We start from the raw sequence: 112,850 nt of genomic DNA on the forward strand, positions 1-112,850 counted from the left end.
CCATCCCACACCGTTCCCAAGATCCATGTGCCTCCAGGGAATCTTGTTCTTTCCGTTTCTGCATGTCCTGCTGCCACCTAATGGCACCGAGCTCCACCAGCACTTTTTTTGGGGCTAAAAAAGGGAGGGAATTAGGTTCTGAAGCTTCCAGACACGTAGCAGCTAAAAGTACTAAATGCTTCCATTTTTGGAGTCATAAAAATCTTGGGGTGTTTAAATTAATTAAGCTTAGCATTAGTTCATAGGATTTTTGTCCTGCACAAGCTACCTAGAGTCAGGTACAGCACTTTACCCTGTCCCACACCAGGGATCACCCAACAGTGGGGTTTTTGGAAGTGCAAAGCACTGGGTCCATATTGCCAAGGAGCCTTGGGGGGCTCATGGACTGAGACCCCTCAGTTTAGTGTGGTGGGAGGTGTCAGGCTGCAGAAACACTGCTTTTAACTTGTAGGAAAATACTGCAAATTAACCTTGTTTGCTGCAGAACTGGTTGGGATGGACACAGAACATATGTATGTTACATGGATATAAAATATAGATATAAAATCGATATATAATAGATACTGATATAGAATAGATATATAGACACATAGAGATAGAGATGATATAGATATATATAGATATAGACAGATTAGATATATAGATATATAGATGTAGATAGATACAGATATATAGATATAGATGATACAGACAGATTAGATATAGATATAGATATAGATATAGATACAGATACAGATATAGATATATAGATAGATATAGAGGAGCCTCTCCTATGAGGACAGGCTGGAGAGCTGGGGGTGTTCAACCTGGAGAAGAAAAGGTTCCAGGGAGGCCTGAGAGCCCCTTGCAGAGCCTAAAGTGGTTCCAGGAGAGCTGGAGAGGGACTGGGGACAAGGAATGGAGGGACAGGACACAGGGAATGGCTTCCCACTGCCAGAGGGCAGGGATGGATGGGATAGTGGGAAGGAATTCTTGGCTGTGAGGGTGGGGAGGGGCTGGGCTGGAATTCCCAGAGAAGCTGTGGCTGCCCCTGGATCCCTGGAAGTGTCCAAGGCCAGGGTGGAGCAACGTGGGCTAGTGGAAGGTGTCCCTGCCCATGGCAGGGGTGGCACTGGATGATTTTAAGGTTCCTTCCAACCCAACCCATTCCCTGAGATACAGCCAGGAATGAGCCCTGGGTCGGAGCAGCCTTGGCTTGGGAAGTGCCAGTGACAATTCCTGCTCCCAGCACTCTGCCACCAAGGCAGAAATCAAGTGCCCTGTGCCCTGCTCTGCTAACCCACCTCTCCTGAGGAGCTGACAGCTCCTGCTCCAGGTCACCCACTCGCATCCATCACCTCCTTCCTTCCCTCTCCTTCCCCCAGGAATTCTCCATCCCTGTGCAGAGCAGATTAGATCTGTATCAGCTCTTACCCAGACCAGACAACGGGGCTGGCAGAGAACCAGCTCAGCCCAGAACACCCCGAGCTGGGAGAGCTGGGAGCTGGCTCTCACTGCTGCCAGCACAAGGAATTACCTGGATTAACAGGCAGGCCAAACCCAGCTATTCCTGTGCTCCTGTGCAGCAGCAAAGCTGCCCCACTGCCCTAATTCCTCACTGCCTTGGTCCCTCAGCGCTTGCTGGGTTTAGATTTGGCTGCTGCTGCTTCCTCCTGACCTCAAAAACTTCCACACTCAGCTTCACTGAGTCCCTGGAAAACATTTCCTCAGCAAGAGGTTTCTTTCGTTCCAGTTTAGGTGCTGGAGGAAGAAATTAATAATGTAATCAAACCAAGTAGAGGCTCTGCAGAAGTGTGTTAATGAACATCAGGGCTTTGGGCTCAGGGTGTCTTTCACTGGGATATTATTGCTGGGACAAGCTAATAAATATTATATACAGCTACCCACTGACCCTGCTTGATGGGATCTGATTCCATACATGCTAACATCTAATTTCAGCTGCCAGTAGCCAAATAACTGCAAGTCATTGGTGCCAGACCAGGACCCCCTTGTTAATCAGAAGTCTCTTAATTAGGGGATGACCATTGTCCATCCTCAGCAGGTGAAACACCCAAAATTCCACTGGTGTTTCTCCACTAAAACCCAACCACCACCCTCCAAAATTCCACTGGTGTTTCTCCACTAAAACCCAACCACCACCCTCCAAAATTCCACTGGTGTTTCTGCACTAAAACCCAACCACCACCACCCACAGTCCCACTGGTGCTTTTCCAACCAGCTCCAACCCTCCCCATCCAGTCTCTGCCTGTGGCTCCTGTTTCCAGTTGTGCTTTCTCCCCTATTCCCTGGCTGTCAGAGGGTCCAAGCAGACCCACACTGGAGGGCTGAGGGCTGTGCCAATACTTTTAGGGGCTCTTGCCCACATTCCATGAGTGGTCTCTGCCATGCAGAGCCAGGATTTTTCAGGCCAATGTCTCTGCTTTGCCAAATAAAGTTTGTTTTAAACAAACTGCCCCAAGACACAGCTCGATTTTCTCTAAAGGAAATTTTCTGTGGCCCTTTTGATTCCTCTTCAACATCTTCCAAGGACCAGGGGAGTTTTTCTCCAGCTCTGCCTCTGCACATCTCACCTCAAATTGAGAGCTCCATCACCCCCAAATTGAGAGCTCCATCACCCCCAAACTGAGAGCTCCATCATCCCCAATTGAGAGCTCCATCACCCCAAATTCAGAGCTCCATCACCCCCCAAAATTCAGAGCACCATCACCCCAAACTGAGAGCTCCATCATCCCCAATTGAGAGCTCCATCACCCCCCAAATTCAGAGCTCCATCACCCCCAAATTCAGAGCTCCATCACCCCAAATTCAGAGCTCCATCACCTCAAATTCAGAGCTCCATCATCCCCAAATTCAGAGCTCCATCATCCCCAAATTCAGAGCTTTATCACCCCCAAATTGAGAGCTCCATCACCCCAAATTCAGAGCTCCATCATCCCCAAATTCAGAGTTCCATCATCCCCAAATTGAGAGCTCCATCACCCCAAATTGAGAGCTTCATCATCCCTAAATTCAGAGCACCATCACCCCAAATTGAGAGCTCCATCACCCCAAATTGAGAGCTTCATCATCCCTAAATTCAGAGCACCATCACCCCAAATTGAGAGCTCCATCACCCCAAATTGAGAGCTCCATCACCCCAAATTCAGAGCTCAGTTTGGATGTGCAGGAGGCACCAGCCCAGGACTGCAGGGACACAAACACCCACCACCTGGAGACACAGAGGCACCTACTGAAACAACAACATTTTGTCTTTATTAGGAGTTCCCATGGTAATATAACACGGAGTTCTTCAGGAATAAAACACAAGACTTGGGGTTGGGGGTGGGGTGTTTTTGCCATTGAGACAATGGTCAAATGTCAGGACTTCTCTTGGTCTACACACATGATCAGCTTTAGCACTTACAGCTCCTCCACTCATGGTTCACAATCACAAATCCAAGGGTTAAATCCAGCTAGTATTAAATCCTACCTTTTTTTTTTTTGTTATTTTCTTTTTTTTTTTTTGTAATTTTATTTTTAGAGCTTCAAGTCACTGCGGTTAATTCATTAATTAATTAATTAAGCCATCATCTTTTTTTTGCTCTTTTTTTTTGTCATTTTTCTCTTAAGCATTTACATAATGACATTCATTAAAACAGACACAAAGCAGACGAGCTCTCACAGGAAAAAACATGCTTACATAGCCTGCAAAAACCTTTTTTTTTTCTTTTTTTTGTGATTTTTTTTTTTTCCTTTCAAGAACAAATTTAAAACTTAAAAAGTCATCGTGAGTCAGTGAAGGAAAAAAAAAAAAACAAACAAGGAAGACTTAAGTGAATACTGAAGAGCCGCAAGTGTTTCGTAGAATTGAAACTGCAATTCTTTTTTTTTTTTTCTCCCCAACTCGTTTCAAATTGATTTTTAACATACAGGTGACAAAAAAAAAAGAAAAAAAATTAACCAAAAAAAAAAAATAGCTGCAATATATATTAAGTTCACGGATTACTTAACAAACAAAGTGCAAACTCCTTATGCAAAACTAAAAAGACCCAAGAGTTGAACCTAAATGCAAAATGCAGGGAGGAATAATGGCAAAGTTTTTCTTAACTTTTGTGTTCAGAGGGGTCTAAAGGAATCAGGTGCTGCAGCTGGGAGGGTTTGGGTACCTAAGGAGCTTCCAGATCCTTTGCAAATCCCAGCTTTGATACTTCATGACAACAAATTTGGTATTTGTTTAAAAGCCTTCATACAGCTTTTCTTCTTCCTAAAAGAACCTGTAAACACCACTTAAGAAAACACTCACAGCTATGAAAAAACAATGCAGGTGGCAAAGTACAAAGAGAAGAGAAAAGCAGAAGATGCAGCCAAGTGCCAGGGCAGGCAGAGAGTGGAGGTAACGGGGGTGGCAAAGCTCCCTGTGCTCAGAGCCCTCCAGCTGGGGAAAAATGGGAATCTGATGGTGCAGATTTACCCTCCATGTCCTGAAAACAAGCCTCCAGTCCCAGGGCTAAAAGACCTTCAGCCCCAGGGGATGGTTTAAGGCCCAGATCCCCCTGCCTGCCCCAAAAAGCTGGGGCTCCTCCCTTCGTTTAAGGACCACTGATGGTCGCTCGCATCTGAGGAATCTGCAAAGGGTGGGGAACAGCCAGGCCTTCCCATGGATATGTGCACAGATTCCTGCAGGAATGAGAGGCTGGGACACTCACCCCACGTCCAGGAGATTCTCAGCTGCTGTGGGCCCAGCGAGCTGCTCCGGGGCTCCCAGTTCCAACAGCTGGGCCTCTGCTCCCCGACTGGAATTGCCACAGATGCTCAGGCAACCCCCCCTGACCACTCTTTGGATGGGAGCTAAAGATAAGCTCTCACAAAGCTTTAAATAACCTCTCACTGATGGCCAGGGAGGGGGTTTCTGCCACGGAAACCTTTCAACCAGCCCGTTGCTCTTTGCCCACAGCCCCCTGCTCGTGGAGATCCACCTCCAGCACCGAGAGACAAACTCACTGCTAAAAACTTCTCCAAACGCTCCATCCCAGCAGCTCAGGTGGTGTCCAGCTCCTCTGTTTGCACCAGCTCAAGACCTGGTGGGCTGAGGTGAAGATCAGAGCTCGTGGACCTGCTCCACGACCTATTGCAGCTACGTGGCAAGCGATGGCTGGAATGAGGCAACCAAGGGACACCTGAAGGACCAGGGTGGCAGTGGCAGTGACACTGGCGGGAGTCTGTGACTTGGATGAGGTTCAGGAAGAACAGGGAGATCATTCCCAGTTCTCAGATAAGGCTTCGTAAACACAATGGTACAAACGTGTTAAAAACACACACACACAAACGGCACAGAAAAAAAAAACCACCACGAGTTGCCTCAAGGACCCAAGTTGCAGCAAAATCCAGAAGAAAAAAGAAACCAAGGAAACAAAGGAACCCAACAGAAGTCCCCAAGGATTGTGGCTCACCCAGTGGCCGGGGTGATGTTCTCTGTGAATTCCTAGTGCTGGGTCCTGTTCCTCTCTCCTGGCAGCAACAGCTCTCCAGTGACCTCAAAGGTGGTGCTGGGAACAGCCACGGGCAGGCCTGGGATCCGTGTCCCTCTGTGCTTGCCTGACTATCCTGCTGGAACACAGAACCCTACAGAATATCCAGTTTAAAACCCTTGAACTACTCTTCTGCTTGACATTTTTTTAAAAAAAAAAAAAAAAAAAAAAAGCTTTTTTTTTTTTTTTTACATTTATTATTTCTTTATTCTTTTCTTTTTTTTTCTTTTGTGTGTGTGTGTCTTAAAGGCAGCTCCCGGGAAATTCACTTTATCCTTCCTTTATTAAAAGAAAGATGCTGAATGGGACAGAGGCCACATATCTCAAATACCCTCTTTACATTTACTCTTGCATGTCAGAGGTGCCAAAACAGGGTTTATTTCTTTAAATGTGTAAGGGGGGAAGTGAGAGGGGGTCGGTGAAGATGAGGAGGGAAATCTGAGGGGAATGAAAGAGGCGCTTTTACTTCAGCCCCCCCTCACTGGTTGCCCGCAGTAACTGTCACAGGCTCTAAAAGAATCAAGAAGGGTCTCCAGGTGCCCTGGCCCCCTGGTTTGCCTGGTGGGCACAGGAGGGGAGGGTCCTTAGCCCAAGCTGGTGATGTTGGCACGTCCGCCCGGCGGTGCCACGATGCGCTGGGTCGTGCGGCGCGGGATGTTGTCGTCGATCTGTGCCCCTGTGGGGGGGAGAGAGAGGGAGTCAACAACCCTGGGAGTGCTCCAAACCCATGTGGGTGTGGCACTTGGGGACCTGGGTTAGTGGTGGCGCTGGGTTATGGTTGGACTTGATGACCTCAGATGGCTTTTCCATGATTCCACGATTCTGTACCTGGAGGAAAAGCTCCCACTGGCTCCCAGTGCCTTAATTCTGCTGAAAGCTGTTCTGCATCAATAACCTCTCTGCCCTGAACACTTAAACCACCCAGCCCTGCACAGGGAGGGTTGGTTAAATGCTTTTCCCTTAGGGAGCCTTCTCATCCCTTTTTATAGTTTGCCCTTCCTGCACTGGAAGAGCAGCTGAGAAATCCAAGCTGCCCCATCCCGGATCCGCAGCTGGTCCCAGCTGGCAAAGCTCTGCTGAAGCTGGTGACACCTGAAAAACAGACCTTGCCAGCCTCTTAAAAATAGAAAATTCTCACTTTTAAACACAAGGGTCTGGAGAGACAGGACAAGGGGGAATGGCTTCAAACTAACAGAGGGCAGGGTTAGATGGGATATTGGGAAAGATTCTTCCCTGTGAGGGTGATGAGGGGCAGGGATGGAATTCCCAGAGAAGCTGCCCCACCCCTGGAAGTGTCCAAGGCCAGGTTGGACAGGGCTTGGAGCAACCTGGGCTAGTGGAAGGTGTCCCTGCCCATGGCAGGGGGTTGGAACTGGGTGGGATTTAAGGTCCCATCCAACCCAAACCACACTGGGATTCCCTGATCTGCCCTCTCCAGACATCCAGATGTGGAGCCCAGCATGCCCTGGGGTGCTCAGCATTCATGCCATGCCATGAGAAGCAGCAGGACCTTATGACAGCTCCTGCACTGCTCTTCTTCCTTCCCAAAGGGATGACACCCCCCAGCTAAACACACCCCACAGCCTCTCCTGCTGCCTCCCTGTTCCAGCAGAATTCATTCCGAGCACAGGAGCACAAACCAGCTGCAATTCCGTGATTTCACAGCAATAAACCATTCAGCCTCATGAAATCCCATACCAGACAAGCTGAACCCAGACTGGTGCAGGTTCCTCACGGGGGGTGCCTGCTGTTTGGCAGGGGAGGTCTTGGCTGAGGACGCCGGCGTCACCGTCTTCGGTGTCACCGACACTTCGCACACGGGGCCGTCGTAGAGGCCTCGGGGGACACCCCTGAGCTCAGCCAGCTGCAAACACAGAGCAGGGCACAGAGCCTTCAGAGCACAGCCCCACAGTCCCACAGCCCCCAGAGCACAGCCCCACAGTCCCACAGCCCCCAGGACACAGCCCCACAGCCCTTAGAGCACAGCCCCACAGCCCCCAGGACACAGCCCCACAGTCCCACAGCCCCCAGAGCACAGCCCCACAGCCCCCAGGACACAGCCCCACAGCCCCTAGAGCACAGCCCCACAGTCCCACAGCCCCCAGGACACAGCCCCACAGTCCCACAGCCCCCAGAGCGCAGTCCCACAGCCCCTAGGACACAGCCCCACAGCCCCAAGGACACAGTCCCCAGGACAAAGCCTCACAGCCCCACAGCCCCCAGAGCACAGCCCCACAGCCCCCAGGACACAGCCCCACAGTCCCACAGCCCCCAGAGCACAGCCCCACAGCCCCCAGGACACAGCCCCACAGCGCCTAGAGCACAGTCCCACAGCCCCACAGCCCCCAGGACACAGCCCCACAGCCCCTAGAGCACAGTCCCACAGTCCCACAGCCCCACAGCCCCCAGGACACAGTCCTCCAGTCCCACAGCCCCCAGGACACAGCCCCACAGCCCCCAGGACACAGCCCCACAGCTGCCCAGATGTTGCTAAGCCAGTGACACACATTGCAAGGCTGGTGGTTGGTAAGAGGATTGGGAAGCCCACGTCATCTGCTCTGCCTGATCCCTGGGGAGCTGCTCCATATCCCTGTCTATTTTGCATCTATATCTATTTTACATCTATATTTTGTATCTGTACCTATTTTGTATCTATACCTATTTTACATCTATATTTTATATCTGTACCTATTTTGTATCTATACCTATTTTACATCTATATTTTATATCTACACCTATTTTACATCTGTACCTATTTTACAACTGTATCTATTTTATATCTATACCTATTTTATATCTATGTCTGTATCTATTTTATATCTATACCTATTTTACATCTGTATCTATTTTATATCTTTATTTTATATCTGTATCTATTTTACATCTGTATCTATTTTATATCTATATCTATTTTATATCTATACCTATACCTATTTTACATCTATACCTATTGTATATCTATTTTACATCTATACCTACTTTACAGCTATACCTATTTTATATCTATTTTACATCCATATCTACTTTACATCTATACCTATTTTATATCTATTTTACATCCATATCTATTTTACATCTATACCTATTTTACATCTACACCTATTTTAAATCTATACCTATTTTATATCTATACCTATTTTATATCTATACCTATTTTATATCTATACCTATTTTATATCTATACCTACTTTATATCTGTACCTCTTTTATATCTATATCCATGTAAAACTTGGATGTGCCTCTATCCAACCCAACCAGTTCTGCAGCAAACAAGGTTAATTTGCAGTATTTTCCTACAAGTTAAAAGCAGTGTTTCTGCAGCCTGACACCTCCCACCACACTAAACTGAGGGGTCTCAGTCCATGAGCCCCCCAAGGCTCCTTGGCAATATGGACCCAGTGCTTTGCACTTCCAAAAACCCCACTGCTGGGTGATCCCTGGTGTGGGACAGGGTAAAGTGCTGTACCTGACTCTAGGTAGCTTGTGCAGGACAAAAATCCTATGAACTAATGCTAAGCTTAACTAATTTAAACACCCCAAGATTTTTATGACTCCAAAAATTAAAGCATTTAGTACTTTCGGACAAAAATCCTGTAATCCTGTAAATTAATACATGACACGGGACGTGCTCTGGACTGTTGTGGCTCCAGCCCACAGAGACACCCAGTCTGTCCCCTGCCCTGCAGGTGCTGCCCTTTAATGATCCCAACCTTCCTGCTGTGGAATTAAAGGCTCCAGACAACTCCCAAATGCAACTTCTCCCTCCTCCCCAAAAAGCAAAGAGGGCAGGACCGCCCAGGGGAGCCAGGCTGGCTGCCCAGCCCCAGCCTCAGCCTGGGAGCTCCAGCTTGGCTTAAATGCAATTATTCCAGCTGAGATGCTGCCCAATTGGATTTAGAGATCACACTTGTGCTGCTGGGGGAGACAGAGCACAGCAGCCCCCGGGGATCTGGACTGATCTGGAACTCCGTGGGGCTGAGCTCCAGGAGGCTGGAATTGGGATAACTTGGAACTTCTTCCAAAGAACTATCAAGGGAACTCAAGGGACTGGAGCACAAGTGCTGTGAGGAGAGGCTGAGGGAGCTGGGGCTGTTCAGCCTGGAGAAGAGGAGGCTCAGGGGAGACCTCCTCACTCTCTGCAACTCCCTGACAGGAGGGGGGAGCCAGCTGGGGGTTGGTCTCTTTGCCCACCCAACCATCAGCAAGACAAGAGGGCTCGGGCTTCAGCTGTGCCAGGGGAGGGTTAGGTTGGAGATTAGGAAGAATTTCTTTGCAGAGAGGGTGCTCAGCCATTGGAATGGGCTGCCCAGGGAAGGGGTGGATTCTCCATCCCTGGAGGTTTTTAAGGTGAGACTGGATGTGGCATCAGTGCCATGGGCTGGGAACCACGGCGGGGTTGGATCAAGGGTTGGACTGGATGATCTCAGAGGTCCCTTCCAACCCAGCTGATTCTGGGATTCTGGGATTCTGTGAAGGTGCCTTGCAAGGAAGGGGCAGCTGAGCCGTGGCCAGTGGGGCTCACACGGGGCCAGCAGGGCTCACACAGCTCTGGCTCTGCCCAGGAGAGGGCAACACCACCCCTGGCAGCCAGCTCTCCTCAGGAATGGGATTCCTCCAGAGCTGAAGCTCTCGAACCCTCAGCAGCTGAGCTGAGCTGAGCTCAGTCACCTCCCCCGGCAGACACAGCGAAAGACACTTTTTATTTCACAGAATCCAACACTTTTAGCCTCTTCAAAATAGAAAATTCTCCCTTTGCAGCAGTCAGGAGGCTGAGCCTGTGACTCACAGTCACCAGACAGGAGCAGCTGATCGTATGTGACAGCACCAGGTCTCCAGAACAATAAATGACAATAAATGACAATTCTGCATTGCTGCTGCAAGGTTTGATATATAAATTAATATTAGAACTATTAATAACTTCTCTTGGTACCTCTGTGGCACATTATCTACATGTCCAGACTAGGGGGTTCCTGGACACAGAGTCTGTCTGGGTGTCCCAAGACAGAGAATAATTAAAGACAAATAATACTAAAAGTATTATTAAAAATATTATTTAAATATCATTATACTACTATTTAATATAATTAATATTATATATTTTTATATTTTATTAAAAATTGGTCTATTCTGAATATTATTAACTAAAAATATTGTTTAAATATTTTAAAATACTAGAAATAAAATAAATAAAAATAAACACATATAACATTATTATTAAATTATATATTATTAAAATATTGTAAAAATAAAAATATAAAATAAACATATATAACTATTATTAAAATATTATTAAAATATGATAAAAATATTATAAATTAAATAAACAATAAAATATTGCTATTAATATGTTGTAGAATATTAATAAGATTATATTAGAAATAAATTATATTATTAAAAATAAGAATAGAATATCATTAAAATATTAGTATAATGAAACATTAAAAATAAAAATATCATTAAAATATTAACAAAAACTATTAAATATATTATGTAATATATATAATATTAAAAATATTTTTAATATTATGAAAAATAAAAATATTGTTAACATAAAATATTGCTAAAATAAAAATATTATAAAACAAAAATATTATAAAATAAAAATATTGTTAAAATAAAAATATTGTTAAAATAAAAATATTATTAGAATAAAAATGCTATTAAAAATAAAAAATTATTTAAATAAAAATATTATTAAAATGAAAATATTATTAAAACGAAAATATTATTAAAAACTAAACTATTATTAAAAATAAAAATATTACTAGAAATACAATTTGCAGCAAATGCAAGCTCAACCCAAAGCATGTTCCTGCAATGACTCAAGTGAATAGCAAAAGCAAAAGAGCAAAGAGCCAGATGTGGCTCCTGTCCAGGGAACATTCCCTGTTGCAGGAGCGTGGCCTGAGCCAGGGGACAGCAGCTGTTTTCCACCCCCTGGCACAGCCCAGCCCTGCACTCCTCCTGCTCCAACCCTGCACTCCCCCTACTCCAGAGCCCAACCCTCACTCCCCCTGCTCCAACCCTGCACTCACTCACCCTGCTCCAGAGCCCAGCCCTGCACTGCCCCTGCTCCAGAGCCCAGCCCTGCACTCCTCCTGTTCTGGAGCCCAGCTCTGCACTCCCTCTGCTCCAACTCTGCACTGCCCCTGCTCCAACCCTGCACTCCCCCTGCTCTAGAGCCCAGCCCTGCACTCCCAACCCTGCACTCCCAGTCCTGCACTGCCCCTGCTCCAGAGCCCAGCCCTGCACTGCCCCTGCTCCAATCCTGCACTCTTCCTGCTCCAGAGCCCAGCCCTGCACTCCCAGCCCTGCACTCCCCCTGCTCCAGCCCTGCACTCACTCACCCTGCTCCAGAGCCCAGCCCTGCACTCCCCTGCTCTGGATCCCAGCCCTCACTCCCAGCCCTGCACTCCCCCTGCCCCGGAGCCCAGCCCAGCCCTGCACTCCCCCTGTCAGGACTCCAGCCCTCACTCACCCTGCTCTGGACCCCAGCCCTCACTCCCAGCCCTCACTCACCCTGCTCCGGGCTTTGATGCGCTTGTACACGAAGTCTGGGAAGGGTTTCCTGGGGATGTACCGCCCCGAGCCCTCGGTGACGTGCAGGTTGCCGTCCTCCAGCACGATCTTGCCCTGGCTGATGACCACCAGGGGAGAGCCACGGCACTCCATGCCCTCGAAGATGTTGTACTCCAGGGACTGCAACACACGGGGACAGCAGGTCAGGCAAACACATCCCCCGGCAGAGCTGAGCTGGCAGCAGCAATCACTGCTCACACCAACTGCCTCACTTCTAAGGGCAGGTGGAAGCAAACTCAGCTCTGACCTGAGCTGTGCATGCTGTGATTTATAAGGATGTCATACAGGCTGGTCTTAATCAGCCTGAAATTAGTTAGGATTTATTAAGGCAAAATTTCCTTTGGAACAAGATTCATAAAGAATCCCAGAATGGTTTGGGTTGGAAGGCACCTTAAAGATCATCTCATGGGCAGGGACACCTTCCACTAGCTCAGGTTGCTCCAACCTGCCCTTGGACACTTCCAGGGATCCAGGGGCAGCCACAGCTTCTCTGGGAATTCCATCCCAGCCCCTCCCCACCCTCCCAGGGAAGAATTCCTTCCCAATATCCCACGTAAAACCATATGGCAGCCACAGGGCAAGAGGAAAAACCTCTCTGCTTAAATGCATTTAGGCACCTCTCTCCTGTGAACTGCAGGGGATTTAGGAGCCCAGTAAAGCTTCACCTAAGCTTCATATTAAAAACAGTGATCGTTCTGAAAATCTGTATTTCAAACCCAAGTTTTGGTCGACGGCTCAGGGGCCAGGACAATCTCGTTTTATTCTAATGGGATTGCCCATCCTCAGTTAACAGGATTGGAAACATCACACCAAGGAAAAAAGGGAAGTTTTAAAGGAATCACTGCAAATGTCACACCCGTGGAGCCTCCTGGAAGGAGATGCAACCATGTTCTGTGGGGACTGCTACTCTAGTGACCATCTGAGTCAAATCCAGGACTTTTTTACTGAGTTAATGATGGAGTTTGCCCTTGAAGTGTGTTATAAGTGTGGGCAGGCTTGACTGCAGCTGTACAATGAGCCAGGACAGCGGTTAAACCGCCCCTGAACCGGGTCCAGCCTGAAAAAACTTGTGGTGGCAAAGGAGGAGGCTTGGTCAGGAGCTTATGGATTAGGCTGGTTCCAAGAACAACATCATCTCCCTCTCTAGCTCCCAAGGTTTCCTTGCCAGAGAGTGGCAAGAGCAGTGTGAATTCTTGGGAAATATCTGTAACTTGCTTGAACATTTAAAAAAGTAACAATCATCCAAGGCCACATAATGACTGGGGCTCCCTGTGCCACAGCACCCTGTGCCTGCTCTCAAAGGGCCTTTTGTTCCAGACCTGACCAACTCAGGACTCCTGGACTCCAAAGGCATCACTTGTATCACTTTCTGTTCTAACATAAGGCATTTGTGCAGCATGAGATACCAAAAAACACAGAATCACAGAATTATTTAGGTTGGAAAAGATCTGCCAGCCCATCGAGTCCAACCTGTGCCTGATCCCCACCTTGTCCCCCAGCCCAGAGCACTGAGTCCCATTCCTTGGACACCTCCAGGGGTGGGGACTCCCCCACCTCCCTGGGCAGCCCCTTCCAAAGTTTAAACACCCTTTCTGTGATGAAATTTCTCCTGATGTCCAACCTAAACCTCTCCAGACCCTTCAGGGGTGATGCCAGGTACAGTACCAGGGGCAGAGGTCAGAGATGGATTTGCAGAAAAGAAAAAGCTGTGATTCCTCAGACAGCCCTTCAAGCTCTTGGAAACAAGGCCCTTGACCCTCCCTGGTGCTGGCCCAGTTTAAGGCTGCAGCCTTTGGCCACAGCTGATCTCTCACATGCTGTCAGAGCTTTGGGGGGGTCTGCAGACAGAAGTATTTCTGAATGGAGCTGCTTCTCCCTCAGCCTCACCCAGATCCGTGTCTAAATCACAGAGTGAATCCTGACTGCACCAAGGCACATCCACAGGAGAGAAAGTCTCTGAGTTCTGTGTTGGGAGATGTAAAGAGCTCAGGTCATTCCCTAAAGACAACAGCCATTAAAGAGCAATGATTTTCAAACACTCCACCCACCCAGCTACTCTCCAGCCATTCCTAAGCACAAAACCAGGCTCAGAGCACTAAATCTGGCACCTAAAAGCAGTGACTGCCTGGGCTCCCTCCTCTCTAAGTCATTCCTCTCCAGACTGGAAGGAGTCTGGAAGCACCTCTGAGGTGCCTGAAGTGACCAGACTCCTGGAATTCCTGTCAGGAGCCTAAGCAGAGGCAGGATGAAGCCAGGCCATCTGTGACCAATTCTGACACCGAGTTCAGTCACAGGGAAGTGAACCAAACCTTTTAAAAAAAAAAAAAAAAAAAAAAAAAAAAGTTTCTTTGTGAATGTGCCCAGGGACCCAAGTGTGGAAGAAAATGTTGCTCCTTTAGCTCCAGAGTGAATGAAAGCATTCACGGGGAAAAAAGAACAAGGAGGTTTTTTCCAGGGAAACATTCCATAGGTTCATGGCCAGCAGGGAAACAAGTTGTCAACAAATGCAAACAGTGGTTGCTTTCTCTGAGCCAGGGCTCCAATGTCACGGGGAGACTCCAACCAGCCCTTTGCACTGGGAATGCTCTGTGGATTCCCACAGCCTGGGACAGCTTTTGCACTCCAGGGGCCAGGTAGGAGGTGTGGACACCAAATTGTGCCTCTAAGTGGCACCACAAAGCTGCAGAAGAACCAAGGGGAAGGTCTGGTTCGTTTGGGTGCTGCCTTGGACCTTCCTGTGCCAACTAAGCTGTGAAGTCATGACTCCACACATCAGGACATGCTGTGAATCCACTCAGACACTGGGGCTGGGTCAGATCTCCAGCAAAGGTGTCCATGAGCTGACAAACCTTCACTGACCCCAACCAGAAAAGGGATTATTTTCTCTTTTATAGAAAAGGAAAAAACTCCCTTTTCCACTGCTAGAGAGCCTGGAAGTCACAAACAACACACTGTCCTAAGAGGCCTTTTGACATCTTAGAAGATTTAAAGAGCTTTCTGTGTGCTCAGATCCAAGCATCCAACGCTCAGAAAGAGCAGACAAGCCCTTTGCTCCAGGGGAATCTCTGGGTATTCATGTGATTTCACATTTGGGCTCACTCTGCTCCACACAACCGAGTGTGAGAGCAGAGAGGGTTCGGGGCACGGAGAGAACAAGCCCTGAGCTGTCACAAGGTCTAGTTTTTGGCAGCACAGCCTGGCACTGAAGAAGAGGGGAGGAAAGGAGCAGCAGGACAGTGCAGGAGGTGTCCTTACTATGTTGTGGGTCTTGGCAGAGATTGTCTTGACACTGTCGGGGTCCCAGATGACCAGGTCTGCGTCGGAGCCCACGGCGATGCGGCCCTTCCGCGGGTACAGGTTGAAGATTTTGGCTGCGTTTGTGCTGGTCACAGCCACAAACTGGTTCTCATCCATCTTGCCAGTCACCTGGGGAAAGAGCAGAGGAGCCACTGCATGAGCAAGGTGAGGAGCACTCCAAAAAAAAGGGGGGGGGAAACTCAAGTGGAAGGACCGTAACGAGCGTCTGGGGGAGATCACAACAACCTCCTGCAGCTCTGCCACCTCTGAACCCGTGACATGGGTGACATACCACAGCCTTATCCCAGATGATGGACATCCTCTCTTCAGTCCCATTGGTTCCCTCAGGGATCAGGGTGAAGTTGTCCTTCCCAACAGCTTTCTGAGCAGTGTTGAAGGTGCAGTGGGCACTGCCAGTCACTTGGAGGTCTCCACTGGAAAGGACAAAAATAGGTATTTAAGACATTTGATTGTCACAGGTTTACTCCTAAAGGCAAAACAGCTTTTTGCTTGCTGGTAACAACAGCTATTTTCTCATCCTCTTGTCTCCCAGCTGGATGAACACAGAGAGCTCTACTCACCAGGACAGTAATGAGTTGAGAAAATCAGGAGTGGTTGGGTCAGGACTCAGTGGTGGGGATGTAACAAAAGCTGCTGCCTTTGCCCAGTTCTTGCTCCAGTAATGGGATCCATCAGTCCCCAAGCTGGCTGTGATGGGCTCTCCATACACCACAGTGCCTACAGGACAGGGACACACACAGACCCACTGTGAGCACCAAGGAAGGGGCATCTCCAGCCTGGATCCAGGCAAAAAGCATCCTTCTGAGGGAGGACAAGGTGGGCAGGCTGTGCCACCACCACAAGCTGCAGGGTTGGAAGTAGCAATAAAGATAATAATAAAGATACTGCTCCTGATCAGAGCCTGGAGCAGCAAAATGTGCACAAACCTTTACACAACTGCTAAGATTGGCACTGATTAATTTGGCTTGAAAGGGTTGGTGTAAAGAATCATTTTACTGTTTATATTCATTTATTTGTTTATTCTGGACCAAGAACATTATGAAGGAGGCTGAGGGGAACTGTAAGGGTGTGAGGAGATCCAGTCTGATCTAGAAGAGATGTGGAAGAAAAAGAATGAAAAAAATAAGCCTGTAACACTTTTATAAATTCCTATGTACAAAAGACCTTCTAACAAGGCTGGGTTTCTTGGAGCAGGGTCTGTGCATAGAAAACTCCTCTCAGGAAAGTTTCCTGTGTGTGCAGAGGGGAAATATTGGTGCTCCTGGTTCACAAATGCAGCTCAGGGAACGGAGTGATTCCCTCACAGTAAACCCGTGGCACAACTAGGAAATGAAACTGGATCTTGTGACCCTGCCCAGTGCCCTCCCCACCAGTGCATCCTTCCTGCTCATTGATGGTTTGGGAACCACATGAAGGAAAGAGCCCTCGAGGCCAGGACCCTTTGGAATGCACCATCTGCACACCAAGCACATGCAAGATGCTGCAACTTCAAAAGCAGCACGAGCTGGCAGCCCCAGGGATCTGCTCACCAAATGCAACCCTCCCCAAATCCATCCTGTGCCCACCCACCTGCCTGCTGAGCTCTCCACGGGCCTGGAGCTGCCTGGGCAGTGCAGACACCAACCCTGAATCCTTCAGGCAGAGAAGATGGGCAAAGGCAAGCCCAGAATTGGGGTCTTACACCTCTCCATGCAGAGTGAAAATATACATATATTTATTTCACTGCACTGCCAGAGCTACTGTTATGTCTGTGAGGTCTTAAACTAGCTGGGAAAGAGTCCATTAGCTGAGGCAAAATGATGAACTGGCTTCATGCTGCTGCCAGGGCCCCACTGACACAGGAGGTGCAGGAACAGCCTTTGTCAGAGGGTTTCCAGCAGCAGAGGAAGAGGCTTTTCTGACATCACTGGCCACAAATAGGGTTCTGAAATCAGAATAAAGCAAAACACACGCTGGCTATTAACGGCAGGCCTGTTGTGGGCCAGGACATTGGGGGGATTGTTCTGCAGGGAGTGATGTTTTGAGCTCCCAGATTTGCCAGCAACAGAGTCTGCAGGGAATCTCCTCCATACAAATGCCACTGGGAACATCTGGCTTTAAATAACATTCGTTCTTTTCCATTCAGCAAATCAATTCTGGCTTGTTTTCGCCTTGGACAGTCTTCAGTTATGTTTCCTCTGTTGCCTGGGAGGGCAAGGCTTGTGTGTGTGGCCCTCCTGGGCTACTGCACAGCATTTAAATTGAATTATTTAAATAAAGGAACAGAGAATGGTGCACCATCTATACCCCAATTTCTCCTTATAAGGAGAAAACACAATTTGAAGGAGAACTTTGTGTTCTAGCTCAGGAGTTTGAGTGAAGTGAGTGCTGTGGGTCATTCATCTGGGAGAATCCCAGCACCTTTGACAGGCAGGACAACATCCAGCTGAGCCAGGTTGTGTTTTATGGCTTCTGTGACCTCATCCCAATGCCCCACTCTACTTGTAGCTGGTCAGGGGTCAGCACCAAGAAGGTGTTTTTTTGTGATGCTCCCCCTCCATGGTGCCTACGCCTCCAGTGTTTTATCTGCAAAAGGGAAGGGATGCTCCCCTCGCTCACAGGATTCAGCTGCACAACGACAGCAGTTCTTTTCTGGGGTGATCCAACGTTCAGCCACTTTGCTGTGTCAACACATCCTCCTTCAGCACCATCCCCACCAATGGAGCTGGGAGAGGGAGGTTTATCCCAAACAGCTCGAGCTGCTTCCACGCCACAAACAGAAAGAGATGCCTTGGGAATCAGTCCTCCTCTCCAGAACTCACTTCACAGGAATCACGGGACCAAAATCCTCCTGAGCCAATGCACGGACACAAATCTGTTTGCTGCAGTAGGAAACCAGCTCTTCTCACACCAAACACCCAGATGGAAAGTGATGTCATTTGTGTATCCATCCAGGCTTATTTGGAGTGCATAAAATCAAATCCAAGCCTTGGGAGGAAAGAGGGGGGCAAATCATCCCTCCTGCTTACTCACCCACCCTGAGCTGCTTTAAATAGAAATGAAGGGTTTAGTCACAGGATAAAGCAGGAGACAGGCACTCAGTGTGGGGAATCCTCCCTCCTTGAGGGCAAGGCAGCAGAAGGGACAGGGCTCCTGCACCACTCAGAGCAGCTCAGCTCCCTCCCAAACCTCACCCAGAGGCAGCAGCACCCACTGCAGCTCTGAATGTTGCAGAGTTATCAGAGGGGATTGCACTTCCCAGCCTGAGCCAGCCCCCTGATCCCAATTCCTGTCTGGATGTCAGGCTGAGAGCTCCAGCACACGAGCAGGATCTATTCCACAAGCACAGGGGCAGCTGGAGTCAGGGACTTCTTTGGCTACTCCAACTAAATCCAACAGGGCTAGTGAGTCAACATCCCTGTCAGGGCTCCTGGAATCACTTCTGACCCCAGGAAGATCAGCAGAAAGCACCAAGGAAAAAGCACAGCAGCTGGAAGTTGCAGTCTCCAAAGGGAGCCACTAAATGGAGACAGCATGGAATGACTCTGGATAACAAGGCAGCTCAGTGTGGGAGGGTGAGTGTGAACAGAGAGGCTCAGGATGAACAGAAGAAACAGCTCCTGGCTCTGACAGGACCACTGAGCACTCGTCTGTGGGAGATGAGACAGAAGCAGTTGCTTGGGACCTTTTAAAACAGAGCCTGGATGATAACACTGGAAAAAGAAACCTTTCCTGTGGGGATGGAGCTGATGCTGGCAGGGAGCTGAAGTGCATGAGCTCAGAGGGAAACAACTCACCCTTTTTCCTGGCCTGAGCAATGACATCAGCGGCGCTTTTGCTCATCACCTTGGTGATGTAGAGGGGGCAGTTGGTCTGGTTGGCGATGGTTATTGCCCTGTTCACAGCCTCTGCCTCCACCTGAGGGACAAAGGGAGGTTAGGGACAGCCCAGGCACCCTCAGAGGGTCACAGCAGAGCGTGCAGGGCCAAGATGAGGCACTTCCCACCTCTCCAGCTCTGCAAATTGCAATTTATAGTGTAACCACGGCAACTAAACGACATCAAGCTGCAGTCCCCTCTCATCACCACCTTTTCTCCCAGCCTGCTCCAGAGTTTCTCTGCCAGCAGGCAGAGTCTGAGCTAAACCAACACTCCAGTTGCTCTGGATCAGAGTGATTAAGCCCCTTCTTTAACCCAGACAAAAATAAGCAACTAAATGTTGACTCACCAGAGCTACTCATGGCCCAGCCCCCCCAGGAGGGAGATGCTGCACCACACACCCTGGTGAGCCACGTTTGCAAACAAGCCTCCTAAATTGTACCTTCCACTACAGTCTCTGGCTTGGGATCTGACAGAGTGTGAACCACCCCATAAATCAGCTCCTTTTCCTTTTCCATGGGCACAGGGATCGACCTCAGCAAAACTGAGGGGCACGTTGGAACTGCAGCCTGGGGATGATCAGCATCACCCTGCAGGTTTTTATGGATCACACCCCCTAATCAAAGGATCCAGACAGGGTTTTAACAGCAGGGTGATGCTCACAGTGCCATGGAGAACAGAGCCTGCAATCCCACAGACATTTTCCAAGCAAACAACAGAGTAAACAAACCCAGAGCAATCCACCACCTGATTCCCAAGTGCAAGAGGCTCCCAGCACCTCCCACGGACTCTGGAGGGGCTGGAACACGCCCAGCACTTGTGAAAATCTGCTCTGCAGTGACTTATTGCAGCCCAAGCACCACGAACCCTCCTCATCAGTCCCAGAATCAGAACAGGCTGCCCAGAGTGGTTGTGGACTCCCCATCCCTGGCAGTGTCCAAGGCCAGCTTGGATGGGGCTTGGAAAAACCTGGGATGGTGGAAGGTGTCCCTGCCCACTGAAGGGGGTGGGAATGGGTGAGCTTTAAGGTCCCTTCCATCCCAAACCATTCCATGACTGTGTGACTGTGCTTGGAGGGAAAGAACCCCCTGGAAAAGAACCCCCAGCTCAGGGGGCTCAGGGTGCATGGACCACACTGATGGCCAAGTGTCCAGTACAGCTCTGCTCACCCTGACAAAGCCACCACTCGCCCCCAGGCCCTGTCTGCAGCTGGACTGCTCAAAAAAACCCACCAGCACAACAGCTGGGAGCTTTTAAAAGCAGAGCAGCCCCCCCAGAGCCACCCTGGTGGGCTCTGGTGCCCCAAGGGTTACCCAGCCCCAGCCTGTCCCCAGCCAGGTCTGTGACTGACCCCCCGGGCAGGGGGGGGACACAAGGGGATATTTTCAGGCCCAGCTGCCCCAGGCAAATGGAAAAGGCTGTGAGGGAGGGTGTTTGTTCCAGGAGGTTTGACTCAGGGTGTCGCAGCCAGGAGCACTCAGGGGCTGAAAGCAGAGCCAAGAAAAGCACAGTTGTCCCTTCTGAGAGACAAGGAGGGGACTCAGCCAGGCCAGGGCTTCCAGGCTGTGGCATCTGTTACCAAACTGCTCGTTAAAGCAGCTCCTGGAAGTCACATTTCCACTCTGGTGCCTCAGTTTCCCCCCCCCCATGTAAAGCACTGGGATAAAACAACACACTCCCCCCCTGATTTTTGACCAAACTGCAAAGCAGCAGGAGAATATTCTGTGCACAGAAGAGAACAAGGCTGCTGAATTCCTGCCTTGTGCCCAGATGCTATGGTGACAGGCACATAACAATAACCCAAGGACTAGTCCAAAGGGGAATGTTTGCAATTACCAGGATGCAGCAGAAGCCCTAGCACAGCAGTTCTCTTGGATTGGGAAAATAAAAAAAAGAAAAGACAGACATTTCCTGGAGCACTTGGCCTGCTTGTGCTTCCAGCGTTTTTGTGGCTAAAATAAAAACAAAAAAAATGATGGAGAAGTCATCAGAGAGTGAAGTGAGCTGTGAGGGGGAGAGTTCTCCAGAAAGGGATGGGTGAGGCTGAATTGGGATGGTGGGGTCTTAACTCAGGCTCTGCTTGGTGGCTGGAACAAGGTGCTGAATGTTGTCACCTTGGCTCAACCCAGGGGAGTGAGGTGAGCTAAACCTGAGTCAGCAGGGAAACCTAAGGCTTAACTCAGTGATTCCTGCCAGGCTGGGAATGCAGATGTGCACGCTCCAAGACACAAACACACATGGCCAGAGCCTGGATGCCTCACTCTGCTGTAATTCCTGCTGAAATGAGTGGGAGTTTTGATTTAATCACAAATATTTCAGACTTGCTCAACGACTCCTGCTAGCTTGGTGTAGATGGAGTCTGAGTTAAGCAGCTCTCCAGCCAGATGACAATCATCACTGAGTGCTCAGGATGGGCTTTACATCCCCTGAGGGGCAGCATGACAAGCCAATTCTAGTGTCAACAGCACCCCAGAGGGACACAACAAACATCCACTCCTGCTGAAGTCAACAGGAATTAGGGATGTGCTGCCACCCTTGGAATCTGGGCTCTATCACCAGCCAGCCTGGAGGGAGTTGGATGTTTTCAAAAGCACAGAGTCACTCCCACCTTGGAGGGAGGGAACCAGATGACATAGTTTCCTGCCCTGCTTCCTATGACTTCCAAGGAGGAGAATTTTGGATCAAATGCTTCCCAGCTCTGGGCAGAGCACAGCTGAGCTCAGCTGCACTGAGGGACAGCAGGGAGAGGCTTTACTGCTCCTCATCTGGGGCAGCCACGTGTCCTGGGGCAGCTTTCAGCTGTGCTGGGGGAGAGCACAGCTCTGCCCACATCAACCAGCCAGGGGAACACACAGCTCCCACTTTACAGCTCCTGCCCCACAAAGGATGAGCTTTGAAGCAGCCAGACATGACTTGGCTAGCTTGATATCCAGATTATTGAAGGCAGGAGCAGCCTTCCTTTGGGGGTGCTCCACAGATGAGCCCCAAGTGTCATATCAGCATCTGGTGCAAGCCAAAAAATACATTAAATTTAAAAAAAAAATAAATAAAAATGCAGGGATGGGTGACTGGAAAGCTCAGTGCAAGTGTTCACTCACAAATTCAGGAAGCAAGAGATCCCACACAAATTCTGTGAGGATTCATTTACTGTCTAAGTCGAGCATTTTCCCCCCCACAAAATGATTTATAGTCCCACTGAAACGCCTCTGGATGCTGCCTGTCTGAAGAGAGGGGAGGAAGGAGAGCAGGAGCATGAGGGGCACGTGTGGCTGGATGATCTCACCCCCCCAGCTGCCACATCTGGCAGGCAGCAAAGCCCCAGGAACTTGGAGGAACAAAAAGAACTGCTTGTACAGAACAGATGGGCTCCACAAACCAGGAATGCCACGGTGAGGTGTCCAGCCCAGAGACACTGAACCACTGGGAAGGAAGAATGCAATGGGAACCAAGCCTCAAAGGTAAAGTTTCAAGGCTCTTTCTTACCCTTGAGATTTATTTCAAAGACTTAGAGGGATTGGGGTGCTTGTCCCTGGAGAAATCAATGGGGAAATGTGAAGGTTTAGTCTATTAAAGCAGTGGGCTGAGACCTGAGCATTATCTTCCTTTTCTGTGCCTTCAGCAAAGCACTTAATCCCTTGGTTTAAAAAAAAAACATCCACCCTTGGTGAAAATGTCATCAAAATAACAAATATTACAGGACTGGAAGCGATGCAAGTGCCCAAGACAATGTCAGGATTTGGGCATACATTAAAAAATCCTGCTGATTCACTGCAAGCCTGATAAAATAACGACCAAGAGAGAAGCCCGAGAGATTGGATCTAGAAAAATCAGTGGCAGAATCTTGCCAACATAACCCCAAATTCAGGAGTCTTTATCCACTCAAAACTCGACTGGAAGTGAGGGGAAACTAGAAAAGCTTCAGGGTTTAGCTCCCTAAAAACCCACATCATCAATCAGAACGTGGCATTCTGCAGGGATTCCATTTTAAAGTGTTCCTGAGCAGCAGCTGAACCGAGGAACTGGTGATTCAGGTAAACCTGTGCTTCAGGTTGAACATTCCCTACAGCTCCCAGAGCAGGATTCCAGTCTGGAATGTGCCCAGTCCCACCAGCTGCCTCCATTCTCCGTGTTTATGGTGGGCTCTGTGGCTCAAACACATCTCACCTCATTTTAGGCACCTGACGTGTGAGCAGAGCCTTTACAGATTATCTCCAATAATTAACAGAAAGGGAGGAGCTTTTTCCAGGTTAATCCCTGGAAGTGTCTCAGCCTCTTCCCTCACCCCTTGCAGCAGCAACGTTCACAGTCAGGATGAAATCCTGTTTCCAGCCCCATTCATCCCAGCAGGAAGCACTTGATGGCAATGTGAAGATTTTATAAACTGGGGGGGGAAATGCAAAGGCAGGGAAGTCCTCACCTCCTCAGGTCTGCTCAGCACGTGCCCTTCAGGGCCTGTGATTCCCAGTTCCAGGATCCTTTGCTGCTCCTAAAGCAGAGAGGGAAAACAAGAGCAGGAAAGAGATTTAAGGCAGCAGCAATTTTTCTTGCAGCTGTTGGGAAGGGGTGCAAGTGAACTCCTCAGCATCTGTGCTGGGTGAGAATCACATCAGGGCCCTGCAAACAGAGTCCTGTCCAACTTCCCTCGCTGACAAGAACCAGAGCTCTCAAAGCTCTTGCTGATTTGTTCACAGGAGGTCAAGGAAACCTTTTATCTGGATTTGCTTCACTCTGGGTTCACAGCCCCTCGACTTTCAGTTCTCATTTGTGCCTATAAAACCATCTCTGAGAGGTGGCAAAATGATCTCTCAGGAAAAAAATCATCCTGCAACTGCGGACAACTGAGCTCAGAGAGTCAGGTGGACTCTTTGCTAGTCAGACAACAGAGAAATCTTCTGCATGCTTGAAACACAGTGCATAAAATGAGCTGCAGATCAGGTTAAATCCAAATACATTATTAACATTTCTTCTTTGCTGCTGTTCAAAGGCTGAACAGACCCCAAACATCAGCATCCCAGGTACTGTGTGAAGCTTTATCCCTTCCCACTCCTCTTATTTACTGCACAGCTTTTTATTTATTGCACACGGTGAGAGTCACTCCCAGTTTTTTACTTTTAGGGAAAAAGGCAGAGATGTCCCACATCACCACAAACCAAAAGCAAGAGGCTTAAAGACTCAGGTGGGCTCTTTTCTACACAGACAACACAAAAATCCTCTGCATGCTTGAAACACAGTGTATAAAATGAGCTGGAGACTGGGTCAAACCCAAATAATTATTGACATTTCTTTGCTGCTGTATGGAGGATGAACAGATCCCAAACATCAGCATCCCAGGTACTGTGTGAAGCTTTATCCCTTCCCACTCCTCTTATTTACTGCACAGCTTTTTATTTATTGCACACAGTGAGAGTCACTCCCAGTTTTTTACTTTTAGGGAAAAAGGCAGAGATGTCCCACATCACCACAAACCGAAAGCTGCCACAAAAACCTGCTTCCTCAGTGACAAAATGCATCAAATGTGCTGTCCAGCTCTGCTCCCAGCCCTGCCACAGCTCTGCCACGCTTCTACCAGTCGAGGTGACTCCTTTTGCAAAGAAGGAATGGGAATTTCAAGCCCTCCCAGCATTTGGAAAGGAATAATGCCCAGAACAAACAGGCCATACCTCGGCAATGATGTCACCGTTCTCGGCGTGCACTTGGGCTGTCGCGCCAATATCCCGGATCACACTCAGGACCTCGTAGATCTGGGAGACAGGGAACACACGTTATTCCAAAGGGAACACTCCCACAGGAAAGGCTGGGCCCCAGACTGCTCCAGCAAACAGGGGTTTGCAGAATGGAAAGGAGAAGGGGGAGCATTAAGAAATGGAAGATGCGGTTTGCTGGACACGACCCGTTTTCCTGCCTGTCACTTCGTTCCCTAAGTTCTGCAGTTGGATGTTACTGATGTGGCAAAGGAGGGTTGTTCAATGGGTTTGGGATATTTACCACGCTGGAGGAAGAAATAACAACAGCAAATGCCCACAGCTGGAGTGATTTTAAAGAACTCCCAGAGCTGTAGCTGTTTCGTGCCTTCATTTCCTGGGGCCTGCCATGAAGAACACCCCTTACATTTGAGTCCTGGGTGCAGTTACTCCATGAAAATCCAGTGTCTGGAGGCAGGAGCAGTGTGATTTCCCACTCCAGCAACCACTTGGAGAGGGCTGAGGTCGAGTAACCCACAACTGGCGCCGTCAATGGGCCCTCATTAAAATGTTTCCAGAGTCATCAGAGATAACTGTGACACTCCGGCACCTCCTACGCTGCTCCAAACAACTCCCAGGCATTCCTCTCCTCCCACAGCTTTAGGAATATCAACTGCCCCTCTCAACAGTCCAGATGTGCCCAAATGTGCCCACAGGAACAGCAAACAGGAGGGAAATTCCTTTTTAAGGTCCCAGCAATTCCAACAGCAGGAAGCATCTCAGGACCCGGCTGGGTTTCAGCTTATAAACAGATTAATTAACCCAGAGGTCTCACTGTCCTGCTCTGTGCAGAGGCATAAAGCAGCAATTCATAAAACTGCCACTGCTTCCACCCCAAGGGAGCTGGAATAAAACCTCAGACTTCTCAAAATGAGGGGTTTGCTGTTGCTTTCCCCAGCCAAGCCTTTCAGGGTTCGTTGCTGGTTGGCTTTCATTTTTAATTAAAAATATAATCTTCCAACCAGAGCTCTGGGTACTGTTGCAAACCTCAGGTTCTGTTAGACACACAAAGACTGGAGCCAGAAGAGAATGTCAGGTCCAAGTATATTGAATTTAAGCACTTTTATGTGCTTGCAGTGACAGAAGCATTGAACATCGAGCCTTCCTACCTGAGAGTCACTGAGCTGGAAGCGATCTTTGAAAGCCATGTACACCAAGAAGGAGTTCACACCTGGGAGAAAAGAGAGCACAGGTAATGCTGGAAAACACAGCCCCTCCAGCAGCCCCCCAGCAAGCAGCAATGAGACAAATAAATGACTTTAATCTGCTGGGAAATGTGCACAGACGTGTGTCACAGCACCCAGCCAGGGATCCCCCTGGCCATGGGGGATGTGTTAACACCAGGGTGAGCCCATGTCCCAGCCATGGGGACAACTAAACCTGTGAAATGAGAATATTCCTGTGGATTCAGCGCTGCAGGAGGAAAAGTACAACCCAAATCCATCACACACAAAAGCAGAGACTGGGCCTGGCTGATCCCTCGCTCCCTCCAGGAGGGCAATGGGAAAGCTGGGGGTGTGTGCTGCCCCAGACACAGGGAGTGCTCCTGAGGCAACTTTACCCCTCTCTTGCCTTCAGAACCAGTAAAAACTGTGACCTAGCACATGTGGAGAGCACTCACTAGGACGTGAAATGCCGGGTTTTTAAACTACAAACAGGATGGAAAATTCCTCCAGCCCACGGATGAAACGCCGAGGAAATTAAAGAGGGGGAGAACCTCTGAGGTCATTTTACTCTGCTTTTCACTTTTAGCAGCCAGAGCTGGATTGTTCCTTCTGGGCCTGATACTTCCCTTGTTTATAACAGTTTAAAAGGCTGCAGTTATCAGCTCCCTGCACTAATGAGCTCCAAGGGCCTGCACTGGACACAAGTGCTGCTCTGCATGGCAGCAGCAAGAGAATCACCCCTGGAAAATCAATCCCTACCCTGCAATACCAACTGCCCAGACCTTCACAAGGAGCCAGAACGGGCCTGAAACCCCTTTCCTGGGGTATAAGAGTAAAATCTTTCACATGAAAAATAAAACAAGGAGGGGAAAGGCTTCCCTGAACTTACCATGATCTTTAACCAGAGCTTCCATCTCCTCCTGGACACCTTTATGCCACTCAGTGATATCCACGTGCAGGGAGTAGTCACAGCAGGATTTGCTGTCTGCCCATTCTCTCCACTGGTCAAATGCTGTCAGCAAACTGGTCCCTGGCTCGGGAACCACGTGGTCAACTGGGAAAGACAACCAAAGCACTGGTAAATGGCTGGCACAGAAGCTTCCCTGGGTACCTAAGATGCTCGTGCTGTGCAGAGGTTGGCGTGAAAACAAGACATCCACCCCCTTCCCCTTCAAATGTTTAAGATTTCTAACTGGTTTCTGAAGCAGGAGGTGCAGCCAGGAAAATTCTGGAGCAGCAGCCGAAGGGGAGAGTTGTTCCTACAGCCCCTTTAGTGCAACTGGTGCTGCACAACCCCACCAGGAGCACCTTCCAGGAAGGAAAATCCCAACTTGGAACTTGGAACTGGACCAGAAAAAGCTGCAAACAACTGTCTCATGTTGCTATCATGAAACTCAGACCAGTTTGAATCACCTGGAACAATGGAAAAATGTCTCGTGTTCACTTTTTCAGGACTTTGAATACTGTTTTCAATGACCTGGGGTTGCCCAGAGCTTTAATACGTGTTCATGCTTATCGAGTTCCTGTGATTTCTTTCCCATTCCTAGATCTTTAGAAAAAGTAACTTTTGGTTGTTTATTTGAGGGTTGTGATTTTTGTTTGTGTGTTTTGTTTTGGAAGGAGCAGGACCAACAGTTTGTCCTGGCTGGAGAGGCACCTCCTGGAAGCAACAAAGGTCCTGCTGCCTCTGCATCTGCTCTCCTCACTCCAGCCCAACACCTCAGGTCCAGCAGCAACAGGGCTCACAGGCAGAGCAGCCCCAAAGGGTGACACCAGAGACTTGGACCTGAAGGTTTAGTGTTCCTGGTTTTCATCTGAGCACGTGGGATCTCTGAGATCTTCTCCAGACATGGTGAAACAAAACAAGCAAGTCAGCATCTCCAACCCTGAACTGCTGCTGGGAGAGCAGGAAAAGCCTGTGGGACTTCGGGGGTCACTGCTGGGGAGGAGGAGAGGACCTGGCCTGATTCTACATCAAAACACACACCAAAAAAAATAAAAGAATGCTTCAATTATCAGCAGAGAAACTCAAGGGGTTTATTTTTAACTTCGTGGTGAGTATCAGGGCTGCCATCAGCTCAGCAGCTCTAAATCACAGCTGGGGGAAGAGACACAGCCCTGGGTCCTACTGGCTCTCAGTGGAGAACAAAGCTCTGCTTCACCCCCACACAGACACAGCAGCCAAGATTTACTGGTTTTGTGCTGCCTTAGGAACTGGATTTACACCAGGAGCTCTCACCCTGCTGCAAAACCAGCACATCCCTCCTGAACAGCCACGAGCTTCAGTGTTGTGAGGACACCTCTGATGTCTGAGCTCTGCAAATGCTGTGGAGAGCCAAGAGACGACCCAAAATCATCCCTTCTCTCTCTGCCCAGCCCCTCCCCCTTTTGCAAAGGAGACTGTGTGACAGGTTAGGATATTTCTGCCTTCCCCAGGTCTGTGTTGGCCCTGGAAGCAGCACCCCAGCCAAGGGAAGGACACGATGTGCACATATTTGCTGATGTACTGGCAGTGCAGCTGCAGCTTTGATCAGCTCAGGGCTTCAGGAGTGGCTGGTGGTCTCTGTCCACTCCCTGCCTAGCAGAGAAATCCATGCTCTGACTGAAAGCTTTGACATTTGCCTGTTGTCTGGCATCACATCAAGGATGTGCTTTTTGGCCACCATTGGGAAAAGCAACCCAAATATAACCAGACAATCAACTGACCTGTTCTTTAAAAAATCATCCAATTCCTGTTCCATGATCTCCTCCTCCCCAGTGGTCAGAAACCTTCTGTTAACTTCCAGACTGAACTGTTTCTTGGCCAGTACAAAGCCCCTTGTCACTCTGCCAAAGTTAATCTTTAGCTTAAGTAGAACGAACAACAAGGAGAAAAATAACATTCCCTTTGCTTTACCAGTGGGATACAGAGAACCCCCAGGTCTGCACAAATGGCCTTAACACAAGCACTGTCTTCCTCAGCCCACTGCCTAGTTAAAAAGCCAAAAAAAAAAAAGCTCATTTTATCTCTAACACATCACAGTCATAAATCCATCCCTACTCAAGGCAAAAGAACTCTGTCAGCCCCAAGATGATGGCTCATGGGCATTGGGAAATCCTGCCTGAAGGCACCGAGGGGTTAACACAGAGTCTTCACAGCCCAGCACAGAGTCCCCAGGAACGACTCTGGTGTCTGGGATCAGAGCTTTATCACCATCTCAATTCATGCACAGCCCATCTATGACTAATGGGAGGTTGTGGAGGGAGTGGGAAGAGGGGTAAGGGAGCTCTATCAGATCTCTGACAAAGTCAGACCACAGCTGGTTGCAATAAGGGGAAGGGATGGAGGTGGTGGTGCATATGTGCAGCTCCAGGGCTCAGGAATATCTCAGATGGAAGCTGTGCTGCAGGCACATCTCACAGCAGCTCCCCTGAGCTCCCTGACAGCCAAACCACCCATTAGCCCCATCAACACACAGCACACTTTGTCTCCACAGCAGTTTTCTGCCAGGCAAGTATTAGTGATCAACCAGTGCACCACATCCATGGGGAAGAAGACAGCAAGGAGGAGGCCTGGGTGTGCCAAGGGGAGACAACAAAACCTGGGATTAAACCAGTCCAGAGCAGAGCAGAGCACGGGACAGTCACAGTGACATCCCTGGAGAAGGGTCCAAGTGCTGGAGGTCAGGCTGGACCTGGCACACAGCACCCTGGAGCAGGATGGACGCTGTGCTCCCACAGGGGAGGAGGCACAAACAGCAGGGAAGACATGGAGAAGGTGGATGCAATCCCAAATTTGAGGTAATTCAGACACAAATGCCAAAGTCTCCTCGATTTTTCCATCCCTTGTTACAACGGAAGGGACCAACCACCTCACAAGATCATGGCCTACATCCCTACACGTGAGGGTTGGGGTTTTTGGGAGACCAGGTCAGTAAAAAAGAGCCTAAACCCTGGAAAGGACAGGAGCCAGGGTTGGTTCTTCTCCTGCTGTTAAAAGAACCGGGCACTGCAACTGCTTCTGCCTGTTGGTGTGGCCAGGGGTGGCTCAGGGAGAGCCCTCCCAGTGCTCAGGAACAGCTCGAGAGCCGGGAGGAAAACAAAACAGCTTTTTCTTGAAGGCTTCAGAGCAGCAGATGAAAGCTCCATCCCGCCGCGTTCCCACAGCCCCAGGCTCCCAGGATGACCCTGGGGGATGGATCTGCCACAGGAGCAGGGACACGAGGCCTCCTGAGCCACGGGAACACGCAGGGAATCCGCCCAGGGAGACTTCCCAGGAGGGAAAAGCAGAGCTGTGCTGACCCTGCTGAGCTGCCTCTCCCTTGGGATCCCATCTCACCACCCCTTCTTCCCTCCCTTCCCCTCGGAAAGCAGGGATGTAGGATCCCATCTCACCACCCCTTCTTCCCCCTGGAAAGCAGGGATGTGGGATCCCATCTCACCACCCCATCTTCCCTCCCTTCCCCTCAGAAAGCAGGGATGTGGGATCCCATCTCACCACCCCATCTTCCCTCCCTTCCCCTCGGAAATCAGGGATGTGGGATCCCATCTCACCACCCCATCTTCCCTCCCTTCCCCTCAGAAAGCAGGGATGTAGGATCCCATCTCACCACCCCATCTTCCCTCCCTTCCCCTCAGAAAGCAGGGATGTGGGATCCCATCTCACCACCCCATCTTCCCTCCCTTCCCCTCAGAAAGCAGGGATGTGGGATCCCATCTCACCACCCCATCTTCCCCTCAGAAAGCAGGGATGTGGGATCCCATCTCACCACCCCATCTTCCCTCCCTTCCCCTCGGAAATCAGGGATGTGGGATCCCTGGAGCAGCCTCTCACACTCTGTGAGAGGCTCACACACAAGGTGTGGTCACCCCTTTGTCCTCCCTGATCACTTCATTCTGCCCAGTCCTGATGTTTTCTCTTCCAGCTCAATTTTAAACTCCAAGCCAGCTCCAAAACCAGAAAAACAACCAAAAGAATTTAAAATAAAAAAAAAAAAAGAGAGAGAGAGAAAAGAGAAAAGGAAGTATCACTTCATCATTAGGAGATATTTAAGTGATTCCAAGATTTATCCTTTCTTTTAGTTCGTACTCCACACTGAAGCCCATGAAAAAAGAAGCACACAGGACATCAAAGGCTTCCAGTATAAAATGGTCTGTAAACCTTGAGGGACTGGGACTCAGAAAACCTTTTGTGAAGGTGAAACCTTCAAAGGAGGAACAAAATCGTCTGTGGGCTTTGTAGTGGCTCCCTGAATCAGAGTGAAATTCAGGCCTAATCCTACATTTCTCTTTATTTAACTTCCACTCTCAGTAAGTCATATGGCGAAGCCAAGGTTAGTGGTTTCTCAGCTATGGGCAGGACACATCCTGTACATTTATTTTTTAAACTTCTGAGCTGAAAAATCTCAAAAAACGTGGCTCAGGAGCAAACCAACCTGTTACATCAGCAAAGGAACTGCTTTAAAATAAAAATAACAACAAGGGGGTTAGATATTACAAATAATCTCTTTTTTTTTTTTCCCTTGGTAAAATCCTGACAGGATTCCAAAGCGACTGGGAATTAGGGGAATGGATTAAAAGGGAGTGCTCCAAGTATGGGGGAAATAAAGTGAATTAGGGGAATGGATTTAAAGGGAGTGCTCCAAGTGTGGGGGAAATAAAGTGAATTAGGGGAATGGATTTAAAGGGAGTGCTCCAAGTGTGGGGGGAATAAAGTGAATTAGGGGGATGGATTTAAAGGGAGTCCTCCAAGCATGGGGGAAATAAAGTGAATTAGGGGGATGGATTTAAAGGGAGTGCTCCAAGTGTGGGGGGAATAAAGTGAATTAGGGGGATGGATTTAAAGGGAGTCCTCCAAGCATGGGGGAAATAAAGTGAATTAGGGGGATGGATTTAAAGGGAGTGCTCCAAGTGTGGGGGGAATAAAGTGAATTAGGGGAATGGATTTAAAGGGAATGCTCCAAGTGTGGGGGAAATAAAGTGAATTAGGGGGATGGATTTAAAGGGAGTGCTCCAAGTGTGGGGGAAATAAAGTGAATTAGGGGGATGGATTTAAAGGGAGTGTTTTAAGTATGGGGAAAATAAAGAAAGACAGTTTTAACATAAGAATGGAAAATCTAAGTGGGGTAGGGAAGTGATGGCATCACTTTATAAAGTGCATTTACTAATCATATATTAGCATATTATTATCATATATTAACATATAACCTGTATTAGATTCTACATAATCCCATTTACAGACACACAAGTAATTAAGAAGCTTGGATCACTCCTACTTGTTCACAAAATTTAGAGAATCATGGAATACCCCAATTTAGAAGGGACCCACATGGATATCAAATCCAACCCCTGACTCCACAAAGAGCAGCCTAAAATTTGGACCATGGCAAGCTTGGCTTTAAACATCTCTTTGTCTTCATTCAGCTTTAAACCCACCCCATGTGTTTCACTCCAAACGGTGCCAAGCTCAGCTTTACAAAATGTTGCCTCCCATCTTGGCCCCCTTTCCCAAACTGGGATCCACTGGTCCTTCCAAGCTTTTTCCTGGAGCAGGGAGATCTCCAGAGGTGGGCACAAGGGATCCAGCACAGAAGGCTGGGGAATTAACCCCCAGCCTGCAGGATGCTCTGAGAGCAAAGCCAGGAAAAAATCCCACATAATCTCTTTCTGGCACTTGGAATCTCTCAAAAAAAAAAAAGAAAAAAAAATGCCTTTATAGTTTTGACCCCTTGCTAAGCTCAGGAGAAATTATGGCTTCAGTGAGAGAGCTGAAGGCAGCTCTTTTTGCCTCTCCTTGCAAACAAAACTCTACTTTTTGGATGGATGTGCTCATGGGTGGGGATTAATGGCTTTTATAGCTTCCTGGTATTGTGGCATGTGCATTTTTTTCCCCTCTTTTTTTTTGCATCCTGCCTCACTGGAGCAGGCCTTGGCTTGCAAACAGCCCCTTCCTGCAGCTTCTATTAATAGCCCTTGCTTCCAGCTTTCCCCTGGAATGGTTTGGGTTTTTTTTCAACTGGTCTAATTAAGTGTCATCCAAAGCATGCATGAGATTTTTCTTGGGCTTCAGCTAATGAACACCACCACCAGGAAGGAGAAAAACTACTTGATGTGGACAATATAAACGTGAATTAGGGTCAGATGTTACCAAAATTGTGTATGCAATAAAACCATGTACTCAGGGCTCCAGTTGCTATTCTAAACTGCAGTTTTACTCATTATTTCCTGCTCCTACAAGCATTAAATGTGCCCTATTGTTTAAGAGGAGTTTATAAGGTGAAAATCCTTTAACATTGAAGCTTAACTGTTAGCAGGCAGATTTCCCCTACCCAAAACTTGAAATAGCAGCTTGATCACTATAAACACATCTGCCTGTTTAATACCATTTAATCCCCACAGCAACTGCATGTGATGAAATCTGGTGAATTTATTGAGTTGTACATTCTGTCACAAGGCATTTTATGGAGAGGCTGTAATTAAACTCAGCCCTGGTAATTGCACAGCTCCCTAACTTCAGGGTCTGGAGTTGTTGTGGGGCTGTGGCTGCAGAGTTCTCCTGGTACTGGGGTGAACTGGGAGAGCAAGTGGAATAAAATCAATATACATGAACTGCAAATCAGGCCCTTGACTGACCCAAGAAGCTTCATAGAAGATTTATCCCATAATCACAGACCTTACTTCAACCAGAGACTTCCAATTCTCAGCTGGTAAAACACCACAATCCCTTCTAATTTTACCTGGGTATCATGACCCTTTTATGTGCCAAGAAACTGAGCTACCAAAAGCTCTCCTGTCCAATAACAAAAGTTGTTTCCAAGTCAAACCTCCCAGCAACAAAAATTCTGATTTAAGTGTTGAAACCCAACCTCCAGCTCAGCACAGGAGGAGACCTCAGCATCCATTCAGGATAGAAGGAGACCTCAGCACTTCTTCTGAGCTCAAAAAAATCCCAAATTAAGGAACCAAGAAGAGTCTCACATCTCCCATGTTCCAATTTCATCCCAATTCCTCCCCTCATACACACTCCAGGTCCTGGGTTTGATCCATGGCAAGGAAGGACAGCAACAAGATCACTTTGAAGGCAACTGTTCCATGTACCTGGCGCCCCTAAACTGCTGCACTTGAAGGTGATTAAAAGCCAAATACAGGATGTTTTTGAACACTCTGGCTCCAGCAATCAGAATTCAGCTCTGGCTATTTGTGGGGATTTATTCCCACATTATTTTACCGTGGGGTTTTTTCCTCCCCCAAGAAAAGATCCCGGAATAAAGAGATTATTCTGAAGAGTAACATCCCGGCACAGAGCAGCACTTCCAGGGCTAATCCAACTACCCAAGGGCTGTTCTCCTGCACGAGTCTGCCAAACTAAGAGAAAAGGCAGCTTAAATGACATCACATGTTGTTTTCTGTCAGTTTAGGCCCAGTTGACTGGACTCAATGCACAGAAATCAGAAGCTGGACCAGGCTCAGAAGAATCAGACTTATCTGTGCTGCCCTGATTACATCCTCAGCCTGCAATGCTGTTCCCTTATTCCCTCCCTGATGTCATCCAGATATTTCACTTGTCCTTTTTGCTGATTGCCTCCAAAATACAATTAATAAGTGAAGGCCAGCTGGACACAAACACAAAGAGCAATAACTAATAACCCTCTCCAGCAGCTGGAATGATGATGTATTAAGGTCAGATCAAAAAAAAAAAAAAAGGCTCCATCTCTTCCCAGTACAGGTTTATGGCACATCCAAGCTGTGCTTGTACCTCAGGAGGTCTCCATGGCAGAGGAGGAGGAGGAGAGACAACTTCAAAGGAGATATTTAAGTGATTCCAAGATTTATCCTTTCTTTTAGTCATACTCCACACTTGAAGCCCATGAAAAAAAAAAAAAAGCACACAGGACATCAAAGGCTTCCATATAAAATGGTCTGTAAACCTGGAGGGACTGGGATTGAGAAAAACCTTTTGTTTGTAGCCAGGGATTTCAAGTGAAGACAAAACACAGCCAGAGCAGCACATCCAAGGGGCAAGAGCTGGATCAGGAACAACGGGACAAAGGATCACGTGTCCCTCTCAGGTCAGTGGAGATGGATCCTGCCTGTCAGGCTTTTTCCACTACCCAGGGAGCTGGAATTTGCATCATTATCGCCAAGTTTGGACTTCTTCAGCTTCATTTCGTGGCCCACAGTTGTCTCAGGAGAGTTGCCTCCTGCAGCAAAAACTGCAGGATGTCAATTTTTACAATGGGAATCTGTCATGGTTCTGAGAGACCTTTGTGTTTTCAGGATTAGAAAAATAATTTTTCCCCCCCAAAATAAATGTGAAGAGTTCTGATTCTAAATAATTACTTTTGAAATTTTTTTTAACAGAGCTTGTGAGGGGAAAAGGGGGGGGGAATTCAGCTTGGTGCACCTGCAGGACAGAGATCAGGCAGCACATTCACCCCCACACTCACAGCAATTTTCTGAATATCTACTGCTCCTCCCTCAGCTTTCTAAGGCTGATATTGGCTGTAAATGAGCTCTGTAATCACTGACCTGTAGGAGGGCCTAACTAGATTATCCTCAGTTTAAACAGACGCTCCTGGACAGCCCCCAGCTGCTGAACCTCCCTCTCCAGGTCTGACACAGCCCAGCCTGGCCAAAAATCACCCCATTGGAGAGGATGGGTAGGATGGGCATCCCCTGCCCTGCCAGCCCAGAGCCAGACACTCAGCCTGGGGCTCTTCCAACCCCAGACCTCGAGGACAAACTGGTTTGGGAAACTCCCACAGACGGGATCTGACTTTTAGTTGGATTTTTTTTTTCATTTTAAGCTGCACTAAGCTTTGAGGGCCAGCTGCTGCATTCTGCACCTCGGCTTCATTTCCTGTCTCAAACATGATACTGGAAGGAAATTCCTCCCTGGGAGGGTGGGGAGGGGCTGGGATGGAATTCCCAGAGAAGCTGTGGCTGCCCCTGGATCCCTGGAAGTGTCCAAGGCCAGGTTGGGGCAACCTGGGCTAGTGGAAGGTGTCCCTGCCCGTGGCAGGGGGTGGGATGAGATGAGCTTTAAGGTCCCTTCCAACCCAAACCATTCCATGATCAGCCAGAACTGCCCCTGGATCCGTGCAGGACACTGGGTGGGAATCACTCTGCTCCTGCTACCCTAATTCTACTCCTAAGAACAACCTGCACATCTCAGCTTTTCTCCACCTGCTGCTGTGCTACAGAACTTTCTGATTTCACAGTGGAGAAAGTCTCTGCACCTCAGTCTGAAAAGTGTTTTGTACCCCACCAGTAGCTGAACTCTTCTCTTTGGACACTGAGGCTAATCCTGAGAAATCTTATCTGCAATAAAGCCTGTTGGGAATTATCATTAACTGTCACCCACTCTGGAATGAGAGTTTTGAATCAATACTGATGTATTTAAACAGAGAACCCTGTGACACAGCCCCCAGCTGCTGAACTGGCCCCTCAAACATTCTGGGATCTTCCCAGAGCCATGAAAAACCCCAAATTTGGGGGCACAAAGCACCACATCCTCACTGTGCTGTACTTTGACGACTTCCCCCCTTCCCTGCAGAAAAAAAAAATGGTTCTCAAGGAACTCCTTCCCCAGCTCCTGCTGCCTGCAGGCTGTGCCAGGGAATTTCATTCATATGTAAAACACCCAGAGTCCCCCAGATTCCAAAAATATCCACCCTGCACACATGTAGCTGCTTTCAGGAACAAAGCAATCTGGTGAAAACACGCCCAAGAAGTGGCTGAAAGGGGAACTTCCAAAAGCATGGACCCTTCTGATGGGCTTTGAAAACCCACCAAGGTGTTTTCCAGGCAATATTTCCCTGGTGAATCCATTTTATCACTTAAAACAGGACCCAGGAAGCCAAAAGCACTTTCCTCTGCATCTGCACTGGGATGGATGGGGAATATCTCGTTGCGTGGTGGCACCCAGTGTTTCCCAAATTGGCAGCTCTACACAAAAATGATCACTTTTTACTTATAATATTCTTATAATATTATACTTATAAGTATATATAATACTTACATATTATTTATAAGTATATACTATATATATTATAATATATATGCAATAAATACATATTATAATACTTATACTTATTAATATGAGGTAATTAATTTGAATTAAAGCTACAAGCCCTCAGCAACAAAGCCACCTCCCACTGTGGGCAGCCAGCAGGGAGGAATTAAAGGACATTCCCACTATTCCAGGGGTAGTCCCAGCACTAACTGCAGTGTCCCAAGGGAAGGAAAGGGTTTTCCCAGGAGCCATAACTCCTAAGTGCCCATCTCTGCATTCCTGGTGAATGCCCAGGGCTTCCATGGGAGTGAGGGCTGGGAAAAGCTGCAGGCACAGCCCCGAGCTGGTCCCAACTGGCAGTTTCTAAGCAAGGCTGAAGTTGTGCCAGACAGGAGGAGCTCATTTGTATTCCTGAAACATTTCTCCCTCTCACCAGAAAGATTAAAAAAAAAAAAAAAATCCAGTTCCTAAGAAACAGATGGGATCTGTGGACTGAAGGGGCTGAAGGAGAGAGGGGAAAAACCACTCTGCTGATGGAAGACATCAAATCCCACTCCCCAGACAAGGCTCCCAAATCCACCCCAAGTGGGAAATCCTGCAGGGAGTCGGAGCTTTTCCTTCTTTCAGGCACCACTCGCTTCCTTCCCCTGCCACACAAAGCAGGGAGTTAAAAGCTCCTGCCTGCCCAGGGTGGTTTCTGCTGAGTCAAGCTCAGGGGAAGGCACAAGAAGCCAAGGAATTGGACACCAGTAGGAAGGCAAAAAAAAATCCCTGCCCAGAAAAAGAGGCCAAGAAAAGAGCCCCAGGCACCATTTCCTGCTGCTTCCTTTAAGGCCTTGTCTGGACTTGAAGGTGATTAAGGCAGTTTATCCAGCAAGGTTTAACACACATGGCCTGAAAACCCAGCACAGACAGCTAATGGTGTTATATTAAGGCAGGTGGGTAACTATATTTTATTTTTTAAGGTTTTTTTTTTCCCATCTGCAGTAGACAGGTTTTACCTGGAGGACCCAACTCTTCCACCTGCACCCTTCAAAATATCACAGACATTTTCCATTAATGGAAGGGGCTGTAAAAGACAGGACACACCAGAGATGCCTGCTGGCTCTTTACTTCTCCTTTGTGTCATCTCTAAGGCCTGGGACTTGGGGATGAGAGCACTGGACATGTGAAAGCAAGAACTTCTGGGACCTTTGGGACTTTTCACAAGGCCATGCTGTTATAGGACAGGGGGGAATGACCTTAAGGTGAAAGAGGGCAGGATTAAATGAGATATTAGGAGGAAATTCTTAACTACAAGGAGGATGAGGCCCTGGCAGAGGTTGCCCAGAGAAACGGTGGCTGCCACATCCCTGGAAGTGTCCAAGGCCAGGTTGGAGCAACCTGGGAGAGTGGAAGGTGTCCCTGCCCATGGCAGGGGGTGGCTTTAAGTTCCTTTCCCACCCAAACCATTCCAGGAGTCTACAAGAAAAGCACTTAAAAGCAGCTCTTCAAAGAACATGAACTCGTCTCCCAGCAGTGGGAAAGCAGCACTCCTGATCCCCAGCATTATATGGAATCAGAGGTATTAAGTGCTATTGCATAAACAGACAACATTGGTTATTTCTGCTGAGCAAGAGCCAAATCCCTCTTTTTTGGATGCATGGAAAAATCTAGGTCAGTCCCATCTGCAGGAAAACTGTCAGTGCTGCTGCCATTTCCACCCTCCTGTGTTCACAACCAGGCTCCAGCACATGTGGAATATTCTCTGTGCCCTCCTTCCTCTGCAGAGAGGGGATGGAGCAGGTCCAGAGCAGACCAGGGCAAAACAAACCCAGCCAGGGCCCCCCTCACCTGCTCCTTAAAAACATCAGCCTTGCCAAGGGGCAGAAGGATGGGAGAGGAGCAAGAGGAGGATCCAGAGCTGCCCTGAGGAAGGGAGAAGACGGGAAAAGAGGGACAAATCTATCTGACTCACAAACAAGCCCTGCTGGGTGGTTTCAGAGGATTCCCAACACCAGGCACAGGGATTCCACCTTCCAGCACTGATGGCCCAGCCTGAGTATGTGAGAGCCAGGGTTACAGAGCCAGGGTTACAGAGCCAGGGTTACAGAGCCAGGGTTACAGAGCCAGGGTTACAGAGCCAGGGTTACAGAGCCAGGGTTACAGAGCCAGGGTTACAGAGCCAGGGTTACAGACACCATCACCCCCCAGGCACAGCTCCTCAGCTCCTCCAGTCCTTGGCTGCTCCTGTTCCTCACAGGAGCCCGTTCTCTCAGTGCTGAGATGACAAACAATAGCTGCAGCCCAAAGAGGGGGGGAAAAACCCCCCCAGCACACCCAGCCCAACACACCCCACATCCCAGGGCTGCACAGCTGCTTCCTCCTGTGCTCTCTGGCAAAGGACATCAAGGGCTTGGCAGATTCCAGCCAGCTCCCAGCGAGCCCCCCTTTGGAAATCCCAGCAGAACAATAGAGGATCCCATCCAGCACTGCTGGGAGGCTGGAGCAGGGCAGGCTGTGCCTGGACAGTAGCTGCACACCCCGGGCAGGCTGAGCCTAATGGACTTAGAGGGGTTTAAGAGCTCGGGAAGAGGAGCTCGCACCAGGGAACTGCCCATCTCTGCTGACAGCCCCACTCTCTCATTAAGGATTTTAAGCCTGCCCTGAATGAAAGCAACAAACACACCAGCAGGAAGCTGGGAGTCGGTGGAGCGAGGAGATTTAGTGGGAATCAGTGCCCAGGCTGGAGTGGGGGGGGATAAAAAGCACCAAGGGCAGCTGAGAAAGGGCCACGGGGACTCTACACAACAGGCAGTGCCATCCCCTAAATCACAGAGTCCAAGGGAACCTCCACCCATACAAAGCACCAGTCATTTTTTCCAGAAGCAAGTGGACATTTTCACTACATTTCTAGAGAATTAAGCATTTCTTTGCTGCAGAAGAAGCAGTGCCAGAAAGCCAAAGAGCCCCAGAGCCAGGGCTGGTCCAGCCGCACAGTTCCTCTTTCATCTCTGGGTGCAAAGAGAAACAAAACTGGGGCTGGTGCCTGGGGAACAATGCAGTGCTGTGTACACACAGCCAGGGACTTGGTGAGACACTGCAGCTCTGTGGTTGCTGCTTTTGGATGCAAAATGCTTGGTTTTATAATTCCAGCTCAGCCACAAGTCACTGCGTGACCACTGCTGTCACCTCCTCCTGTGCCTCTGCCTCCCTCCTCCTCCTCCCCTCACCATTTAGACTCTTGCTCTCCACCAGGATAAAACTGACCCTGATAACAGAAAATAAAAGCACCCAGAGTGAGGTAGAATATGATCTAGTCTTCACTGGTTCATCTAAATACCTTTCTAAACCCCACTCTAAGCTCACACAGCCTTGTACTCTGACCTCTCTTGGGGCAGCTCCACTCCCTCAAGTCATGCTCAGATCAAAAACCAAGAGGTGAGGAAGCCACCTGGAAACATTCCCTTCCAGCAAGGTGGTGACCTCCAGGACGACCTGGGAGAGACCTGGTGTCACCACACTACAAATTTGACTGAGCTGAGCAGCTCAAAACCTGCTCAAAACCTCTGCCATCCTGCCCACGAGCTCCTTAATAGCAGGGTAAGGAATTAGGAAGCTGAAGGCAGCCCATGTGAGGCTCCTGAACCTCCCAAGATACACAGGCTCATATCCCCAGTGTCCATCTCCATGTTATTAGGAGAACTGCTAGACAAGTTCAAAAGGCAGCTGCCTTCCAAGTCACCAAGCCAGGAAAAGCTATAATTTCTCTCACTGTAATTTCTCTCTGTGATTATAACAGTGGTTGACTGAGTCAACACAGGCAATGTCAGCAAGAGATTTCACCCAAGGACAGCAGAGACCCAGGGAAGAGGTAGAGCTTGGGAGGAGGGGCTGAAATGTGTGTGGGAGCTGGCCTGGATAGCTGGAGTTCTCACTGGGATATTAAACAGGCTCGAGGATCAGAGAGACAGTAAATATACAGAGCTTAACTTCATCCCTTCCCAAGGGCTGGGAGCAGAGGAAGGTGATCCTGCCTCTGCTGAAATCACAGGGAGTTTTCCCACTGGTTTTGATGGGGATTTTACCCATCACAGGCAATAAGCAACCAAACCATCAGCAGGCTGGGAGAGGCCACCCTGGTCCTGGCACTGAGTCTTCCTCCTCCAACAGCTCCAGGGACTGCTTTATATCCTGGGGCATCAACCTATTTCAAGGTGGGAAAAGAGGGGCTCAAAAACAGGGTGTCCTGTGCAGGGACAGGAGCTGGACTTCAGTGACCTTGATGGGTCCCTTCCAATTCAGAGATATTCTATGAATCTACAAAAAAAATGCCATTTTTAGCTCACAAAAATTGTGGCTCCGTGGATGAGAAAGAACCTCTTGTAAAGGGTAACTTCAGGCAAAACTCTGGAAGGACTGTTCTCTTTCCATGGAATACAGGGGAGCTCAGGGAAGCAACCCTGATGGGTTGGAGCATCCCTAATACACCTCCCTCCTGCAAAACCTTCTGTGGATCGTTCTGGAATCCTCCTTTCATCCTAATGCCCAAACACTGCATTCTGACATTTGAAAAGGGCCAGAATCCAAGTTTTTTTCCAGAGCAATGTTATCCTAAAGCACACAGGGCCGTTCCCCCTCAGCTGACGGGCCCACACTAATATTGTTTTACGGTGGGGACAGAGAAAAAGGGTCGTGCCAGTCATCATCTCAGAGCAACAGCCCTATCACAACAGGTCATGTGAGCCCAGCAAAACCAACTCTGTCTGTTCCTACATCAGCAAAGTCAGCTGGAGCCTTGCCTTTGGCACTAGGGAGGGCAGAGACAGAAGGATCATAGCTGGAATTCCTGCTCAGATGGCCCCGGGGGAACCAGCAGCCAGAAAAGAAATCAACCCTAATTCCTCAGTGAAGCAACCTCGGCAGGGCTCAGGAAACCAAGGGTTGGGGGGAGCACAGAGGGTGTGGAGAGAAAAAAACTGGGATCAGCACCCCCAGCCCTTCTCCCTCATCCCAGCTGAGCAGGGGGTGAGTTGGGAATTGGAGCCAGATCTGCTTCCCACCGGGATAAATCACTACAGACAACACAGGTGCCCCATTTGATCCCAGAGTCCATTTGATTCCCCACCTCTGATGCTGCAGTGATGAATTCACTGGAAAGGGCAAAGGAAGCAAAGGAGAACAGGGCTTGGAAACAACAGGTTACATTCCTGAACTCCTGTGTGCTCTCCCTGGGAATTAAAGGAGCAACATGGAATCCGAGCTGAGCTGCAAAGGAGCTCCACTGAAACTCCAGGGGAATTCCTGGCACTGCTGAGGTCGAAGCCCAAACTCTCTGTTACTTCCCCAAAGCCAGAATTTCACCCCAAATTTTGACAAACCAACCATCAGTAGGAAACGTGGCCAGGACTCTTGTTTTAATTTCACTGCGAACCGTATGTAAAATAAATATTTCCCTACAATGACTGGAAAGCAAAACAGCCTCAAAGCCACCCTCCTGCATGAAAATGGGAAATAAATTCAAGCATGAAGCTGACCAACCTGTTTGCTTGCCCAAAATCAGGGCTGTGTATAAACAGAGGGAGTAAAGGTATTTGTAAATAAATCACATCAAGTTTGCTTAAAGCACAAATGAAGAAATGTGGGGGGGCTTTTTCCCACAAATCTCACATCCAGAAAGGCTTTTTTTCCCCCCAAAAAAAGCCCAGGAACAGAGGCACACGGTGGGACACGTGCCCATGGGAGGAGCAGGTTCTTTGGAAAAGTCCCAGCATTTAAAATATACAATGATACAGCTCTGAGAGTGCAATTTTCAGGCTGTAATTTGTCTGCAATATTATGAACCCAGCTCGCTAAACACTGTCCTACTTATCATAAAAGGAAAAAAAAAAAACAAAAAACCCTCTGCCATCAACCACATCCCACCTGCTCTGGGAAAGGCCACCCACCAAGAGCACGTTCAGGAGGGCAGCTCTCCCTGCTCCAGCCTGGAAAAAAACTCCTGCAAACGCTGGAATTCTGCTGAGAAAACAGCTGAGCTGACACAGGGGCTGAAGCTTTGAAGCCTGGTTGGATCATTTATCCTGATTTCCACAGCTCCAGTGGCTGATTCCCACCCTTCCATCATCCTCATCAGTCCAATTCATGTCCTTGCTATGAAGCTTTGGTTGTTGTTCAGAGATATTTTGTATTTTGGTGTCTTCATGTGAGACACTCAGGAGGGGTCAAGTGTAGTGACCTGTCCACTGTCATCATCCAAACTGTGCTTGTTTTCCACAGCTGTAAAAAGACAATTTGTAAAAAGGGGGGTTCTCCTCCCACCTCCCCGACTCAGAGACATATTACCAGCACCATTAGAGGGATATTCAGGTATATTCAGTCCCAAAAGCAATAGACATATTTGCAAATAAAGGAAGCCCAGGTGTTTCTGAAGCACTAGGCTCTGCGGGGGTAAAATCAGGCAACAAAACTAAAGGGCTGCTCCAGAAAATTTTCCCAAAGCAATTTCTGCTTGAAACATTTTTCAAAAAGTGCCACTGAGGGAAATAATGCTGCTGAAAGGTCGGAGGCAGGCGACAGAGAATGTTATTTTGATCTAATTCAGCTTAACAAGGAAGAACAAAATGATAACTCAAGTGTGAACCAGGTGTATTAATAACAAAGGAACGACCAATGGAACGAAGTCAATGAACTGAAGCTGAATTTTCTGAAAAGAAAACACCATTTCACTGCTATTCATTTAAACTGACAGCAAAGACTTGAAGAAAAACTGGATATTAGTGCACACAATGAGATGGTCTCCAGCTCCTCTCCCACTTCACATTCCCTGGGTGAGGTTACCTTCGTGCACAAACCTCACACTCTGAGGGGAGAACACCATGAAAACCCATTTTCCAGGTTATTTTAGGAAGATTTATTTGAAGCATTAGGCCAAGCTCACAGGCCAGGCTGTGTCTGCACCACTGGCTCCTACTCCCAAGCTCCAGATCAATCAACCCAAGTCCAGGGATAAACCTCCAAGAGATGAGGATGTTCCAGTCCAAACTGAGCTGGGTTTGAACTGAGGAGGGTTAGGCTCATCCCTGGCTGTGCCTGAGATCTCTTTATATCCCTGGATTGGACAAGATATCCATGGATTGTACCAGCACCTGTCCTGAACCGTGGGCTTTTATTCCCCTGGGCTTGAACTCCCCTCCTGTGCAAGGGCAGCACCTCAGAGCACACGAAAGACTGAAAGATGCTCAGACATTGCACCACTTCACACCTTTATCCCTCATCCCTGTGTGCAGCAACAGACTCCAGGGCACCATGGAAGAGTTCACACTGCCACAGAGGGGTTTGTTTTTTCTCCAGCTCAGACAACATTCCCAACAATGACTTGCTGACGGAGTTTTAAGACCCTGGCTCTGACGGGCCAAGTAACACAAGCAGGGACAGAGAAGCCTGGAGCTCATTCCTGAGGCATTTTCAGAGGCAGAGGGGAACACCCTGAGTGTCTAATCCTGGTGTCAGCAGAACAGTCAGTCTGTCTGCCTTTTTATTTTGAGGTATTTTCACTTCCCAGTCCCTCTCTTCCCCCCAAAAGAGGAAACGAGCACAAAAGGAACCATCTTAACAAAAAGCTGAAGTGGGCACGTGAAAATCCTTAAATAAGTGGCCCAGTTCTCAAAGACACACAGAAAGAGCTCCTGGGTGTGAACAGTATGATGGACATCTATCCACAGACATCGTGGAGACAGGAACTGAGGCACAGGAACGTGGGGAATCTGCTCCTCAGCCTGGAACCAGAGGTCACAGTGTGACTGGTTCCAGCAGGAGCAGACCCAAAAATCTGCTGGAGTCACACAGGCAGCCAGGCAAAGCCTGCCAGGGGGAAAGGACTGCCAGCTGTGAGGTGGAGAAGTCCTGGGGTCTTGCCTTTCCACCCCTACTCCCCCCCAAACACCAGCTCTTCTCAGCAGCCTGGACAGACCTCAGAAAGCAGCTGGGCCCAGATGTGTGACTTCCACAGCTCCTGAGCTCACGGGAGACAGAGATTTGCCGGGACAGAGAAACCAGGCACTTACTGATCATGGTGGTGCCTCCAGCCAGGGCAGCCTTGGTCCCTTGGAAGAAGTCATCAGCAGATGTCATGCCCTGCTCCGGCATCTGGAAGCGGGTGTGGACATCGATCCCCCCGGGAATCACCATCCTGCCGTGGGCCTCGATGGTCTTCACCCCCCCGGGCACAATCAGGTTCTCCCCGATTTGCCTGGGGAAGGAAAGAGGTTGCCAAGAGCAGGTGAGGCACAGCCAGGTGGAAACAGACACCCCGGGGCTAAGGAACCCGGCTGCAGTTTGCTTTTTCCACCTAAAGGAGGGCAGGGGAGCAGCACAACACACGGGGAGAGGACTTGATCCTTCCCCTTGGAGCAGCTGCCTAAGTGAGAGTGGGGTGTGCAATTCCTTCAGGACATCAGGGCGATAATAAAGGAATTATTTTATACTTTTGTTTCTACATTTATATATTTTTTTATATTTATGTATTTATATTTTATATATTGTATCAATTATATATATAAAAATATAAATTATAAGTACATTTATAATAAATTATAATGTATTATATAATTATAATGTAATATATTATATTACAATATAATATAAACATTTATATTTTTGTTTATTTCTATTTCTATCGTGGTTTATATTTATTTATATTTTATATATTTTATCAACTACATATAAATATAAATATATTTATAATAAAGGAATTATTTTACATTTTTGTTTATTTCTATTTCTATCGTGGTTTATATTTATTTATATTTTCTATATTCTATCAATTATATATATATATAAATTATAAATATATTCATAATAAAGGAATTATTTTATATTTTTGTTTATTTCTATTTCTATCGTGGTTTATATTTATTTATATTTTCTATATTCTATCAATTATATATATAAAAATACAAATTATAAATATATTTATAATAAAGGAATTATTTTATTTTTTTTGTTTGTATATTTCTATTTCTATTGCGGTTTATATTTATCTACTTACATTTTCTATATTGTATCAATTATATATAAATTATATATACATTTATAATAAAGGAGTTATTTTATATTTTTGTTTGTATATTTCTATTTCTATCGTATTTTATATTTATCTATTTATATTTTCTATATGGTATCAATCATATATATAAAAATATAAATTAGAAATATTTATAATAAAGAGATTATTTTATATTTTTGTTTATACATTTATATTTCTATCGTGTTTTATATTTATCTATTTATATTTTCTACACTGTATCAATTATAAATATAAAAATATAAATTAGAAATATATTTATAATAAAGGAATTGGTTAATATTTTTGTTTATATACTTGTCTATCATGTTTTATATTCATCTATTTATATTTTCTATATTACATCAATTATATATATAAAAATATAAATTAGAAATATATTTATAGTAAAGGGATTATTTTATATTTTTGTTTGTATATTTACATTTCTGTTGTATTTTACATTTACCTATTTATATTTTATATATTATATCAATTTATATATATAAACTGGTATAAATTTATATAAATATATAATATATTTATGTATTTATATATAGTAAGAATATATTATTTATATAAATATAAATTGGAAATATATTGATAATAAAGGAATTATTTTATATTTTTCTTTAGATATTTACATTTCTGTTGCATTTTATATTTATCTATTTATATTTTATATATCAATTTATATATATAAATGGATATAATTTATCTATATATTGATATACATTTTCAATTTATGTATATAAATGGATATAATTTATCTATATATTGATATACATTTTCAATTTATGTATATAAATGGATATAATTTATCTATATATTGATATACATTTTCAATTAATATATATAAATGGATATAATTTATCTATATATTGATATACATTTTCAATTTATATATGTAAATTGATATAATTTATCTATATATTGATATACATTTTCAATTTATATATATAAATGGATATAATTTCTATATATATTGATATACATTTTCAATTTATATATATAAATTGATATAATTTATATATATTGATATACATTTATATAAATATAAATGTATATATTTACATATTTATATATAGTATAAATATATTGTTTATATAAATTTATATAAATATAAATTAGAAATATACTTATTTTTTTAACACAGGAAGGAAGAGGTGACCAAGTGGCAGCTGAACCCTTGATCCCAGCTCTCCCACAGCCATCCAGACCTCAGCACTGCTTTAGGAGCACTGGGAGAATTTTCTGCTTCTCTCTTGTCTCCTTTCCTGCACGAGCACAACTCCAGGCAGACCCTGGTTCCCAAATTCCTGGTGAGAGCCTCGGAGGTGCCTCCAGCCCAGCTCCTTTCCCAAGTGCAGCAGTGGATGACACCCTGCAATTAATGAGCTGTCCCTGGCTGGCTCCTTTAACTTTTAACCTTGATTAACAAAGCACATGTGCTGCCTGTTTATGCAGAACAGGAAAATTCCTTGTTTGCAACCTCTGGCTTGTCCTTTTGTGTTGTTTTGTTTTGTTTTTTTTCCTAGGAGTCATTTTCCAAAGAAATCTGTCATGGATTTAACGTGCCAGAAAGGCATGTTTTCGGGGCTGAAAACACCAAAAGAGGTCTGAACCTCTTTGGGTTTGACCTTTGAGGGGGGGCTGGATTGATCTCTGCATCCCAGAACCAGAGAGGTCAGCGCTGCAAGAGGTCACCTAAGTCCAGCCTCCCATCCTAAAACAGAATTAACTGGGTTAGGACGCTGAACTCTGGATTCAAAATATCTGAAGTCATAACTCAGTAAAACATTACAACACGGATAACTTCAAACACATGTGTCATCTCAGCATGGGGCTGCTCACATGGCTAAAATTAAGCACATGTAAGTACCTCCTTTGAGCCAGTGGGGTTTGGGCCCAGTTGTTTATTTAATTCAACACCTTGTTTTTAAAGCCCCTTCATTAAACACCAGGATATACGTGAAATATTCTTTTTTTTTTTTTTTTTCCCCCACTGCAGTTTAACAGAGCTCAGTGAGACTGAGGCATTGCTTGCTCTCTGCAGTGCATTTCTGCACAGCCCCAACCACAGCAGAAGATCAAGATTCACTTACTTTATCAACCCATCCTCCATGTAAATGTCTGCATAAAAAGACTGGTCGTCATTAACTATTTTACCACCTTTGATCAAGAGACGATCACTCTGCAACAGAAGGAGACACAATTACTCAGAGGGAAGGCTGGCAGTCTGCAGTGTCACTCCAGAGATAAAAGGGGAGGGAAGGCATCAAGCTCTGCATTATTCACCAGAGCACTGTCAAAACACCAGTCAACTGCTGCACTTTCAACTGCAAAGATAAAATATTGCACTGCGGCCCCGAGTCCTTTCATCACACCCGTGATCAAAAAACATCAGGAGGGGGTTTATTGGCAGCTCCACTCCTACCTGCAGCTTGGCAGCACCACGTGCAGCAGCAGCAGCAGCATTAAATAATCCTCACAGGGGTGTGGAAGAGCCACATCTCTATTTTTGAGGCACAATTTCCTATCTGCACCCACACAGTGGAGTCACTACTTGGCTCAACGTTGAGTCAACTGCTGTCAGGGAAATGGCCCAAAAGTCTGTTGCCAGGGGTTACACAACACAAACAACCTCCTCTGGTCCAATTTAGTGATGTCTCCCTGCAGTGGATCCTCTCGGAGCCCTTCCAGAGCTCCACTGCACAACCAGATGGAAGCGAGCAGGGAGCAGCACCCGGAGTTTGGGAGAAGGATTTATTAAGATTTCCTCGAATCAGAAGGCACTTTGGCAGGAACAGGGAGGTTATTACAACAAGGCAGCTATCAGGCAAGGTGATTTTATCACAGCACAGGGTACATCTCGCCTCTGCCAGATTTTTTTAGGGCAAAAACAAATGTATCTTTTTTTTTTTTTTTTTTTTTTTTTTTTTTTTTGCAGTAGCCACAAACCAAAGTGAAACACTCTGCAGAGCTCTGGGTGGGAGGAGAGTTAAAAGTGGCTGCTGCACCCCCCTGGCTCCTCCGTTCCCCACATCACAGAGGCATTTTTGAAGCAGATGAATGTTTAAGGCAAAGCACACACGTTATGCAGTGTTTGGTTTAAACCACACCTTGGCCCCCGAATCTGCACTTGTACTGACTGTGATTCTTTCTCCTCCTCCCAAAAAATGCCTTTGGGAGAGAACAAAGCGATCCCAGCACAGCCAAGGGCTCGGGGAACCAAAAGCTGACTTTAACAAGGGGTGGGAAGCAGGAATTTAACTCAGAAGTGCCCTGAACTTACAGAAAATATGTATAATGCAGTGACAGTGCTGCTCAGGGCCCTTATTTCAAGGAGCAGCTCCACTGCTCAAACAGAAGGAAGAATCAGGAGTTTTCCCAAAAAGCTGAAGAGTTGGAACACCCAATTCTCAACTGACACAGGCTGACACGGCCCTTTTAACACCAAAGAGGCCACAGGAATTTCATCAGCTCCTGTTTTATCCCATTACATCCATCTTTTACACAACTGCTGAACATCTATGAGATGGCAAGTCCTTCTCCCTCTTTTTTTTCCATCTCCTTCCTCCTCCTGCTGCAACGGGAGACTCTCCCTGGGCAACGCCACCGACTCCAAAACCAAAGAAAACCCCAAGATTTAAATTTAGGAGCTGCTGCCAATGCCAATGAGCCGGGATGAATTGAGGTGGGGTGTGAAAAACCCACCTGTCTTTCCAGGCCAGCCAACTGCCCTACATGTTTATCACCTCCAGAAGCACTGCAGTGCTGATGCCACCTCCAGAGCAGGCTCCCTGTGCCAGCCCAGTGAGCGAGTTTGGCCTTGGATGTCACCCCCAGCCCGAGTCCCAACGCACTGGGCATCAGTTAGGGAGGAAGAAGGAAAAATATATATGTATAGTGGCCATAAAAATGCAGCCTGGGGCATTTTAATGATGCTTCTGCTAATAAGCAGGGCTGCTGCTGAGGATTTAGGGGTCTGAGATGAGGGTGAATCCTCCTGCTCATCTCCAGCACCTTGGAGACAAAAGCACAGGCAGTTTGTGTGAGGCCCTGCCAGTAAATCCATGTTATTCACCCTGTGGATGCAGAGAAACCAGGGCAGCCACACATCCATTATCCTCCTTCTTCAAGCTTTAAGTCCCAGCTGGTAATTCCAGGTTTATACCACGGCAAATAAGGGCAGAATGTGATTTTCCCCATCCCTTCACAGGAGGGTTGGGCGCACACAACATAAATCAGAGCGTTCAGCCAGAAGAAAAATGCGTCATGTTACTCGTGGCCCGTGACAGGGGTTCAGCAGGAACCTCCATCTCCCTTTCAAACAGCTTTTTAAACTCTTTACCGTTGGATCTTGGAGGGGAACTACCTCCCTACCCCAAAAAAAAAAAATTAAAAAAAATAAATTAAAAAAAAAAGGATGCTTCGTTTTTCACAATTCTGTGCATCCCCCGCGTTTCTTCCCCACTGTAATTGTCCAACCCAGCGGCTCCTGCCCAAATACTGACACGTCAAAGCCGCGTTTCCGAGCTCCCTTTCCTGCCCCCGAGGATGAGGAAGGAGGACGAGGATGGGTGTGTCCGTGGGGCTGGGCAAGGAGCGGCTGGCAAGGATGAAAAACTCCCGTGTCCAAAAAAAAAAAAAATAAAAATAAAAATACAAACAAGCAGCGGCTCCAGCAGCCCGTTAGACGGGAATGTCTTACGTAACCAAAAGTTGGTACCCTCGAATCCGCAATACCTGCCCTAAATCGGCTCCCACAACAAGGAGACCGAGGGAGGGGGTTGGATTTTACATAACGGCTCCTTCCCTGCTCCCCCAGGATCGCTCCGAGACCTGCGCCTTGCCAGAAGCTTCTTGGGGAAGAAAAGGCGATCCTGGACCATCCCCGGGCGGGGATGGAGGGGCTCGGGCTGATCCCCCCCCGCCCGGAGCCGCCCCTTCGCCGGGATGGGGCGGGCGGGGATGGAGCACAAACCGGGGGCACCGAGCCCACCCCGGAAGGCACCGAGGGCAGGGACCCCTCCCCGGGAACACCCCGAGGGCTGGCAGAGCCCCCCGGGGGCAAGGAGAGCCCACCCTGGGCACACCCCGAGGGCAGGGACCCCTCCCCGGGAATACAGCGAGGGCTGGCGGTCCCCACTCCGGGCACACACCGAGGGCAGGGAGAGGCCCCCGGGGACAAGGAGAGACCACCCTGGGCACATCCCGAGGGCAGGGATCCCTCCCTGGGCACATCCCGAGGGCAGGGACCCCTCCCTGGGCACATCCCGAGGGCAGGGACCCCTCCCTGGGCACATCCCGAGGGCAAGGACCCCTCCCTGGGCACATCCCGAGGATAGGGACCCCTCCTTGGGCACATCCCGAGGGCAGGGACCCCTCCTTGGGCACACCCCGAGGGCAGGGACCCCTCCCTGGGCACATCCCGAGGGCAGGGACCCCTCCCTGGGCACATCCCGAGGGCAGGGACCCCTCCCTGGGCACATCCCGAGGGCAGGGACCCCTCCCTGGGCACATCCCGGGGGCAGGGACCCCTCCTTGGGCACATCCCGAGGGCAGGGACCCCTCCTTGGGCACATCCCGAGGGCAGGGACCCCTCCTTGGGCACATCCCGAGGGCAGGGACCCCTCCCTGGGCACATCCCGAGGGCAGGGACCCCTCCCTGGGCACATCCCGAGGGCAGGGACCCCTCCTTGGGCACATCCCGAGGGCAGGGACCCCTCCCTGGGCACATCCCGAGGGCAGGGACCCCTCCCTGGGCACACTCCGAGGGCAGGGACCCCTCCCTGGGCACATCCCGAGGGCAGGGACCCCTCCCTGGGCACATCCCGAGGGCAGGGACCCCTCCTTGGGCACATCCCGAGGGCAGGGACCCCTCCCTGGGCACATCCCGAGGGCAGGGACCCCTCCTCGGGAATACACCGAGGGCTGGGACCTCTCCCCGGGCACACAGAGAGGGCACCGAGCCCACCCTGGGCACACCCCGGGGTCGGGAGAGCCCACCCCAGGCACCCCCCGAGGGCACCGATGCCCCCGCCCGGGGGTCCCCTCGGTACCGCGGGGGCGATGCCGCCGAACCCGCCCCCGGCCGGGGCTCAGCATCCCCCGGCTCCGCCGACCCCGGCTCCCCCCCCGGAGCCCCCCCCGGGCTCTGCAGCACAGGAAGCGCCGCATTATCCCTGATCCCATTATCCTGCCCCAGCCCCGCATCGCTCCGGCACACAAAGGGCTCCATCCCCGCGCACCCCTCCCCCTTCCCCGCCGCTATTCCACTCACCGTGATCCGCGGGATATTTTTCTTCCCCTGATAAGACATCTTGGGAAAAAAAAAAAAAATCAACCCCCGGTGCGTTTATGCGATAAGGTTAATTATTTTTTTTTTTTTTTGCTGTTGTTTTTAAGAGAGAGAAGCGCGGCGGCTGCTGCACCGCTATTGTCTCCCCGCTCGGCAGCGACCGCTCCGCGAGACCTCCCCTCCACCGGCGTGATTAAAAAAAAAAAAAAAAAAAATTAAATAAAAAAATTTAAAAAAAAAACCCAACAGGATAAAAGAAAAAAAAAATAAATCCCCAATTAGAGGCCAAACCACAGCGATCCCGGGGAAGGGGAGAGCGGGGCGGGGGGGGGAGGCGAACCGTGCTCTCCGCAATGGCAGGAACGGGAGAAGCAGCCAGCCCTGCGCGTCTCCCTTTCTTCCCTGCGCCCGGAGCCCGGCCCAGCCCCGGCAGAGCCCAACCCAGCCCCGGCAGAGCCCAACCCAAGCCCGGCCCAGCCCCGGCCAAGCCCGGCCCAGCCAAGCCCGGCCCAGCCCGGGGCGGCAGCGGCGCATGCGGCCCCCGCCGCGCGCGGGCCACGCCCCGCCCGCCTCGCCGCGCCATTGGCTGAGCGCCCGACGGGATGCAAATCAGCGGCGCCCGCCGCCCAATGGGAGGTCGGAAGACGCGCCTGTATGCAAATGAGGGCGGGTGGGAGGGGCCGCGCGCTGCCGGCGGAGAGCGGGGGGGGGGGGTGGATCGGGAAAGGGAGAGGGACGCGTCGGGATAAACCGGGATAAATCGGGACGCACCGGCCCCTCCCCGCGGCCACCGAGCCACCGCCCCGCGGGGGAGCTCCGGGGTAGCGGAGCTGCCGCGCTGGGCGGGGAGGGCAGGGCGGGGCGCAGCGGAACGACCCCCGCCCATCCCGCGCGATGCGGACACCCCCAATCCATCCCCCGACGGGGATGCGAGACCCCCAGGAGGAGAGAATACGACCCCTCCCAGCCCGAGGGCTGCGGACACCCCAATCCATCCCCCAGCGGGAATGCGAGACCCCCGGGAGGAGTGGAAATGACCCCCCCTCCAATCCTGGGGGATGCGAACACCCCCATCCATCATCCAGCCCCCACGGGGCTGTGAGACCCCCGGGAGGGGAGGAAGTGACCCCACCATTCCCGGGGGATGCGGACACCCCCAGAGGAGCCCGCCGGGGCTGCGGGACTCCTGGGAGGACAGGAAACGACCCCTCCCATCTCGGGGGCTGCAGACACCTCCAGTCCATCCCCCGACTGGGATGCGAGACCCCCCGAGATGGGAGGAAGCGACCCCCCTCCGATGCCGGGTGATGCGGACACCCCAATCCATCCCCCGCCGGGGCTGTGAAACCCCCGGGAGGGGAAGAAGCGTCCCCCTCATCCCATGGGATGCGGACACCCCATCCATCCCCCATCAGGGCTGTGAGAGCCTCGGGAGGAGAGGAAACGACCTCCCCATCCAGGAGGATGTGGAAACCCCAACCCAACCCCCGCCGGGGCTGCGAGACCCCCGGGAGGAGCGGAGGGCGCCCGGTGTGGAAAGCACCGCCTTCCATCTTCTTTGTCCCACCCTGCCCCTCCCGGAGCTCCCGATCAGCCAATTTTAGCGGAGAAATGAAGGTTTGAAGCCGCTCCCGTGCAGCAAACGGGGAGGAAACCCAAGCTTTGAAGCTGCTCCCGGCCCTTTGGTTTTCCAGTCTGCATTTTCCCACACCTTGTCCAGAAAATCCATCCCGGATCCACCCCACACACACACACCTGTGGTCACTAACCTGAGCTTTAGTGCCAGGGAAATGTGGGCTCAGAGCTACACACCCAGGCATTGGGGGTCCTCTCCGGTCCCTCCGACCATTCCTTACTATTCCAGTGCTGCCAACTCCGTGTTCCATGTTTCAGTCACACTTGGAGTGTTAAATTTCTCACTCCCTGAACTCCATAAGCTGGTACTTCAAGGAAAGAAATGTATTAAATGGTATAAATATTTTCCTTGTTATTCACGGTGCACTTGGCCCAGTGCAGGGATGAGGTGGGATTTGGGAGCAGGCAGGTCCCTCTGGCAACAGCTGTGCTGGGGAAAGGCACAACACACCTTTAGGAGAACCCACAAATAGCACAAATCCATTGCTGCTTGAAGGCTATGGCAGATAGTTGATGACCCAAGACTTACCTTCTTCCCTCAGCCAGGAGGGAATTTCACATCACACAAGTTTCTCCTGTCACGAAATGTGATGACCTTTACACCCCCAACACGTGAAGAAATGAAACCTTTACTATATATCAGAAAAAAATCATTATAAAGGCAACATCTGTTCAAACAGACGCCTACCAGGACCTTCTATGTCCTTCCATCCACAGGGATTTATAAGGAAAGGGATCAAGGAGCTTTTCCTGGCTATAGGCAGGACATCAGGCAGCATTAAGGAGCTGATATGCCAATCAGTTAATATCCAATTAGTAGCAAATGAAAAAGTGGCTCATTATGACAGTGGCAAAATGATTAATTTGTCAGCCTGTAGGGCTTTATTTTGATTTAATGATTAGAATAGACAATACTAAATGAGTTTCCCTGCCCCTCTGATCCGTGCTGGGAGAAGTTTTGAAGCCTCAGCATGTTTTTGCTCAGAACGTGGAAGCAAAAATCTGCCTCAGATCTCTAAATTTAGGCAGTGCAACTGTTCCTTTTCTGCTCTTTAACACAAGTTTTGCTCCTCGGTTTCAGATCAGAGTGATTTTGTGCCTCAGGTCAGAGGGGGCCTTCAGTAAGAGGAACCACCTCAAGGGGCTGAGAGGTGGCACCGAGGCCCTTGGGCAGCAGATTAAAGATGCTAAATCCAGCTGCCAAGTTCAAGATCCTTCCCCTGGCAGCACCAACAGGATTCTAACCACAAACACGGGCCCAGAAAACCATCCATCCATCCTTCCATCCATCCATCCATCCATCCATCCATCCATCCATCCATCCATCCATCCATCCATCCTTCCATCCATCCATCTCCCACAGGTCCAGTGCTGGGAGAAGAAACAGAAACCCTTGAAGGGTGATGATGTTCTCAGCACACTGAGCCATCTAAAGCCCATTTCAGCTGCTCAAAGACAGCTATTTCAACTCCTTCTTTTTAAAAAATAAAAGGCTCCTTGCTGCACATGGGCTAAATGCAGAGCAGCAGAATTTGGAGGCTGAGTATTCCATACCCATCTATTCCATACCCATCTATTCCATACCCATCTATTCCATAACTCCAATCCAGCAGTGCCCAGGGTCACAAAGCAACAACCAATCTTCAGGTGACACTTAGCTTTTCTTTCCCATCAAGAACCTAAGTAGTGCAGAATAAAATAAATGGAGAGATTAAAGGGCTGCAGAACACGGTGGTTCAACAGTCAACACCCACACAGCACCAGATTTTTAAAAGTTCACGTGATTTAGGACAAAACTGAGCTCCCAGGGGTGTCCTTCCAGCTCCATCACACCAATGTGGCCCAATTTTGTTTCCTTTTAGCAATGAGCTAAAAGGTTGTCAAAATACCTAATTTAAAAGTTAATATAAATGGAAAAATGGACTTATTTAGCCTTGCTAAACAAAGGAAGGGATGTTACCTGCTGTATAAACACACCTGAGGTGATCAGCAGGGAAGGAGAAGAGCTAAGGGTAATGTTGGGATGAGAACAAGTTGGGAGCAGAGTCTGGAATTACTGAGGTGTATTCTGCTCTTTTTGGCTGGTTCTGAGGGGGCTTGGAGCCACCTGGGATACTGGGAGGTGTCCCAGGGGGTGGGACTGGATGAGCTTTAAGGTCCTTTCCAACCCAAACCATTCCAGGATTCCAGGATTCATTCCTCTGCTAAAGCTCTGGTTTGTGTATAAATTCCACCTGCAAGTTCAATGAGGAAAAACAACTCCTTATGAAATGGCAGGGGCAGGAGTTGGGTCCTTTGTTAAGGGAACTGAAGCCCTCCTCAGGTCCTGGCAGGTGTGTATCCAGCCCAGCTCTCCTCCAGGTGCTGTTACCTGCCAAGGTACTGCAGGAAGAGATGGGATTTTGGGATAATGTGGATACACTTTGCCTTCCACAGGTCTGTTAGTGCACAGGGAGGGCTGAGCAGAAGAAATTAGAAGGTGGCAGAGATAATAAGAATTTCCAAATCTACACTAATAAAGGCAAGGATGAAGCCTGGCCAAGTGTCCCTGACCCATCCTTAGGCTTCACGGGAATATTGGCCAGAATTCCCACCAGCCATCCTGGCACCAGGTGCTGCAGCACATCTCTTTGCAGCAAAAACTTATCTCATCTTAAAATTTGTCTAAATTTGTCTTCTGGAAAGGTCTGGAGGGAAAATGGCACAAGAAGACGAGAATCTCTGTGCAGTGATAATCTGTGCTAAAATAAATCATCACAGGCACCAGTGGAAATCAATTTACATCAGCTCTGAATCCTAACTCACAGATTCTGTGAATAAAGCACTTGCTTGGCAAAGAATTTTTATTCCCACTGTGGAGCTGCTGGAAGGTTGGGGAAAAAAAAAATTATTAAAAGAGTTTCTTCCTCTGTGGAATTTTAGTGTAATGGCAACAAACTCCACAGAATTTCTGCAACACCCAATTGCTTTTCCTCCTACTGGATTCTTGAAGGTTTATCCAAAAGGACATTTTGCCATGGAATTAAAAAAAAAAAATCACCTTTCAAATGGAAATCCACATTTTGAAGTGCAGTGGAAAGAGGGATGAGAGATGGATTTGAAGCATTTCCTGGAAGGGTCTGAAATTCTGGCTCTGGATTTCCATGTAGGTTTGTCAAAGACAAATAATCCCATTCCCTGTTGGAGAATCCCCCCCTCCCAACCTCAGTGAGGGTCTTGCTGCTGTGATCAGAGGCAGCAGGGCTGGGCCAAAAGAGCTTTCAGGAGTTCACCCACCAGGAGTTCACCCTAATTTTCTGCCATAGTTCTCCCCACTCCAATCTCTGCCCAGTCTCAGTGACTTGAAAGGAATTTCCCATGGATCCAGCAACCCCCTCCACCTCAGGAAGTGTTGGGAGCATTAAATCCAGGCTGATACATGGCAGGAGGAGTTACATCTGTCCTTCCCAAAACATGATGAAAGAACTGTCGCTATAAATCAAATAACAGGGGGGAATTACACCTCCCAATGAGCATCTCTTGTTTTATTCTCTTAGGTGAAAAAAATAAGTGCCATGAAATGGAAATGACCACAGAGGTGAAACGTGGAGGAGGTAGAAATAATACAGCTTCTCAGAGGAACAGCTTAATTGGTTCTGAATCCAGACTATTTTAGGTTAAAAGGGGGAGATTCACTTTCTGGCCACACAAACAGGTCAATAAAAACGTGCATTCGATCTGCAAATTAAAATTAACCTTCCAATTGATTTTGTTTCTCTTGCTGTCCCAGGAAGCCTTCAGAAGGTTCAGAAATAACCTTTTAAAGAGGCTGTTACTGTTGTGGTGTGTTTGTTGGGGGAAATGTCCTGAGCCTTTCAGGTGCATCCAACAGAATCAGCCTTAAATGAGCCCGAGCTGCTGCTCCCCATTGAATTTACCAACCTGTCACATAATCAGGAATGAGCCAGCCCTCTTCAGGGTTCTAGGCAGGGATTGCTCTGTCAGGGGTTGTACAATTCACAGCAAAAATGTGCTGTCCTCTCCAAACCACTCACAGCCACATCCTGCTGTGCCCTGCACTCTAAATGCAGAATTTCTGGAACAAGGGCATGGGACATTCGGGCACCCCTGTCACTGCCCTGCCCTTTCCCCCCCTGTGGCATCCCCAGGCCATGGGAACCACAGGTAGGGGCTAAGAAATGCCTGTTTTCAGGGATTTGCACTGTTTCCTGCCACTATTTGGGGATTGGACTAGATGGTCTCCAGAGGTCCCTTCCAACCCTGACTGTTCTGGGATTCTGTGGTTATAATCCCTTCTCCTTCCCTAAAATCCCTTCTCCTTCCCTAAAAACCTGCAGGGCAAAGCATCAGGCTCTCAGCAATTGCTGTCCCTGTTGTTCCAGCCAGCTTTGCCCACCTCTGAGGTACAGGACAATCATTGCTAAGTGACAAATTGAAATTCTCTCCTCTGTTCTCCACCTTGAGATTCATTCCTGCCCTCTGGGAGGTGACCACAGAACAGGACATTAATATTCACCCAGAAGTGCAAAGGGGTTTGGTTTTTTTGGGAGGTTTCCTGCTGTGCTGCTTCCAGATTCTGCCACTTTTTAGACCAAAAGATGCAGAACACACACACACAACCTTCACATGAGCTTTGCTACCAATGTCATTTCCCAGCTTTATACCAACATCCCAGCAGAGTCACTCAGATTTAACGTGCCACAGGACAGACAAGTGGTGTGGGGAGGGAAAAAACAGAGTTAAGTGATTGCTCAGCACCTGCTAAAAACAGATGGTCATGCCAAAGGATGGCCAAGGCAGTGCCAGAAGGGTGGCACACCAAGGAACTGTGAGATAAAACCTGCACCAGCTCCAAACTGAGCAGGCAGTTCTGGCCCCAGGGGTTCAATTTGTCCCCTCCAGTCTTTAGCCCAAATAATCCATTGGCCCTGCACCAAAGCCCTTTGCTCACTCCTGCATGAAAAAGCAGTACTGGTAAATTCTGGATATAAAACCACCCCACAAGACCCCCACTGGATGTGTGGAACAGCAGACTGGTGGCTCTGAGAGGGACCAAGGAAGTTAAGAGGACTTTGGCATTTGTGCCCATCACTGTTTGGGTTTTTGCCCCAGTCAGACAAACCATCAGGACCCACTGGAAGAACATGCAAGTCATGCTCCTGTAGGATTATTTTGCAAGCAGTGATTGTGGAAACAAGGCTAGAAAAATTGCAGGGCATTGTAGCAAATTGAACTCAGAACTGCATTTCCAGCTGTCTGGAACAGCTCCTTTGTTTTACACAACAGTTCCATTAATGTTCCAGAGTCTGTGATTATTTGAGCTCTCAACAACATCCTGTTATTCATTATTTCTCTCCAGGAACGAACAACTATGATCCTGAGAGCTTTGAGGTTTTAGGAAAAAGTCCAGTCATGTCACAAGCTCCATGACAGTGTTTTGCAAGCAAGTCCTCTCCTGTCAATTCTGAAACAAAAATATTTTCCTGCTCTCTGTTTGTTCATTATTGTTACTTATTACAATAGGCTTTTGTTGGTTTAGACCAGCAGTTTACACACAGTTCTCTCCTCTTCCCAAAAGCCTATGAACTGCTGCTAAGGGGTGCAAAAAAGGGATGTAAAGGTGCTCAGGGGAGCCACCTGAATCACTGGAGTAATGACAAGGTGGCAAAGGAAGAGGAAATTTGGGATACCAGGACTTATCCTTGTGTTGAAGTGTCTCAGCACCTACTCAGGCTCTCGATGCAAACCAGGTTAAAGCCCCCTTTGTTTTTCTCTGTAGACATTCCCTAGAAGGCTGTCTCTGCCCCAAAAGTGTCAACAGGTGAGCCAGGCAGAAGGAATAACAATCCCCACACACGTGGAAAATCTGGGGAATACACCCAGAGAAATGACCCAGGCCAAGAGAGCGATGGCCAAGGTTTTCCAAACCGTGGATGGGTGCACCTCTCTCCAGGCTGATCATCTAAGGAATAGAGGAAAACTGCCCTGGGATGCCATTCCAGCAGTTCCCTGCTCTGGGACCAGGTATCTTCCAGGTTCTGCACTGACTGCAAAGCAGTGTTTGGGCAGTGGAGCTGGGGAGGGGTCTGGAGAGTCAGTCCTGAGAGGGACAGCTGAGGGAGCTGGGAAGGGGCTGGAGCAGCAGGAGCAGCTGAGGGAGCTGGGGGGGCTCAGCCTGGAGAAAAGGAGGCTCAGGGGGGACCTTCTGGCTCTGCAACCCCCTGACAGGAGGGGGGAGCTGCCAGGGAACAAGGGACAGGAGGAGAGGGAACGGCCTCAAGCTCAACCAGCGGAGGGTCAGGTTGGATACTGGGGAAATTCCATCATGGAAAGGGTTGTTAAACATTGGAAGGGGCTTCCCAGGGAGGTGGTGGAGTCCCCTAGGAGTCCCCAGCCCTGGAGATGCCCAAGGAAGTGCTCTGGGCTGGGGGACAAGGTGGGGATGGGGCACAGGGTGGACTCGGTGACCTTGGAGGTCTTTTTCAACCGTGACTGATTTCCACAGGTCCCTGCCCTGGTGCTGTCACAAAATCCACCAGATCCCAGCACAGGACATGGGCTTGCAGGTGCACAGCAGTTCCTGAGAGCCAGGCCAGGAGAGTCAGGCCAAGGGTTTGCTGCCCTGTTGAAGAAATCCCAGCTTTGACCATGACATCCTTGACCTGCCCCAGTGCTGGGGGCTCAGAGCACTAAGCTGGGCTCAGACACTGGACCAGCAGCTCCAGAACCAGTGGGAACAGGGAGGATGACAAAGTTCAGATGGGAAATAGAACTCTCCAAGGCCTGGCAGCTGGGAGCAGCAGAGCTTGGCTCAGCCCTGAGCTGCAGACCTGTTGAATAGGTCACACTGTCTCCAGAGGCTGAGCTGCAAATGCTGCTTAAACTGAGACTGAGCCTTCCTGGTGCCTCCAGAGATGGTCTTAACCCTGAATTATGAGGCAGCAATGACCCAGAGGCAGCACATGATAGATGCCTACAGAATGGTCTGGTCAGGACAGACACAAAGAGATTTGATTACCCTTATCTTGGCCTGCAGGACAATATATTGCTATTTAATGTGGAATAATTACATTCCCTTTTTTATCCTCTTGACAGTTAAGACCTCAGAAAAAAAAATAACAAATAGCCTGTCCATCCTTGCTTTGTTAATTATTCCAGTGGAGATTAAGACAAGATCTCTCTATAAGTGACAGAGAGGATGACTCTGGTTTAAAGCCACAAAGCCAATTTTACCTGCTGAGGATTTAACCATTGATTCAAGCTTTGGGTGCAGTCAGCTGGAAAAACAAAGCTAAAACATTCCTGCAATAAAGTGCCAATCCATAGCATGTCATTCATCACAACAGACTGCACTTACCCAAATATACACAACCCCTCACAACACCATCCACTGGCATCAGTGTTTTGTTAAGCTGATGAGAAACAACTCAAGTGTTTTGCACCATCCCACTATTTCATACCCTCGATTAACATTTATACACCAATCTTTAAAAATAGAACCAAATAACACAATTCTTAAAAATTGTTATTAATATTCTGTGTGGATTCTGGTTTTTCACAGTACTGTACTTAAAGTTTTTATTATGCTGGTACCATTTAATCAGAAAATAACTGATCTTTTCAGAACTGATATATCACCTGTTTGTACTTCTGTCCCACAGCACATCAAATTGTCCAAAATTAGTTCTTAAAGTGTCCTGAATTGCAGAACCTTTGACTCCTCAAGATGAAAAGGCCCTTTATTCTTGAGATGCACCTTGATTAGTCCAACGAGACTAATTAATCATGGAAAACTACTCCATTAGTAGGCACTCCAACATGGTCAAAGCGAACCTCAGGCATGTGGAGTGGCAAACTTTTGTCTGGGTTTGGAAAATCGGGTTTGGAGCAGTGTGAGGCACATCCCCCTCCTAATTAAGGCTGGTGTGCAGGACTTGTGCAAAGCTGGGCCTGCCTTTGTGAGCTCAGGAGAGCAGCTCAAGGATGGAAATAGGGTGGATGGAGCCTTGGGGTCACTGCAGCAGGGGCTGATTTAGGCAGGATGAGTCCCTGATTTCTATTTTTGTAATATGACCTCCAGGAATACTTTTCTGAAAGCAGGGGAAAGGGATGAACGAGCCCATATTCTGAATTCCAGGCAGATTCCTGCCCTGCACATGCAACCCATACCAGTATTAAAAATCGGGAGGCACATCCTAGAAACAGTTTCCAGAAGACAGGACTGCTCTAAACCCACTGGGAGAAACTCCTGCCCAGAGCCAGGAGTTCACCAGTCTGCTGGTGGGTTTTGCTTCATTCATTCCTGCTCTTCCAGCCTCTGCAGAGGAGCCAGCATTGTCAGAGGAGTGCCCAGAGTATTCCATGGCTCAGCTCTGAATAAAGCTCGTTTAAATCTATTTATTGGTGAAAACCAAGTGGGCACGATCAGCCAGACCTCTGGGTTCAGTGGGTTTTGCCTCAGAGAGGGGATGGGCTTTATGACACCCTGGCACATCCAGAGAGTGAGAAAACATCCTCAGGAGCCTTAAAACCCTGGGAGGAGTTCAGTGGGTTTTTAGGAGAATGCCACATTCCTGTCAAAGTCCCAGATCTTCCCGAGTCAAAAATTCCCACTTCAGCCAGAGGCCCTGCTTAAAACTGGTATGGAAATACAGCTCCCAGGGGTCACTCCGGTGCCTGGGAGGAGGGGCAGGTGTTTCTCCTGGAAGAATCCTGCAGGGATTTGATCCCTGTAGGTGGAGGCTCATTGATGCTCCTTTGCTTAACAATCGCATTTGTGAGCCGCATTCGCCGCCTGGGTGGGGCATTTCCCCGCCCTTGTGCCGGGGGAATCTGCCCGAGGAGCAGAAAAGTCGGGGTCTCTCCTCAAACGGGAGGGCGGGGAGGGGAAGGGAAGGGTGTTTTGGGGGGCGGGAGGGGCTCCTTTCTTCTTCTGCCCCCTCCCTGTGCACACACCCAGACCTGCAGAGAGGTCTGGAGAGAAGGCTCCGGGAGAGATGCTGCTTCCCACAGGCTGCCACATGGATGCAGGGGACGGAAAAGCTGGATGTGAAAGGATCCATCCCCTCTGCAGCCTGCGGTGTGCTCGAGTTCACCTCACACACACACACACGGATATAAATACGTGCACCCACCTTGTCATTCAGGTTCTGCAGCGCCTCCTTCCCCGTGGCACTCCTGATCTCCACCTTTCTCCCGAAATCAACAGATGGTTCCCCTCCCTTCCCGCTCTGCCTGGAATACACGGACGGAGCATCCGGACCCAGGTGGGCAACATCCTTCTGCTTTGCCACGACTTTGTTGGATCCTCGGCCCACCGAGAGCGAGTCGAAGTCGATGGTCTTGTTCTCCAGGGAACCTTCCACCGGGCAGAACATGCCACAGAATTTCTGCCGGGGCTTGGGGCTGCCCGAGCCCAGGTTTTTGAAGAAGGCTGGCACCTCTTCCTCCTCGCCCTGCCGCCCGTTCTGCTTCCTCTCAGCCATGGCTCGGGTGGTCTCCCTGCCGAGGGGGAATAACAACAGCAGTAACCAGGAGGGTCCTTCACACACACACACGAGCACACACGCGGGGAGAGGAGAGGTGGGAAAAAAAAGAAAAAGGGGGAAGCGACGGGAAAGCGATGGCTCTGGGTCCTAAAGACACGGCAGCATCAGCTGCAAAGGGCTGTGCCCCGCAGGTCCCCTGCCCCCATCACAGGCACCGGCCAGCCTGTGGCTCTTTGATGCAGCGCAAAGTTGAGGGGAAAGGATGGGGCAGATCCTGCTGCAATCAAGGGAGGAGGTTTCAAGTTCCCAGCATCCAGATGGGGAGGGAGGGAAAAGGAGAGAGGGGAAGAAAAAAAAATTAAAAAAATAATTAAAAAAAAAAAAATGCTCACTCTGCAGCAGAAACTGGGGACTGCTCCGGAAGTGATGCGAGCGGTGAATTGGCAAATGGACTCGATCAGGTTGGAGCAACAGCCCCCCTCGCACCCACCCACCCACCCGCTCCCCCTCCCCTTCCCCGGCGTGCGGCTCGTGGTCCAGGGAGGGGATGTGCAGCGGGCACCCCTCGGGCAGGGCAGAGAGGGGCTCTGCCCTCCTCCCTCCCACCGCCCTCTCCCCCGCCTCCCCCAGCCCCGCAATGGTGGAGCCGGGCAGTGCTCCGGGAATCCCATTGTTCCTCACTTTTCCCGGCGCGGCGGAGCCGGAGGGCGGGAGCAGCTGGGATCGCGCCTGGGTCAGTGGGGCTGCGGCGATGCTGACTCAGCTCCCCGGGCTTTGGGGCATCGCCGGACCCTCCCCACGGGGGGCACAGGGCTGATTGATGGCACTGGAGAGGGGATGAGAAAGAGAGACAGATGGGAGAGGGGTGTGGGAACCGGGGGAGACGGGGAAACGAGCCGGCGAGCGGGGCTTACCTCCGGGAGCCGAAATTAGTGACCTTGCCAGGCAATTAAGGCTCTGCAGTGCCAGGAGCCCCCCGCCTGGCCCCGCGGGGGAGCAGGGGAGGCAGCCAGAGGCGGCTCCGGCGGAGGGCAGGTTTGCAGAGGAGGAGACAGAGCAGCCCCTGCCCTGGTGACAGTGACAGTGACAGTGACCCTGCGCTGGGCGCGGGGAGATGGGGGGAGAGGGGAGATGGAGAACCACGGGGAGATGGGGAGCAAGGAGAGATGGGGAGCAAGGAGAGATGGGGAAGAGAGGAGATGGGGAAGAGAGGAGATGCGGGGAGAGGGGAAATGGGGCAGAGGAGAGATGGGGGGTAAAGGGGGAATGGGGGCAGAGGAGAGATGGAGGACCGAGGGGAGAGGGGGCAGAGGGAGATGGGAGGCAGAGATAGATGGGGGTAGACGGGAGATGGGGCCCCCCGGCCGGCCCGGCCACCGGCGCTGTCCCTTCAGCACCACCCGCGCCCGGCCCGGGGGGGTCGGAGCCCGCCGGGCACTCGCCGCCCACCGCAGTCTCTTCCCTGCCGGGCTCCAAACCCACCCCAGCTCCGCCTGCCTGGGATCCTCTTTTACCTCTTCCCTGGGGTTTGTCCCTAAAGGAGCCGCTCCAGGCGGGGGGAGGGCTGTGCTCATTCCCGAGGGGCTGCTTTGGGCAGAGCCCAGCGGGCCCCGGGAGACCCTCGGGATGTGGGAGCAGAGACATTTTCATCACAAAGGTAAGAGGTGCAGCACACAGCGGGTTTAGCGGGGCTGCCTCCACCTGATACACGTTATTCACGTGTGATCTGGGGCCTTTGGGCTAATCCATATGTAATGTTCCTGCAGCCCAAACCCCACGGCCAAGCTGGTTATTACTATGCATTATTCATTGATCTGCATCTTTGCACATGCATACATTAATTGTTAATTGAGAAGCATCTGTGTCCAAATGGCCACTAAACACCTTTGCAAGATTCAAAACAAACAAAAAAAAAACCACCTCAAAACACTAAGAGCAATAAATAAAGATATATTTAAAAAATAATAATCTCGGAGCCTTCTCTCCCTGCAAACCACACCCAAGACAAGGCCTTTGTACCAAAATGTGGAAACCCACCAAAGCCAAGGTCACAACTAAGTGAAGGCCTGTAATAAATGCACAGCACAGTGATAAAAGACTCCAGACTAAAAGGAAAGGAATAAGCCTGCAGCTTGGCCCTGGAGGATGAGGGTGATGTGCTCTGGTAACTAATGAAGGAGGGAGGAATCCGAGGCTCTCCAGGGGCACAGCCCCACCTCCTTCCCCTGCTGGGACCGGCCAGGGGCTGCAGCCACGCTGATCTCAGGTGCTTGGTCGGGGACTGGAGGCCAACAGATGGTCTCCCAGGTACACACAAGTGCTGTATTATTGAGGGTTTATAAATATTAATTGCCACGGCATCGCTGCTCAGGAGCTGCAGCCGCTGCTGACAGAGGCTCCAGCCGGAGCAAAGCCTGGAAGTGATTGTGCTGACACGTTCTGCACTTTGCTGAAATGCAGGCAGTGGCTTCCAGGGCTGGGCTGAAAGGCAGCTCATTCATCTCCTGGCACAGCCCTGGAGATGCTCAGGTGGCCACGGGAGCTGGGGAGGGATGGGAGGGAATGATCTGCCAGCGAGACGGAGGCTGGGAGGGGACCCAGACAAGAACAAATCCTGCAGGCAGAGCTGAACCTCCAAACATTCAGAGCTGAGAAAGGTCACTCCCAAAAGCTGAAGTTTCCTGCCAGACAGATCTGACTCTTTTACAACAACCCCTCAAGACATGGGCAACAAGCAGACCCCAAATATCCGTGTCCAAGTGTTGCCCCTTCCCACAGGCATTGAGGACACACTCAGCAGTGCCTTCAGTTATTTGGGGGTTGTATTTCCAGTCCTGCTCACAGGAAGTCTGTCAAAGACATCTCAAAGACATCTCACAGGCTGAGTCTCTGACTGGCCTCACATATCAAAGCAAAGGTGATTTATCACCTTAAGCACCCCAAAAGAGTCACTGAGCTGCTAAAAGACATCCTCCTTTGTATTCTCCTTTTTGGATGCTTCACAGGGTGTCTCTATAATCCCCCTTCTGCCTTTGTGCTCCTTTCATGGACCCTGAAAGAAAAGGAGGGAATTTTAAAAAGGTTTTATTTCCACCTGTGAAACTCAGGTATCAGATCTTGAGCAATGCCCAGCTACAGCAAACTGTACTATTTCTGTTACACTGGAACTGAAACATTCCCATGTGCCCACATGACTCCAGAGCTCTATTCCTGAGGAATTTCTTCCTCCAGAAAGTGTGTTACCCTGAATAAAGCTGCACCAGCCAGTGCACTGAGAACTCAGACCCCCCAAATCACTCTGATTTTGGGACTAGACACAGAAACTTATTGTCTCTGTGAGTCCCATTGAGCCTCTATAACATCTGGCACACAGGTCTTCTTTAAAATCCCAGAATTCCCAATCAGATAGATCAGATTCCCATGAATTTTGTTATCATAAAAAGAGTATAGGTGGATGCAAGTTATATTTCAGTTTGAGTTTACAGCTACATAGCACAATTCCTGGATGGTGAGATATTAAACCAGCAATTTTTTTGCCCAAGCATGGAAATAACCATATTTTGCTGAAAAAAAATCACTGGGATCTGATAACTTGTGTGTTTAATAATCCCACAGGGTGCCTATTTTCACTGAGAACCACACAAATCGCTTTGAAAATGACACTGACCCTCCTCTGAATTTCATAAATCCAGGATCAATATGAAAATTCCTCAGAAAACAGCTTGTTCTTGGTCCTACAAAGGTGGAGAAACACTGGAGTTACCTGAGAAATGAACCAGGGCAGTTGGAGTCACACATTTAGTCTCCATGCAGCAGCTCTTCACTCTGATCCTGTAATGAGCATTAATTAGTTCTTGCAGTATCAGTTATAGGGACATGCAGAGCAGAATAACTTGGGCACTTATCTGCAGGTAAACTGTTTAGCAATAGATGAAAATGAGTTAGTTTTTTATCAGTGATTAAACCCACACAGCACAGAATAAAATGAACAAAAGGGAGAAACCGAGTGGAGTCACATCATGAGGTTTTCTTCACATCCTCACACTCTGGGCAAGTGACTTCCAGCAGTAACAGCACCACAAAAAGCTGAAGTGATGAATGGAGAGCTGGAACTGCAGAGGAGAGTGGCAGAACTGCCCTAATTTAAAGCCTCTTTCATGCTGCTGCACAAAAGTGCTGAGTGCCACAAGCACTCACTGCCTTCAGCACTCAGAGCACCCTGAGAAAAGACAATCCCTGCCTGGGGATTTGCCCCAGCAAAGACAAGGAGAAAAGGATGGTGTGAAGAGCACGAGGATTTCACAAGGATCCCTTTGCAAAAGGAATTTCATGTTGATGTAAAGGGGGAAATGTGAGCGCAAAGACATGGATGGGCTGGTTCCTCATCAAACACGGGGAAAATTGGGTCTCTTTACTCACACAGTGATGTTCTCTCTGTGCTAAAGTGCCCTGGCATCTGTGACTGGCCTGGAAAAACTCAGGAGCACAGGATTTGTCCCTGCCCTGCATCACATCCGTGGCTCTGGGGATTTCTGAGCTCCTCCATCCCACCAAGACATCCCAACTCACTTTTTCCAAGAGCACGTGGTGCCAGGACAAGGGGGAGTCACTTCCCACTGCCACAGGGCAGGGATAGATGGGATATTGGGAAGGAATTCTTCCCTGGGAGGGTGGGGAGGCCCTGGCACAGGTTGCCCAGAGAAGCTGTGGCTGCCCCTGGATCCCTGGAAGTGCCCAAGGCCAGGTTGGAACAACCTGGTCCAGTGGAAAGTGTCCCTGCCCATGGCAGGGGGTGGAGTGGGATGAGCTCTAAGGTCCCTTCCAACCCAAACCACTCCATGATTTTCAAAGGGAAGCTGAACAAAGCTTGAATACAAACCAAGAACTGAATTTCAGGGATGCTCAGGGCATGGCCTGGCACAGCCTGTGCTGTCCCCTGTGCTGTCCACAACATCAAAAACACCAACCTGTTGCATGTACACGTCTGAATTTCAAACCACAAGCTGGGAAAGCCACCTTCCCTCTCTCTGGGTGTTGCTTTACCTATTGCTGCTCCCTGTAATTTGAATTTCCTAAGGTGCAGGCTCAGCATCAAGAGGTGGCAGTGAATAACTGCATTTCCAGAATATTCCTTGGATATTAAGAATCAAAACCCGATCCTAAAATGCTTCACTGGGTTGGAATTGTTCTGGCAGGGCACAAAAACTGAAAGACCAAGTTGTCTGCAGAGAAATCATTAACCAAGTTCCCTCTGGGATATGATAATTGCTGGAGTGGCTGACAGCTTTTCTTGGCGTGGGGCACTCAAAGACGAGACACATTATTTCAGAAACATTAAAGGCCAGAAGAAAGTCCTTTGATAAATGAGTAAAGTCCATTCAGACGCTGGAACAAAGCTCATTTATTTGCGTGGTCCTTTTTTGATTTCTCTTTCTCCTGTGCCTCACTTTTCCTTTATGGTTTTGTCCTCAGCAACCTCAGCGAACGCAAACCAGCCCCGGCGAATTTCTGCCAGTCAAGGTTTGCTGCCAGTGGCTTTCAGTCCATGAAAACAGATGGTTTGAAAGCCACATTGTGCCACCGTGCCCACAGCCAGGAGTACAAATATTTAGTCAATTACAAGGGGATTTTCCGAAGGCACAAATGGGAATTAGGCAAACAATTCCCGTGGATTTCCAGAGGGAGTGGAGAGCCCCGCTGCCACCAAAATCTCTCCTTGCTAATTCAGCATGTGAAAGGTACCAGCCTGCCCTGAAATCAGATTTTTCTCAGCTATTCCCAGGATGATAATCATGGACAGAAACAATGGGAATCTCTCTGAACCATTCAGGATTTAAGACAAAACTTTCCAGCAGAACTGCTGATTTCCTTGAGGCCTCTCAGTGACATTTGGAAGCCCTGGAAAAGATGGATTTCAGCTGAGGGCTGAGGATCTGTTCTTCCAGACAGTGTCATTAGGAGAGCTCAGCCATCTAACCACAAAAAGGCATCATTAGATGTTCACATTTCCTCTGAACACCTCTCTCAATGTGACAGCTCCTGGCTCACCACCAACAACCATGTGGACCTGGGGCTCCACAGGAAAGAGCTGTTGATTTATGGACCAGAATCAGCTCCAATTTTGCCATCATTCTTCCCAAAAGGACCCAAAACGGATAATGAAAATCTTTACTATTGCAACACGGCTTCAAAAAAGCCCTTCCAAGCCGGGGAGCTCTGGCCAAAAACGAGTGAATATCAATTTATGTCCTGGCACTGGGATCTCCTCCCTGCTCTCCATAAGATCTTCCCACTGCAAGAGCTCCAGAGAGTGATCCACGTGGCTTCCCACACCTTCTGAGCACTGCTCCTGAACAATGATGACAAAAATAAGAGCCAGGGTCAGAAAGGAGAGCGTGGCCTGGGGATGAGTCACTGCTGGAGTGTTGCAGCTCTCTGGGCTCCTTTGAGACAGGACACAACAGCACTGAGAATAGAAGTCAGCAGGAAACTCGAGCTGAGAACAGCCCAGATAAGCAAAGGCTACTTGGATTAATGTGCCAACATGGATCAGAGATGAAGTCCAGCCTCACCTTCCCTTTCTGTCCCTGCTCCCTCGTGGCAATTCTTATCACACCTCCCACCAAGGGAAACTGCCTCTCACTGATGGAGCTGGAACTCCTTAAATACAGGATCCTGGGGCATATTTACCCTCAGCACAGGATGATGGGCTCAGAAAAGCCTTCCCTGGGCACTGGAGCCAGTTCTGTGCCCCCAGAGGCAGCAGCTGAATCCACCCTTGGGTCAGACCCGTGCTGAGAATGTTCCTCACACGTTCACACACACACACACATCCCACCAGCACAGAAATCCTTCCCCCTCCCTCAGCAGGGACTCAAGGCTTTCCACTGCAGATATCTGAGCTCCACAAGGGAAAATAAAGGGAGGGAAGGACCATCCAGGCTCCAGGGGAAGAAGGGAGGCAGGAGGAGAATGCCCAGGTGATGCAGAAGGTGTTGCTCGTGTTGGTGGTTCTGTTCATCAGCTTCAGTGGCTGAAATCTCTGCCAGTTCATGGCACAAAAGCATCTTACCCTTAAGCTGCCTTAAGCAGCTTCCCCTCGTGTTTGGTGCTGGCTTTAGAGCCTATTTTAAACCCAGGGCACCTGTCTGCACAGGTAGGCATTTAAAACCAGCTCTGAACACGCTGCTGGGCAGGTTTACACCTACAGTTACCCATTTGGGGAAACCCAAGGAGAGAGGAAACCTCTTGAGTCCCCTGAAAAATAGATTTTCATGCTTTACTCTGCAACAAAAATGCCAACCAGAGGCAATGGTCCAGCAGAGGGAATTGCTACACTGGAAATCCAGTGGACACCGTGGCTAAGCAGGTGTCATTTCCACCTGGAAAAAATGAGGAATAACTACAAAAAACAGATTTCCAAGCAGTGCAACACTTTCAAGTGCAAACAGATAGGACTGAAGCTTCACATGTGCTCCACATCACCATGGCAGCAGGTGTGTAATGTTATTAACACAGAAGCAGCAACCTTTCCCAAAGGTCTCAAGCAAAGATTTCCTGGATGGCCAGCGTTCCAAGGGAACTGGGATTTGCTTCAGTGGCAGAAGGAAGAATGGGAAGGACAAACAGTCAAACCAAAAACCTCATGCTGGCAATTTGGAAGCAAAAAAATCAAACCAAATCATCAAAGCTCACGATTTGGAAAGCAAGAAAAACCTCCCTTTTCTTTCTTGTTTTTACCCCTTTTCCCTCTTGTCTTTAACCCTTTTCCTTCTTGTTTTTACCCCTTTTCCCTCTTGTCTTTAACCCTTTTCCTTCTTGTTTTAACCCCTTTTCCCTCTTGTCTTTAACCCTTTTCCCTCTTGTTTTAACCCCTTTTCCCTCTTGTCTTTAACCCATTTCCTTCTTGTTTTTACCCCTTTTCTCTCGTCTTTAACCCTTTTCCTTCTTGTTTTTACCCCTTTTCTCTCATTTTTACCCCTTTCCCCTCTTGTTTTTACCCCTTTCCCCTCTTGTTTTTACCCCTTTCCCCTCTTGTTTTTACCCCTTTCCCCTCTTGTTTTTACCCCTTTCCCCTCTTGTTTTTACCCTTTTCCCCTCTTGTTTTTACCCTTTTCCCCTCTTGTTTTTACCCTTTTCCCCTCTTGTTTTTACCCCTTTTCTCTTGTCTTTAACCCTTTTTCTCTCTTGTCTTCACCCTTTTTCTCTCTTGTTTTTGCCCCTTTTCTCTTATCTTCACCCCTTTTCTCTCGTCTTTAACCCTTTTCTCTCGTCTTTAACCCTTTTCTCTCTTGTCTTCACCCCTTTTCTCTCTTTACCCTTTTTCTCTCTCATTTTTGCTCCTTTTCTTTCTTGTTTTTACCCCTTTTCCCTCTTGTCTTTAACCCTTTTCTCTCTTTGCTCTTTTTTTCTCTTGTCTCTACCCCCTTTCCCTCTTGTCTTCACCCCTTTTCCCTCTTATTTTTACCCCTTTTCTCTCTCATTTTTACATTTTCTCTCTCGTTTCCCCAGGGGTTTCTCTCCTCCCCAGCTGTGCTGTCAGGGGGAGCCAATGCAAACTGCTGAGACACGTTGGTGTCCCTGAATTTTCCTGTTAAGCCCAGAAGAAGCTTATTTTCATGTTAAGCCCAGCAGAAACGTGCCCTGGGCTGGTTTTTGTGCTGCTCAGGTTCTTCCCTTTGCTGACACATCTTGCCACCCTCAGCAGCCCACAGTGCCCAGCAGGAGAGCTCAGGCCCTTCTGAGGAGCCTTCAGCTGAGCACTCACACCCAAAATCATCTGTCAGTGCTGAAAATCTCATCTCATTACATTTTAAACAGCCAGGACCAGACAAAGGCAGCATTATTAGCCTCACTGTACACGGGGGAAACGAGGCAGAGAAATTCAAATTCACCCCAAAGCAGAGCAGCAGCCTCTGACACGGCAAGACAGCAGGGCAGGCTCCTGTTGGGGAGATCCCCCTGTCTGGGGATGCTCCTGCCCTCACACCTCTCAGCCCCTATTCCTGGGCAGGGGCAGGAATAAGAGCAGCAGCAAAGAAAGAAAGGACCAAACCCAGCCCCAGCAGAGAAATCCCAGCCCTCTCTGTGCTGCAGAGCCCACTCAGTCATGAACCAACGTCCTCATGTTGCACTTATTAAATAAATCTAATCTTATTAAACTGCATTACAAGCTTTTATTTCATAAATCTGTGGGCCTCCCCGAGCAGGCAGAGAATTAACTCCTGCCTGGGCTCTGCCTTTCCCCCCCCTGTGGCCTTGCAGAAGGTGCTCCTGGCAAACCCCCCATCCCCAATCCCACTGCAGCTCTGAGCACTTGGGATGGGTCCCATGGGGGATGGAAACATCCCAGATGCTGCTTTAACACCCCCTAAACTTGGTGCTGCTGTTTCAAAAAGAGTACAAGTTGCATCCCCTCCACCACGTGCTTTATACACAGAAATATTTGTCTAAAATCACCCAAAAAGCCTCTTGTGATGAAATCACAGGGTGTCACTAGCTCCTGGAGGGGAACAGGACCACGAGGTCAGGTTCTGTGACACCCTCAGATGCTGTGACATCCTCTGCAAAACAGCCTTTCCTGCCCCAGGGTGCTGGGATTTTGTTTGAAAGATCTGAGGTCAAGGCGAAACAATTTGTTAGATAAACTTCAGTGAATTGAAATGTAAAATTTCAGGCCTCCATCCAGCAGGAAACGTTTCATCTGGGGCCTGAAATGGTTTTTAACATCTTTTAATGAAACTTTTTTTAAAGTTGCCTTGCACTTTTTGTAGGATCAAAGGAAATATTTGCCTAGAAAGATGTTCTGGCTTCAAAATGCACTTGTTTAAGATCATTATGAATATTATAACCCTTTAAAAAAATTCTCTCTCAAGCATTTTGACAAAGGGCTCAAATCCATTTTGGCTCAAGTGATAGGTTTATATTCAATACATACCTGTGAAGTGCTCAAATCCATTTGGGCTCAGTAGATAGGTTTATATTCAATACATACATGTGGGTAAAGAATATCCAGGATTTAATGCTCCACACTCCCAGGTCTGAGCCCCACAACAGGCAGAATCCTCCCCGGGTCCATTAGAGCCTAATTAGTTTTTAATCTGGGTTTTTCCAATCTCCCAGAGATAAAACAAACAAACAATCTCCCTCCAATTACTCCCCATTTTCTTTCTCAAACAGAAGCCAAGAAATTCCCATTACAGAAGGGAAATATGCACAGAAATATTTCCTGTTTGCTCGGCAGAGCAGGGCAGGGGACTGGAATCTCGAGGCTGCTTTGGCAGGTATGTGAAGCACTCACTTGAGTGAGTCTTTACAAGCAAACCAGTCCCCTTTAGCAGCTTGTTCTGTTCCACCCTGCACACCAAAGCCTGGCAAGAGAAGCCTCAACATCACTTGTCTGGGGAAGGAAAACTCAGGTTCCCTACTTGGCTTCACAACTGACTCCTTTGGTGACCTCTGGCACCATCACTGCCTCCACCTGTGCCTAATGAGTGCCAGTAACATTAATTACCTGCAACTGATAGAGTCCTTAATTCCTTAATGAGTAGAGACTCATTTCAGATGTGGGGATCAAAGAACAAAAAGACACAATGACAAGATGAAACTATTTGAGAAGTCTGCTGCGCCGTGCACTAATTAATCAGCACCTCAAAAATCAGGTTCGAGGAATATGAGTGTTGATATTTGCTGATAAAAAACATGTGCACAGCTCAGCACCAAACACAGTGTTCTCATCGTTTGAAAATCCAGGAAAGTCCAGACAATTAGGATTTTAAAGCAAAGTATTCCCATAATCTGAAAAGCCACAGAAGTCCAGTCAATTAGGAAAAGCAGGATTTTAAAGCCCAGTGTTCCCATCATCTGCAAATCTGGGAAAGTCCCGCCAATTAGGAAAAGCAGGGTTTTAAAGCACATAATTTTTCAAAGGGTCTCTCTCAGTTCAAGGCAGGACACATGGGATATATTCACACTCTCTTACATCAACAAACAAAATTCAAGTTAAGGCAAACCTTGAAAAATGTTCCACCAGCACCTTGGGGGGGGGGAGAATGTTCAGGTCTGGTAGAAAAGATGATTTAACTGAGGATAAATTTGAGGCTGCTGGGAGGAAATGGTCACCACTAGGATTGGAAATGGTCACCATCTCTAGGAATAGTTAAGTTGGGAAGGTGGTTTAATTCTGTGTGGGGAACACAAGGAATGTGGTCTCTGGAAACCTGTCTCCTCACTGGAGGTGATTCTGAGTCTCTCAGCTGTGACTGTGCCCCCTCTGCCCCCCCTTTGGTGGTACCTGGGCACGTGCACCCCCTTCACAATTAGGTGATTTTTGAGGTCATTTGGGTTCTGTTCTAAACAAAGCCTGTTGATGTGCCAGCAACCCCAAATTCCCGAGCTCCTTCCCCAGCTCTGGGGGAGTCCCCGCTCCTTTAACCGGGACGAGCCCCTTCCCTTCCGTGGGACACTCAAAGGGCAGAGCCAGCAGTGACCTGCTGCTCCCCCCGAGCCCAGCACAGACCCACCCGCCCCGTCTCCTGTTTTCCACGGCGACAGCAAATCCCAGAGGGAGGGTGTGCTGGCAGCAGGAAAAAGCTGTGTTGTGTCCGGAGAGGGGATGCCTGGACGGCCATAAAGGAGCACAAAGTCAGCCCTCAGAGCTGCTGAGTCTCCTTCACCTCGCACCGCCAACTCCCACCTCCCCAAAATGCCCGGCACTCCAAAGATCCGAGGGTTCGAAGCCCCCGGATCCCCCTCTTTGTGTGCGGAGCACATGTGGCTCGTTGCTGAGAGCGCGGAGACAAAAGGAAGGGAGCTCATGCTCACAAAGGAACCCCCGTCCACTCAAGGGTTAACGGGGAAAGCGAGCCGTGAGGATGTTTGGAACAGCGGGGCATCAGCTGGAGCCCGCACGGAGCCTTCCCCGCTGCCATTCATAACAAAATCAGGAGGCAGAAAGTTACTATAGCAATGGGAGCAGAATGCAGCACTTGAGAGGGCAGGAGAGCCTGGGCAGACAGCAGAGCTCTGGGTGACACCCATAGGGCTGTGGGTGACACCCATAGGGCTCTGGGTGACATCCATAGGGCTCTGGGTGACACCCAACAGGGGCTCTGTGTGACACCCAACAGGGGCTCTGGGTGACACCCAACAGGGGCTCTGTGTGACACCCATCTCAGGGCTCTGTGTGACACCCATAGGGCTCTCAGTGACACCCATCAGGGCTCTCTGTGACACCCATCAGTGCTCTGTGTGACACCCATCAGTGCTCTGTGTGACACCCAACAGGGGCTCTGTGTGACACCCAACAGGGGCTCTGTGTGACACCCAACAGGGCTCTCAGTGACACCCATCAGGGCTCTCAGTGACACCCAGCAGCTCCACTGCCCCAGCACACCCCCCCTCCGAGGAATCCTCGCTGCAGATCGCTGAATTTTAGCCTAAACCACGCCGAGAGGAGGCCCAGCTGCGGACAAAGCACAACCACCCACCCCTCCACTCTCCAGGTGCTGAAGCAGCCAAAAAGCTGCACAACAAAAGGCTTCTCGAGGCAGAAGCACTGGGCAGTAAAAACGCCTGTGGCTGCAGACCCCTCCCGTAACGCCTTTATCCGGGCAGTTTATCAGCTTTGGAAGGGATTTGCCCACTCCCAACCCGTGAAAGCTGAGCTGGTGGGTGGGTGTGACGAGGGCATGGCAGGGGATTCTGCAGCCCAGGAGTTCAGGACCAGGCTCAAGCCTTGCCGGGAGGGTCCTGCAGAGCTGGACTCGCTCCCTGGCTCAGCCCCCACGCCTGGATTCGACACAACTTCAGCAGCTCACCAGCCTTGGATGCTCTGAAATCAATGCAGGGTTGTTGGTTCAGCTCTGGGGATCGCAGCTCCCACCCGTGCTGAGGCAAAACCGAGCTCGTCCCTCGGCAGATCCCATTGTCCAGGTAGAAACGCGGAAAACACCCGGGAATCCTGAACCAGAAGGACTGGCTGGGACAGAGAACAGCCCCCTGCAGCTGTAAGAAAGCCCCCAGACGAGGTGTGGTTCGGATGCATCCCAACAAATCCCCTCCCTACACCACAGATCGTTTCCTAAAAGCCTGAAATCACAACCCCGGGATTGACCAGGAGAGATGTTGAAGGGACATTGAGTGAAGGGAAAGAGGCCACCAGGCAAAGGACACCCCGGTGGGGATGCAAATGAAGGCAGCCCTAATACCTGTTAACGCCGGCTCGTTTCACAGATGATGGGAGCACAAAAGCGGTTTAAGACGTTCCCCGTGTCTCCCTCCCGTTTATCCCCATGTCAAATCGAGCCCTTAAAACCAGACCCGGAGGAATTTCCCCATTCAGGGAAGGCTTTGAGCTACGTTTGGCCCCTCTTATTGCAGCATTGCAGGCTGAGTTCTGCCACTGCGTGAAAGCAGAGCCCACTGGGGCTACTTTTACCCCAAAATTGCCCTTGCAATCCCTGTTTTCATCTCTCAATTGCCCACCCATCCCCACGGGGACCTGCTTTCCCGCTGGGATGCAGCTCCACCGCTGCCTTTGTTTGCCTCCCCCACCTCACCCTGTCTTCCCGAATTTCCAGTGCTGCCCAGTTCCCTGCACAGACTGGGGGGGCTGCAGCAAACTCTCATCTCAGGAGAGGCCTCGTTGCCTTGGTTACCCATCACCAAGCCTGGGCCTCTGTGAGCTCTGCCCAAACCTGCCTTTTCCTTGCATTTGTCCTGCTTTTCCTACTAAAAACTCAGATTTTTTTTTTTTGCTCTCAGACAGCTGGACTTAGAAGAATAAACTAGATCTAAAAATTAATCAGTTAAATGCATGAAGTACATTAAATAAATTAAATAAAGAAATAAAGACCACGAGGGGAATGCCCTCGGATGTGCATCGGTCGTGAATTCTTGTTCAAATCCCAGTGAGAAAGAACAAAACCAGCAGCAGAGGACACAGGGCTGTGTCAGTTTAGCCACAAAGCAGGTTTCAGAGCCAACTAAGCTCAGCCTAAGTCCTGAGGAGCTGGAGCTGGCACCAACTCTGCTGTCAGTCGATGGCAGTGGGACACAACTGGGGCTGGGCTGTCCCTGCCCCTCAGCCCAAAGGGGGCAGGGGAGGAAGGGAATCCTGCTGGAGCTGTTTTACAGAGGGGGAACAGCGGGATTTTCCAAGAGGATTGGCAGATCTGGAGCCTGTACAGGTGCCAGGCAAGGGCTGGGGGGTGTTTGGCACATGTGCTCACAGAAAAAAGGGGGCTGAACACCCACCCCCACAGCACAGACCAACATCTACACCCAGACATTCACCAGGAGCTGCTTCTGATAAACAGAAAATCTTTGATGTGCCACTGGATAAACCCAAAGAAGAAAAGGAAGCCAAATCCAATGAAAACAACACTTACTGTTTAACTGTCCTCCAGTTCCTAAAAATTAGCTATTTTCTCTATCCACTGTTACCCACTTAAAAATAACATCTGATTTAATTTTTCAGCACTGTCTGGGAGAATTGAATCAGAGCCCACTAAAATGTTAACACACACTCAGAAAGGTCTCAGCATTCTTCTGTGGAGAGAGCGAGTTAGATTTGGTTAATCCCATTTTTGGAAAGAACACGCAACATTCTCAGCCCTGCAAACCAAAAAAAAAATCTTAGAAAAATCATTCCCATCTATGTTTATGATATTTCCAATTGTCACATCAAGTGAAAATTACTGAAGAATGTGAACTAAACAAGATATCAGGCAGCTCTCCTGCTCCACCTATATTGAATTGCAAAGGCCACCTCTGACTCTTTTCAGTGTTGGAGCTTAATTGGATCTTCCAGACAGAAACAATCCCCTCCTCACACGGGAGTGCCAGGAAGGAGAAAGCAAAAGGACAAGGAATTTTAATTGCACTGTAATCCTTCCAGGGAGGTTTCTTGCAAGCACCACATTGCAGGCACCCAACAGACTAGAACCAAAAGCAAAATCCACCAGGAACCTCTCAAAGAAAACACAGTCAGACAAACGTGACCTGCAGGATCCAGAGATGGATCTCCAGGCACTTGGCCACACTGGGGTTTAATGTAAATTAAACTATTTGTCAGGCCTGGTTGAAAGGGGGGAAAGGGCTGATTTGTCAGTGGGTTTTGCCTTCATCATAATTGCTGTGTCCATCTTTCCTGCCCCCCCTAACCCCCCCTTACCCCTGGTGCAGGCTGCCAGCAGCTCTCACACTCACATCTGTGGCCGAGGCAATGCTCCACTCTCCAGTTCATATATCTTGATGAGAGGCTTATAAATAGACTCCATTTCCTCCCCCTTGTCCCCTGTGCTGAATCCATCACCCTCCCAGCACAATCACCTTTCAGCACTGCAGCAAGTCAAGGGTTCTCCAGTGCAGAGCCCCCTGAGCCCCCCCGCACTCTGAAACACCTGCAGTGTCCTCAGGAGCTCCAGCACGTGACAGGAGCGATCCCAGTCTCCCCAAAATATTCCAGGTTGACAACAGACTGCCAACCCAACTGCTGGTAACACAGCCAAAGGCTGCCCAGGAGGACTTGAGCTCCACAGCTCCCATTCTGGTCCGTGGTGCCCCAGGCAGGGCTCTGCTGTGCCCCAGAAAGGGTTGGCAGGATGTGGGATGGGGGGAGATCTCTTGGGGAGTTATTTCCCTCTGGTGTCACCCATTGCCCAGGCCCTGCCAGGACCTCCAGCCCCAATTCAGTTTGGCAGCACCTCCTTCCAGGCCTGGACTATGGACCTGTGCCCTTTTGCTGCACCCTGGAATGGTTTGGCTTGGAAGGGACCTTTAAAGATCATCCAGTGCCACCCCTGCCACGGGCAGGGACACCTTCCACCAGACCAGGTTGCTCCAACCTGACCTTGGACACTTCCAGGGATCCAGGGGCAGCCACAGCTTCTCTGGGAATTCCATCCCAGCCCCTCCCCACCCTCACAGGGAACAATTTCTTCCCAGTATCCCATCTAAATTCTCTTCAGTGTGAAGCCATTCCCCCTTGCCCTGTCACTCCAGGCTCTTCCAAACAGTCCCTCTCCATCCTTCTTTCAGCTCCTTCAGGCCACAGTTAGGTCACCCTGAAGCTTCTCTTCTCCAGGCTGAACAATCCCAACTCTTCAGCCTTTCCTCCCAGCAGAGCTGCTCCATCCCTCTGATCATCCTGGTGCCTCCTCTGGACTCTCCCCAACACCTGCCCCTTCCCAAACCAGCCGTGGAGAGGCCTCCAAACTCTTCCCACAGCAAAGTTTACAAACCTCTCCCAGTTTTGCCCGTAGAGCTGTCCCAGCAGAAGTCCCAGTTGCTGCCCAGGCAGGGTCCTGGCAGCCCTTCTGCAGGGCACCCAGGCAGGGTCCTGGCAGCCCTTCTGCAGGGCACCCAGGCCTAGGTGGAGCAGTTTAGCTGTGCTGCCCTTCCAGGATGGGCTAACACAGGACTTCAAAGGGCTTCTGTGTCTATGTTGAGGGCGTTTTGCAACCCTGGTGAAAATCAAATTGCATGTGCTCCTTGTGCTTGTCCCTGATTGCCCCAGTTAATGAGTTTTTAGTGCACTGAACCCTACTTAATACATTGCTTAATAAAATGAGAGTAATTAATCAATTAGCCAAGAGGGCCCAGCTGATGATCGTTCTTACGCACTTATCACACCGGGCACAGTCCTGCCCCTGCCTCCCTCAGCACCACGGGTCACCCCTTTCTGATGCTGTTCCAGACACAAAGAGGGACCTCTCTTCTCCAGGAGAGCTGCAGGGCTGCTGGGATAACGTGGCTGCTGGCCATGCTTTGTTCTGCTGGGGGGACAAACACTTGACCTCGTGCCAGTCGTCCCTTGCCCAGCTGCTCCCAAGTGGGGACCACACTCACCCCTGTTTGGGATGGACATGCTGGACAGGGCAGTTACCATGGATGGTGTGGGTTGGGAGGGACCTTAAATCATTTCATTCCACCCCCTGCCAGGGGCAGGGACACCTTCCATAGCCCAGGTTGCTCCAACCTGGCCTTGGACACTTCCCAGGATGGGGCAGCCACAGCCTGTGCTGGTGTCTCCCCACCATCCCACATCTCCACCCAGGACAGATCTTCTTCACCCAACTCTGCTGAGCTGCCTGTGCTACCAGTTGGATATCCACACTGTGACTGCAGTTGTTTGCATTCCAGAGGTGAAGTGCAAACCCACTGCCCGGGGGGGTGACAGTCCCCACGCTCCAAACCCACCCCCTAAATCTGTCACTTCCCTCAAGCCCTAAAATTGCCATCACTGCCAGAGCTCCAGGGGTTCTGCTGCTTCCACTTGGCTCTTTCTCCAGACTCTCCTGCTGCTCTGCTGACCTTGACAGATGCCAAGTCTCTCCTCCTCCTTTAGCCCAGTGAAGTTTCCAACCTTCTCACACATTCCCTCTTTAGCTCCAGCTGCCCCTCTCTCGTGGCATCACAGCAGTGAAACATTTGGAAGTCATCCTGAAAGAGGAACTGCTGTAAATGGCAGCACTTTGCAATTTACGCCCCAGAACTGAGGAAAAAAGGGTCTTCCTTTATCTCAGAACTGACAAAAAGAACTGGTGCTCCTGCAGGAGTCCACCTGGCAGGAAAAAAAGGATTTCTTCCACTTAAGTGAAAAATGTTGTTTCATCCTAGTGGAGAAAAAAAAAAAAAAGGAGAAATCCTGAGCAACCCTCTGAAAACACCCAAGGCCTCTACACTCCTTGTGAGATGCTTCCAAAGCTCTCCTGAGCTCTGCAGGGAACAGCTCTGGGTCCATTTATTTGCCTGGGATCTTTCTGGGTGCAGAAAATACAGAGGTTTCTTTCTTTTGTGAGAAGATAAAACAGCCCCTATGTGGCCACCTGACCTTAAAATTTGCTAAAACAGCCCCTGCACAACCTTAAAAGCCGTAAGGTAGGAAGGGAGTGAGCCTGGGAGAGAGTAAAGGAATAGAAGGGACTTAAATATTAGAGTTCTACTTAAAAAACCCCCTCACCCTGACTTAGGCTGAGATGATCCCAGAACTCCAGAGCATTCCATTTCACTCAGCTATGCCTGGATACATCTGAATACATCAGGGTCAGGCCCTGCCAGAACAATTCATGCAGACTGTGAGTCATTGTGCTCTGCCCTCCTTCACAGCCCTGGGCAGGGCAGGCTCTCAGCTGGGGGAGTCCCTGTCGGGAGATGGGAGCTGAAACCTGGGAATTCCATCGGATTCAGAGCCGAGGAAAACCACCCTTCACCCCTGAATTAACACATGAGCACAGGTAAACCCGGGAGGAGCCCAGCCCCAGCCACAAGTCTGATCAAGGAGAGAGGAGCAGAGCAGGCTGCTGAGAACAGCCCCGCATTCCAGGCTGGGTGGATCCCGGTGACACTTTGGAAATACCGGGTCTGACAGCCCTGCAGGGCAGACAGAGGCTCCTGCCAGGCTGCTGGTGATTTCTGAACCAGCAAACTCGGGCAGCTGATCCCAGAACTAACAGCTGGGAGCAGCCCAGAGCTCCCCAGCTCTGCCACGAGCAGCTCCTGGGAGGATCCCGATGGGAAAGGGAGGGGGGAACAACAGATACCCACTGGCCAGGTGTTCATCCCACCAGGAAAAACCCTTCAGTGTTTACAGCCAGGATGTCAGAAGGGCTCAGCAATTAAGATTCCCAATTTAAGCTGTCTCCCAAGGGCCTGGACTATCAGTGTGCCTGCCCCCAGCCAGGTGTGCATCCCATTGCATCCCACTGCATCCCACTGCATCCCACTGCATCCCATTGCATCCCACTGCATTCCATTGCATCCCATTGCATCCCACTGCATCCCACTGCATCCCACTGCATCCCACTGCATCCCATTGCATCCCACTGCATCCCATTGCATCCCACTGCATCCCACTGCATCCCACTGTATCCCACTGCATCCCATTTCCTGGCACCTGGGAACAGGGAGATGTTCCCTGGCGAGGGAACACGGATGTGGAGCAGGGAAGGAAGCAGGTATTGCTTTTTTATCTTTGTTTATTTACTCACTCTCTCATTAGAAGGATGGAGCAGCTCTGCTGGGAGGGAAGGCTGAGGGAACTGGGATTGCTCAGCCTGGAGAAGGGAGGCTTCAGGGTGACCTAATTGTGGCCTTCCAGGAGCTGAAGGAGCTGAAAGAAGGATGGAGAGGGACTATTTAGAAGGGCCTGAAGTGACAGGAAAGGGGGGAATGGCTTCCCACTGACAGAGAGCAGATTTAAATTGAATATTGGGAAGAAATTGTTCCCTGTGAGGGTGGGGAGGGGCTGGGATGGAATTCCCAGAGAAGCTGTGGCTGCCCCATCCCTGGAAGTGTCCAAGGTCAGGTTGGAGCAACCTGGGCTGGTGGAAGGTGTCCCTGCCCATGGCAGGGGGTGGGACTGGGTGGGCTTTAAGGTCCCTTGCAACCCAAACCACTCCATGATCCTACAATTTGCCAGACAGAGACCCTGAAACAGGTCAGAAGAAGCCACTAAAGAAGGGCCTCACCTGCAGATTTCCACCCAGGGCACAACAGCTTCCAGTCTATAGGAATATATCTATATTTTTTCCTATAAATCCTTGGAAAACTGCCTTTCTGGATCTTGAGGGATTTTGTAGTCAGGCAGTGAAAGAACAGCCCACAGCAAGCTCAGGGCATGAACTGACACAGAAGAGATGCTGCCTGAAGGAGCCTGGGAAAGCACACAGAGGAAAAGCTGCTCATTTAAACCCAGGGAACTGCACATCCCTCTTGGAACAATGCAGGTGCTTGGAGTGATGGAGGTGGGAGGATAAACCCAGGGAAGACAAGAGTGATTCCTTTGGCAAGACAAAGGAGGGATTGCTGCCTGGCCAAGGAAAAGCCACGGGAGGCAGAGGCACCACAGCTCCCAGAGTTTAATGGTCACCAGGAAAGGGGCTGGAGGGGACAAAACAAAGGCAGGACAAACTCAGCTGGGGTTGTCCTGGGGTTTTACAGTGGTTACCTGCACCCAGACTGCCCTGGGAACCTGCTGGGATCTGCTCCAGCTGCCACTCCAGAGAATCCTGAATCCCCCCCCTCCCTCCCACCTCCAGCCCAGCTGGCCCAGCTTTCTCCTCAGATTAACCCAAAATTATCCATCTACCACCACTCTGCAAGAAACCCCAGCTCAGCACAGAGACAGCTGTTGGAAGTTTCATATTCAACTTCTGTCTAAACTGCCTTATAAAAGTCTGTGCTATCCCACCCTGCTGTGTGCAGAGAGGAAAAAACACACACAGAATAAATAGGACTAATAAGGAAAACATCAGGCTGTGCAGGCTGCTGCCTGGAAATGTTTGACAGAAGCATCTTCAGGCTAAACCCTGGTCCTTGTTTCCCTGCCTGAGCCTGATGCTACCAATGTGCAGCACACCTTCCTCTTTGCTCTTATGACCCTTCAAAGAGAGACAGATTTTACTCATTTTATCCCCCTTCATCCTGAGCCAAATCTCCTTGGACTTACCCTCGAAGTGAAACACAAAGTAATTTGTGCATTGAGGGAAATTTTCTTTTATTTCAAAGTATCCCCCCCTCCCCAGCAATAAAAAAACCAAACCCCACCAGAACTGCAGATTTCCTTTTAAACATTTCAAATAGGAACAGTAAAATACCTTTACGGCTGTGAGAAAATAGAGTCAATTTTACCCGTGTTGTAGGTGATTTCTTTTTAAAAAACCAATTTTTTAAAATGACAATGTGCTCTGGCCACGAGCCAGATGTTGGGTTTCCTTCTGGTGTCACACAGGACCAGCACAGGCAAAGGTCATACGACAAAAAATCAGTGCCCACTGATTTAAATTCTTTTTAAAAATCAAGCTGGGAGGAGAGAAAAGGGTGGTTTTCCAGGGAAGCTGCTGCTTTATCAGGAAGGGCTGCAGCAGCTCCTGCTTAATCAAGCTGCTGAAAGGTTAATTATCTGTCAGGATCCACGTGGGGTGGGGAGAGGTCCCTGTGAGCAGCTGCCAGGGAGTGGAGCCTCCAGGAACAGAAGGCAAACGGGAGCTTGGGGCAAGGAATGCTCATCCCTCTCTTCCCAGAGTGTCTCCTGCAGCCACAGCTCAGCTTTAGGCCTGGCTTAGAATAAACTGCAGTGCAGGGCACCTGACAGTCTTAACTGCAGCCCCAGCCAGAGCATCTGGAGGCAGAGCTGGTGCAGCCTCAGAGCTCCTGGGAGCCAAACTCTGCTCTGGGTTGGGAATGGGATCACCAGGGAGGGACCACCAACGAGCCAGGGGGTTCCAAAGACACGGACTGGGAACAAAATCTCTTCATTGTGCCTTTTTTCCTTCTTTTTTTTTACACTTATCCCATTATTTGTTCCTAAATGCTCCAGGTAACTTCAGTGCATTTGCCTTCCTCGTGTCTCCACCAGCAGAAGGATTTCCAGCAGCTCCTCAGAAACCCTAAAGCACTGAAATCTAATCCTCCTCTCACTAATTTCCCATTAACTTGGCTCCCACTGCAGTGCTGAGAGGACACTGGGGATTTATGGGTGACTCTCACAGAGCAGCACCTTCAGCATCTCCTCCTCATCCTTCACACCAGTCCTCTTCCCACAGATGGAAGGACACTGGGAAGCACCCACTGCTTCTCCAGGGCCCCTGAAGGAACCTGGGGTGTGACCCAGCTCTAGGACACTGTCACAGGGTCACCTCTGCCAGCACAACGATGCCACAGCCTCCAGAGAGCAGGTCCTGCAGCCAAGATGTAGGAAAGTTCAGCTTCCCTCCATGGACAGCTCATCCAGGCTGGCAAACCCAGGCAGAGAGGATAAAATCAAACACATGCAGCCAGCTTGTGGCAGCTTGGCCAAAAACCCCACAGAAAACCACTTCAGGAGGAGGAAAAAGCAGCTGCAGGTTGAACATCATGGAAGTTCTGAGGGAGAAGCCAGAGGTGCCAGCACAGGGCACGGGAACATTAATCAAGGCCCATTTCTCCCGGAGTCAAAACACGGAGACATTCAAGTGGTGCCTTGGAGAAAAGCCTTCAGCAGGTTTGGATTATTCTGTCCAACCAATATTTTAGTGGCTCTGCCCACCCCCTGGAGATCACCACCAGGTTTCTGGCTCACTGCCCCACTGCAGGGGATGAAAGCTTTCCAGGCTCACCAGAGAGGTTTTCATCAGGGAAGGCTGGGAGGGCTGGGAAGGCACTGGATTGTGCCTGGGAAGGCACTGGATTGTGCCTGGGGAGGGCTGGGAAGGCACTGGATTGTGCCTGGAAAGGGCTGGGAAGGCACTGGATTGTGCCTGGAAAAGGCTGGGAAGGCACTGGATTGTGCCTGGAAAGGGCTGGGAAGGCACTGGATTGTGCCTGGGGATGGATGGGAAGGCACTGGATTGTGACTGGAAAGGGCTGGGAAGGCACTGGATTTTGCCTGGGAAGGCACTGGATTGTGCCTGGAAAAGGCTGGGAAGGCACTGGATTGTGTCTGAAGAGGGCTGGGAAGGCACTGGGTTATGCCTGGGGATGGGAAGGCACTGGATTGTTCCTGGGGATGGATGGGAAGGCACTGGATTGTGCCTGGAAAGGGTTGGGAAGGCACTGGATTGTGCCTGGGAAGGCACTGGATTGTGCCTGGAAAAGGCTGGGAAGGCACTGGATTGTGTCTGAAGAGGGCTGGGAAGGCACTGGATTGTTCCTGGGGATGGATGGGAAGGCACTGGATTGTGTCTGAAGAGGGCTGGGAAGGCACTGGATTGTGCCTGGAAAAGGCTGAGAAGGCACTGGATTGTTCCTGGGGAGGGCTGGGAAGGCACTGGATTGTGCCTTTCCCATTTCCTTGCTGATAAAACCAGGGGGGAACAGGTTGTGTAACAGGCTCTGTGTGTCCCAGCATCACTCATCCCACCTGGAATCACCCACAGGGTGTCCACAGGCTCCAGAATTCCAGAATTCTACCCAGCAGAATCTGACACAGTCCCAGTGTGGTTCACACTAATAAATAATATCTGATAGACACTAACAACAATCCCCCCAGACCTGACCACAGACCCACTGCTCTCCAGTGAGGCTCCACATCATCAGTTCACAGATTTTCAGATCCTGACCCTCCTGATTTATCCAGTTTACACAGGATTCCCACTGCCTGATCCCACTGGACAAACACAGGGTTGTGCTGCATATGAATTATTCAAATGACATTTTATCTCTCAAAACCAAGAGATTAAAAGTACTGCCACTGACTCAGCATGCTGACACATCCAGCTCAGTAATTTAAGATTAAAGACCATCAGCTCGTTATTTCCCTGAGATGTGGCCCCCAAAACCAGCCCATCCCAAATCCTGGAGCTCCACACAAATTTGAATCTCAAAAGAATATCCTTCCCCAGGAATATCAATTCAGTAATTGCTTCCTGGGTCATTAAATGGCTCTTATAAACTAAGACAGACACAGCATTTAATCCAAACCTAATCAAAGCAGCACAGGTCAGAGAGCACCATCAGCTGACAATCAAATTATCTCCAGTGGCTGAGAAGCTGGAAAAAATACCTTTGGCAGTTGAGATCATTAAGCAAAAGTATCATAGAAACCCTTTGCTTTGAACTGACGTCATTAACACCTTCTGTGCCTGGTTAATATTTCCATTTTACAGATGAGCCCTGAGTCACAAAGACTTTCCTACAGCCACTATTAACTCAGTGGCACAAAGGCAGCTGCTGCTTTAAGTGCTCATCCTGGAAAACAAACCCACAATTCCTATTTCTAGCCCAATTTAAAAATAAAATCCTTAAACACTTGGAGAACGAATTCCAAGTAAACCACATATATTTAAAAAAAAAAAAAAAAAAAGGTCAAATCCAGCAGAAGGGGTTAGACAGTAAAATAAACTGGTAAGAAAAGGGTGCAAAGGGTGAAGTTGTCCAGCCTGTGTGGCTTGGCTTGCAGTGGGAATGTCAATTATATATGCAAATTAGATGCTCAACTAGGTGTGCACAGCAAGAACAACATACAAGTGCTCTGGGGCTAAAAAGATGTTTGTAGCATCCAGTGTCACCCAACCCGAGTCAGAGGGTTCCAAAGACACGGCCTGGGAACAAAATCTCTTCATTGTGCCTTTTTTCCTCCTTTTTTTTACACTTATCCCATTATTTGTTCCTAAATGCTCCGGGTAATTTCAGTGCATTTGCCTTCCTCGTGTCTCCACCAGCAGAAGGATTTCCAGCAGCTCCTCAGAAACCCTAAAGCACTGAACTCTAATCCTCCCCCCACTGATTTCCCATTAACTTGGCTCCCACTGCAGCGCTGAGAGGACACTGGGGATTTATGGGAGGAAGTGGAACAGCACCTTCAGCCTCTCTTTTTCTCTCTCCCCCTCTCCCTCGAACACGTTTGTGCCGGGAAATAAAAGGCTCCCACCACGATCTCCCCTGAAAGGCTCCCACCACAGCCTCGTGTGGAGCTGCCAGGGTGACATCACACATGGTACCACCGCAGCTGCAGCCAATTGGGGAGGGCTCTGCCGCTCCCCCAGAGCAGGGAAGCCTATAGGAACATGCTCCAGATGGGAAAGGACCCCCTCTTTTGTCGCTGCTTGTCTTGCCACTCCTCCTCCGTCCCCCTTCCCACCGTCCACACACCCCCCCCCCAGCACAGCCCGGGCACAACAACGTGCCCAACCCCAGCGGGGTCTGGCTCTCACATTCCTGGCAGGGATTCCCACCAGAGCTTCCTGCTGCTGCTGCTGCTGGAGATGTGTGTGTTTGTTCAGAGCTTTCAGGGCGAGGAAGAAGCTTCCTCCTCCCAGTCACTGATGGTTTTGACCCCTCATAGAATCACAGAATCAGCTGGGTTGGAAGGGACCTCTGAGATCATCAAGTCCAACCCTTGATCCAACCCCGCCGTGGTTCCCAGCCCATGGCACTGATGCCACATCCAGTCTCAGCTTAAAAACCTCCAGGGATGGAGAATCCACCCCTTCCCTGGGCAGCCCATTCCAATGGCTGAGCACCCTCTCTGCAAAGAAATTCTTCCTAATCTCCAACCTAACCCTCCCCTGGCACAGCTGAAGCCCGAGCCCTCTTGTCTTGCTGATGGTTGGGTGGGCAAAGAGACCAACCCCCCCCTGGCTCCCCCCTCCTGTCAGGGAGTTGCAGAGAGTGAGGAGGTCTCCCCTGAGCCTCCTCTTCTCCAGGCTGAACAGCCCCAGCTCTCTCAGCCTCTCCTCACAGCACTTGTGCTCCAGTCCCTTCCCCAGCCTCGTTGCTCTTCTCTGCACCTGCTCCAGCCCCTCAATGTCCTTCCTGAGCTGAGGGCCCAGAGCTGGACACAGCACTCCAGGGGTGGCCTCACCAGTGCTGAGTCCAGGGCAAGAATCACTTCCCTGGACCTGTTGGCCACACTGTTCCTGAGCCAGGCCAGGATCCATTGGCATCCTCGTGGTGCCACTGCAGCCGACAGACTTTGTGTTTCTGTCCCAAATCCATGAAAAGCAGCCCAGCCAGGCCTGCAGCCCTGGGACAGGACAGCAGGGAGCTTTAAGCCAGGGCTCAACAGCCTCAAGGTGCAGGTCCAGGTTGGACATCAGGAGGAATTTCTTCATGGAAAGGGTTATTAAACATCAGGAGGGGCTGCCCAGGGAGGTTTGGAGTCCCCACCCCTGGAGGTGTTCAAGGAAGGACTGGACGTGGCACTCAGGGCTCTGGTGAGGATCAGTCACAGCCTGGACTTGATGGTCTGGGAGGGCTTTTCCAACCTCAGTGACTCCATTATCCTGTGATTCCGTGTTCTGCTTTTGCCTGGACACCCATGAATTTAAGTAACTCTCAGCACAGAGAAGCCAAGCCCAACATCAGACCGGGGCAAACTGCAGTGCCACAAATCAAGGCCTTCAAATGCACTCTGTGTTTCCACCAGATACCCCCCCTGCAGCTGCTGTCTGGGAGGAGACACAAGAGATGGGCCAGAGAAGCTGTCTGGGAGCTGAAGCTATTAAAGTAATTTGTAGGAACCCCAGAGGTCCCTCCTACCTGCCAGACAGTGCTCTCAAAGCAGCAGCTCTAATTGCCTCTTGCTTCTTACTCTGAAATCAAATGACAACTGGTACACCCTGGAAGCAAGTCTGTGCTGTCTCCTGGTAGTGGTGCAGCTTTCTCCTGTGAGAGGAGAGCAGCCAGGCCCTCTGGGAGCATCCAAAAGGAGACACTCTGGAGTAAAACCTCCAGGCACACAGCTTTAAACCCAACTAACTCACAGCACCTAAAAAAACCCAACAAGTACCAACAGATTCATATTTCACCTTCATCACAAGAATATCTGAGCACTGCTCCAGCTCTGTGTAACTCTCACACACCACAAGGCTTTAATTCTGACTTAGCAAAGATAAAGCTGAAAAATCCACCTCTGGGTCCATCTTGCTCTCGTTGACTCTGACAGGAACTTTTGTTCCCACCCTTATCAGCCTTTACAAAAAAGTATCTGTATTTTTACAAAGAATCCTGCAACTGGAGCTGACTGGATAAGCCCAGGAGCAGGAACAGCCCGTTCCTGCCACAGGGGCAGAGGCTGCAGCTCCCTCAGACCTCCCTGCTGTGGGAAACCGAGCTCCAAGAAACTGTGTCTCACCCAGCACCACTGGGAGGGAGCACTGCTCACAAAGCATCCTCCAGGCCTTCAGCTGGACTTGTCGAGACAGAAAAGTCCAAAATACAACTCCCAAGTTGGGAGCTCAATCCCTGTTTAGGCTGCATGACCCCCTGACCTAGAAATGGGAAAGAGAACTTCAGATGACCCCAGAACGGTTTGGGTTGGAAGGGACCTTAAAATCATCCAGTGCCACCCTTGCCATGGGCAGGGACACCTTCCACTGGACCAGGTTGCTCCAACCTGGCCTTGGACACTTCCAGGCATGGGGCAGCCACAGCTGCTCTGGGAATTCCATCCCAGCCCCTCCCCATCTTCCCAGGAAGAAATTCCTCCCCAATATCCCATCTTACCCTACTCTCCTTCAGTTCAAAGCCATCAAAAGCAGTTTAAATAATTTCCTCCTACAAATTCAACAGTATCTCACTGTAATTCAGAATTTCTGCCCAACGTTTCACCTACTCCCAGTTTGAACCCCTTCCTCCTTGTCCCAACCCTACAGTTCCTGATGAAACTCTGAACTTCGTTCCTATCCCACTTCCCTTGGAGGTGAAAGCAACCACCCCACCCCTGGCTGTGCCAGCCCCAATTAGACACATCGACCTCAAATTAACCCCCTGCAAGCTCTGGAGCTCTGCAAGTGGCCACACACCCACCTGAGGGAAGTGCTGAGCTCCTGGAACCAGGGAATGCTCAAAACAGGGAAGAGTTTCACCTCAGTAACCAAAACTCCTCCTGAGAGAGGTGGGGGCTCAAAGGGGCTCTGTTTGCTCACGGAATTCGAGCAGAAATGGGAAACAGAGTGAAAACACGAGGAAAGGAAGGGAAAAGGAGCAGGTGGGAGGGAATTCAGTGAGGCAAGAGAGAGCAGAGGCACCCAAGCAATGAACTTCGTGGGGAATAATGAGAATAATGCAGAAGCAGGAGAGGGTTTGAGCCTGCAGGGAGCTGCAGAGGAGGAGGGTTGTTCCAGCTGCACGGGCAGGATGGTCCCAAAAGCTCCTGGAGGACAAACTTGGTCCCTGCTCCCCTCACAGAACCAGCTGGAAGAACCACAGGGGAAGTTTGCACCTGGAATTCCACCTGTGCACCGTTTACACTCCGTTTGCTCAAAAGCTCACGCCACACTTCTGAAGGAAATAAGGAATTTTTATTATTTATTTGAAAGAAAAGAGGGGTCAGAAATGTTTCACTCCAGATTTTGCACACGTTATTTTTTTCTGTGGATGAGTCTCCCTGTATTTAGATGCAGGCTACAGGTGAGAAATAAAAGGCTGGGAGGAGATTTGACTTAAAACACAGAGGTTCTCATGAAAACACTCATTTAGAAGATGCACCTGAGAGTGAAAGGCTCCTTCCTGTACCACGAAAAGGGATTTCCAGTGGCTGAAATTTAAAGTCCAAAGGAAGGTGGAAGTTAAAGGCTGGAACAGCTCAATCCAGGGGCTGGTGTAGCACCAGCTTTGCAAGGACTTGGCCTTTTGTGACCTGAATTTCACACCTGAACTGCAGCAACTTCAACAGCTGTAGGACTGTCCTTCTCTGCTGTTATATCCACCAGAAAAAGGTATTTTCTGGCCTTAAAACTCATTGATTCCTCCTCAGACAACAAACAGCCAGTCAAGCAAAACCACACCACTACAAAAGTCTGTCCCCACCAACTCCCCAGTCGGAGCAGGAACGGGTGAGGAAACATTTGGAAACAGAAAATGCCTCTTCCCATCCCCTCAGGGTTCTGGCAGCAGCTCCAGAAGTTGTCATGTTTACTCTCCCCAATGGCAAAGCACCCCTCGCTCTCCCCCTAATGTCAGGACTGGGTGAGCCGAGCTCAAACCCAGGGAGGGATCCCAGGAAAGGGAAATTCCTTGGGCTTTCTCTTTTCCAAGGGCATTGTTCAGGCAGCCCCAGCTTTTCCAGGAGTACTTTAAGGTTTTAGTGCTGTTTTTAAAGTGCTGGTTGAGCTACAGGGCCCAGCTGAGGAATCCTCGGGGTTTATTTTGGGGTTTAGGACCCAAACACAGAAGAGTTTTCATCAGCACAAGGCAAAGATCCTACAAACACCTGCAGGGCATCAGGACTTCATTTTAGAGAGACTTCTCACATGTGGGCACAACACAAATGTATAAATAATGTTTTCATAGTGAACTTTTTCCTGAAACAATTCAAATTCTAATATTTTCATAGTGAACTTCTTCCTAAAACAGTTCAAATTCTATCCTTTTGATAGTGAACTTTTTCCTAAAACAATTCAACTTCTCATCTTTTGACAGTGAACTTTTTCCTAAAACAGTTCAAATTCTAATCTTTTCAGTGAACTTTTTCCTAAAACAGTTCAAATTCTAATCTTTTCAGTGAACTTTTTCCTAAAACAGTTCAAATTCTAATCTTTTCAGTGAACTTTTTCCTAAAACAGTTCAAATTCTATCCTTTTGATAGTGAACTTTTTCCTAAAACAATTCAAATTCTAATCTTTTCACAGTGAACTTTTTCCTAAAACAATTCAAATTCTAATCTTTTCACAGTGAACTTTTTCCTAAAACAATTCAAATTCTAATCTTTTCACAGTGAACTTTTTCCTAAAACAATTCAAATTCTAATCTTTTCACAGTGAACTTTTTCCTAAAACAATTCAAATTCCATCCTTTTCATAGTGAACTTTCTCCTAAAACAATTTAAATTCTAACCTTCTGATAGTGAACTTTTCCTGAAACAATTCAACTTCTAATCTTTTGATAGTGAACTCTTCCTAAAACAATTCAAATTCTAATGTTTTCATAGTGAACTTCTTCCTAAAACAATTCAAATTCTAATCTTTTCACAGTGAACTTTTTCCTAAAACAATTCAAATTCTAATCTTTTCATCACAGTTAAGCACAGAATTTAAGGGGAAATAAAACTCCTTGGTGCTGATTGCAGAGACACCACAGAGCTCATCTACCCACCTCCAACAGATAATCAATATTACTGAGCTGCTCCAAATTAAAACACACAAATAAATCCCTTTTCTTCAGTCTTTACTGGAACACTCCTGTACTCAATGGGAAGAAACTTGAAGATTCCACAACTCCTTCAAAATGTGATTAATAATAATAATAATAATAATAATCTCAATGTAGAGAAACGGCTCCCTTATGCAATATTATCTTGTATTTATTCTTAATTAGGTTTTGAAGCACAGAATGGATATTTTTTTCCCCTGCAAACCTACCAAATAAATGTGTTTATATCTCAGTTGGCTGCAAAGAAAGAACCTGCTCAGGCCCCCAGCCCTACCCAAAATTCAGGCCCAAGTCCCAGACCTTGAAACTTTCTGAAAGTAGGATTTATATTTTTATCTTGAACCAAGAACATGGAGGCAGATTAACAACCAGGGGGTTTTGTCCCTTACTCTTTAATCTGCAAATTCAACAGAATTAGGGGACAGAAGAGAAATACAAGGAGTACAACAGTTATACAAAATCTCACCAGTTCCACTTGACATTTCATTTGCCACCAGAATATTTTTGTTCCCAGTTTCCCTGGACAAGGTGCTGGAGGACCTGGCACAGGAACCAAGGCCAAGCAGGGCAAGATTTTGATGAAGAGCTTCAGGAAACGAAGCTGATGATCCCAGGTCACTAAAAATACTCAGAATAATAAAAAAAACCAAACCAAAAAAAAACTATTCCAGTCTCTAAACAGCAGCTTCGGTGTCCACATAACCCAGGACTTAAAACATGAGGCAAAACAATCCTGTAAAAAATAAAAACAACCAAAGGAAAAGAGGAGAAGGACAAAGCAGGAAAAAAGGGATTTCAGACCAGCAGTTTTGTGAGAGCTTTAATGGCACAAAATGTTTATAAAGCTACAACTTATACATGTAAACTGGAGATAATGTTACAAAGTGCTAACTAATGGGTGGAGAATGCAGAATCACTTTGGCTCAGTTAACTCCAAGATCTCAACGAATGTCAATTAAAAAAAAACAACAAAAAAAAACAAAAAAAAAGGTTGAATTGCCAACAATCTTCAGCTTTTTCACTTCTGAAAACAGTAAGTAAAGATGCTTTTTTGCTGCAGTTAAGGTCAGCCTGCTGCACTTCTCAGGTGCCAGTTTATGCCTTTTTTGTTTTTTTCTTGATCCTATTTACAAATAGTCGAGGCCAGTTTTTCACTGAATGTAAGAAAAATGAAACCTATTTTGTGTGTGTGGTTTTTTGTGTGTTGCTTTTTTTTTTGTGTGTTTTTTTCTTTTTTCTTTATTTTTTCCAAAACTGTAAACAGGTATAAAGCTTTTTTTTTTTTTTCTTTTTTAAAACAACATTTATCTTAACAAAACTTCCAACTGCCAAGAGTTGAAACCCCCTTTTTCAAATTGTACAACAATCTGTTCCCGTCCATTGTAAAACTAAAAGTTGTAGACATTTCCTCCAGAGCTTATGTAGGGTATCAATAAATACTGCTTTGTATCCCAGCGAGTGTTACAGTGACCTCAGCTCGAATTTTTACTCCATTTTTACAATTTTTACTTCATTTTACTTCAAATCTCACACGTGGTGTTGATACTCCAGCCACAAGCTTGCAAGATATCCTGAAGAATTACCTTGGAATTCAGAAATGGGGTGGTTTTTTTTTTTTCCTCTTTAAAAAGTACTCCCTGCTTGGTAAAAATCTGTTTTTCCCCTGCTCCAATTTCCACAGAAAACGAGGTGCTGTGGTAGAACTGAAAAGTGTTTCAGCCTTTCTGCCCTGCCCTGGTTTTTAGGGCTGTAAAACCAAGTGCTTGGTGCTCCCTAAAACACCCCCCAGCACTTCCCCCTTCCCTCCCTCACCTCTGGGTGAAACCCAAGCTCCAGCCTGGAACAAATACACACTTGGAGGCAACTCAAGTGCCACTAAAAGGGGGAAAAAAAAGGAGATTATTCCAGAGAATTTGCTGTTAGGCTGCCCTGTCACCCCGAAAGCATTGTCTGACAGTGCTCAGAAACAGAGAACAAAAATAAATACACTTTAGCAGTGGGGTCATACTGCACTTTTTTTTTACTTCCTGGGAGCTAACTAAGTTTTTTTTAAACCACATCTCAGCTGGGCTTTAGCTTCTATGCATCAACTGGTTCAAGCAATCACTGCTCTATCAAATAATCAACTTATTATAAAGTCTGATGCAAGCAAACAATTACAGGTAGCTGTTCTCTCCAAACTGGGCTGACTGGATTTCTTTATCTTCTGCAAGTCAGCCAACTAAAGTTTTTATTTCATTAAGATTTTTGCTAGTCTTAAAATTAGCATTGGTTCCCTAAATACTTAGTATTAAAGTCTATATCATATTTTTTTTTTTATATATTCATATATATATAAAAAAAGAGTATTCTATCCTTCAGAGTCATGCTACATGTTCTGAACTCCAATAAAATCTATTTAAGGACACGAGTGTCCCAATGCTTTGTAACAATTTGGTACTAAAGCTTCACATTTTTGAAAAAGGAAGTGTCACTGAAGGAGGACAAGGCTTAATAATGTTCCCTAAGATAAAAGTTCAACGACATCAGTGAGAGGCTGTCTAAGATGAGACACCACGAGAGTGACTTCCAGGTTTCCAAGAGTATCCCCAAAAAGGAGATTGTACAGTAAACAATGAGAGAGAGGAACATGGAAAAATTCATTTGCAGAAGACATTGCACGGCTTCTGAACCTTTTGTGCACCTGCAAGATTATTGTCCCCCTCCCTTAATGAGAAATTAGTAACGAGAAATCAAACATCTGCTGGCTGAAAATGCCATTTCATCTCAGTTCTAAATGGTTCCACAAACAAACAGAGTCATTTCCTTTTACACTTAAAGAGCTTAACTACACCTACGGCTGTTGGGTTTTTCCTTAATTCAAAACTACTTTTCAAAAGGAAAATTTCACATTTCAAATTTCCCCTTAAGAAAACAAGGTAAAGGAAAAAAAGAAAAATCTTCTTTACATGCAAACAATGCCATTTTTTTTTTTCTCTAATATATTCTAGGTATCAGACAGGTTGGTTTTTTTTTTCCTACAAGGAATAAAGGAGCCGACTTCATAGAAAAGACAAGATTACAACAATCACCTAATATTAAAAGATGCTGATGGATTTTTTAAGTTTATCCTACTGGAAAACTGATGCAGTCTTGGCCTCCTGCAAATCAAATGGTGCCAAGGGGGGGGGGGGGGGGCAAGGAAACTCTCCCCCAAAAAAGCTGCTTTAAACTGGGCTTTTATTGCCGGTGATTCCTTCGGTGATTCCACGGCCAGCTCGGAACAACTCTTTCCTGCTCCAGTCAGTCCCTTCCTTTCCAGAGGCTGTTTTCCCAGGGATGCTTCCAGCAGGCCCAGAGCTCAGGGGGCACTAAAGGATCGGAGGAGGGGACTTGCTGGTGGCAGTTTTGGCGTGGAGAGAAGAGAAGCCCTTGCGATGACAGAGCCACGGGGGGAACTCCTGCGGGAGGAATTCCTGAGGGGGGAACTCCTGTGGGAGGAATTCCTGAGGGGGGAACTCCTGTGGGAGGAACTCTTGGGAAGGGAACTCCTGGGGAGGGAACTCCTGGGGAGGGAACTCCAGGGGAGGGAACTCCTGGGGAGGGAACTCCTGTGGGAGGAATTCCTGAGGGGGGAACTCCTGTGGGAGGAACTCCTGGGAAGGGAACTCCTGGGAAGGGAATTCCTGAGGGGGGAACTCCTGGGGAGGGAACTCCTGGGGAGGAATTCCTGAGGGGGGAACTCCTGGGAAGGGAACTCCTGGGAAGGGAATTCCTGGGAAGGGAATTCCTGGGAAGGGAACTCCTGCGGGAGGAATTTCTGAGGGGGGAACTCCTGGGAAGGGAACTCCAGGGAAGGGAACTCCTGTGGGAGGGAACTCCTGGGAAGGGAACTCCTGTGGGAGGGAACTCCTGGGAAGGGAACTCCAGGGAAGGGAACTCCAGGGAAGGGAACTCCTGGGAAGGGAACTCCTGGGGAAGGGAACTCCTGGGAAGGGAACTCCTGGGGAAGGGAACTCCTGGGGAAGGGAACTCCTGGGGAAGGGAACTCCTGGGGAAGGGAACTCCTGGGGAAGGGAACTCCTGGGGAAGGGAACTCCTGGGAAGGGAACTCCTGTGGGATGGAACTCCTGGGGAGGAATTCCTGAGGGGGGAACTCCTGGGAAGGGAACTCCTGGGAAGGGAACTCCTGCAGGAGCTCTGCCAGGGGGACGGGGAGCGGCCGAACACCTCGACAGAGCGCCAACGCCGCACGGAATTCCAACGCCAGCCGGAATTCCAGCGGAACTGCCCGGAACGGGAGGGGAGGGCGGAGGCAGGGGCATGCTGAGGATGGTCTCGAGTCAGACTAAAGGAGACAGAGGGGCCCTGGCGGGGCTCAGTAGGTGCTGGCCGAGGGCGTGGTCAGGCGCTTCCCGATGTAGATGCTGCAAGGGAAAGGAAAGCTGGTGGGAATGAGCCCCGGGAATGGAGGCTGGGAATTGGTTTTAAGTAATTCGCTATTTTGGGGAATTATTTAGGTTGATGGTTTCAAGGTGGAAGCGAAAGAAAATGTAAATTAAATTAGTTTATGGGGTATAAATATGTATTTCTAGATTTAGGTGTATATTTAGACAGTTATATATAATATAGTTATATATATTATATAGATATAATATACACATTATATATAATATAGAAATATATAATCATAAATTTAATATAATAAAACACACATTTTCATAAATTTATATTTTATATATTTATATTTATATACTCTATATAATATAATTTACATATATAATTATTAATTATATATTATATAGATATATAATATATATGATATATATTATATTAATATTAATTATATATTTAATATAATAAAACACACATTTTCATAAATTTATATTTTATATAATTTATATATTTATATTCTGTATATAATATAATTCACATATATATAATTATTAATTATATATATTATATAAATATATAATATATATAATATATATTATATATTGATATTAATTATATATTTAATATAATAAAACACACATTTTCATAAATTTATATTTTATATAATTTATATATTTATATACTATATACAATATAATTTACATATATAATTATTAATTATATATACTATATAGATATATAATATACAATATATATTATATATAAATATAAATTACATATTTAATATAATTAAACACACACTTTCATAAATTTATATTTTATATATTTTATATATTTATATACTATATATAATATAATTTACATATATAATTTATATATAATATGTATATTTTTGTATCTATGTATATTATCATAGGTTATAAACAATAATATATTGATTTTATTTATATATTTATACGTTATGTATATTATCCTAGCGGACCAATAGTATCACAATATATTTTATAAATTTATTTTATTCATATATTTATACATTATGTATATTATCCTAGAGTATCAATAACATCATAATATATTGTATAAACTTATTTTGTTTATATATTTATACATTGTATGTTATAACATATTATAGTGTATTATCAATAATATTATATTTCATATATTGATTTTATTTTTATATTTATATGTTATATTATCATAGATTATCAATAATATATTCATTAAAATTTATTTTATTTATATATTTATATATTGTATGTTAGAATATGTTATATATTATCAATAACATCATAACATTTATAGATGTCTATTGTATTTATTTAAATATATTACAATATGTTATCAGTAATATAACATTTATATATATTTATTTACTTAGATATTTAGATATATTATAGATTATCAATAACATCATAACATTGATATATATTTATTGTATTTATTTAGACATTCAGATCTGTTATCAAGATTATCAATAATATCATATTTATAGATGTTTTATTTATTTATTTATTGTATAACACATTATAAGAGATTATCAATAATACCATATTTATATATTTATTTTATTTACTTATATATTTAACAAAAGTTCATAATCATATATTTATAGATAATTATGTATTAATATAAATAAAAATTAACAAAAATAGATTTTTATTTTTTAGTTTAGTCTCAGTCCTTTCAGACACTGATAATCAAATGCCACAAGTGACACTTGCAAAGATGATTTAAAAGTTCACCCGTGCATTTTCAATACAAAAATCTTTATATTTGGGGAGAAAAAAAACACATTAAGGGCTTTTTTTTTTTAATTATTATTTTTAATTTAAGTTTTTCAGTTGAATTTCATTTTCAACTTCAGTTTTCCTGCTTTTCAGCAGGACCTGAATTAGGCAGGGAAAAGCGAAGGCACGTGCAAAAGTTGAAGGGAAAAATTAAGTTTCAACACTTACCCTAATCCCAGAGCCAGAACGTGAGATATGAACAGGGATGGAATGAAAACCTTAAGGAATTCTGCAGAGAAAATGCCACCTTTTTTCATTGCTCCACTTTTTCTCATACTTAGGGACACTGAACGTTTGGGATGTCTGAAATGGAATTCCCTGGAAGAAGAGGGGGAGGGAGAATTCAACAAAATTCTTTTTGTTTCCCTTTTTTTTTCCCCTCTCTTTTTTTTTTTTTTGCACAGATTTTTGTAGGAATATTGATTTATTTATTTCTTTTTTTTTAAATACAAAGAGCTAGAGATCAAAGCACAAGATCCCTTACACAGAGTAAGGAATCAAAGAGAATTACAGGAGGGGTTGTGGAGAGACCACTTAGACAGGACAGACACAAAGGGAGCAGGAGGTCTGAGAGAGGGAATTTCAGGATGTGATTTGTTGGCAAGAGCCTCATTTTTTTGTCCCAAACAGAGCTACAGAAGTCTGTATTTTAATAAAAAGGCTTCAAGGATCTCAAGGTTTCCCCTTCCGTGGATGAACATTACATATTTTCCATAGAAAGACAAAAAGGGACAGAGAATTTAGATTTGCTCAACACTCTTCCACTCAATAAGCCAAGACTAAATCCCATGAATCCCAGCTCCAAGTACCCAGCTCTCCCAAGAATTGCAATTTAAGCAAGAAACCTGTTGTGGGGATTTATGTTACTTTCAAATAATTCTGTTGCTATTAAGATTTTCATAGTTCATTGGTTTGACTTTTTGCAGCCTCCCCAAAGAGAAATTGAAAACTGAACTTTTCCTAAGCTTGGAAAGCCAGAGTGATTCCTCTCCTTCCTATATTCCTTAGAAAATATGAATATTCATTCAGAAAAGCAGAGTTTAACTCACTTGGGAGGAATGTTTTCTGGCCTACTTGACCAGTCTGACACCCAGTCTGCACTTTTCTTCAAAACTTCCAATTCTTTCTCTCCTTCTGCTGCTTCTTCTTCGGACTGAAAACACACAGGGGACAAACCTTTTAACACTCAATTAGCTCCTCCTCGGGCTGTTGAACTGAGAGTGACAATAACAGTGGGGAAACGATAAGAACCCAACTGGTGGCACCTGATAAACCACCAAGTGTTCCTGATTGTTGGGAAGAGGTTTGATTTTGCCAACACAAGAGTCAGTAAACCACAAATTTTATTGCTACATCCAGGATTTCCACATCGTTGCAAGCTGTTTGTTTAACTAACAACAACAACAACAAAAAAAAGGGATTATTTTACTGCTAAATAAAGCAGAACTATGCAAAAAAAAAAATATTTGCAAATAGTAAAAACATTGAGTTGATGGCATTCCATTTAAAGCTCACAGAACGTGCCTGAAGCACAGAAAGTCGAATAAAAAGGTTCCAAAACCAGTATTTTGACTTCTTAAATGGTGTTAGTGGCAATTTGAAATTCATATTACTTGCCACTAGCAGCTTGTACTGACTGCAGCAGGAAAAGGCAAGCACTCACTGTAATTATATGATCCAAACTTTTAGCTTTAAATCACTGGATGCAAACGTTACCACGCAGGAAAAAACAATAAATTAGTAAGACTAGACTGACTCGGGCACAAACTCCTCCTGAGCATTAAAACAATTTGCTGAGTGACTCTTACATTAAAATAAGATAAACCACTCACAGCATTAAGTGGGAAGCACAGCAAAAGCAGAACTAGGGCAGTCCCCAGTGAGATGCAGAGCTCACCAACACCTTCCCTGGGCTCGTTCTGGCTCTCAGGGCAGAACTGCCCCAGCCCCAGCTCTTTGACAGGATTAAAGGCAAGGTTTCACTCTTCCAGGAATGCTTTTTATTTGTACTGCTGGAGACAGCAGATTCTACAATGTGATGATCAAACTAAGAGTTCAGTCTCCTCTCAGTTTGTGGTGTGGAGATTACTCACTGTCATGTGAGGGAGTGCACAGCAATCACTGCACACCCTCCAAGCCTGGGCACAAATATCAACATTTCAGCCCAGGTCTGACAGCCAGTGTCACACAGCAACACTGCCGTGGAAAAGCATTTCTCAGCTGCAGAGATGTTCTTCCCCTCACTCCAAAGCTATTCATCTCTAAGCCACATTTCAAATAACACAAAATATAAGCCTTTTCACATCACAAACACCTTGCTCTACCCCTCAAGTCTACATCAAACATCCACAACTTACAAATATATATTTAAAAGTGAAGAAGTTTTAGAAGTTAACGAAGAGAATACCTGAGAACTACTGTCTTTACTTGTGTGCATTTCCACGTCAAAAGTTATCTGTCCATCATCTTGGGGTGAAGGGCTAAAGAAAAATTTGATTTTGTTATGTCATTTTGTCAACTGAAGAACCATCGGTGTAGATAAATGTCAGCTCAGTCATTCCCACATGCCCCTCTGCTTGCTGCTGAGACAGACCACACCACCCTTCACACCCCAAATACCACTATCAGAAAGTCTTCCAACACCCCCCACCTTTGCAGGTTTTTTTCTATTTACAACCCTACCTTTCTCAACAGACCATAGAAAAGCAAACTCTGCCCAAAATTCCACCATCCACAGAAAAGCTGTAAAAACCCCTTTGTCCTTTCAGGCAACACTGCCAGCATTGTGAACTACACCTCTTTTTGGGGATACCAGGGTTACCATAAACTCCTCCCAACGCTGGAGCCCAACAAAGATCACCCCGGGAAAAAGCTTTACAGCCACGGGATCAACCATTGAACAGCAGAGCAGCAAACACTCCTTTACCTGTCACAGTGGGAACTACCTCTTGAGCTGCTCTGTCCTGACTCGTGCTGGGCATCCAGGAGGATCCTCTCCATGTCCCCGTTGTGGATGGAGGAGGAGGAAGGGACGTGCTCCAGGCCCCCGTTCTTGCCGCTGCCGTTGTCGGTGCTGTTGCCGTTGCCGTTCATCTGCAGCTCCACCCAGGAACCTGCGGGGCACCCAAAGGTCACCTCAGCAACAGCCCCACCTCATCAACCAACCCCCTGTTCCCTTTATCACCCCCCTCCAGAGGGAATCCCGGCCATGCTGCCCTCAGATAACCACCCACTGCCCCAGCAGAGCTCATCAACACGGGCCACACACGAGAGGGACACGTCTCCCCTTCCCTCATCAACAAAAACACCCCAAAAAGCTGGTTTGGTGCTACCAACCCCTGGAGCTGGTCAACAAAATGTCCCCTCTCTCCTCAATTATTAATACCTCCATCAGCCACGTTTTTTGGAGCTTCAAGGATCTGCATTTATGTTCTACATTCCTTTCTGACACTGGATTTTCATCCCCATGGCCCTCACTACAAAACTCCCTCATGTGCAGCTTTCCTTTCTCCTTCCTCTGCTCCCAAAGGCCCTGAACCAACCCCTGATTTTCATGGACATCATTCCATTCCCAGGCCTCAGCCAGTTTGCTTTGCCTTGGCCCAAACATCTCCCACCTCTCCTGTCCCACCATCACATCAATTCCATTCCCCAATTCCCACGCTGGGAATTCCAAGGACGGGGTTATTTCCACATGCACAGTAACGTGACATTAGAATATTTCACTGCTAATAAGAACTGAGGAGCAGCAGAAACCCAGCACTCCCACACCTCATAACTGTTAATAAATTCAGAGCCTTCAGCCTCTTCCACCTGCTCCTTTCTCTTTATTTTCCTGAGCCAGGGAAAGCTCTGTAACCTAAAAGCTCAGATTTACTGGTGTTCCCCCCTTTTATTTCAGCTAAACCTATGGAATATCCATGTGAGATTCAACAGGAGCAAGAGGGTATCGTGGCTGACAAGAGCAGCTCCTAAAAAGTTCAAATATTCTGCAGTTGAGGTGAGGATTTTTATTTTTAAATGTCTTCACTTGTATTTTATGTGCAGATTAACTAAGTGCAAGACTATATACGTTCATCAGTGACACGTTTCTACTGGAAACAAACAGGTTTCAGAAATATTCTTTATTTATAAACACACTATTTAATTATCCTGAGGGTAAAGATAAGACAGACTTTACTGCTCTGTATATTCCAAATATTTAAATACACTCCCTATCCAACTGCAATTCCAACCTTGTCTTTAAGAATCACTTGACCTTAGAGCCATGATACAGAGGGAAAGATCTCCAAGTTCTTATTTTGCTGTCAAAAGAACATTATTTCCCTCATCAGTCAAATAATGATTTCATACATGTATATTAAGTCATCACAACTCCTGTGTAATTCAATTTATGCCACCTAAAGGCAGGTGCTTTCGGGGTTGGGGTCTTTTTTTGTATTTGGCTGATTATTTAATTTTTTAAAGTTTGGAAATCTTCATTACTGAGGTAAAAATCGTCGAGGGGAAAAAAAAAAGCCTGAAGATACAACATCTGAAACTACTTTTTAATCATTATTTGTACAAGTTATAATTTTAACACTGATTTTTGACTTATGCATGATGCCATTGCAGTGCTGACCATGCTCTGAGGAGTCCTGGTGGTTCACAGCCTGGATTCCCAAGGTTGTATCCACAAACAAGGAATTCTGGGAGTGCACAGTCACACTCTGGGCTTTTCAGATAATCAAGTGTTAACTGGGAAGAGGCAGCTTTGCCCAGTCAGCATCACCCAGAGACCTTGTTATTCCACATTTGTGATGAAGGCTGGTGTCTAAATTTCAAAATAAAAAGGCCAACCTAGAATCAGGAGGGTTGATTTGCAAGAAAAACACCTTCACACCTGCAGAAAAGCAGGCTGGTCAGAAGTCAGGTCAAAAAGCTCTGTGTTCCCCATAACCATTGTGGGGGAGGGAGAATTAAAACACTCAGGGTCTGCAAAGCCAGCCAGGATTAAAAATGAGCAGCCAGTGCCAAATAATGTGAGAAAACAGAGGGCAAAGGAAGGTGGTCAGAGGTGGTCACTCTGATCTGCAGCTCTTCAGACCCTCCACAGCCCCTCAGATCCTGCACAAATAAAACCTTCAGGAATTTCTCCCCTCCTTGCCTTTATCTAAAACACACCCCGGCAGGAAGAAAACCCAAATTAGCCCGTGAGTAAAGAGTGCCAGGGAGCAGGAGGAGCTGACAGGAGGAGCTGACATGAGGAGCAGCACGTTCCCAGCTGACCTCACCGGGAATGACTCAAAACACAGCCGAGGAAGCCCAGGCTGACACGGGGCTCAAACACGCTCCTGCTCCCGCTGGTGCTCAACAAGTCTGGGAGAGGGAGCCAGAGAGCCCCACCGGCCTCAAAGGATCGTCAGAGGGACACAAATCCCCGTTTCTTTAAAAGGATGGGCAGGAAGGTGTTTGGGAGTTAACAGCCCAACTAACAGAGGGTGGGTTTTGCCCCAAGCCTTTTGCAGAACTAAGGAAGTTACTTTAATCGCCCGCCTGAGAACTCTTAATTTACAATATTTCTACTTGACAGTACAACGGGAGATGGGCAGAATTAACAGTGACAGAATTAACAGTGACAGAATTAACAGTGACAGAATTAAGAACCGTGGTGGCATCTCCTCCCTTCACAAATAACATAACACACATTCCTTGGGAAAAAAAAAAAAAAACAAAACCCAAACAACTTTTTATATGAAGGGTATTTTTCTCCAAATTTGTTTGAATTTTGTCTCTGCTCCACAGCTAATTATTTCGCCGTGAACTGATATACACTGACTTAATTCCACGTTTTTCTATAACTGGTGACCTGTTTAAACAACGGGAGCTAAACATGTTGGGGCAAAAGGGCCTCATTTTGTTTATCCACTCTGTGATTTCACTTGGCTGGGTGTGGTGGATATATCAGAAATTACATTCCTGTACACATTTTATAGATATAAAAATATTCCAAAGCAGCAGCTCACAAGAAGTCTGATGCGTGGTCAACCTGAATAAACTTATAAATATCACTTTTACAATGAAGTAGAACATTAATAGAAAACAAAGAAATGAAAAAATAAAAAAAAGAGAGGGAAAGAAAGTCAAGCAGATTCCCATAATGGTAATTATTAAGCAGATTTTCCATGACAGAGATAGATGGGCTCTTGCCTCTTCTTGTCAATATGTAACAGAGCTTTATAATAATTAAAATATAGGAAGCATCTAGAACTCCCAAGAACAAGCAGGTTTTTTCCCCCCACCTCTGTGAACCCAACAAAGCCCAGGTTACCAGTTTTACTCCCAGCTCTCTTGCCCTCCAAGTACTAAGGGATCTTTGAATAGAAGGCCCTAAACACGGGGAGCACAACATGAATAGGTGTCTGAGCTCATTAGCCTGAAAAGGGTCACTGAAAAGTTGAGATAATGGCAGAAAATGCACCTCTGCCACCAGAGCATTGAGCAGTGGTCGAACATCTGACAGCAGCTCCAAGCCTGCGAGGGGCTGATGGGGGGCATTTGTTTGGTTCAGGGGGCACAGACTGTCAAACATTTCCTCCCGTACCTCGTGCTCACCCCCCTCCAGTAAATCACGGAGCTGGGGGAGCCTCTGATGCTGATCCAGCAGCAAGCCCTACGTGGGCAGATCCAGCCCCGGCTTTACCGAGCCCTGGCTGCTCCCACCTCCCGGCAGATTAACGCGTCCCACGGGCACCGCACCGACAGCAGGGAAACATCAAAACACACAAGCGCCAAACGCGGCCATTCCTAAAGCGCTGGGCAACTCTGACAAGAGTAATTCGCCAGAATACCTGTTTGACTCAGGTAACGCTGTTTTAGCTGCCGCGGTTATCAGGAGATGCAGCGCTCCCACAGCACAATGGCAGCGTTACGAAATGGGCACAGTTTATTCCCCCTTCAGACAATCGCCACCGAGCTACGGGAAACCAACCGAACCCGTATGTTTCGTGGTCAGTTTAACTTCGTTGTAGCAGTTAATCATTAATGCTATTTATTCACCTCTTCGAGTGCAGTATTCTTAATAATCAGGCGGAAGGACAAATGGAAAGAGCCGTTTAAAAGGAAGGGAAAGCATCTGCCAAGTAAGTAGCAGAGCCTACATGATGTGCCTCACTGGAGTTATCCCGGGAACAAAAGGATGCAGCAGAGCAGCTGACAGAGACGCCGGATATAGAGGGGAATAGCTCACGTCAGTGCTATTGACTCAGCCACTGAATAAACTCATTCCCACAGCCGCGCTCCTCCCCCTACCCCGCTGTATCCCCATCTTCGCCGCTCGGGTAAACTCGGCGGAGCCACGGGGCGCGCTCGGGGGGGGCTCGCTGCCCCTCAGCCCGCCGTGAGGGGCGGCCGGCCGGGACCCTCCGGGCCGCACCTCAAATCCGCTTTAACCGCCCCAGAAGAGCCACGAGGCCCCTCCGCTTTCCCGGGCCGCGCATCCAGCGGCTCCCGCCGGCCGACGCTCCGGGAACACTCCGGGAATCCCGGGTTCCCCCGCGCCGCCCTCAGAGACCCCCTCCGCGCCCGCCGTTACCCCTCTGCCCCCCGCCCGCCGCCGCCGGGGCTTTTATACCCGCTCCGCCGCCGCCCATTGGCCCCCGGCGGCTCGCGCGGCGCGGCCTCCGCCAATGGCGGCGCGCGGGGGTCGCGGCCCCCGCGGCCTCTCAGGGTCCCCCTCCGCCCCCCCCCCCAGCGCCATTTCCCGCCCGCGGCCCCCGCGGGGCCGCCCCGCACTCACTGTTGAGCCCCGGCTCGCCCTGCGTCGCCTCGGCCGGCGGGTTGTTGTTGTTGTTGTGGTGCTGCTGCTGCGGCTCCTGAGGGCTGGACATGGCGGCGGCGGCGGGAGCGGCGGGCAGGGGCGACCGGAGGAGCCGCTGTGGGGCAACAACAACAAACCCGGGGCTCTCCCGTTCCGGGGCCCGGCCGCTCCCGCCCCGCCCACAGCCCCGGCGCGCCTGCGCAGGCGCGGCGCGCGCCGCTCTCCGCCCTCCCGCCCTCCATGGCGCGACCCGCGGCCGCGCACGTCCCGCGCGTGCGCAGGGCGGGCGGCGTCAGGGCAGCGGGGCGGCCCGAGGGGAGCGGGGGCACGGAAACGCACAAATAAAGAGTTATTTGCGGTGGAAAAGCCGCCCGAGGCCGTCGCATCCCACCTGTGGCCCATCCCCACCTCGTCCCCCAGCCCAGAGCACTGAGCGCACGGCCAGGCCTTCCTTGGGCACCTCCAGGGATGGGGACTCCAAACCTCCCTGGGTAGTTACAATGTTAAACCAACCCTTTCCAGGAAGGAATTACTCCAATATCCAACTTGACCCTCCCCTGGCACAGCTTGGGGCCGTTCCCTCTCCTCCTGTCCCTTGTTCCCTGGCAGCTCCCCCCTCCTGTCAGGGGGTTGCAGAGCCAGAAGGTCCCCCCTGAGCCTCCTTTTCTCCAGGCTGAGCCCCCCCAGCTCCCTCAGCCCCTCCTGCTGCTCCAGCCCCTTCCCAGCTCCGTTCCCTTCCCTGGACACGCTCCAGCCCCTCCGTGTCCCTCCTGAACTGAGCATCCCAGAACCAATCCCAGGATTTGAGGGGCCTCCCCAGTGCTGAGTTCAGGGCCCTTCTTGGTCCCCCGGGCACTGTGAGGGACCAGAGCCTCAGGTAACTTTGAGCCAACGATGAGGTCCGTGAAACACAGTTAAGACACTCTGAACTAATGTTTTTTAAGATTAATGTCCTCCCCAAACGATGCCTTTAGCACACAAACCACCCTGGAGCATGGTTGGTTTTTTAATCATCAGCAGTGGCATTGCTGTTACAAAATTGGACTTATTTCCTAACGGGGATGCAAAACGAGCTACAAAAAGTCAAATGGTGAGTGTGCACCAGTTTCCTTTCCGTATGAAAATGAAGAGACAACCTCAGGTTATTTGCTGAGGAGTAACATTTGAATTTCCATGGAAGAGGCTTTAAAAATGCAGAGAAATAGATGCAAACACCTGCCTGACCCTGCTGAGGTTTCTTCAGGCGTTCCACAAGTAGCTTCAGTACGGATTTACCTGTTGCTTTTGTGAAATTATCATATCCAGAAAATGAGGTTCTTCTAAAATTACTGATTTCAAGAGATAGTTTTGAATAGAAAATCAGGCAGGTCCCTTTCTCAGCAGAGTGATTTCCAGGGGCATTTGGTGTGGCACTGAGCAGATTCTTCTGCTTCTCATCTCCTTTTTCTGCATTCTCTGACAGAGAGAACCAGCAAGAGTAACTTATTTAAAAACAAGTTATTTCATTTGCTTTCGCAGCTTGAGAAATCATGAGCTTCGTTCTGTTTGACATCACCTCAACTTTAAGGTTTATTTGGAGGCCCAGAGTCTTTTTGGTGGAACTTTGTAACTGAAGTCCCATCTCAAACACACACATTATATATATATAAAATATATATATGAATATATATATATGAATATATATATGAATATATATATATGAATGTGTGTATATATATATATATATATGAGCATTTTGCTTCCAACAGCTGTAAAGGAGCCTTTTATACCATAAATTCCTCCCATCAGCAGCCATAAAAATATGAATTGTGGTTTTTAACATTACAGTACCCACAGTAGGAGTTCACAGCAACAGTCAGACTGAAGCCACACAGACACAACTCCATCAGTGTTCTTTGTTACCTCCCCGTTGCAAATGCAAAGAAATCACTTTATTTCTGTGCCAGAACTATTTCAAGCTAGAGAAAAAGCCTGTATGCACAAGTGTCACAGTCATCCTGTACTAGAATACCCATTTCAAGTGGTTTTTATCTTCATCTCCACTAATGTTGGCCATTTAAAACCCACCTTTTTTAACACCACCGTTTCTTCCCAGTTTGACTGCACGCCCTGAGTGACAACTAAATATCTCGTGGAAAATCTGGATGTCTCTGGGATATCACTGGGAGAGAATTAGCCACGTGTAGTACAAAGCAAGCAGTGATTAAAGCCATTTAATCAAACATGCTTACAGGTGGAAGGGCCGCAGAGACACCCGAGATTGGAGTCAGAACAATGAGCTACTTATGATTTTAAATAGAAAACCTGCCCAGGTAACCCCATCCCACTTTGCAGGCCTAAAATCACAGGTTAACAGGACTGTTTGTCACCTCCCTCATTCAGGAAGCTTTTGCCACAACACTTGTGGCATGAATATTTATCAGTCAAGTGGGACTATTAAAATTGGTGAGTCAGAAATAAATTGATCAAGATTATAGAGTGAGTCACTGCAGAGCCAGAAATAGCATTCACAAGGCCTGACTTTGAGCCCTGTGCTCGAGCCACTCCACGGGTTCCTTGAGGCATTTAAATGATGTAATTAATGTTTGTAAAGTAATTTGAATCCTTGGATGGAAAACGCTGTGACAATGGCAGGGTTGGAGGGACAGAAAACCACACGTTAACAGAGGAGAAACGATGGCCATAAATTCCTGGGAAAGGCTTTTTGGACTGAAGTGCCAGAAAAAGGGTGCTCTTCCAAAAAAAGAAAAAAAAAGCCTTTAAGATGATTGAGATCAAACAAATATTAAGGCAGTTGATTTACCTGAGCCAAGCTAATCCCACTGTTTTATCCCACGGTTCCAGGGTGTTCTTAACCTTTGAAGCATATTAAATAAAGAGAAGCTGTGGCTGCCCCATCCCTGGGAGTGTCCAAGGCCAGGCTGGAGCAACCTGGGCTGGTGGAAGGTGTCCCTGCCCATGGCAGGGGTGGCACTGGATAATCCCTAAGGTCTCTTCCAACCCAAACCACTATAAAGTCTTAATCACGCCATTATTACTTTTATTTTCTTAATTTAACACTCCTAAATGCCAACCTGTTGCAGCCCAGCAGCACGAGGGCTCCTCGCCCTGCACACCTCGGCTGGATTCTTCCTGCTGGGATAAATGCTGGAAATGCTTTCCTTGGATTTGACATTTTCCTGGATTTGATATTTTATGCCAGTGTCGACTCCGGAGGTGACTTCAAGGCACAGCGGCCACACCTCACCGCGAGCACTCGCGGTTTTTTTGAAGCCTCCACCTCTTTTTGGTAACGTTTTGCCTCCTAGTGGAGATTCCCCGGCACAGAAAACCATCGGAAAGAAAACAGCCAGCGCTGCTTTCTCCTGCTTGCAAAGGTTGAGATGATTTAAATGTAAGGATAAAATTCATCTCGTGGAAAAACGGGATTCACGCTTTTTATCCTCTCAGCTGTATCCCAGCAGAATCAAACACTGTTTTTATTCCAGCCACGGCTCGTTTTCACAAACCCGAACCTTTCCACAGCAGGTTAAATAAGATGTTTGCTAAGGGCAAACACAAACAGCTCCAGACACTCAGAATCATCACACTGCAGCCTCTTTCCCACCTCGATCCAGTACACCAACCCTTCACAATTCCACGGCAAAGGGCAAAAAGAGGCCCCTTTTATTCAATAAAAGCAGTGTTTGATGCGAGTCAGGAGGTTTTACACCTCCACAGCCCGAGGGGAAGAGCTGAAGAGCAGCACACAGGAAATTACTTCCCGGCTCTGTTGTACCCAAACCTGAGATGACAATGAAAAATCCTAGAAAAACGTTGGTATTCCAGCCTCCTGCAGCCCTGCTCCAAGAGGGGGAAAACTACAGGTTTCTGCTCGACAGCATTACCTGGCCTTGTTCCCAATAGGCTGGTAATAAAAGAATAGGGATTTAACTAATAAATGCTGCAGTCCTGCCTCAGCAGAGCAGTAGGAAAGCAGGTGCTGCTGCATATCCAGGGTTTTCCAGGCACTTCCCAGCAGGGAAATGACAAATAGAGCCCAGGGCAGTGACCCAGCACCTCCTGCCTGGGGCAAGAACAGGGGGCACAGGGAAGGGACCAGCCCTTTCCAAAACACCTGTCCTGGAGAAAAGGAGAGGGGCAGGAAAGGGGATAAAAAGCATCCTGACAAAGTGTATTCTCTGCAGACTTTTATTAATAAAATAGACGATTTACAGCAGTATCAGTGGACAGTGTGCTTAGAGAAGCCTCGAGCTGGATATTGTGACAGCACAGGCAGGAGCTGGGTTTGGGGAGGAGAAATCAAACCTCAGATGACACATTACCAACAACCCCAAACCCCTGTCCCCAGCTAAGCCTTCAACCCTCCCAGCAGGCCCAGCTGAGGTCCCAGAGGAGGATGGGACTGGAGTATTGCTCTAGGTGAAGCCACCTGGTCTCTCTGTACCACCTTCATGTCCCCACAGCCTCTGGATCTGTGCTGAGAACCACCTCAGTGCATCCTTTGGGACAGGGACAGCTCAGGAGCAGCTGCCTCAGTGCCACGACCTCATCTTCCCAAACCACACCCTTCACAAAACAGGTGAACTTTGCAAAAACATCTCATCAGCTCTTCACCCTCCCGCTAAGGTAAGGAATAAACCTTGGCCCTGAGCCTGTAAACACCTGTACACATGATTAATGTGACTCAACAGATTGTTTCCTTAACCATTAGTAAGTCTGGTTGGAGTAAAATGAGTCACGTGCAGCAGGGCCCACGAGTTTATTCACCCTCTGGAAAAACAGCTGCTGTCCCTGGGGCAGGTCAGTTGTTTGTACAAGGCTGACAGGTGAGAAGAAAGGTCAAACCCTTACAGAGGCTCATGGTCAGGCATGCATGGTACAAGACAAATACTGTGTTGAAGAGAACCAGATTAATAAATATTAGAATTTTTACATTTTCAAACCACCGCACAAGGACTTAAGAGAAATTAAAAGGAGTGATTGCAAGAGTAGTTTTGTTGACAACCTCTAACCCAGCCAGAGTTTTACAGCAGAAACAGTATCTCAGCTGACCAAATCATAAAGGCATTATTTTAATAACTACCTCTAACTAAGCCACAGAAATAATTCAATATAGGCAGCTGAAAAGTGAAAATTCTCCCAGTCAAGGTAAGTTCACTACGACTTTAAATGTCACTGAATATTTCCAGGAGGGAGGAGCAAAACCTAAAAGCACAATTAGCAAAAACACCTGGAGGTAAAAACTCATGAGCCTGATAAAGCATCAGTATGTAGTTCATCTTTGGATAAGCCTGATGTGCTGAGGAGTTTGGATCTCTCACACCACTACAGACACTGATTTCATGCAGCTTCTACATCCACACCTTGGGATCGTTGCACCAGCGAACGTTTCTGGGAGTGCAGGAAGTTGGCAAAGCCAAGAAGCGACACTTGCATGGCTAAAACTACATTTCCACTCGGTTCTAGCAACAAAACACAGCCACTGGAGCAGCAGGAGGCAGAGCAGTCGTTCCCTGTGAACCACGGGGTGCTGGTGCCACAGAACATCCCACAGAACTGCCACACACGAGCTCGGACAACTTCTCACAAAGCCACGGGGGGACTCGGGGCTCCAAACAAGGCATTCAAGGTATTTTGTCCTGAAAACAAGGCATCAAAGAAAACCAGGGCGAAACCAAACGTT

General features: G+C 48.1%; 2 protein-coding genes across 6 annotated transcripts; both read right to left on the reverse strand.

Moving 5' to 3' along the window:
• Window positions 1-3,230: 3,230 nt before the first annotated feature.
• DPYSL2 (dihydropyrimidinase like 2) lies at window positions 3,231-64,424 on the reverse strand. Of its 3 annotated transcripts, none has more exons than XM_032712524.1 (15): window positions 64,313-64,424; window positions 63,278-63,644; window positions 48,310-48,398; window positions 45,207-45,391; window positions 27,058-27,222; window positions 26,112-26,173; window positions 24,922-25,002; window positions 23,679-23,747; window positions 19,181-19,301; window positions 15,965-16,121; window positions 15,676-15,817; window positions 15,342-15,512; window positions 12,027-12,206; window positions 7,206-7,371; window positions 3,231-6,183 (listed from the first exon to the last, which is right to left on the reverse strand). In XM_032712524.1, exons 2-15 carry the CDS (start codon window positions 63,626-63,628, stop codon window positions 6,092-6,094), a joined length of 2,031 nt encoding a protein of 676 aa, XP_032568415.1. In that variant the 5' UTR covers window positions 63,629-63,644; window positions 64,313-64,424; the 3' UTR covers window positions 3,231-6,091. The 3 variants fall into 3 exon arrangements, with proteins under 3 accessions (XP_032568415.1, XP_032568416.1, XP_032568417.1); XM_032712525.1 differs by lacking the exon at window positions 64,313-64,424 and adding an exon at window positions 64,024-64,105; XM_032712526.1 differs by lacking the exons at window positions 63,278-63,644; window positions 64,313-64,424 and adding exons at window positions 52,491-52,529; window positions 52,849-52,929.
• Window positions 64,425-97,460: 33,036 nt separating this feature from the next.
• Window positions 97,461-107,346, reverse strand: BNIP3L (BCL2 interacting protein 3 like). Of its 3 annotated transcripts, none has more exons than XM_032712444.1 (6): window positions 107,144-107,346; window positions 102,293-102,479; window positions 101,774-101,846; window positions 100,416-100,519; window positions 99,535-99,684; window positions 97,461-97,611 (listed from the first exon to the last, which is right to left on the reverse strand). In XM_032712444.1, the coding sequence occupies exons 1-6, from the start codon at window positions 107,232-107,234 to the stop codon at window positions 97,563-97,565; spliced, it is 654 nt and encodes a 217-aa protein (XP_032568335.1). In that variant the 5' UTR covers window positions 107,235-107,346; the 3' UTR covers window positions 97,461-97,562. The 3 variants fall into 3 exon arrangements, with proteins under 3 accessions (XP_032568335.1, XP_032568336.1, XP_032568337.1); XM_032712445.1 differs by lacking the exon at window positions 107,144-107,346 and adding an exon at window positions 106,781-106,909; XM_032712446.1 differs by lacking the exon at window positions 107,144-107,346 and adding an exon at window positions 106,405-106,636.
• Between the last annotated feature and the right edge of the window lie 5,504 nt (window positions 107,347-112,850).

The sequence above is a fragment of the Chiroxiphia lanceolata genome, chromosome 28 (assembly GCF_009829145.1).
Source record: "Chiroxiphia lanceolata isolate bChiLan1 chromosome 28, bChiLan1.pri, whole genome shotgun sequence".
In the NCBI taxonomy this organism is placed as follows: Eukaryota; Metazoa; Chordata; class Aves; order Passeriformes; family Pipridae; genus Chiroxiphia; species Chiroxiphia lanceolata.

Bases quoted from the DNA above. Each gene is read 5' to 3' on its own strand.
- DPYSL2 (XM_032712524.1), bottom strand. From the start codon at position 63,628: ATGGCTGAGAGGAAGCAGAACGGGCGGCAGGGCGAGGAGGAAGAGGTG. The intron at 26,174-27,057 runs GTAAGTTCAGGG...CTTTTCTCCCAG, and splicing joins AGCTCTGGTTAAAGATCATG to GTGTGAACTCCTTCTTGGTG. The intron at 6,184-7,205 runs GTATGGGATTTC...TCCCCCCCACAG, and splicing joins GTCTGGGTTCAGCTTGTCTG to GGGCACAGATCGACGACAAC.
- BNIP3L (XM_032712444.1), bottom strand. From the start codon at position 107,234: ATGTCCAGCCCTCAGGAGCCGCAGCAGCAGCACCACAACAACAACAAC. The intron at 102,480-107,143 runs GTGAGTGCGGGG...GGTGCCCCGCAG, and splicing joins GGGCGAGCCGGGGCTCAACA to GTTCCTGGGTGGAGCTGCAG. The intron at 97,612-99,534 runs GTAAGTGTTGAA...TTTCCCTTGCAG, and splicing joins GTTCTGGCTCTGGGATTAGG to CATCTACATCGGGAAGCGCC.